Raw genomic sequence first — 144,179 nt, 5'->3', positions numbered from 1 at the left:
CTGGGCCGTGGTTAGGCTCAGCTGCAGGGGGGGAGCGGGGGAGTGGCTCAGGGAACAGGTGCCGGGAAGAGGCTTAATTAGCCTCAGCTGCATTGGATCAGGGGTAATGTGTCTTGCCCCTATATCAGGTGTGTTGGAGATGGAGCAGGGGACCAGCAGAGCAGGATCACAATAAAGTATCTTGCCAAACATTGTGACGTGTGCTCATTCCTTGGTGCTGGGGGGGAAACCCAGGGATTCTGACAGGACTTGTTACAGAGAGTATAACATATTTTGCAGCACAGGATACCATTTATTAAAAGAACAAATAGGCAAGGGAGACGGAACAGTTTACATGTAGACGGAGATAAAATTTTATCTCGACATCCACAGTGTGATTAGTGATAATGATAGGTGAAAGATATCTCAAATCTCGAAGGTTGTGCAGGATCATGAGGCAGAAACAACCTGTGCATTTATGTTAATTGTACCATGTTTCTAAAAAAATGTTTTGTCCGAGCCTTCAAATCATAGTGCCATGTAAAAGTGACATCAAGAACCCGTTTAGAACATCATGGCTCTCTCCTAATCCCCATCTACCACAACTTGTATTATAAAGATTATTCACTTTTGAATTCAAAGGGCCTGTGTTTTACTTTTGATAACTAATGCAGGCGGCCATAGCATACATGGCATGAAAATTATATCAGGGGATACAAAACTGGACGAATTGCCTTCTTAAAGTGAGGCCTGCAGGTAGATCTTGTGGCCTGAATCTGGCCGAGAAGCACTTCTCCAACTAGTCCTTACATTCTTATTTTCTTGTTTCCTTGCTGCTCTGTATTCATCTTTATTTTCTGCTTCGTGAGCTCCCTCAATGTATCGCACTTGCCTGAGCTCTTTCGTAAACCATGGCTTGTTGCATACATGCAAATTACCGCTGAAACCTTACTCTATTTGTAATACTGCCATGGATTATACATCTCAAAGCAAGCCAATGTATACAACTATACAATAGACAGACACGCATGCGTTGAGGAACTAACACAAAGTCCTTTAATTCAATGTTTTCATGTGTGGGATCAATGCCTGAGAGGACAAGTCAGATGTGGCGTTCATCTGTACATTTTAGCAGGAACATTCAGGCGTGAATGTTATATTACTATACAGTATATTTATTCACAGTAATGTACACAATACGATGAACATAAAACATACAAAATGTGTGTAAAACATACCCGGTTTCTATTCATATTGCAATTTTAGACAATCTATATTTTGGATCCATCCAAACCAGGCAGAGATATGCAGACTTTATACTTTTTTCTTTGCTTTGTCCCGAGCACAAAAAGTCATCCTTGTATTTTCATATTGTAGAACAGACTTTAGACAAGTATTCAGTGACCCTGGTGGTCATAACTTGTAATGTGGTCTTGTAAAAAAATCTGCAGTCATAATTTGGACCTGGGACAGAACATGTGGATTCAACAGGTTTGCCAATCACTGCGTGTGGAGCTGCTGGCTGAGGAGAGCGATGGCAGCACCAACGGGTCACATTGTTTAAAGGGGTTCTGTTGTGTAACCCATGAATGTCGATGAGAGGAATGCTACAAGACAAACACATACTCCGACAATGAGAGGATATAATTAGTGTACAATGGCTTTATTGACTCTCCCAATCAAAACTTCAATACAGAGTCACTTTAAAAGAGCTGTATTTAACATTCTTAATAGTAATACAAAAAGCAACACATGATGTGCTCTGTATTTGATTGAGTCGCTGCTTTGGTGCAACTTTGTTTTGTCCAATGCAATATGTTGCCTTTTGAACTTTAATTCTGGGCCTCGTATGTGTTATTATTCTGTTACATTTGTATATCTGTGGGGATGGTAATACTGGGGGTCGTCCACTCAAATTGTTATCGCCCGGTCTGGCTGATGGTTAGTGTTGGCAGAGTGAATTGATAAGAGTTCTGGATCAAGAGGAGTCACTACAATTCAGTCATGTACTGAATGCTAAACAGTGGTATAGATCAGGGATAGTGGGTGAGATGTACGAGAACATTTCAAATAGCCTTTATATGCACTTTGTTCCACTTGTTCAAATGGAAATTAAAACTGTGGACAAGTACTTTCTGTTGGAGACGGAGCACACTAAAAGGATAGAGTATTTCCTTAGGGACCCCTGACAGCTTATAGACCTGGAGGAGAAAAGTGACATCAACAGGCCTCTCGGGTGATTGACACATTTTGGCTAGAAGTCAAAGCATTTACAGATTCTGGGGGGTATAAGTACTTTAAAGAATCAGCATGGGATGCCATCTGGCCACTGTGTATATGTATGTGTATATATATAATTTAGCTTTTTCCATTTTGTTAGCTCTGGTATGATCTGTACTATTTACACAGCCGCAGTGTTCAAGCCTTCCTGGCAGTTACTGTGAAAGTCAATCAGCATCTTACGAAATACAGCTAGTGTTAGTTCACTGTGAACAGTTCTCAATCGATGCATATGGAGAAGTTGAACGGTTTAATTTCTAATAGACAATTAACAAAGTGTAGATACTTGTCCAAAAAAGTTTTACATTTACAGGAAACAAAGTTTGTAGCTATTTGTGGTTATATTGCTCTGACTTAGATCTTAAACTAGTACCTCCTCTATGGACAGAAATGTCTGTCTGTTAGTTGGTTAGTCACAACTAAAATATCTCAACAACTATTGAATGACATTTATGTTCCAAATAGGGGGAGGTTTATTTATTTAGAAGATAGTCTGACTTTTCCTCTATCAAATTATTTGTATTTGTTCTATTCATGGCCAATAAAGCTGATTCTGATTACCACTATGAGCATTTTTTGTTTTTTTAAATGTTGAATGTCTGGGTAGATTGCCATGACATTTGGTAGAGAAGATGCCAGTCAAAGATTCAGTCAAATATTTCACTTGTACGGGGAAATGTCTCAACTTTGTCATTGCGAGCATGCATCTTATGCTGGTGTTAGCGTTAAGCTCAAAACACCACTTGTCTTTCAGTACAGCCTGCAGACAATCTATCTTGTTATTGTGCCATTGACTTTCTATTGGACTCCTGAGATTCAGCTTATGGTATCTTTCAGCATCTCTCGTCCGACATGCATCCACTGTTGCGAAATTCTTTATGATTTTTCTCCCTATATTTCTATCGGTAAACCTCTTATTATGAATTTCTGTTTTTCTTTTTATTGGTTTTAGTTGCTTGTTTCTTTATTGACTGACTGTTGCATAACTTGCATAACTCATTTCTATAAGCACTGTACAGAAGTAAGTTTTCTCTCTGGTGGCCTTTGTAAATGAGTTTGAGTCTCTTTACTTCATTAATTAGTGTCTCTATGCAGCATCACTTTCACTTCTTCCCTGACATTTCTGCTCTGAGACAAATCCCAGCCCTAATCTGAGTTTTCCCTCACTCTCAGAATGTGGCTCAAGGGCAGTCGCAAGTTGCTGACTGCGGAATTGGCTCCAGACTTAGTATTTCTGGTGTTAATTACATGCAGATTGCTTAGACATATGTAAATATGGTGCTGAATATATATTAGGAATGTCAAATAACAAGAACTTTTCAGAAGGACACGAGCTAGAGATGGCACCTGGACTACAAACTCGTGTCTGATACAGTATCTATAGCAACTGGTCTGTCATCATGTGTATGCAACATGTGTGAGGAAAAGGACATGAGAATATGTGTAAGGAAGGCTCTTTTATGTTCTCCAGTTTGACCTTTTGGTATCTGTCAATTAGATGAGAAACAATGTGAGACCCCTTCTTCCAATTAAGAAAGAAATGAGTCAGGATATGGCTTTTTCCATTTGGAAGAAACCATATTTGCATTTCAGCTGCCCACATTTGAGTTTCAGTAAGCTTGTTTACGTGTGTGTGTGTGTGTGTGTGTTTTAATCATCAGGAATATTTAGCGGAAAGAAGGGGCTCATTAAACTCTTGTAAAGTATTGTATCAATACAGTTGGCTTTCATCGATGGAAACAGAACATTGTGAAACATCTCGACACTCAAAGTTTTGATGAGGTTAAGTTCATGCAGGGGCATCACATCCAAACTGGAGAGTCTCCCGGATTAGTGAGATTCATGACAATAATTTGGCTGACACAACTGTCGACGCATTGGATGTAAATAACAGCTGCAATGATTAATTTACTCCAAAATGTGACACAATGAGCAGAGTGTGCAGAATGACAAGTAGGGTGGTGAATATATTGAGTCAGATTTCATTATCAATGGAATTACTCTCTCCTCCGTTATTACAAGTGTGATAAAGACCAGCCACAAGGTTGCTGAAATCATCCACTGCACTTTTGCACTGCCATACTTTTTAATCAGATGGCTACATTATAGTGTATGCCATCGCACTGTGTACACTACAGACTGTGTACACTACAGATGAGTAAAACAAGTTTAAAACAAGTTTAAAACATGACAAAAAAAAGAAAAGAAAGAAGATTCACCACAGAAATGACATGGTCGATTGAAGACGTGTTGGGCGTCACAGAAAAGGAATCGGTTGAATTCATTAGTTTATTCTTTTGAATATTTGTTGGCACACAATTATTTTTGGGACTAGAAAGGAGTCAATAATTGAAGATTAAAGACGGTATATCAATAGTTAAAAGGGAGTCCAAGAGCAGTTATTTACTATTCCAGTGCTAAGCCAGGCGTGTGGGCCTGTATTACTCATTTTGTGTTTACACAATCACAATGTAGGGACTTGTCTTCCTTTTGGGGACAAAATGCACGTCGCCATAATGTAAATCATTACATTTTAGGGTGAAGACTTGGTTTATGGTAAGGTTATAGGTTTAGGGTAAGGTCATAAGGCAAGAAGCGCTTATGGTTCACGTAGGTCTCCAGAAATGGACTGTAACTCAATGTAATGTCCTCTAAAGTAGTGGAAACACAACTGTGTGTGTGAACAGTCACTTCATCATGCACCAAACTCAGCACTAGTCGTACTGGATTAAGCCCAAGGCTCAGATATCATTAGTATCCAGTCACTGAGAAGGTTTCTGTATCAACACCACCCACATTGCATAAGCACAGTGAAGACTTTCCAACTGAGATGCTCTTTGTTTTGAATGGTGAGCATCGCTTGATTATGAGTGAATCCATTAAGCCACCATATGATCAGCCGCCTGAGTCAAATGCCTCCATTAAATGGTTTAGCGTTTCGCAGCGGGCTCCTTTGCACCTGTAAATCAGGACAGTCACACCTTTTGTTTACCCGGATTATTAAATTTGTGTATCTAAGCGTTGTTTAAACTCTCGTTCTTTTAGGACACCCGCTGGCGTAGCACAGCTACCACACCACTCGCAGCGTTTACACAGTGATTTACGAGACGTAGCATTCAAAAGCTTGCTGATAAACCAATAAAAGTTCTGATATACTGACATCAGGATTAGATTTGCCCAGAGCGCTGCAGAGCTGTTCCCAGTTATTACAGGAGCCCACCTTCACCTTCATGTCCTTAAGCTTGGAAAACGTGGCGCCGAAGAGGTTGTAGCTTTGTCCCTGATGAGGACTAGCAGCTAGGTCACTTAGCTTTAGCTAACCTGTTTGTGTGCTAAAAGGCTGGCAACAGACATAAGCTGCGTTATGTCGTATTTGTCGGTAAAAATATAAGAATACAGACACGCGTTGGCGGGAGGCCAGCAAGCTCCCTTATTGGTTTATTTAGTAGCTATTATGTCGAACTTAAGTAGGCCGGAAATCTGAAATTTGAATTTGAATTGAATTTTACGATGCAAACACACTGAAACACGGCCATCGAAACATGGGTAAAATACACCGCTGTTCATTGGTTTAATTGTTTATTTTTGGCGTATATGTACGGGAACATACAATTACGTCTTAGCTTCACTAGCTGGCTGCTGTTGGTAGCTAAGCTACGTTAGCACCATTTTGCCAAGTGAATGGTGACGACAAATTGGCACAATGAATTGGCTGTTGGCTCCATGAGTGCAAACAAAGTTATAGCTGTAACATTGTAGAACAATCTGGATTGCAGCTGACGGTAACTCGGCAACTGATGCTACCATTTCTTCTTTTCAACTTAAATTGAGGGATTTGCATTTCCTGCCCATTTTCTGAGCTGTGCTTGTCTCAGAGGGGGCTTCTGTATTGTATAGTGATCAGTGTGACTTCTTGTAGCATAATAGCGTGACGTTTGGGTGTGCAATCCGTTTCAACCGATGTTCTCGTTGAGCTAAAAAATGGCACGTGAAGGCTGCAGTGTTATACGTTAACAGTCTGTTAATAACGTCACTGCAGAAGCTTTTCAGATGACTGTTTACATGCGTATACACTGCAGAAAATATATGCATATGTGGCAGTTTTAGGACTTTATTCCATATTATACACCAATTACAGATTAAAAAATGGCATTTAACCTTTTCAACTCCGCGAGGACGCCCATGTCCTCAAACCCCTCCCCTATTTGTTAGTGACATAAATAAATACAGTAATCTAAGTAAAATGGACATTTTTATAATATCAATTCTCGCGCTGAAATTCAATAGGGGTGTTGACCAGTTACTTAGATCTTCTTTAATTTTTTTGTTTAAAATATAGTTTTTTTTTTATACAAGTCACTAGTACAGTGTGTCAACCACATTTCAAGGTATTTGATTGCCTTCTGAGACCAGTTAATGGGTATCCTTTGCTTTATAAGGGGTGGTGGATTGTAGTTAAATGGTAATATTTGTGTTTTCTGCATATTAAGCTTGTATCCTGAATATGTACCAAATACGTCTAGGAGATCTAGGAGGTTAGGGAGGCATCTGGGTCACGGATATATAAGAGTACATCATCGGCATATAATGCTAATTTATGTTCCTTGTTATTTATCAGGATTCCTTTTTATATCGCAGCGTTCTCGTATTACTTGTTCCATGGGTTCCATGTAAAGTGCAAAAAGGGTTGGGGAGAGGGGGCACCCCTGACGGGTGGATCTTTCCAATTTTATTCGGTCAGTGAGACGTCCATTTATTTTTATTCTTGCTGTCAGGGCCGAATATAGGGCTTTAATACTGTTAATTGACTTTTCAGCAAAGCCAAATCTTTCTAAAACTAAAAGGTATTCCCAGCTCACACAGTCAAAAGCTTTTTCAGAATCTAGGCTGACTAATACTGTTTCGAATGTATTGTCGATCTCATCGAAGTTATTACTTTTTCCTGATTCAGGATGAAGTATTTCATATATTGAGTGTGTAGAGTTGTAGTGGATTTTATATATACTTGCATATATAGATAAGAAAGTTTATGTTTTAAATTAATACATAAAGAAAGTTATGATAATTAATTTGAGATATGAGGAATATTCTGGAGGAATGTATTATAAAACATAAGAGAGGATCACTGTTTTATTATTCTGTTTGTTAATGACAAATGTAATGATTAACTGTATGATGCATGAGAATGAATGATGTTTTATTGTTTAGACAATAGTTACAATGGATGCCGATTGAAACCTGAGATGTTGCAGGATAATAGGTTTTATTCTGAAGGGGAACTTCCGGTCCCTGACCAGATGTGTGCGCTTTGACCCCGCCAGCTTATTAATTGGTTTAGCGAACAGAACGGTGGCATTCTTTGAACTGGCCAATACAACTAACCCTTAGGTGTGAATTCATTTGCATGATCATACTAATGACCAAGCATTTGTTCTGGGGGAATGGTTCTACTGGATTGGAGGTCTCGAGACAGCCCCGGGCTGGCGCTCTTTGAGAGCAGCAGTCCGTCTGTGGAGAGTTCTCCTTTTCTGGCCCCACGGCCGTGAACGCTATGCGAATATTATCTTTTCCATTAAATATTGTTAAACTTTAATTCATTGAATCCTGAATTTTCTGCGGCCACGGGACCCGAGTTCTGAACACTCTGAACAAGTGCGAGATCATTTTTTTCCGTATTTTCTTAGCTAGTAATTTTGTAGCTTTCGGACCTATTTCGTAATATGTTTGTTTTAGGAACTTGTATTTTTTCTCTGTTTCTTCTTTATAAATGTCCAAGATCTGATTTTTAATGACCTTAAACCCTTTAAGCCCCATGGCTCCCAATTGGGGGCCGATTTACACTTCATAGTTAGACTGTGTAACACATCACAATAAACATGAGCAAATATATTGTTATACATCAAATTAAACAAGAGAACATGGGCTACAATAATCTGTAATCATTTCCACACAACTCAAACACCAACTGAAAGAATTATGAAAATATCATAATCATCATTTTGTCAGGAGTCAGCACGTTTTCGGAACTAGCAACCTGTAGCTCGGTGCTATCAGAAAAAGCCAGATAGCAAAAAGCAAGAGGACTCCACACAGATTCTAAATGTCTTTTCTAAATCACCAAAGCACTTCTGCACCAAAGCATTTCTGAGATATGAGCCAAAGAACACAGCAACATGAATCGATTTAGCGCTTAGTCACAAATGTTGCTTATTTTTCTTCTTCTAATCAACAAAGACTGCTATATTTTGATGTATTCAACACCATAAGTAATATAAAAGTGAAATATATGGTTTGGTACATGAGAAAATTCAAATTGCCCATTTCGCCTAATTTATCTGTACTAAAACCTCTCTAACTTTGTTCTGCTTTACTTTTTCAAAGTCAAACTTTGCAGAGAGACTGATCACATAGTGAGCTATGCGTTTCTGTTTCTGTGCATCTTTCAAAGAGATAATCATCCTGAAAGTGCTTTTTTTTTCTAGGTGAACCTGGAAATTCAACTTTTGCTGTCTTTCATCTTTATTTACTTTTAACCAGTAACATATATACTAATATGTACACATATGAACAGAAGCCCACATGTGTTGTCTTTATTATAACACCAACATTATTCAAATAGCCTTTGTGGTTGCAGAGCTACACCCTTTTTACTTTGGGTATGATATTTCAAGCAGAAACCTAGAAAATGGCTTGGGGTTTAAAAGGTTAACTTTGCGTGTCCTGAGTCTCGACATGTTGTTTTTCCAGGTGTTTGAGTTTCTTTTTCTTTTGAGTGCTGAGGTGAGCGATATTATTTTACCCCTGATAACTGCTTTTAAGGTGTCCCATAGATTATTTGGGTTCACTTCCCCATTGTCATTTAGTTCAAGGAAAGTTTTAATTTCTAATTTAATTTGCTGTATTGTCGTTTTATTATTAAACACTTGCGTTAAGTCTCCAGATTGTTTTCTTTGGCCTACTATCCAAATGAAGTGTTAAATATATTGGTGAGTGATCAGAGATATCTCTAGTTCCTATGTCACAGCTCTGGATCCTACGTCTCTCGTTCTGAAACATAAAAATATAGTCTATTCTTGAGAAGACTGCATGGGGTGCCGAGTAAAAAGTATAATCTTTTTCAAATAGGTGTAGGTCCCTCCAAGCGTCAAGTAGGCCCGTCTCGTCCAAGGCTCTTCTCAGCAATTTAGATGGTGGGGACAATTTTCTCTTATTAGATGTATCCCATGTGTTACTTATTACTGTGTCAAAGTCTCCTGCACATATTAGTGTGCCTTGTGTTTCAGAAGAAATTAATTTGAGTATTTTTTTCATTATACTTTGGTCACTAAACATAAGTATGGTTAGTTTGCTTTCAATCTAAATACAAAATACTTAAAAAGACATCGCTCAGAACAGCGGTAAAGAGACCAAGAAACCAGACTTAAAACTATCGCTAGCCTGGAACTTACGTTGTCCTCATTGGTGTTTGTCGGTGCAGAACCTTCCTCGGGAGGGTCTTCAGGACAAAAGGCACAAGAGGAAAAAGCGTGCAAGTGTGCGCCCTACAAAAAATCACATTTGTAATGTGTATCGTAAAAAAATACAACTCTTGGGAGAAGACACCGGGTCCTCACTCTGTCTTGGAAGCCCTGAATGACGATGCCCACAAGGACGTTGAGAAGGAAGTGCTTTCCCGTCACTAAGACCGCCACAAAGTAGATGGCGGCCCACATGATGTTGTACAGCACCAGGTTCCAGTCCTCCTGAGTCAGAATCTGGATCGAACAGAGAGGGTTTGTGGGCAAGTTTTTGAGACGCAAAAGTGCACACTATCACAAAATTAAGGAAGTCTGACAAAACCGATCTGAAACACAGTGACCATGGACCAGAGCAGCGTGTCGAAGTTCTTCCTGTGGGGTCTTTGTCCAAGCGATTGCCGAACAGCTGCCTGCCGATGGGGAGCGAGAACAAGAAGCGACAATCATTGAAAAGTAATGCGTCTGGTCAGATGTCTCCCACACATACAGTGGGCAGAAATAATTTGTGTGTGTGTGTGCATGCCTGAAAAGTAAGATGAAAAAAAGCATTATCAAGCAGAGTAGAGCTGCCTCCACCATGGCCCTCTTCAGCACCAGCAGTTGCTTCTTCAGATGAGGGAGGAAGTGGAGCATCCTCTCAAACCGCAGCACGTGGAGGACCGACAACCTGCCGTTGGCTTGAGTTATCGTCTCCCACAGACTGAAAGACACAAACACACAAGCTCCTGTCTGACCGCTGTCGCTTGTAGTCAACGTAACGTACATGTCAAGACCGAACAAAGACTAGAACCCATACGCACGACTCAAGGCAAAGTAACAAAACATTTAATTAATTAACTGGAACAAACAAACAGAACATCTACATAAACAAAGTAACAAAATATCATAACCTGGTGACTCATGAATTTCATGGGAATGGCTGGTTCTTTTGCACAAAAGACGAGACGAACTGGCCCAGGACAAAGGGAGACGCAGACAATATATACACAGGGTAAGGCCACAGGTGGAAACAATCGGGAGCGAGGCAGACAATCAGGCTCGGTCATTTCCAGAGGAGAAACACACAGGGGAAGGAACAAGTTGCCTGAAACAAGAGGAGAGTTGACCTTCAAAATAACACAAAAGACACACAACTTTTCCTGGACATGACAGTTGCAAAATGACCTCCACCTCAAAACTCACTCAGAGTTGTAGTGTCAAATTATACTCCAGATTACAGTACATTACAGGCATTTACAGACAAAGAAAAAACCATGGCAACATTAACACAAACATGTTAAAAAGAAAGATGCTGCACATTTGGTGCTAATTAGTGCTAATGTAATATGATTAATTTTAAAAGTTTATATTTTTTAAATCTTACACAACTGATAATTTGTAAAGTCAGAGTTCATAGAGTTTTACATTTTACAACGGTAGTGGTTAGATATGAAAGTTAATGATTTCCTAAAAATGTGTACAATAATGGTGTGATTTTAAACAAAATGCTACATATATGCTACATTTATTATTATTATTATTAAAAGGTGATCGGTGCAAATTTGTTATTCAGGAAGTTTATATCAAACAAGTAGCCCTTCGTATTATTTTGTACCCTTGAAGTAGCTCTCAGTTTCATAAAGGTTAGAGTTAGGATGCGGTCCGGGGAGGGGATGATCACATGATCAATGTGAGCCACTAATTGTCCCAGTTTCCAGACTGCTCGTTCTCTTAAGTCTCAGGGCTGTTTCAAATTCAGATTTTTCTGATGAACCAGTTCTGTAGAAGGAGGGACCTTCTCAGGCGGGCATTGTGAGCATGAATGGTTGTCTGTCTATATTTCAGCCCTGTCTTTGACAGGTGATCAGCCCAGCCTCTCGCTCAATGTCAGCAGGGATCGTCTCCAGTCCCCCCCCCCCCCCCCCACCCCCCCCACCCCCCCCACACCTGAACCGGGTAAAGGATAATCGGTATTATAGGAAACAATCTGGAAAGCTTGTAATAATTAAAACAAAAGATATGAAGGCTAACAGGGACCAGGAGAGGTGGGGTCAACTTCAAAGCATGCACGAGTAATTCCAGCCAAGGTAACGGTCATTATCTTTTAGTGGCAGTGCACTCCCAATCAGAAAAGATGTGGGTGACTGGACGCTTACGATACTATAAGTTGGGGTTATAAAGAAAGCAGTTCTTTGTTCATCTCCTTTTCACTGTAATCACGTTGTAGTTATGAGCTACAAAGTTATGGCTGTAAAATGAAGCAGTCCCTTGGTCACTCCTTTTTCAAGTCTTGCAACTGTTTCATGTAATTCAGATGTAATAAATAACACAGTACAGTCATATACAAATCCTCAAAATGATCAGGGTTTAGATACAGCATCCGAGCCGCACAGGATTCATTCTCCGAGGAGACATTTTAATTAGCGTATCTGTAATAATGATTAAAGCTATTTGTTATTGTTAATCCCCTCCCAAGCAACCGTGTAGGTTATTTTTTCCCCACCTCAACACAGGTATTAATTTCAGCAGTCATCTTCATGCGCCCTTGAAGGTGGTCCAATAACCTGAGTCTAATCCACAGAGACTCCCCCTGGGTTTCGTTTCATTTGCACATGATTTGGGTGTCAATCATTCAGCAGCATTTTCTGACTGCAAAAGCATTGTCTTGTCTGTGAGAAGAAAGACAGGCTGACATTAAAGCTGTGGAGCAGTCACTTTCTAATTCAGGTGATGGTATCGCTTCGATACCATCACCATCACCAGCTCTGCAGCCCGGAAACCATTAAGGGCGAAGACACAGTTAAAGTCCTTCAGGGAAGGTAGATCCCGCACAATGTTATGATGTGTCATTGTAATAAAACCTACTGTATATACGTACTGCATGATAAGCAGGGTTGAAGAGTTGGGAAAAACATTTCATATTTTCAGATACTCATTTTCAGGGATAGTTCTGTTCAATCTTCCATAATGTAGCTAATTAAAACATGTTTTGGGTTTTTATGCAAAACCCCTGACACACAACTCATAGGAACTGATTTGATCTGGGGGGTTAAAGGCTGGTCCCTGAGCTCAACATTTTACTAAAATGTATTTATAATGACTAAACTATGACTAACCTGTGCAACCCCTCTGCTCATAGAACACACACGCACACGTGCACGGCCCCGGGCCCTCCACTTATTAATAGAAAAAGACTGAAATCTTTCGAAAATTAATCACCCGTGCTCCCTTGACATTCTGTCTGGAAGCGGCTCTACAGCTGAAGTTTCAACTCTGTGACAGAGGACGTTAAGGTACAGTAAGTGACGGTGACATTCACTGCAGGCTTACCCTTCCATAAATCCAATAGAGATAAATGTAACAAAAGAAGAGCCATAGCTGAGACAGCAAAGTAAGAAGAAATCCGATGAGGATGTCTCTCTACGAAGCATATTGATGTGCTGTAGTTAATATCTGGCAGCTTGCCACATAAGAGCACCGGCTCTGAAACTAATGCACACCTGTGGGAATAAATCAATGACAGCCGCTCATTTTCTATGGAATTGAATTGTAAAATAATACCATGACAGTTGAATCCCTGGATCCATCTCATTAAGCGCTGTCTTCTTTCAAATTTCTTTAAGCAGGATCCTAAATGATTCAGCAAACCTTCCAGTTCTCCTGTCGTTGCACAGAGGCACTCAGAGGCTTGGTGTACTCAGTGATTCACTCTTCAGTCGATACCAATTACTTTGATTCAAACCGTTGAACTAACAATGTCATGCTTAAACAGAAGAGAGCAGCGGATTCAAACTCAGGGAAAACTGTGACGCTGTTGGCTTTGCTGCTCTTCAAGTGAGACATGTTTCACATAAATGAAAGACGTTGAAAGCAAATGAAAAAAGCTTCAATAAATCTCTCTGCTGTGGTGAGCATGTGAGATACACCAGCCATATAACGCAGTTACTTTGATTTGTGTCCTTGGTTGTTTTTGTTCATTAATTTCCTTCCTCTGGCTCAGTCGTGATCTTCGTGTGCCTGCAGTATATCTTGCTGTGCCACTATCCTGATGTGGAAGCCATTCATCACCTGATTAGGTCATGTGATGAATGGTGAGGTCACTACACCTGATAAAACGGCATTGGCAATGTGGTTTGTGCAACTATGAATTTATGTTACTACTCAGGATAGATTAATAATTGTCAATCTGCATTCCAGAGGGTAACACACAAAGAATAGGGATTGAACAAGTGATGCAACAAAGGATTAATATCTGGAGTTGTCCTGAGGAATTAATTATGAAAGAGCGTCATAATTGATAAGAATCGCGCTAAAAGATGAATACTTTTACTATGATAGAACCCTGTTCCCTGGTGTTTGGCTCCAGGAGAGGCTGCTTGTTTAGGAGACAATTTGAAATAAAATGCCTCCAGGTGAAGCATTATCTATAAAAAAAAATAATTTAGGCCAATAATACAAATCTGTCATCTAATTAGTTTCCTGTTGGAGCACAGCTTTGTCATATTATATCGGTGTATTTTTAAAATCCTCCACTCTATTATTGTTACTTTACTCGGGCGTTTGAGCTGCATGACCATTCCTTTACAGCAGGGGTCTCAAACTTAATTTACCTGGGTGCCGCATCAAGTATTCAAAAAAAAAGTACAACTGATCCAATCTTCTCAATCTTTATTAATAACAATTCGGAACATGAACACGCTCTTCAGAGCATTAACGAACTTGAACGGGTTCTTCAGAACATGAACGGTTAAACGAGTTCTTCAGAACATGAATGGTTGAACAGGTTCTTCAGAACATGGGCTTCTCTTGTCATTCAGAATCGTCTGCATGGGAAGAGCCTTTGGAAGAATTCAGACAACAACTTTTCTCGTTCTGGTGGATTTATTTCTCTGATTACAAGCGAAGTAAAGCGCTGATATTGCAATACCAGGGAAGTCACAACAACTCTGCCCTAGAACCGGAAAACCCGGCCTTTACATACACAGATTTCGTCACAGGTTTGTATGCATCATCCCAACTTCTAATTGGTGCTGAACTATCGAGGAGGGGGATAATTCCATCTCGTCCTCTCTCTCCACAGAACTGAGCCCTGCAAGGCCAGTCCACTTCTTGGTTAGACTATTCGATGACATATGGGTGTGTTGTAATAAGGCGCTTTGAGTTCAGAGTTGCCCTGCAGGTCCATGAGCTCCATCTGAGGCACGGGAGGGCATCTTGCACATCGAAGGAGAAGGTCAGCAAACATTTGAAAAGTGTCTCTGTGTGTCTTGAAGTCCTCAAAGCTGTGATCAAATTCCTCCTGTAGCTTTACAATGGCATCAGCATACTTCTCACCACTGAATGTTGTCTGAGAGAGCTGGGCTTTCCATAACACACGTTGTGTGGAGAATGCTCTTGATGTTGTCAAAGCAGCACTGACAAGCTGCCTTGTGACTTCAGCTCCTGTGTGACGTCAACAAGAAAAGCTCAGTCCACGAGCCCTTTGGGATCACAGCACAGGACCTGGGCCGTTCTCCGGATTTCAATCCGATGAAAGTGTTTGAAAATCAAACGCTGCACTTACGAATTATGTGGGGCTGGGCGTACCGTAACCGTAAACTACTTTCGGCCCTGCTAGAAAAAACAGCATTTAGTTTATGCTGGTCTATGCTGGTTTATGCTGGTTCGATGCTGGTTTAGCTGGTCGACTAGCATGATGATGCTGGTCGACCAGCTATAACTCATTAATGATGCTAGTCCACCAGGGTGGCCTTGCTGGTGAAGCTGGTTCACATATGTTTTGGTATTTGATTAATCCAGCTGTATCTGCACACACCATATGCCTATGCCTCATGGTGCCATCGTGGGTATGTATTGTCTTATTTCGTTCTTATCTATAACTAAACTGCATTATTTTTTGACAATATTACGTTTTCTGAAGTTTATGGTAGAAGTTTGCTAAATTACTGTTGCAGTTCTTAGGACCGTGAGAGTTCATGAAACTAAGTTACAACTAGATAAACATATGACTGAAGACATATTACAAGTTTGATGCAATAAATGATGTATAAAGTTAAAATCACAATGAATACATAAAGCCTGTAAAACCTAAATTCATGTTAGAGATTGCTTTCATATATCTACATTACATGCATCTGTACATGTTAAAGCAAGCAGAGAGAGAATTGATTGTTGTTTTAGGATTTTGTTTCACCCTTCAAGAAGCAGACAGTCTTCAAAGTTGTGATGTTTGGATGATGTTTATCTGGCTGTCAAATGATATACAGTTCAGTACATTACAATAAAGACAGCACAGGTACAAACACATTTCTCCACATCTGTACATCCCAGCATAACTAAGCCTAAACTCTACCTGAGAAAGTCTAATCAACCAACTACAAATGAATGCAAGCTATGAATGAATGACCCTCTTTGATTCAGTCTAGTCAGACTAGTCTCTCCCATGTGCATTTGGAAAGTCACAAATGTTTTTATATTATTTTTTTAAATAATGCATGTCTGCTCTAACCTGTCAACAGGAATCAGACACAATGGAGAAAGAAGTGCTCCACTAACGAGTCGGATATGTGACACAAACCCATAACCTTGTGATAAAGGAAAGGATGTATGTGTGTGAAGCTTTTTGAACAGTGCAACAATTTATGTACCTTCTTCTGAAGGAAGGGATATGATCTTCTGAATTTCACCATAAACATCATCGCTGTGCTTTGCAAAACAGTCCCTGCGTCTCTTACTGAGGGTATAGTTTTTGCCGGTATACACCAGTCCTTTATGCACCATTCTCTTGTGCACTACCATTTCGTCTGGTGCTTGTTCTTGTGCAGAAACAAAGGCACTCTTCTCATCAGCAGTGGTCTCTGTCATTCTCCCTTGAAATGTTGTGAAACTTTTTACTCTTCTGTCATTTGTCATCTCCAAACAGAACTCCTTGACTTGCTCCCTTACTGCATGCCTGGAGGTTAAGAGAGGTATTGCTCTGTGCAACAGGAATTTGTTCACAATCTGTAGAGCTACACACTTAGTTCCATGAACCAGTTTCAACAGCCAACCATTTTCATTTTCAAATGCAAATGCTGAGTGTGCCCAGAGTGGCTCCCACAATTTCACAGACTTTGCAAGGTGAGTTAACAGATGTACATTAAATGTCATTGACACTTCTCCATACAGCAAATACGGAAATACCGCATCCGGATGCGGTATTTCCGCGTTGACCGGTGTTACGGTTTAACAGGCGACCCTGTTAACTGGCGTCTTTTCACGTATAGCTGTCCTTGTGAATGCCGCTTGGTTTAATTTTGTAATGAAGTGTCAACCCCTCTCATATACACAATAATAATATATATACTATACAAATTAAACAATGCGGCATTCACGAGGGCAGCTACGTGTTCTCTTCCTATTTTCAACAGCTGTCTTAACTACGACAACAACGGACGCGTTTGTTCAAAGTCGCCAGTTAACAAGAAGAAGGTTTCGCGGACTGTCTGAAAATCGTGCGTGTGAGAAAAACGCGCGGGCCGCACTAACACTAAACTTTGACGTCACGTAGGAGGCCACAAAATATTGGTCCGGGGGCCACGAGTTTGAGACCCCTGCTTTACAGAGTTTGACACGAGTAGGACGTTCTCCTCTGCTGAAGGGGGAACATTTCGCCGTGCTCATTTTAAATGAGGTTTAAGAGATTTGAAGTACGAGCATCATCTTGTGACCTCAAGCCAATCATGATCCCGGGTAAAAATGAACAAAAGCAAGTTATGATTGCAAAAAGCTGGCAGCAGAAAAAAAGACCAAAAAAAAGCACGAGCAACACCAGTAAGAAACGAGGGACGACACGACACTGAAAGAGGCAAAGCACACGGAATAAGTACACAAGGAGAGCGTGGTGACACACAGGTGGAACCAATCAGTGCTGGCCAGACGATCATAAAGGCGAAGCAAAACCAGAGATGACATGAAGTGTAGAGTGAACATTCAAAACAATACAGCAAACTCAAAGGTAAAACCAGTATGCAACTTACACAGGTGTGTCAGTTCAAACCTGCAGTGAAAGCACTCGTAGAATGGATTCTTCAGGGTAGTGGAAGACATCTTGTTTACATTTGCACATTCATTTTTTTTGAACAAGGTCAAATTGAATTTTACTCTTTTTTGGGGGGGGGAAATCCATACACACAAATTATTATTGTATTACAGAGTTTTTTTTATCAACACTAAATATATGGTGCCCCTTTTCTTGTCACAAACGTTTAGTTAGTTCTCATTTGCAGGCAATGCAGTAAATGTTGAGCAACTCTGAGAAATTAATGTATTATGAAACACGTATAGTATCACATATTCTCATAAAACCTTGGGTAGGCCTACCTACTCTACCTGGTGACATCAACTTTCATGTCACCCTCCTTGTCTGCGAAGGAACATTTATGTACCACCTTTACGCTCACATTAACTTTAGAGTTAATATTATCCCATTTCTGTGTATTGACTCCATCCAAGCAGCATGTGAGGTGAGATATTAGATGTAATTCCCTGTTGTGTTTACACATGTCAAGCAAGCAGAAATGTCTCCCAGGGGAAAGCCTAACAATAACCCTCCTGTCAGTGCAAGTCGACAACACTACTTCATATGCACACGTTCAACCACTTAGGTGCATGGAATGTGCCATGGAAAATACAGATGGCAGGGCCAACCGCTGTAAAGGCAAACCAGAAAATGCTTAATAACAAAGCTCGCCTATAATTTATATATGAACATCAGACCAAGACTTGGACTTTGCAACATGAAATACACCTTAGTGCTGATATGAGGTTTCAATTACTTTTGTTTTGGTAAGGTGACAATGAATCGCACACGGACACCTCCTCTCTTCATTGGAGCAGATGGAAGACAATGCTGAGAGGCAAAAACATGCCCCATCTTGCTGCTTTATTTCTGAAGTCTGCTCGAGTTGCTGCGTTCATTAATTTTTGTGAGGTCCTGGGACCTATGTGTACAGATTGTAAAGCACTCTGAGGCACATTTGTGATATTGGGCTATACAAAATAAACTGAATTGAATTGAAAATGTTTACTTTAAGTATGTTTTCAGGCTGCACTTAAAAAGAAAAAGTGTGAAGAAAGAAAATGTACCTTCCTTTTTTTTCCATTGAGTGAGCTTTTTAAATGGCACTTGGCATCGAGAGCCACATATTGCGGAAAGATTAATTGCAGCTAAACTTGGATATCTCGTGTAGCAAAAGATTAAAAAGAAAAGAGTCAACCGAATCATCTCCTGCAACCTTGTGTACTTTCAAATCCAACATGAACTTTGATGTGCCCTTTGAGACATAATGCATCATTCCCAAAGGACTTGACTCATTAGATTGTTAAGGGATTGTAATAAATGCTTTCTGTGAGGTTATTTACATGACCATATGGTTCTGAATAAAAGCGGACAGAGCCGATGTCAACTTATATACATCCTCGTGTCTTATTTAGAAAGCTAGGGGGATGGAAGCAATGTAATGTATGATTTGTTTAGTTTTTTCATTCCACCTCTCGGCCCTCTTTAAGCGACAGATATGTTCCGGCTCCATTGCAAGGCATGTTAACGCAATCATGTTAAGAGCCACAACGTTTACTCAGGGTGACATGATAGTTATCTATGCTATGAGGTCATTCACAGCCTCGGATGGCTATGAAACTACACAATATGGAGACAGAAAGTGTCATCTTAAAAGTGACATCTTAAGAAATTCGCATTCGCTTTTCATCTTCCAAGGGAATTGGCATACATCATAAGGCCCTGAGCAATCAAATCTGGACAGATCACAGAGAAAATAAAATAATGCAAAAAGGAGTCTGATCACAAGTTTTATAAGGAATTGAAGGTAGAAGTTTCAAAGCACCCTGGTTTGTATAGTTCTAATCCAGGATTGAGGTGAATGTGAAATCAATTATGAACTCAGTAGGATTATTGACGGATATCACCTAGTCAGTACAGCATGTGAACAAAATGACTTTTCTTGGAAACTTCCATTCATTTATCTGAAATGGAACAGTGCATCAGCTCTGCAAAGCCACGCCTGGATCAATGAAAAGGAACCACAGAACAATCCCAATTGATCCCCTCTGCTGAAATACACCAGAAGGCGTGTTCGATTCCACGAATCCTTCACACAACTTTGGCAGAGGGAGGGAGCATGTGTGATGAACATTAATAATGTGCTGTGGGCGTGATGTGTGAATATATGACATTTATTTATGTATTCATAAAGAGAAGTCACTTTTGTAGATGGACATCCAGCATCATACTTGTGACATTTAAAAGGGGTGACTAAGGTGGACTGACAATTGTCTTTCAGAGTAGTCCTCCAAAATACTACATCAACATGCACAACTTAAAGAAAGATACCATAATATCACAGACTATCATACTGTATTAACATAAAACATCTTCTATAGCATTTATTTTCTCTTGCCTGACTTCCTTGTACAATTTTGGAATCATTCCTGGTTCCAAAGACCAGTCATAGCCACACCTGTGCTTGAACATTGTATCGCTTGTCTGACAGAAATCCAAATGTTGTATTTAGAAAAGAGAGAACAGTGAGCCCAATAACAAGAAAAGAAACATCACAGGTGAGGCCAGTAGCCTGAAGCCACTGCAGGCCTGTTCTGATGCTGTCTGATATATAAACCACTAGAGTGAATCCAGCCTGTTCTGTGTATCCTGTGACGGCTGCTGAGCACAGATGAAGATGCGTGTGATCCGAGGCTCCAGTCTCCATGAACAAGCGTCCAGCCTTCCAAACAGCCGCATGCTGTGTATGGAAGAGTGGGGATGTCAATGCTAATAAAGCTCTCTGTATGAGCTATTTTTTTTATTTATTCAAGTTTTACTGATGACGATTTTGTCATTTTTTCCATTGTTGTTGATACGATGGGGATGCACATGATTTTACTGAGTGACACTTGAAACCTGGATTGCGAGATGGGGGAATCAATACATTAGAACAGCAGAGAGTGGATTTAAAGATCACATAGTCAGGTGATATTGTAAAACCCATAGACTCAGAAAAGCTATACAAGGCTAAAAACACCTTCATTCTCACACCAAAAGAAGATCATTACCAAGCTGTATTTTAATTGCAGCTTCTACCATGGTGATACATTACCTCTAGTCTCGAGACATAACACAAATCTCTTCTCTAATTAGCTAACTTGCTGCTTTTAATAGAGAAAACTTGCTTAATTTGAATTAAAGCCATTGTACGCTGTCAGAGGCCAGTCACTGCAGTTCCCCGTGATTACTAATGAGGGTTGATACGATTAACAGATTACATCCCACCTCCAACTGTGTGTCTGTGTTTGTTTATGAGTGCGCATGCAAATGCACTTTGCCTCAGGCGTGTTTCATTATATGTGCGTGAAGACGTGACTGTGTTCACCCATGAACAAAAAAAAAGAAAGTTAGACCACACTGTGACAAATCAAAAGCCACCATCAGGTACCATCTCCTTGTTATTGAAGATGCTGTAGAGACTCGATGGTGAGGAGAAGGAAATTATAGTGAACTGTCAATCATCTCAGTGGTTCATTGTCACTTCATGCTGAATAAAATGCCAAAAGGAAGACTCTCAATGCCTCGTGTTGAGAGGAAGAAAATCCCTTCCTTCTTGAGAGATAGTCATCAGGATCATCAGTTACCACTATCTATTTAAGTTTGTCCTTATATTGAAAAATATGAAGAAGAGGTATTTTTACTACGTATGTCCACGTTATCCTTAGCACCACAATAACCTCCTTGAATTGTGGGTGTGTCTCCTGTTTATTCATTTCAGTGAACCTGCCTTCTCAAACAGGTTTTTTGGTTTCAATCTATTAAAAACACCAACATGTGTTTCAGTGTTGGAATCATAGTTTTGGGATAGGCTTGAATCATTCCAATTATGGATCAAATGGCCCCCAGAAAGATGATTGTTTCTCCATAAGATCATGGCGGATATACATTTTACTAGCCAAAACCATTTTAATGAAATGTACAATATTTTTTAATTTTGAATGAAAATGCACATATATTCACTTATGCTTTTTGTTTTTATAAAAAATACAAATGTTCTTACAGTTACATACATGACAGCAATATCTTATAGGCCCATCTTTAAAAGAATGGCCACTACATTTTATAATCAGCTAGCTTAATGTGGTAGCAAATATGAAGAAGTTGTTTGCCTTTACGGTTTAAATAGTTTTAAATATACTTTTAAATAGACAAAAATGCAAACACTGTCAGCTGAACAAATTTGCAACATAACACAGCTATATGCTAGGGAATCACTGCAGACAAAATGTGGACATTCATGCAAAAGCTTTCTAGAGTGTTCGCTTGGCAGACCCAACAAAGCAAATAAGGCATTCCAGTCTGATCACCAGCAAATAAAAAAAAAGAAGGAAAAAATGTATAACATGTTTTCCAGTAAGGTATCAAGTCATCAGTGTCCATGCTCAGTTCAGAAAGAGTGGAAAGTAAAGATACCATAGTCCATTTTGAGAAAAGAAAACATGGTCAATTAGGAGGTATTGTCTCACAAATGACGGTGCTTTAGTTGTGGTTGGAAAAGTGTCGTGTCTAAGAGTCATCATCGGTTTTTATGACATGGAAGAGGGTGACATTAAATATTACCTGGTGTCCGTTATTCCAGGCATACAGTGCTCTCTCTCTGGCGTTGTAGTCGAGCATGGAGATATGAAAGTACTGATTGTGGAAAGGAATGTCTATGTATTCGTAACTTGAAGTCTTTGTGGCGTAAGCGTAGTAAACCTTTGCACCTGACAGGTGAGAGTTTGTGATATAGAGCGTCCCACAGATCATGAACGATTCACCCGCATTCCTTTTGGAGTATTCGGTGTTCCAGGTCTTCAGCACCTGCAGGGTGTCGGGATCTATCTGGGAAATGACGACATTTCCAGCGTTTTGATTGGTCGCGTACACAACCCACATTCCCAGCTCGTCAGCCATGACATCGATGTCGGAGTATCCCCCCCATGTATACGGGTACATGTTGTGGAAGCCGGCGAACTCCAAAGCCCGCTGAGCCAGCACGCTGCCTGTCTCGAAGCTGTACTTGACAATAATGTTGCTCTGGTACTTGTTGTAGTAGAGCGATCCATTGTAGACCATGTGATTGGTTCCCTCCCATTTAAATGGGAGGCTGTAGGTTCGGGAAACCACCCCTGCTACAAAGTCGTCCATTGTCTTGTACTCACGCACAATCTTGCTGTTAGTGTAACTGTCCATATACCAAACCTACATCAGAGAAGATGAAGAGAATGGACGGTGAGAAACAGCCGACATCGAATGTGGCCATCAAAATACACTATTTCCAACCTTTTTTTTAAAATGATCATTTAAAAAAAACATTTTCTATTGCAGAAATGTAGATAGAAAATGTGCATCAAAAATTAGTGGAAATCAAACCCACTCCATGATAACATCCCATCGTCAGCTGTTGGGATATTCATACAACACAACCTAAATATATACTCGACACACTGCACAGACCCCAGAAAGCACTCCTGTGCTTTCATAACTCACCCTGTTGTTTCTGGTTGATGCTAGAGGATCAGTCATCCATGCCCCAAACCGGGTTCCAGATGTCTTTATTGTAACAGGTCCAGTGATTTTCATTAATTTCCCACATGCTGTTAATAAAGAAATGCAGCGATAAGATGTGCTGTGGTGGTTTTTGTCTCAAACTAGAATTCTCAAGCCAATTTCATGCCTGTGCCACCAGAGAGTGTGCCCTCTGTGCATACTAAGATAGCACTGGCAGCGAGCTGCTTTTTTTAAAACATGAATCATAATGGTGCAACTGCAGTTTGTGGTTTTAAGCAGCACAGCGTTCTCATGCCTAGCCCATATTGTTTCCTTTAATGCGGCACAAGATTATGTATATACAGACCTCTGATGTCTTATCATCACATCTTTAGTTACGAGCTGCTACATGTAATGTGTAACATTTGGTTTGAGCACAATAAGCAAAGAACATACAATATAGTAATTTAGTAATTAGTGATTGCTCTGGCTAAAGATGTCAAGTTCAATACCAGCTCTATTGTATATGTTACTTAAACTTTATTAAAATAGTCATATACATACGGGCACACATAATTTGACCTCGAATTTAACCCATCCTAGCATTTAGGAGCAACTTGGGCTTCAGTGTTTCCCTCAAAGACACTTTGACATGCGATCAGTAAGAGCCGGTGTTCGAACCGGCAACCTGGGGGTTAAAGGATGGCCCACTCTCGTTTTCTTTAAAAGAAGGCTTCCAGAAGGCTTCTTGAAAAGATTTTGGAACATCCGATTGTTTGAAGAGCTTAAGGCTGTCAATATGCCAAACACTTCACAAAAACACAACCTAATTGCTCATTTTCTTCAATGGCATTGGATCGAGGTGAAAACACATTAACATTAAACACATATTTCTTTGTGTGGGATGTAACACAGCAGAGAAAAGCATTCCAGCAACTAAAACTTGGCTTCACACAGTTATCTGCTGTACATCGGTGAAGTTTAATTATACTTCATAATTAAGAAAGTCAGGCTGGAGAGTTTTATTTTTCAGACATTTATCCTTTGGTTATTTTCTTCAGCAGCGGCAACAGACATACAGTATACAATGAGGACAAAAGCCTCTTATGACAGTGATGTTGTTTAATTTACGGAATCATGCAAACACTATTGGACTAATACTATTTACTCACCAAGGCCATTGCCAGCACTATCTCCAATAAGACAATATAAATCAGTGCACACTCATGAGCGCAGTGTTCACCACTTACTTAGTTTGCCCATACAGCTGCGGAGCCTGCTGTCCAGGCGCAGGACTCGCTGATAGAGCTCATCGTAATCAAAGGCCCCGATCTCCTCCTGGATGCCTGTCAGCACTGCTGAGAGGTTCCTGATCTCCTCCTTAAAGTGGGAAATAAGCGCAGCATCCATCTTGTACTGCTCCAGTACAGGGATCAAGGGCTTCAGCTCGTCCATCTTGTCCGTAAGCTCCTGCAGAAGTGACGGCAGCAGAAATGGAAAACAGAGAGAGGCGGTACACCGTGGATAGGTGTGATGGTGTGATGGTGTCAGGGACAAACACAACTACAGTTGTTTTGACAGAGGAGCAAGCCCATGCTTTAGTACATATGTATTTGTTATCAAAAGAATGTAACGGCATACCTACTGGGGAGACTGGACCACTGGTAACTGATTAGGAATTAAACACGTATTCCTTGTTGCTCCAGTGCTCTTTATATAATGTTAGCATATGTAGTCCCAAGAGACAATAAGTGAAGAGTGGTATTCATCAGGAGAAAACTGACCGTGTGCTGGATGAAGCAACTAATGGAACAAATTAGCTAACCATGATGAAATGAACTATTCATTCATTCATCCATGCATTTACCCTTTCAACTTGTGAGAAACCACAAATTTCCACCATGTATTTACACGGTGAAGTAAAAAGGATTTCTTTGCAGAGATGGCTTTATCTCTGCATTATTGCCACACTCGAGATATCCCTATTCCCGTACCAGCGGTGCAGTGCAATCCACGCAGGAAACAGCTTCTGAAACCACCGGAGATTGTAAGCACCTTCTGAATTAGAAAGCTTTTTTTGGTAGTGTATGTAGTTCTTTATTTTCCTGTACACACAAAAGGCCTGCACACTGACAAAGAAGTTATATAGGCTCCTCAGCGCTTATCCTGGCTATTCTCAACAACTAAGGGGGACTATTATCTGCACTGACACAAAGGATGAGGGGGCTGATAACACCCTCATCTCAGGGCAGTAACAATAGGGTAAAACAATTTGTAGTTTGAGGTGGATGTGTACATTCTATTTCTTGGCCAGGAGCAGTGACTTTCAGAAGTTGGCTTCAGACGGTGCAGGTCTAGTTTCCTACTTTCTGCTGAGCTAAACTGACCAGCTGCTAGCCGTAGTCTCATATTTAGTATCGATCCTCTCAAAAAGAAGTGTATTGGCATTTGCGAAATGCCATTACACTGTCACATGAAAACGTTAAATATAGAGAAACTAAATAGAAAAGATTGCTTGAACATTTGATTAAACCAGGCAGTGATTAAACGAGGGTGAAGAATACCTGGAAGTTTCTGGCTATGATGGATTTCCTGTCATCCTCAATCTGTCTGAACTTGGTCCTCAGGCCCTTCATCTGGTTTTCCATCTTCATGACATATTGGAAATCCCTCTGAGTGCGAAGGTTCAGCACCTCAATGGACTGAGACATGTTCTGCACCTAGAATAAAACAATGATAAATAATCATCCCAAACAGGGTTACTATTCACAAATCGACATTTAGCAATATAGTATGGCATGGTATGGTATAGTATGATATGGTATAGTATAGAATAGTATAAACTTGGCTAGTGAAGTGAGGATGACTTCCCTTTGCTCCTTTATTTTCGCCGCAACAAATTGAAAGACACTTTGATGGGTTTCCCTGGTGAGGCTGTGTGTGCCTGTGTGAGAGGCACATTTTTAAAAAGGCACAAACGCGGCAGCGTATCTGTGGTAAATGCACAAGATAAAACATGTTTTAAGATGAGTATTAGGCTCCTCAAAAGAACAATAAAGCCTGTCGAACTTTATCCCTTCGTAATTCCCATCTTTAACAGAAGAGTGTGTGCTTCTGTGTGCTCATGCTGCACTAGGGTGGTCTCCATCACCTTTTACATGCGCTTACCTTCTCCAGGAGCTGGCGGAGCTGTCTGCTCTTGGCATCTCTGGAGCACAGGCTCTGTTCTGGTGCCACCACTGTGCAGATGCAGCGCCCATCGGCATCCTGGGCCGAGCTGTACACCTGCCAGCCTTCCTTTGGCCCGATAGTCTGCAAGCACAAATACACACGCACGATATTTTAGATTATGTACTGCATATATTCTCATTGACTTCATATTTATGTGACACCTGTTCTCTTCGGAAAGCCGGTAACCTCAAGTAGCAACAAAGATATGGTGCTACATATGCATCCACTGGGAAAACACCTGTACAGACAATGTCAATGCTAAGAGTGGTGCACAGCCATGCGCCTCAGAAGATACAATAAGCATGACCAATGTCAACTTTTATCATATTTAATAATAATAAGTGGTTAACAAATTGGATGTTTTGTGTTGGATGCTTTTAAGCTGACAACTGATACACACTCTGCTATTTCATTGTGATCAAACACACAAATTAGTCCAAACCCCCAGACTAGTATATCAGGTATTACTTTACTGAGAATATCTCCTTATAATAACAATGCATCTGGATTACAGACAAAGCACATATAAATGACTAATTTTATTTGGCTAGTGGATGGTAGAGGAGTCAAGCCTTCCCTCAGGTCTGGATCATGGACAACATGTGTAGACATGTGACTGCCTCCTCTTTAAAATACCTGTAGTCTGTCTGCCCCTTCCTTAACTTGCAGATTTCTAAAGAACGGTGAAACATGTTACGTAGTATTAAATATTGTGTTGATATGTTGCCTGGTCTTCTGTCTGTTAGAAGGGGTTGACAAGAGCATGCGTCTTTGTAAACAAAGTCCACACAGATATTCATCATGTTTTATTGGTCGCAGCTGTGTGAGACAATACTACACAGTGGATGTGCCGTCATCAACCAAGACCTGTAACCCTACTGAGGACGACATGCTCCTTGGCCTTTGAAGTAATGCTAATGCTGCGTTATCGCTGTAATAATAATAATAATACATTTATTTATATAGCACCTTTAAAAACAGGGTTTACAAAGTGCTATACATAGAAGCAAGGTAAAAACATAACATCAATACAAGTAAACATTTCAGAAAATACATGAGGCAAAGGAGACAATGCCATATAGGCAATGAACACAATAGAGAAATAGAAAATTACAAATACAAAATAAAGCAGAACAGACAAACTAAAATAGGGGAACCAAAGAACTGCATAAAAGGACGACATCTTGGAGGTAATAAAAGGTGTACCAGTCCGGATTTGGGGAGTGGAGTCAGCAGGACGAGTAGAGGGTGGTGGGGGAGCTGTAACAGTTCCTAATTTCGTGCCACCATCTCTTGGGGACTGTTGTTGTGATGACGAGCTGCAGCGATGCGCTCGGCCGACCAGAGGGAGGGGATGGAAAGCGTGGAGCGATCAGGCCAGGAGCAAACAAACCCTCCGCGGGAGGCTCTGTGGATGCAACGGGGCTGACGAAGAAGTCAGAGCGCCCCGATGGCCGAGACGAACGGAGGAGCAGAGAAGCCGTTGAGCCCGAGGAGCTGCGAGGTGGAACACTGCAGAACCACGCCAGCCGAGGAGGATGCAATCGCCAACCACGGACCGGACCACGGGAGCACCAGGACCGCTGAGAGGCGACCAGCCCCAGAGCAACAGCATGGAGCAGGGAGTCGGCCGGCTCACCTGCAGCCGCTGGCCAGCAAGAGACCGTCGGTCAGCCAGCAAGAGACCGTCGGCCAGCCTGCAAGAGACTGTCGGCTAGCCAGCCAACGCCAGTTGTCCAGGATTGTCCAGGCGGCAGCGGTGAAGAGCATCCAGCAGGGAGTCGGCTGGCTCGTTGGCAGCCGCCGGCCAGCAAGAGACTGTCGGCTAGCCAGCCAACGCCAGTTGACCAGATCGCAGTGGTGGAGAGCAGGAGCCAACGGCAATCATAAAATAAAAAATAATCCAAGATTTGCAGAATAATTAAGTCAGAAGAATGGCTACACTGTTAAATAAAATTAAAAATGATTTAAATGAATGTTAAATTGTAAAAAAGGTAGAAAAAAAACAAATAAAAACAGTCCTAGACTTAGCGGCGTTAAGTTTCGCCAGCGTCCCCGTTGCCAGGACTACACCAGTAGTCCTGGCAACTGTAGGTAGTCTAGTAAGCTATTAGCCAAACATCCACAGAACACATTCTTACACTGTGTTTTACACCGTGTGTTTTTAGTTTTGAAAAATGCCCCAAAAAAGACACCCCCATCAATTTCTGTATATACAGAGTATAACGTGTGGAGGAACCCACAGTTTGACAGATCTGCTTTGCCTAATTACGGTTGCTACGCTATGATTGTACAATTACTGTTCAGGGGAGGGGTTTTAGTGTATGGTTAATCATCCTGTGTACAGTGCATTATTTTTCATAACTGCATGGGTTGGAGTACAATATTCATCACTCAAAAAAGTTTTGTTTATTAATGCGGTTCTGTCGACCATACAGTATCTTTCCCGTTACTATATGTCACAGCCACACCATTATGCTAAAACGGTGGGGTTGCGAAGAGAATATCTTGCCATTCAGAATCAAGTGTTCTCCATTTCTATTACACAGTGCACTTTGAAAACTTCAGACATACACTTTGAATGGCTTCAAGTACTTTTTTCTCAATTATTCATAGGAACTGTGTGCACTCTCTAGCAATGGAAAGATTCAGCTGACGCTTCAATCAAACAAAAACCGACAAACAAGCCTGTTAAATATTCATGTTCTTTGTCACCATGGACTTTGATGGTAAACCTCGACATCCACTATAACCCGAGTGACATAACTGAAGAAACGGAGGTAAGTTAGGAAGAAGTGGGGTTTACGAACAACTAGAATAGTTGAAGAAGTGGTTTTGAAGGAAAACATCAGCTGCAAAAAAAAAACAATGAAAGCAGGACAATGCTGACAAAGAACAAGAAAGAGGACTTGACTGTCAATTAGCTGGAAAGAGGTAGAGGAAGGAGAGTAGGTATGCAGGCACATCACGAAAAATATGTGCGAAGGCAGCCAGCATGATATGATGAGATGAGGTGAGGAATAAACACGGAGGGCGCCAACGTGTACTGAGGAGAAAATGAAGGAAAACAGAGCGAGAGAGAAGTAAAATACTTAGGAAAATAGATGGCATTGACAGAACAGTCCGTCTCACCGATGCTTACCTAAAAAAAAATCACTTAATAATTCATGACGGCGCAGACATAAAAGGGCGGTTCTATACAAGCACCGACTAGCAATAATTATTTAATTAGGCAAAGTTATTACTGTATCACACTCCAGGAGCAACGTATTTTACCTTGTCTAGTTTAATAACATTGTATTTTACCTTATGAAACTATGCTGTTGATGAGACAAAGACACATTTTTCAATATGGTCTATCTCTCGCTACATTAGATAGAAGAAGATCAGACCCCAAGGCTACAATGGTTTCACAGAGCTGGGCGCCAAAGTCGAGTCATTAATCATTCTCACAAAAGAGCGTACAACAGATCAAAGCCCTCCCCAGCCGCCCGGCTGAAGCGTCTCCCTCTCTGCACAAGCATGACACACACAAACACACACACACACACACACACACACACACACACACACACACACACACACACACACACACACACACACACACACACACACACACACACACACACACACACACACGCACACAAATGTTCTGCATATGTTCTGCACACACAGAAACAGGTTGCCAAGACACATTTTAGTTTCCTCTGTAGTTCACTTCTCGATCCCCTAGTCCTTCGTGGCCATGGTTAGACTAATGGCCGTGTTAAGGTCCCTGCAGATGTCATCATTACTTTTGAAAAGAAAGTTGCCAATTTGGATAATATTTTCTGTCAGTATTCAATATGTAACTCAGAAAACAACAGCCAGATGCAGTGGCAGCTGGTGGATTTTTTTTTTTGGTAGGGCCATCCAATCAATTTCAGAAAACATCCCAGTATGACTCAATGCAAAAAAGTATCAAACACGCATTTCTACTTTGTAGTTAAATATTTAACATTTATTTCAACACTGACATAATAAGGAAATCTTATTCATACAATTCAGTATATTAATATAATATATATATATATATATCATATAATAATATTCAGTATAATATGATATATAAATACCATATAATATAAATATACAATATAAATATCATAAATATATAATAATAAAATATAAATATTGTATAATATAAATCACACACATATATATATATAATAGAACATGTTTATATATTAAGATGGACCTATGAACCTTGTTGTTGTTTAAGTGTGCCTGTTTTTATCCTCATTGTGTTTCTTCACCTCCATCATGTGTCCGTCGTCCAGCTGGTAGCGACGTTCACTTTGCCCAATATGGCTGCTTGACGGAGTTATCCATGTGTGTCCTGGTGTTCTCATGTTTTCTTAATTTTTCCCACAAGAGTTTCATGTCCCTTACTCCCATAACTGTCCATGCTGGATCTGTCCCCGTTGATTTATAAAGCAAAATATGGCATTATCACGACAGCATCCAGCTAGCCAAACCTTCCTGGTGTACCGGTCTCTACAAAGTTTCATGTGCCCTTTCAGCCAGTCTGTTGTCTTCTTGTGAGGTTGATCTGGGCCAAGCTGTTCTACTTGTAGTTTCTCCGCCAAAGTTCTTCTCTCAAAAGGGTCTTGGAGGAGAGATTTTACCGGGTCGGGTCTTCTTGGAACAGAAGTGCTCGTGCTTCTGCTTGCGCTCGCCGTTGTCATGTCATTAAAAAAAGCGCCTGGCGAGAACGCGCAGCTTTTGGGCCAGACGACTTTGGCCCAAAGCTGAATCTATTTTAGGACGCTGATAGGCTAAATTTTACATCACTCATTTATATCTTTATTCAGTAATAGGCTAAACTGCTTCTTAGACCCGTCTCTTCTGGTCCAAAATGATTCGGGCCCAGTGCAGCTGAGACATGCAGAAAGGCGGAGAGGACGTGCAGGAAGTTCAGGAAAAGCATATATCTTACGCAGATATCCTATTTTACAAATAATACTGGGTACATTCCATATTTCCAAAACACAAATATTGACGATTTGTATAATTTATATATATTATTAATATTATTATTATATATATTTTTTTTTTGTGTGGCTCAAGGTGGCCCTGTGGCCCTCTATTGGCCAGCCGCCACTGGCCAGATGTATGACTCCTCCATGATTGATCAAAAAAGGGATCCTGTGCTGCTCTGGCCACTAGCCCAATCAGCACGGAGATGCATTAATGCGTTCTATAACTCATACCAGATGTATTACATCAATCAAGAGATTCAATTCATAGACGAGGCTGTGAACTAATATTCTCACTTTCTGGTGGTTTTAGAAGTTTCTTCTTTGAGAAGTTACACATAATAAGGTGTTTCATTGCAGCCAGCCAGGGTTCCCGCCAGTAAGTCTCCCAAACATTGGGGAATACAATGCATTTATTTATATATATATATATATATATATATATATATATATATATATATATATATATATATATATATATATATATTATTTTTTTTAACTCAAATTATACAAGTAGCTAACTTCTTTAAGGATTCAGTAGGTTATGTGTGTAGCGTAACGTTAGCGAGTGTGTGATTGAGAGGCGTAGACAACAGGAGATAGAAATGGTTAGCAGTAGGAGCGATTTACTACGAACCATCATTTCGCCCAATTGTTTGTTATGGCATCCACCCAACATCCAACAGGGTTATCTGATATTGACCTGTTATTTGAAAAAACGAACTCTATCTCCCAATGATTGAATACAACTTACTGACTAATAGATTTTAAGATAATGAATGATCATGACTTTATTATTGTTATTGCTGCACACAAGGTCAGTCTCACTTCTAGTCCCACCTATTAATGAATGCTGTTTTTTTATGAGATGATCTGATGCAACTGTGAATCAGTCCTAAACCATTTCAAGCCTCAGTGAAGCCAAGAGGGACATTTATAGTACAGTGTATCTGTCACCTGGCCAACAGGGAATAACCAGGTGAAAGGAAATTAATTGTTGTGAAGGAATGTATGAGTTGTGCATGGTCCATGGTCATGGTTTAACCTCAGAGTCCTTCCTTCTTGGAGTGCAATATGTGAAGAGGCTCTGCATGTCTGGACGCTAAGATAAGATAGTCCTCTTGGATGTTCCCGAGTCCTATTGGTAAAAATCTGAACCACGGTTGACACAACATTGTGTTACCTCTCCATGGTGGTTTGATTATACAGCTATCTATATGACACAGGATGTAAAAGGCTGAGCAAATGTAATGTAATTGTAAGATTTTGATATGACTATGCATGCTGTACCAAGATCTTCTCCGGCCAGATTTGTGTTGTAATAGACTTATATACTCAAGTAAGGACAACTGGGGTTCATCGAGTTATTCTTTTAACCGTTAGAGACGACTGCCTTAGAGCACGAACAGGCCACAGGTTTATTGTTTTGTGCTGTGTGACTGACGGGTTTATTGGAGGACTAGTTTACTGTAAGTGCATGACTGAGCCTAATATTGCGAAAAAGGCTGCCAGTTATATGAGGTGCTTTTTTTCCAACCTATGTATATAATAGTAGCATGTATTGGCCAGTGTAATCCTGTAATACTATATTTGCTGAAGCTAATTATAAGAGAAAGCTTTGTCAGCCAGTCACTAGCAGCAGTGTCAGTCTATTTGTCGTTTCACCACTTTGGTGCACACTAAAATCGTTCAGCAACTTTTGCATCAATAGTCATGGTCCCCAGATGATGAATCCCCAATTACGTTGGTGATCACACATCTTATCATGTAACAGCACCACAGGTTAAAGCTCTTACACCTCTGCATTTTCTCGATGGTCATGCTTACCTGACGGTGTATCTTCATGACTTTGAACAACCCTGACTTTCCCTCTGGAGTCACCACGAGTCTGACATTTGTGGTTTGAAAAGAAATGTCTCATCAACTATTGGATGGATTGCAAAGACATTTTGTACAGACATTATGCTCCTCTCAGGATGAATTGTAATAACGTTTGTGATCTCTTAAACTTTCGTTTAGTGTCATCATCAGGTATATATATATATATATATATTAAATTAATAATGATTCTTATGAACAGCTAGCAGCCTGTACTCCAAAGGCCTTTCCTTTACTCTGGTGACTCTTTACAGCCATCTGTAGACAGCAGGTATCTCTTCCATCTGCATTCTCCAATTTTAGTGCAAACCTTCCAATCCCAATTATGCGCAGCAGATCCATAGGATCATTTACACGCACACACACACATCACCAGTCTGTTGCAAAATAACCACAGAAACATCTGTTCGTATGTGTACATCAAACAAATCATTTTGATTCGTAATTTTACAGTTTGTACTGCAGAGTTAAGAGTACGCACATTTCAACCAATTAAAAACATCTCTGTGCAGCCAACCCACTGAGGACATCCCTTACCGCCAGTCATTCCCTGTGTCTCCATCCAAACCACCGGGTAACCAGGGCAACTCTGCATACGTCATTTCCTATTTAATGAGCCTGGCCAAAATGTTGCCTGCAGCTCTGCATTCTCATTTGGTAGATGTGTGGCTGTGATAGGCTCCACAATAACATGGAGATTATTTGTGATACATTTCATATTATAATTCCAAGAAACAAAAGATCATTATTTGCAAAAAAGCTATTTATTTGTAGCTTATTACCATGATCAGGAGATTAGGCATGCAGGCAACATTCAAAGATTGTCAGCAAGTATTTGCTGTTCTGACAATTAGGTATTTAATGTATTAAATACGATTGGTAGAGTTGCCTGTTACAACTTTATAGTTGGACTTCCTCATTGCCGGTAAGTACATTTATTGAAGATGTTAGATTAAAATTATTGATTTATGTACATTACTTATTATAGTATTGGTTTAGTCTTGGAATTAAACAGTTTGAGTGATGAACCTAATTTATTGTCATTTGTTAAGAAATGAGCAGTCACCGCTGTTGTTATTTTCATCTGTGCAACTTTGTTTGCTCACAGCTGAGATGCTGTACAAAAGTGGACTTGCAAAGTCAACAGCACCCACAAAGCATGAACAGGAATATTAATGAATTTCTCCCTGTGGAAGATATATTTCATGCTCTTCCCAGCAGACAGGTATCGTGCCAATTACACACATAATTGAATCCCTGTTGCTGTTTGTTATTCTGTCATCAACATCAGTTTTACTTTGCCTACTCCACACACTTAATATTTTCTCAGTCCTCATCAACCTTTTGTGTGATTGAGGAAAACCCAGAGGGGGTTGATGAGGGAGCGAGAGTGAATGGATAAGTGAATATGGGTAGTGAAGGATGTCAGGGAGACTTAGCTGCTGGCATCAGATCCGAATCACTTGTTTTGCCCTCACCCGTTACTGCGAGCAGTTTATGTACAACGACAGCCTTGAAAACACTGATGAAAGAGGAGGAATATGAGGTTGGGTTGCTTCCTGCTTCACCTTTCCATGCACATTATTAGTTCAAAGTGAACAATCTTTGGATCGTCTTTCTCATTTGCATAGCATTCGTTGTCATTGCATGTGTGCATGCATTTTATTTATTTATTTCTAACAATTTTAGATAAATAAGTTCGGTACATTCTGAGGATAATCCAAGTGACTTGCTATGTATACTCAAGCATTTTTCTACACTTGAGTAACATTTCTATAAACACATCTAACTTGATAAAATATATTTTTGCTGCAAAACTAGCTGTACTCTAGCAGATGAACTATTCTGTTTGGTGCTAAGTGAATCCGTTTTCACTGCCAAGAGTCCATTTCCTGTGTAGATGACTGTCTGCACCGTAAACGGATCTCCACCCTGCTCAGCATAGCCTTGGTCTCTTAAACACATTCCTTTGGCCGGTCTCATGATTGCTGATTCCATTTGCTCTACTATATGGGTCGGGCAATGGGAGGAACTCCCCAGTGGGATACCACAGGTGAGGTGAGAGGCAGCAGTGGCAGAAATCAATGTGTTATAAACACAGTCTAGATAAACAGCTTGAGAGGTATCCAAATATCCAAGCATCAGCTGGAGCTCCATAGAGGCAACAAAAGGACACACCTAGTGTAATTCAAGTAACCGTTATTATTCTTTTGCCACTAGAGTGTAACATATGGCAGTGCAAGCTTACTCTCAGCTGGCCATTCCTCAAAGTGGCACCTTCCTCCCCACAGCTGTCTGACAAACAGGTGGATGGAGCTATAAGGTGATCGACTGGAAAGATCTCATATAAGTCATGCATGCCTTTACTCTTATCTATATCTTGTGCATTACATTGCAGAACATCAGAACTGTCCATTCAGTCTTGCTTAGATGACCTGTTTAGGGCTGTAAAGCAGTTACCAGACAAGATAAACAAACGTGTTGGGAATTAGTCCTGCATCTACTTTGCTGTGCATCCACCTGCTTTTAACTCGGCAGGTTAGAATAAGTAATTGTGTATAACATTTTTAAAAAAAAGCCCTATTAATACATAGAGTCAAGTTCATGTGTCAGTGATGCCAATAAAGCTAAATCTGATATCACAGTGAGGCTTCCGTCCCGCCTGCCACAAGACAGAACTAAACAGATGCTATCTATCCAGTCATCTATCAACCTGTCCAAACAAAAAGCCGCCAGGGTATTGGAGGCAAGTGAAGTGGAATGCGCATGTCAGCTCTGTAACTGATGATCATACTGCTTAAATGAGTTAACATTTTAGCTCTAATGGCAGGGGGAAAATGCAACTCGCATGTGCACCCAGCTCTGTAACCAGACTGATGCCGACGTCTAAGACAGCTGTGACAAATAGTAACACCATTAAACACAGGCCACAGCAATCCTGGCCACCATGAACCGGAGACCGTAAAAAGTTCCCGTAAGATACTGACAAAGAGCTGATGCATACTGTGGAGGGAAAGAGGGAGGGGTAATAGACACAGCGAAAAAGGAAATGCCATCTCTTCTCTCAAATGTGACTGTGATGAAAGGCGTGCAGGGAGATTAATTTCCTCGAGGCGTTCCACCTTCTTGCCCATTTTGACCCCAGCGAAGAGAAGATTGAATAGATAATTCTGCCCACGACAGTCTCTGAGTGAGCTATACAGCATTACCTCGTTCGAACCCCTGTGCTTCTGCTCTAGGGCGCGCTTCAGTGAGTCGGCATGTCAGTCAGGAGCACTACGGAGGATGATAATGAAACAGTCATCAAACGTTATTGGTGGAGTAAAGCCAGTGGACTTTATCGGGCCATACTGAACGCTACATGCATACACAAGCAGAATACTAAGCAGCTGGGACGTTGCTCTGACGTACATCTTATTCTCAAGATGCGGAAATGAAGTCGGGTTGAAGATGTTTTGCAATCATGATGGATAGTAGAGGGGGTAAATCAGTGTTACCAACATTCAAACATAGGATTAGTCAAATAAGTATGGTGTATTTGATACAATTTTAAGCACCCTCATCTTGAGCATTACTCTCTTGGGATACGTTTCACCGAAGGAGGCCCTGTAATTGAGATTTTTACTTATTAGGTTGGTAAATCTCGTGGAGTACTGGTTTAAGAACCCTACTTTAATTGAAGCCCAAATCAAATCTATGTCATCAACATGCACGTGTCTCAGCAGCTTTTCGGGGCAAGTGTTTGTAAAGTAAGAGTATGCTCATTATTATTGCGTATGAAACTCTCAACAGTTTTTTTAAACCCTGGAAAAGGACAATCCTGCCATATTAATGTCACAGAATCCGCAGCCTGTTTGAGAAAAAAAGATCGAGGCAAAGTTTGTTAACTTGATTATTTCTTCTAACCTTTCCATTTTCTCCTTCTAATTATGCTCCGCAGTATGGAGTATGGAGGAATGTTGAAACTGCACCAACAGACTCTCAATTTCGGCCTCCACTCTGACGTAGAAGCAGAAGAGTGTGAGGAAAATAAGATTCATTTTGGATGTATGTGTTCACACTGGTTTGGTATCAGCGGTGCAATGAGCAATGGTTGCAATTATAGGATCTACTAGGATAAAACAGTCAGAGGAATGCTTTAAACTCTTAGATACCATTTTATTAGTATGTGCAGTGCATTCCTTTGAAGTTATATGGCAATGTATATGCTGTAATTACTTAAACTTAAATCCTATACTTTACTTCAGTTCATGATTTTATGTTTCTTAGAATGCCTTTCAGCAACTTTAAGAGTGCCTTGTTGCTTCAAATGTGAGCAGGTTAAATGTACATGTACATTTTACAGTAGCTAGCTGGCTAACTAGTTTGTAAACTCTTTCAAGTCGCATGAGGCTGCCCTGGCTGAGTGGTGAACAGGTGTGCACAATTGTGAGACAAGGAAGAAGTGCTTCTTTGACTTTGAACAGACACCAAAACCGGATGCTTACAATTAACATTTAAGGCTGGTATGGACCTCATTGTACAGAAGCTGCACTGGAAATCTACAATTGTCCGTTCATGCCTCCCCCGAACAGTGATTATCCAAATGTTGTCAAGCTTTGGGTTTCTCCACATGTTGAAGCTGTGGGCAATACGTGACTTCTTAAAAGTGTGGAGGGTGGCCTTTCAAAAAAAATAAATATATATAGGCGCAAAGATGTCAGGAATGAATAAGACAGTGTGCTTATCTCATCTAACACAGCTATTGTTCGAATGCATGGCTTACGATGTTAATGCCTTCATAGCGGAGACTTCTATTCTATTCTACTCTACTGACTTCTAATGCACACATCATGTCAGCTAGTGTGTCAGCTAAGCGGCCACGGCTTAACTAGCTGCACAATGCAATACTAAAAGAAAGATGATGTTATTTCAATATCTTCTATGAGGATCACCAACTGCTGATGATGCTGACTTTTTGCCAGGTACATGCAGTTTTAGCATCAATTGTTTTATATCATGTATATAACCATCAAATTAATTATGCCTTTTACAAGATTCTCGTTTTAAAGCGAGTGAGCTAAAGCTGATCAGATCTGAAGTTGTCACTTCAGCTGTGAACGAGAATCAAGTAACAATTGTTCCAAAATGGACATTTTCTTTTTCTGGAGTGGTAAATCTGCCCCAGTTATTAGTGTATATAGCATATAAACTGTGAGAATGAAAAGTTTAGCAATTGGACTATAAGAAAAAGGAAACTTTAAATACACAATAGACACATTGTCATTATTCTTGTGGTATACTTTAAGTTTTAGGTAACCTAAATTCAACTCAAACTCAACTTTGCTCTAGTAATTCATGATCAGCCAAGATCTGCCTCTCTGTTTAAAGCTACCTAATAAGTTATATAACATTTTATCTTTGCTAGTAAGAAATTAACATGCAAGCCCATAATCATCTCGCTGGTTGAATGAGTCCAGTATAAATTTATTGAGACCACAAATGTCTTCCACTCCTCTAAAGTCCAGCCTTTCAGCTCTCATCCAGCGACATGCACGTGATGTGGGCTCCGCTCGCGCTGTAATTACTGTAATCACGAGGGCAACAGAGGGAGAGGGTCGTAACTATGCCTCCGGCAGATTTAACATCATGTCTCAACTCTTGTAATTATGGCTCAGACTATTATTAACGGAGATGCATTCACCCAGAGAAGTGAAAAAAAGCTAAAAACAGGGGAAAGTCACTTTAAAGACTCATAATCATCATGTATAAAAAGACAGCGATTTAGGCACTTCCTAATGACACACATTAGTTTAATCTCTGTTGATGTATCTCCTTTTAGATAAAATAGTGTGGACCGCAAGCCAGAAACAGAGAACTGACGTACCAGGGCTTATTGGTCACTGTCAGTACTTGGACATCTTATTACTAATCAACAGGATGAATTCACTTGCCTGAGAAACATAAGCTCAATTGAATTATTCATAACATTTTCCTTCCTAACAACTGACACATCCTATAGCACGCATTAAAAGAAAGTGACAGGCAACCTCACACAGACCCGTCGACCATCCATCTCTCCAAGACCAAGCTGAACGCGACGTATATTTACCCTGCTGCTGGTATAAACATTTCACATCCATCATCAGTGGACTTTCTTTATTTCCAGTCCATCAGCTCTAACTACCCTCGCCCTGCTTCAAACATGAAACATGCAGCGTCACAACTAATGACTTTGCTGGCAGTCTTGTGGGCCGGCTGTTTGCTTTGTTTGTGTCCACACATATATATTTAGAGGGTGTCGTCTTTAATTTGGCCCCCGGTGGAAACGGTGATGTGAAATATGAATATGTGTGTAGGTTTGTGCCTACAGCATCACTCATCTTTTAATATGGCGCATCTGTGGGGGACAAATTCTCCTTACCGAGCCCGAGTGCATCAGCCACAGAATTACTAACGCAAGCTGGAAACGAGTCTCAAATAAACCAGAACCAGCATCAGCTCCTGGCAGGCGACACATTCAGCTCGACAACAGGCGACCATTTCACAGACCATTTTCCTATGATTAAAGATCAACAGGACGTCATATTGATGAGAGGACTAAATATTCTCCTCCCCAAACGTTGCAGCTGTGATCACATTTTAGGTCATATTTTCATCTCACATGAAACATTTCAACAGAAGCTGAGGCTGAAAACTGTTATGTGGTAAAGTGCTTCATGTCACCTACTCACAGTGGCTAACACAAAGGGCAAGAGCCAAGACAAAGCTCTATCCCACTGGAGTTGGAACGTAATGAGTCACTGTTACTCCAGTTATGTTCAACGCGGCCATGCGCATCATTCGTTTATTTATCCACCAAACATATTGGGGAGAATTTTCTCTGGACCTGTTTGCTGTTACTAACCGGCTGTTACTTCATATCCCATGGAACAACATGGCACCGATACTGTAAGCACAAAAGGACTGCCGATACAGGACCGGGCAGGTTTAGCATAGCAATACATTAAGCCCCTCTACAGTATCTATCGCTTCATTTCATCTTCAACAAAAAATTTAAAAAAACACATTCAATTGCAAATGTCAAGTAATGACTGCTGGTGTAACTGCATTTTAAATGTACTACAATGGGCGCACTGGAGATACTGTCATCATGTGATACTGGAGCTATTGGAATAATGTAAGTACTGTGATACTGGAGGTACGAAGGCATTACCAGGTCAGTTATAATGAAAGACGATGTTGAAGATACACTGGATTCTACCTTTTTTTTATTACCATTAGCTGTGACGATTAAGGAAAGATAGGTCTCGTGAATTGTAAGTGGGCAGTTGAATTCTGGCAGCGGTCTGACGTCAGACTCCTCGAGTCTATTAAGTCTCTCTCTCTCGCTCTCTCTCTCCCCCCCAATCGATATGTCCTCCAGGTGCAGGATATAATGTGTAATCATAAAATACAAATTCCAGTCATCATTTTGATCATGATGAGAGTAACACAATGCCGTTAGCAGTCACTGTGTAATTACCCGTCTGGCACAGACCATGAGGGAAAACCAAACTACGCAAATATTTCATTTTCTCACAAAGGCTCCTTTGGGATCCATCGTGTACATTGCAGAGGTAATATCCACGCCACAGCAAAGGGGTTTGCATACCATTGGGCCCAACTTTAGAAGGTATATCCAGAATAGATTTGTGTTTTATCAGGTTATTTTAGGGTTGCTAAATGGGGGGGGGGGGAAGAGGCATGAACTTACATACCAAGAGGGAGAGGCTGCCACCCCTTACTCTAATGAACAAAGCCTTCTGTACAACGTCTCACAGCCTGTGAGTGACAGCTTAATAATTTCTAGCTTAGCGTATTACTATAAAAGCTTTGCCTTTCCAGATCTTTTGACACACTGAAGCAGAAAGGGCCGTGCTAGCAATTTGCATGCAGGTCTTGCACCAGTAATATCACTCATTCCTCAATGGCAGCGGTGTATTCATTGATTTAATCAAAACCGATGAAAGATAGAAACTGAACTAAATGATAGCCATCAGAGGTAACCAGGGTTAACACTGCAGAACTGTATTTCAAAAAATGTAGAGAGGATGTCAGCAGATATCCAGAGCTCTCTTTTAACACAATAACAAAAACCTGTGGACCAGGGATGCACATGGCTGCAAACATTATTCTCATTTCTGGTTAATGTATCCATTGCACTTTCACTGAATTGCTTAACCTATAAAGTGTTAGAAATAACCAAACCGACGGCATCAAATTGCTTTTTCTGTAAGGCCAACAGTTAAAAAAAAAAAAGGTATTGGAAATCATATGAAACTGTAAAAGCAGTGAGACCTCACATATGAACAGCTGAAAAGGAGACATTTGCTATGTTTTACTTGATAACAATAAACTGACACATGTATTTATCACCTATAATTGTTTAGGGACTAGGAATGGACCAAGGATCTCCCCACGTCATGTATAAAGCAGTATCTGGCATTGGGTGCACATTCGTCTGCACTCTGCTTAAAAAGGTTCAGGCAACTGCATATGAAATGATGGATAATGTTTTCTATCCCATCCCGTGGGTTGCTGCATAGCCAGAGAGCTCGTGTGGTGAAGTTTCAGCACCATCGACTGGACAGCTCCACACCCTCATCGTCAGAAGACCCAGAGCAACGTATTGATTTCTCCATTAATCATAAGGGACTTTGATAGGAGTTGTCCTTAAGTCACAGTTATTCCAGCTTCGTACAAATCCCTGCCCATGTAATTCCCTCACATGTACTTTATGCGATTTGCACAACGATAAACACAATTCGGACAGAAACAGGAACATAGTAATAAATTAAGACAGGAGAGAGACTGTCCTTGGTGAGGAGGGCGAGGTTATTCCTCTGAGTCTTAAGCATCACCATGTGCTAACAACAATCAATAGCCTTTGCTTAAATGATTGTGTCGCCCAAAGCACTTGCTCTCACAATCGCACACATTTATCTTAGAAATAAAAGATGATCCACAAGTGGGCAAGATGGCTGCATAAGAGGCTGGAAGTGATTAGTCACAAAGGTAGTGTGTTTCAGCACACGTAAGATGCCTATATTGCATGCAGTACTTTCCATGTTTTCTTCGAAATAAATTTAATAAAAAGCGGCATTAAAATATGTTGTTGCAAATCGGAAAAATAAATACATATCTCCGACATAACCGCATTTAAATCCCTTCCTGGATGAATAGGGTATATTTGTAAAATCCGTCATACACATGATCCACTAACTATAGCACTGCATTCTCGAAAGTTTTAGAATTGATTCATATTGTTTCCACCCACCTTATGTGGAGGAGCGTGGCAGGCATAATAATTAGCCTACTCATATTAAAAAAAAAAAAATCCTTATTATCGTGAAAATAAGTGCAGCCAGGTGAATTACACCCACACCGAAGTGCAGCGCATGCTGTGGATCCGTGGTGCTCCCTTCAGTCTTCTCTAACCATGTGTATATTACTGGTGGTAAAAGAAGCACTATCAAATGGTGGGACTTTGGAGTGAAGTTTGGCATGACAGCCTCCATAAAACAAACTGACACGTATCGGGGCGATGGTTAGCCCACATAGAGCAGAGGCTTCCGGCGGTGTCCTCAAACCCGAGGGACACACAGCCGTTAATAGTGGCCAATGATCACAGCAACGCTCTGATATGAGTGGCAGCAAGCGGTTAGAACATCATGTGAAAGAAGAAACTCACCAGAGAGGGATATAATCCGAAGACCGTGAGGGAGAGGACGGGGTACAGGACGCTCAACAGGACCCGCATGGTGACGGGCTCCGGGCAGCCACTTTGCTCCTTTAACATAAAAGCTTCTCTCGTGCTCCTCAGCGCGGTCTCTACTGGAGTCCAACCCCGGGCAGAGCGCTCCGACGGCGGCGGCGGCACTGAGTCCTCCCGGTCACCGGCATCACACCCCTCCGCTCCTCGGATACACGGTGCTCCGTCTGAGAGTAGAGAAAAAAAGTTTTGCGCGAGGGGGAAATATTCAAATATTGTACTTCCAGCAGACTGCAGGGGAGGCGCACTAAGGGTGGATGTGACATCACTAGATGGGTTTACCTATCTACCTACCCATCTATAGTGTCTATCTATCTCTCTATCTCTCTATCTCTCTATCTATCTATCTATCTATCTATCTATCTATCTATCTATCTATCTATCTATCTATCTATCTATCTATCTATCTACCCATCTATAGTGTCTTTCTATAGTGTCTATCATTTTATCTATCTATCATTTTATCTATCTATCTATCTATCTATCTATCTATCTATCTATCTATCTATCTATCTATCTATCTATCTATCTATCTATCTATCTATCTATCTATCTATCTATCTGTCTATCTACCCATCTATAGTGTCTTTCTATAGTGTCTATCATTTTATCTATCTATCATTTTATCTATCTATCTATCTATCTATCTATCTATCATTGTATCTATCTATCTATATATCTATCTATCTATCTATCTATCTATCTATCTATCTATCTATCTATCTATCTATCTATCTATCTATCTATCTATCTATCTATCTATCTATCTATCTATCTATAGTGTATATCTATCTCTCTATCTATCTATCTATCTATCTATCTATCTATCTACCCATCTATAGTGTCTTTCTATAGTGTCTATCATTTTATCTATCTATCTATCTATCATGTTATCTATCTATCTATCTATCTATCTATCTATAGTGTATATCTATCTCTCTATCTCTCTATCTATCTATCTATCTATCTATCTATCTATCTATCTATCTATCTATCTATCTATCTATCTATCTATCTATCTATCTATCTATCTGTCTATCTGTCTATCTCTCTATCTATCTATCTATCTATCTATCTATCTATCTATCTATCTATCTGTCTGTCTGTCTGTCTGTCTGTCTATCTGTCTGTCTGTCTGTCTGTCTGTCTGACAAAAAACTGCCAATACTTCTTACTGTCACTATGCACTCAAGATTCTGCCAAAGACTACAGTTGTGTGTGTGTGTGTGTGTGTGTGTGTCTGTGTATGTGTGTGTGTGTGTGTCTGTGTGTGTGTGTGTGTGAAATTTTGCTTTGACTCAAATTGCTATGCATAGACAATAATGGTATAATCACAAAAACGTGTGTTGTGAGGAACTAATGGGCTGAATTCCATCAAAACAGAGTATTTTTGAATGTGTATCCATAAACAAATAGTTTGTGTTTGGACAAATGATCTTCTGTTGGAGCTGGCCTTCACACACTTAAAAACAAGGTGGGCTGGCAGAGATTCAGAGCGGGTTTTTTGTGGATATTAACTTTTTATGAACAATTTGCTTACAATCTAAGATGCGTATTCCCAATTGTTTCTCTTTCGCTTGTCTACTACTACTACTACCTTTAAGGACATCGGGGGGGGGGGGGGGGGGGGGGAGCAGATCGGGGAAACAGGTGCAGCAACAAAAACCTCATAGGACTATGGTCTCTCGCATTTTCATCTAAAGGAGAGGAAAGCAAATGAGTTCTTTATGACTCCTATTCAGAGCTTGAACTGAGAGGTTCTCATTTACAATGCATACCAGTGGGTTCTCCACATATTTGTGGTTTCCCTCATACTGTATAGTTTCATGAATATCTCATGCCTGAGATATTCATGAAACTATTCATCAGTGGAACAGCAGCGGGGAGATGAGATGCCAGTGCAGGCTGGTGTGAAGATGCATGCCTCTGGAAAAGCAGCGGCACAGTGCCATGAGATGCAGTGCTGCTGGCAGTTGTATTCATTTGAAGTCTTGATAATCTGGTCATCAGCTGTGTGACATTTTGTTCTGGTTGGTTCTCCCACTGTGTCCTGAAGAAGAATCTCTCCACAAATCTCTCATCAAAGCACCAATGTATTTCTTACTTTCTGGCCTAAAGCTCCTCATATTCAGTGACAACGTCTATCAAAATACAAAGCCACGCTCAGTTTAGCTTTATGTGTGCTTCTTTTCTGGTCTGGTAGTTCCTTGTGAGAATGGTCACCCATAGGCATCACTTGAAATATAGTAGAAAACAGATTAACGTAAAACATTAATTGAAGATTGTTTTTTTGGTCGCTGGGATTATCCATGTTTTCTTGGAAGCTACTCTCTGATACCATTGTAGCATAGATGGTTGGAGAATTTTTACCAGCTTTGAATCAAAATTAATTTTCAATGAAGTGCAGCGGTGCGTATCGTATGCAGAAGATTGATACGAATGTACATGAAAACGATTCTGTCAATGCAAAAAAAATACAATCCCCCAGAGGGTGGATGCGACAGACTTTGTTCATTTCCCTTTTACTCGAGGCCCAACTGAAAGTAAACACTTTTGGCTTTTGGTTAAAAGGTATTGAATGGATTGCTAAGGAAGTACAGCAAGTACACTCAGAGATGCAAGTATGAATGTAGACTCTTAGTCTTGTTGAATCTGCACAGAGGAGCAGAGTATGGAATAGAAATTAAATTATACAAAGTTCCTACTTACATGTAAGCACTCTACCTGAGGAAAGACGGTGGCTTTGTAGAAGACACACAATTTGTGCTTAGTTGCACTACCAAACACGTTAAGTTGGTGTGGGAATAGCAGACAAGGCTTTCTGTTAGTGAGTATGAGAGACTTGGGGCCTTTATAACTAAAGTAAACCTTTTTCATGGGAAACTAAAGATCCACTCAGCTTTTACAGTGAGAAGGTGCGGGAAGTTGTTTGTTATTAATACTTTAATTAGCAGGATTATTCCCTGCATTTTCTTATTCATCCATACTGTTTATCTGGTATGTTTGGAGCAGTCTGCTGTTTTCGGTGGCAAGCTGTGTTCAGACTGCAGCACTGTGTTCCCTCCCTGGCAGATAGAAAAATTCTCCTGTCATAGTTTCAAGCAGGTAATGAAACTGCTTTTCATTACACCACTTTGAGCGCTGCTCACCAATGAGCTCCTCAGAGCCGTTAGTTTGAAGAGGAAACTTTGACACTGAAAAGGAAGCAGGCTCGCATCAGTGTTTGCATGTTAATTAGAGACGTGCGACCTCCAGTTTGTGGGTGAAGTTATAAAAGGAATGTAAATCTAATTTACAAAGTAGATTGGGAAAGAAGTAAATCCAGCAGCGATCCAATGCCTATTCACACCAGTATAATGGAGTCTTAATGGAGCAAGCTTTAATACAGCTAGTTCAGACGGTTAAGTTGGAGTAATTAAAATCAAACACACCTTCTACTGGAGGAGACCAATATACTTATTTCTATATTGTTTTGGATGATCATGTTTGTGAACTGCAGGTTGGTCATGTGTAATGCTGTCAAAATACGGTAAATAAATAGATAATACATTTATTACACACTATTTGTTTAGTTCGCTAACAAAGACCACGCCGATAGTGATGAGGTTACAGATGGTTTATTGCGAGGGTTTGATTAAGGAAGCGGAAAGGGGTCGAGGGATGAAGGGATGTAGGGGAGAAGGAACGAGAAGGGTAGAGGGGGTCGTGGAAAGAAGGTCGGTAGCGTGCGATGAGACACTGCTGGCGTCCGGTGGATGGAGGGAAAGGTGGGGGGGTGGAGACTCGTGAGTGCGGGCCGTCTCTTCAGATAGGAATACAAGTACGGGTTTGGAGGGAGGGATGTCGGAACTGAGTCGAAGAGGAAGTGAACGGGTTCGTTGTGTTTAAGTACTTATAGGGCTGAGGTAATTGGCTGAGTTCGAGGCATGGTCTTTGTTCCTGAACTATGTTTCATAAAAAAACATTTATTAAAAGCCTCCATCTCATCACTGCTCACACCTTGAAACTGATCAAAACTCTCTCTCCTTCTCATCTACCTCTTCTTTTGTGTCCTTGTCTTTTTTAGGTTTATTAAAGACCGTCTGTAAAAAAAAAAAAAAAAAAAAAAATGGATCCTGTGCCACGCATTGAATTCTCTACAAGTGTCTGAAGTTACCAGATTATCAGGTCATCTGGTGGTTAGATGTTAATTGTGTATCATTGTTGGAGAAGCATGTGTGTGTGTGTGTGTGTGTGTGTGTGTGTGTGTGTGTGTGTGTGTGTGTCTCTATGTGTATGTGTGTGTATGTCTGTTGTGGCATGTCCGTCTGCATTTATTTACCCAGAGGTCATCTAATGAGTAGTCTGGGGAGTAAGGATGCGTCATGTGGTGGCAAATCAGAGTATTGGTAAACAACAGCTACAGCTGGACTACAACCAAAGCTGTAGTCCAAATACTCTTGTTGTGACCATAACCTTTACCTCCCCTACATTTGTCCACACTCCAACGCGTGTCACTTCTGTGGACAAGATCTGTGACACTATAGAATATTTACATTACCCCTGAGGTAGCCAGTGTCTGTGCAGAGACCTACAAGAAGCAGTTAACACGGCTTCTGTGTTTTTGAATGGATTTGATCTGCATTCAGCTTGTTCAAGTTAAGGTTAACCTCACCTTCACATCAGAGCCTCTAAAGCATGACTCAGTAACTGACAAAGATACTTAACAGTGTGATCTGGGGTGTTGACATCACGGTTCACAAACAAAAACAGACTATCATCAATTTTCTGTGATAAGCATCAGGCTTTATCCAACAAATGTATTTTGAGAAGATCAACAAAAGGAATTGCGAATAGATTCTTGTGCATCATCAATTTATTAGCTAAATCTGTTACTATTATACTTTGTCAATTTTTTTGCTTTTATCATTTCTACTAGGTGTAGAAATGTTGAATGTGTGAATTAAAAATGAGCATGAAAACAGGTGGATGGAAATCACCGTGCCGAAGCCTCAACTAAGCTCTTGGGAAGGAGGAGGAACAACAACTCCAGAAATCCACCCAATCCCAGTCACAATCAAATTCTTATTCAAGCATTATTAATATACAGCTCGCTTCACCAACATTAAACGCAAAAAACAAATTCCATTAGAGGCATGGACTAAAATGGAAAAAGGGGCCAGAATTAGGTTGGGTGTGCATGCGAGATGAGTGTTGGTTGAGTATTGTACACACTCACACACAGAGAATTATACACAAACTCGTTCCTCGTGACATTACAGCAAAAAACGAAGAATCAATTAAGAGCACTACAGGATGCCCTTTCAGATGAAAAGGGTCTCATGTGCTGGAAGCTTTTGGCAAATGGTCACACCCGGGCAAACCAGAGGGCCATTTGAGGCAACCGAAGAAGCACCTGGGGGGCACTTTGACTTTGAGGTGGTTTAATTTGAGGATTGCACTTGAATGGCTTAAGTGCATCTCTGCTGTGACCTGAAGCAAGGCAATCCTCCAATAGGGATCATACTATGGTCCAATGAAGGCATTTTAAAGGGCATTTCTGCACTGTGAGCAAAAGGGGCGTGGCTCCGTTGCCCTCTGAGTAACATTCCAAAGCAATGTAGAAAAAGACACGTGTGCGTTTCATGTTTGTCACGTCATAGCTCGACAGCATCGACAGGCCGATATCTGATCTGTATTACCAATGTTGCCATTAGTGCTTTCTCTATTCCCCTTTCCTCTTGTGTCTGTCTTCTCTGTTCCAGAATTACCTTAATGCTCTTCTTCTCTCCTTATGTGCTATTGTCGTATCGCGCTTCCTCTGTCATTCCCTTTGCTGTGTTATTCCTTTTCCATTCTCCCCCTTGTTCTTTTCTGGCGTTAGTTGCTCAGCAACATCAAGTGGTATTTGGTGGCACTGAAAATAAAAAGAGAGGAAGAAACAGCACATTCAATGTGAGGGGTCTTTTGTCATTCTGCAGTCGCTGGTGGGTCTGAAAAGCACTTGGACCTGAGACTGGACCTCTACCGAGGCTGTCATTCACTGATTAAACTGTTCCGCTATATGCCTTTTTTTTCTCCAAAAAACACATTGTAATTTAAATGGAGCTAATTAATGGTACCTTAAGGACTTTTTGAAAACGCGTGGTGCTGCAGTGCCGCAGTGCCGCATTATTTTTTATTCTATAGTGCAAGGACATTCTTACTATAAGCACAGTAATCTGTAAAAGGCTATACGGCATCATTAAAGACAAAAAAAGAAGACTTCCCACTGGTGTCACCAAAACATTAAAAAAAGGTTTTGTCGAATGTTTTATGAAAAAATGGCGGCTTTTTTTGTGTGTCTGTTTTTACTTGATGATAATGAGACCTGCTCAGGTTAAAGGTGGCTGGAGACATGCTGCAATTACGTGATGTTGCCTGACTCCATATATTATCAGGGTGCCCTCCAAAGTGTGGTTTCACAAGGCACATGGCCCTGCAGCATGTAAATCAAATACCACGTCTCCTAAAACCATTAACAATACTGAGCAATTTAACATGGTGTATTAGAGCAGCTGAACCCAAATGATAGCGCTGTACTGGCTCTGTCGACACTTGAAAGCTGTGAAAAGATCACACAACATCCGTATCACCTGCAGTTTGAAAATCATACCTGCTTCCTCAAATGCTGCATGCACTTCACTTTCATGCCCTTGCCGCTAGATAACAGTCAGGTGGCACACTTGCATGGCCAAATGGAGGCAATGGAAGGTGTAACCCCCATGTTCATGGTATATGCTAGTATAATTCCACTGCCTTTAGTTTTTTATTATTTATTATAACTTTTGGATATAAAATAACCTTCTTGACATGGTGTTGCTTCTTCAAATGAAGCTCAAGAACTGTCAACAACAACACAATGATCACAATATGCACAGCTAATTACAACATACAGTGTACCAATTAGCTCTTATATAATTGCCTTTTGAATGCTGGTAGAGTGGCCTCTGGAGTATGACTGCTCCTTGGTTTGAACCAGATATAGATCTCTTTATTATCCTCCCCAATAAAATAAGCCTTTCCTTATTAGTCACTTTTTGATAGACTATTTTAAATAACCGGCTAAATTATGACATGGTAGTGTAATGCAGCCCGTCTTTGCATCTCATACTCACAAGATGATGCTAATTTTTCCAAAGGGTTGGAAATTAACTGAATACCAAACAAGTTTACACTTTAAGCTACTGTAATGAATTCATGTGTATGTCTGGGAGGAAAACAGTATTCTCTTTTTGGTTTTCCTGGAAATTAAGATCTCTAGTGCAATAAAGTGCCCATAAAAGAAACGTACGCAGTATGCAAATATATGTTATGCGCAATTTAATTAGAGCTAATGCTTTAATCATTATCAGTCAATGACTTACAGTTGTATCATTCTCTGTGGGACAATTTAACAAAGTTGTTAACGGATGCAAGTGTTCATGAATGTATTTGTTAACAACTTTAACTCATATGTGGAGGTGTGCTGTAGAAAGAAATAATGAATGACAATATAGTAAAACACATCACTTAAAATATGCCTTCATGGAAGAAATTACAATTGTGTAAATTGCTTAATGTACAACCACATTAAGCAATTTAATCCCCTAACATATTGCTTATGTTATAGGGTGAGTTATACATTTTTTATTTTAATATTTAACTTAATCTGCTGTCCAGTCTTTCCCTGCTCGGACCTAACATCATGCCACACAGCACACTGACCACTGATTTACCCACTTATTGGTTCGACAGTGGTGCTGCATAAGTCACAACAGACTGAACGATAAACATTCTTTAATCTTGTGTGTCCTCTCCTCAGGTCTCTTATCGCTCCATGATACTGATTTGCTTCTCTGTTTGTCATGAACAACTCTGTGCTGCAGAGTTAAACAATCTGTCTACTTTCTTGCATGACTGAGAAGACCTGGGGAAATGTCAGCTTGCCCATGCTGAACCACAGCTGAATCATTGCGCTCGCGTATATATTCAGGCTCAGCCCCACAGTTCACTTTTATGAAATTACAAACTTTTGTTTTCTATTGACGCTACTTTCAGCCTTAAATAACACTCACTGGTGATTCTGATTAACTGACTCATCTGCAGCAGTTAATGGCCCAATATTTGCCCCATATATCATAACAGTAATGTATATTGAACATCTGATTTTCACCTAATATGTAAAAGGCAGTAGGGAGGATGTCTGTTTCCCACCCACACAAATGCTAATGTACTTGTCTGTACTATCATCAGCAGCCCTCCTGCTCTCTCCACCAACACTTCTTAATCAAAAGCTGGATGCAACAAGTTGAGGTCTCCTCTTTGGGGATTGTTGAAAGTCCTTCTGAGAGACCACAGGAAACCATTAACGCAAGAAGAAGTGGATGGAAAGAGGCAAACAACAGACACTTTTCATTCCAAAATGACTGCTGGTATATATTGTTTATCGCATGCTGATCAAATCTCACAGGTTGTTCAAGGCTAAAGGTTTTCATTAAGACTCAAGCTACTTTTTCAGTGCCGATACTGATATTTGTAAATGTATCAAGCACTTTCATCTTCATATGGAGATTAAGGTCATAATGCAGAGAATAATGCTGTCAACAAGGTGCACTTTAAAATTGTTAACATCTACTCTTCATGTTAATCAACACTCTCATCTCTTTTGGGTACTCTAATGCTGATTTGCTGAATATTTGTCCTGACTATTGAATTATAGTTTAACATAAAATAACTAAAATGGTAACTTAGATATGCATCAACCTGGACCCTATTTTCCCATGTTTTGTGCTTAAGTGACTAATGGGGGCAATAACTTTTGATTGGTCCAGTATTGAAGGAGAACGCTGCAGACAGCAGGCCTTAAACATGCTGCAATGTCGCTCAGGACAACTCCTCACCTTTCATTTACATCCACTTAAAGTGCTGCTTTTTACTACTGACAGGTTCAGATTGTCTAGCAATTTTATAGAAAGCACCCTACAAAGAAATACAAATGTTCTCTGAACCTTTTGCTTGATCCGGTTTGTTTGTGTGTGCATCGCTGGGAAAAGTCTCTTTTGGAAATCTTGTGTTCTGTCCTTGCTAAGTGTTGTTTCCATGAATGTAAACTCAGCTATACAGACGGATAAACACTCTCCTAATTAAGCTCTAATCCGGTGTGATGAATTTGGCAGTTTAATAGGATAAAAGAGCAAGGATATAGGTACAAAAGAGAATGCTGCATCACTACACAATGTACAATGCTTCAGGACTATATGCAATTTTTCACCACAATATAAAGGACCAATAAGATATGTTATAGGCAAATGACAAGATTTTACTGTACTAAATTACAATAAGGTCCACCATACCTGGCTAAACACAATACATTTTAAAACAATTGATGATGCATTCACGTCACTTTTATGCAAATAAACTATGCTACTTACAGAAGATGCCATGAGTAAAATGTGAAGGGGAGGATGACATTGGATTGTGGCCAACATGTGGCTACATCATCTAGGCCCGGGGTATTCAACTAAAATTCAGCGAGGTCCAGTTAGACATAATGTCCTCGTGCAAAGGTCCGCAACATCACAATAATGTCAAATTTGCACTATATGATTTTGTGCCATGTGTATTGAAGTAGCCAACAGTTGTATAAACTGTATGTCGTAAACAACTGACTGTCAAATTAAATAAAGAAACTGGATAAATTATAAATAATACATACTCTAATAATAAAAACATTATCTTCTCTTATTTCAAGTAAAATAAAAGCTCAATTTAAACGTTTTGAAAAATGTGACTAATTTGTGATAAAGTACCTAATTTTAGAAAAACATCTATTTTATAATTTAATTGTTTTCTCACAAATACACTACATGTATTATAATTATTTTTCCCTACTAGCTTATTTTCTCATTGCACAGCTCCTTTCTTCCTCTGTTGCTCTGCTTCCAGTGCAGCTTGTTTTAAGGACAGCTTTTATCCAATCAGATGTCACCACTATGTCTTTATGTAATAAGAGAGGCCGAGGCCTCCCAGGTAGCCTTTGCAGATTATAATTACATGGGGACATTATCGTTGATTGTCATAGTCTTCAACCAATCAGATCTTTAGTTTGACATTCATTATATCTCTCCCCCATCACCTCAGATATTCACCGTCATTCGGCACTTTCAAAACGGCACTTAAAACCCATTTATTTAAATCTGCATTTAGCCTGTGATACTAATTTTTATTTTATTTTTTTCTCACAATTGTCATCTTTTATTGTTTTTGCTGTTGCATATTGTTATTTGTCTTTACCATATAAAGTGCCTTGAGTACCTTTTAAGGTACTTATTATTATTATTATTATTATTATTATTATTATCCTCTTTGAAGAATGTCAACAGACTTTAAGGCCTTTAATAAGTAATGTAATTGTATCTGGTATAGGAGAGGTCAGGGGTCACCAAACAATTTGTATTCATCCTCTAAAAAAGGTTAAAAAAAAACATAAGTCTGTTTTAAGTCAGTGTTTTACCATTAATGCTATTCTAAAACAATACATGAAATATAAAATGCACTTGACAAAGTTTAGAGGTAGTCAAGATGATTCTCTCCTATTAGGACCTTTGTCATAAAGCAAGTAAAGTGGTGTTGCCCTGTAACAGAAACTCATTCATTGCTATGACCTTGATCTGTGTGATTGAGTTGAACTTCTCTAAATCTGCAGCTGCGTCAACATTGAAGCTTCCGCCAGGGCAGCCTCAGCTTCAGACTATTCTTTTAATGAATTCAATGTAGCCTTTAAGCTTGATTTCTCCACTTGCATATCTATGTGATGCTTTGCGTGTGGATGCAGCTTCCGCTTTGGCACAAGCTTGAGCAGAAGCTACACCGGTCGAAGACTTATTTTAAGTGCTGCGAAGATCTTGCATCACGTCTAGATTATCGAATCAAGTATTCGGCCATGACGTAGAAAATATTTTAGATAACACTAAGCTACGCTTTCTGAACTTTAACACTACAAACTGTGACAACAACAGTGTTATGTGGCTCTCTTCTCTCTAACTCTCACTCCAGTTCTAACCATTGGTACACAAGTCACATGACATAATAATAAACAGAAAGCAAGTAGAGAAAAACATTTTATTTCTCTATAGGGTCCTTTCCATAATGTTTGTCAGACATATCATAACTATCTGACCCAACAGTAGCGAGAACTAAAACTTCAAGCGGACGAACATTGATGGCCAAGCGATTACATTGCATCCAGTCTGCAGCATACTCCCTCAATACTGGACTGGTATAAAATATTGTTCCAATTCGTCACATAGACACAAAAACATGGAAAACACAAGCCATTCAAAAGTATTGTACAGGCTTACAGTGCTGCGACAGCCACAGATACTGGATTGTTTTAGTTTTTCTGAGAGAGCTTTTGATATATTGATTGCTGTTTTTGAAGAAGATTACAGCAACAGCAACTGAAAGATAGGCCTACCTGATTCTCAGTTTTAATCTTCTTGTGAAGGAGGGAAAACACCTGAAACCAAGTACAAGAAAGAAAAGTACAACTAAAACTTTAGAACACTGAAAATTAACTAAAGTGCGACCGAAAAAAGTATTCAGGAGTTCATGTAGAATTCATGCTATTACCCCGAAGATGGTTACGTTTTAATTGGACCCAATCACAGCTAGCAAATCAACTGCGTGAGCATATTTCTCCCTCTCTGTGGAAGTCGGTCCTGGATAAGCCACTTTAGTGGCTGATGTTACATTCCTCATTATACTTGTCTATACTGCAGCAAATAACAACACATTGCAAGAACAATACTGTTTACTTATCTGCATGTCTTCTCCATGGTGAGTGTTGGGGCAATTTATCATGTTGTTCTTTTCAGATGTAACTTGTACCGCCTAACGCTGAACATTGTGTGCATGTAGAGGCTTTTTTCACAACAGGCAGGATTAACAGCACCGGTCTTGGAGTCTTGGCTCCATCCGAAAAGGGAGTAAGGGTGTGTGTGTGTGGGGGTGTGTGTGTGGAGGGGGGGGGGGGGAGTATTGTGAGCAGCATTTATATTCTGCAAAACCTTGGACTTGTTGTTAGACCTCCAATCCATCCGTGGGAAGGAGCTTCCACCATTCAGCTGAATTATTATAACTGTCCGCTCAATAAAATACGTAAAGACATTTGAGAGCTTTCTCATCGCGTTTATTTCTAAGATCAATTTCCACCACAGCGATGATCTTGAATGAATTCGCCGCGACATGCACTGTATCCTAAACCGCAGTCTTTTGGCACAGTGTCATGTAACAGCTATGAAGCCATCGAGTTCATATTTAAAGACCTCTGGGTTCTTCTCTTGTTAGGTAACTGGAAACATTCATATGTCAGCCAGAGATAGCATTGTCAAGCAACTCATTAAGCTTTCCCTAAAGATAGCTGACAAAAATCAGCTTGAGGCAGTTGTCATTTCAGCTGGCAAAATCAACAGCAGGAAAGAAATGATAAGCCTCCCTTTGTCTGAAATCAACCACCCATTGATTAAAAAATTATTATGAATTTCAGTTGTAAACTGCCATATGTACTCGAATGGATTGCTTAACAGGCATAGCAAATTCTTACAGGAAAATTGACTGTAATTCTCAGAGAATGTTTTGTTTGTTGGTGCAGGGTCCCGTGGCCTGGCCCTTCACTGATCTCAGCTTATTAAAGGACGCCGACTCATCATCTTCCCTGCAATTACTCCCACGTCTCCGCTCCCTTTCAGCCCGCCCTGGCATGCATACAATGCAAACTTGGTTCGGGAGGATAGCACGTTCAGTACCTGTGCTCTCTTCATTATATTACGGCTTCGAGCACACACACATTCTCTCTGAGTCTGTGTGTCTGTGTGATCAAGGTGAGGGTCAAATCATTCTTTTCAAAAGGAGAGAAGTGCTGCGACTCCTCTTTCTACACATCCATACAGATGTAAAATGACCCCTGACGTCATTGACCAGGGCTCATGGTCAAAAGCTCAATATTTTTCAATTTCCTTCTCCGCAGCTAAAGCGTTCAGTTTACCACCCGTCCCTGAGCGGGCTCAATGGGAATTGCCCTCCCTAGTTTTTTTCACATTTAAAAGCAGAAATATTCCCTGCTCCTCTCCGCTGTCTTCATTTACAGGAATCTATTGTCAATAAATGCAATCGCAGTAGAGGGCTCTGCCTTTCCCTACAGCTGTCTTTAATCAAAATGGACTGAAGGGATTGTTGAATGAAATTCACAATGGATATATGGATATATATGAAGGCTTGAACAAAAACAAGTCCTTATTCCAGAACATTAATGTCCTCTCTAAACTCATTTTTTTCATCACATAAACAGAAGTAGCCTTTTGTGCAATATGTCCTGGATAAATGACAAATCAGAAAAATAATTCGGAACTCATCGTGGACAACAGCAGACGCCTACATTTACAGCTGACTGTAATATATCTATATATCTATACATACACACACACACACACACACACACACACACACACACACACACACACACACATATTAGGCCACATACTGTACAGGCAGGCAGCGTAGGACACACAGTCCTGCCTTGGAGAGCTGCTTTAACTCAAAGGATTAGACCACTGATGTGTGACATCATCAATTTCCAGCTCAAATAAGGGATTTAGCTCACATAAGTATTCCAGTACCTGGTCAAATAGAAGAACGATTGCCTCGAACCATGTCTGCTGCCAGGGCTGAGTGTTTTGTGTACATTTATGAATTATATATATATATATATATATATATATATATATATATATATATATATACGTATATATATATATATATATATATATATATATATATATATACGTATAAACATAGATATTAATTAAATATAGATCCTTAATGTGAGTCAGATGAATGTGAGCTAGTATTGAAGCTGCAGACTGATGCAGCCATATAGTAAAGTAGTATTGAGCTGAGTTGATGCTGAGGTTACCTGTTCTGCAGATCACCAAGATTTCAATGAATTAAAAAACATGTAATGGCAACCAGGAATGCAAATCATATTGAGAGAGGTGAAAAATAAAGAGGGTATAGACAAAATGTGAGAGCTGCAGCATGACGACAGCACTCTGCCGGCGCATCGTTTCTTCCCAAATGAAAATGCCAATCTCCCAAGAAGAATATTTTCCATCTCTGAGTGTGACAGTACTTCAAATGGCCGAGATGTGAGTGAGGCTGGAGAGGAGATGTGGGCTAAATATCAAATCCATCAGAGGGAGGTCGATAGGCGTGACCTTGTATAGAACAATCGTTCCAACTTGTCTCGAAGGGAACACATTTCTCAAGACTGTGACAACAGAGCAGCATAATTCAAAGAGGAAACAGTGGACGGGAAAGATTTCTCCAAGATTTTCTGGGCTTTCCCCTATTCTTGTGATGTCTTTAACTTGAGTAATCGAAGCAATACTACTCGGAAAAAATATTCTATAAGTATTCAAAACCCATACTGAAGTAGAAGTAGTATTTTTAGCAAAATGAAAAGATAAAAAAATAATAAAAAGTAAAGTAATCATGATGCAACCGCTCCTTAGATGGCTATATTATTATGTGATCGTTCATGCTGATGCATCTAAGCACCCATAGTGTTTCACAGTTGTGCTGTAGATGGTTGAGGTTCTAATATAGCTCAGTTAGTATCGTGTTTCCAAACCTCAGGAAAATGGAAAATCTCTCTTTAGTGAAACGGCTAAAACCTCATAAACATCTAAATTGTGGCCCAATGACACAGTGTATGTGTAGGGAAAGTTGTCCCAAGCACACAAACAATGAATGTGGGAAACACTGGTTTACTACAATATTTCCCTCTGAATCAAAGTGGAGTAGAAGTTACATAAACTGCAAATGGTCCAGTCAAGTTACAGAGCTTGAGTTAATTCCGCCCACTCTAATTGCTGCCTATTTTAGTTTTGGTCAGGATGATTTAACTTTATCCAGATGTTGAGCAAATTTTGACTGAACCAACCACCAAAGAGAGTAGGCAGATTAATTAAGCCACACGAACTTTAGGAGTAACAAAGAAAAGAAACCTTCAGGCTGAGAAGTGATGGAGCATGCATTTGCAACAGATAATGTCTGTAGAACAGTATGAAAATGTTGAATAACGGTAAAAAGACGTATAGAGCAGGAGAGGTTGAATGAGTACCTGAAGCTGGGAAATGGTGGCGATAAAATGAAAGGCCGCGTTGTTACAGAACCCACCGGCATTTAGTTCCACTACTCATGGAGTTTACTAATTAAAGTTATCTCGCCTAAGAAGAAATGGAGAAACGGACTATTATACACATTCTGCAGTGGTAATTGCCAAACCAACTATTAGCACCAGCATTTTCAAAGAATAAATAATTCACTGAATCCATTATTCAGCCGGAGACACAATGACAGCCAAGGTCTGCATCAAAGTGCATAACAACCTTGACTCTTTGCTTTCGTAATACACCCACACCAGGCAGGTGCCAGTAATCAAAGCAGTCTTATTGAGTAATTAATAAGAGAATGACTTTAAGGTGTTCCTTTCTCCTTGTTTTTCCATTTGTCAGACATTATTAATGAATTGTTTGCGTAAACACAGAGACCGTTCCCTCCATTCTCCTCTACCTCTAGTTTCCTGAGATCCACTCTTACCCTTTCAGGTAAAGAAATGGCTTTGGAAAAGTCTTCCTGTTAAATGTTTTAACAGGTGCTGCCAAGATCCATTGTGCAGTGTTTTCCCCGGCCCCGTGAGATTTGCCTCCCTTGTCCTTGGCTGGTAAACACAATCTTCACGCTTGTCCCTTACCTGCTATTTAAGAGCGCACCGGCTCGCTGCCTCCCAGGAGACGCGCTGGGATTTATTGGTAAGGAGGTCAGAGAGCCCGTTGTCCTGTTTGGGATGCAGTGCCATGCACGGGTACAACGCCTCGTGCACAGGATGGGAGAGTGCAGAACGGCGCTCATCTGAACTTATTCTAATGAGAGCGTGTGTTTGAAGCATTTCATGGGGTAAGCTTTGTTATGGGTCCCCTGTGGATGTGCTGTTGACAGTCTCTCAGGTTTTCTAATGAGTGGAGCCTTGGCATGCGCCTCAGGGCTGGATCACAATCGCTCGCTGTGCGTCTCTGATCACTGCCTACACTTCTTTATTTCCCCTTCCAAATATGGCCTTAAGGTGCACTTGGGGATTTTGAAAGGCAAAGCACAGAGCAGCCCCTGGTACGCTCGGTACCGGTCCAGCGCAACCACAGGAGTGTCATTTTGTCCACGGAATCGTTAATGTCAGGCCGAGGCTTTTCTACAAGGATGTTCTGAGAGTGACTGATGCCCGGAGTCCAGTCGGACTGAAGCGATGCATTCAGAGAACTCTTAGGTGCCTCTTTCCCCGACAGCCACTATCCGTCACAGGATTACCACTTCAAGGACTGATACTATATCTCTAGGCGATGTACAGGAAGAGTTGATACCACTGATACAACATTTAAAAAAAAATAATCAGGGAACCATTATTGTACAAGTATAATGATGCCTTTTCCTGTGGCTTTCTTCTGAAAATGAATAGTTCAACTTGTTAGGGAATACACTTTTTGGCTTCATTTCCAAGATGTGGTGTCTGTCCATTAAATATGAAGCTCAAATATGAAGCTACAATGAGAAGCTCAGCTTAGATGAAGACTGGAATGAGAGGGAAACAGGTAGCCTAAAAATAGAGCAGACATACCTCTTTGTAAAACAATTACCCTGACGTCCACTTCAGTGTTTAGACGGATTAAACAAATGAGATGTAACATGATGATGAGTGAACTTTGAGCCAGGCGAGCTCTCCCCCTCTGCAAGTCTTTTTTCGCTAAAATAAGCTAATAATGATCTTCTCATAATACTGTTAAGCTTTGGAGGTCAGGCAACAGGGGACGGATGCGGATGCAGCAGAAACAAAATGTCAAACTGTTCTTTTAACTTCTGCCCCTTCAGTCCCTTTAAGGAGCAGGGTGCCCAAGAGAGAAAGTCATAACGACCCAGAGAGTGAACTAGATAAAGCCAATCAAACCAATTTCAATTCAATTTCAATTCAGTTTATTTTGTATAGCCCAATATCACAAATTACAAATTTGCCTCAGAGGGCTTTACAATCTGTACACATACGACATCCCTGACCTTTGACCTCACATCAGATCAGGAAAAACTCCCCAAAAATAACCTTTCACAGGGAAAAAAGGGAAGAAACCTTCAGGAGAGCAACAGAGGAGGATCCCTCTCCCCGGATGGACAGAAGCAATAGATGTCATGTGTACAGAATGAACAGCATTTACAAAGTTACATAAACACATTACATGAATATGACAATGTATGAATGGACCTCCAATCCATGAAACAGAAGGAGGTAGAGAGGAGGGGGGGCGGGGCGATCAGCAGGGCCAACGCGGGAGGCCGGCTCACCAGGCATCAGACACCTCCAGGCCCAATGGACCCTATGAGACGTGAAGTCACAACGACTCCGGGGAGGAAGCAGAGTTAGTAAGGTTCAATGGAGATATGTAAATTCATCCATAAGTAATTAGAAATTATCAACAAAAAACAAAAGTCTTTCACAAAGGTAACCAATTAAAGACATTTAGTGTGATGCATTCACATTTAAAGGGTAACATTATTTGAGAGTAATTGTAAATCAAAACTCATTTCTTTTGTATACTCTTATAATGATTTGCTGAGTATTTGCTCGCACTCTATTGTAGTGGATAGTCTGTCAGAACAAAAAGGGTAACTTTGGTCATTTTTCAACCAGGAACCCAACTCCTTCCCATCACTTTTGTGTCTAACTGGCAAACTTGGAAAACAATTTTTTGAAATTGGTCCAGTATTGAGGTATTATGCTGCAGACATCAGTCGTTAAACACGCTGTTATGTAATCGCTCAGGGCCACTGCACAAATCCACTGAAAGTGCTGTTTTTTGTTATTAGAAGTGTCTGACAAAGTCACGGAAAGAGAAAAAAACGTTTTTCTCTACTCTTCGCTTTGTGTTGACGGAGGACAACATTGGAAAGGTGAGTGAGAGTTCGAGAGCAGTGCCACGTGACACTGGTGTTTTCAGAGTTTGATGGGGTTTTTTTAGATTACATAAAGCATATTTGATGTCATGGCAGAATATATGTCTGATTTCAACAGTGTGGACGCATTTCAGGATTTTTAAGGGCGAGACTTTGAAATGAGACACACAATAACTAACAGACGGAAGTAAGTGGAAAGGTAAAGGAATAAGTGTTATTTCCTTGTGGGGTCCTTTCCATATTGTTCTCAGACACTTATAATTAAAATCTGAGACGGTCAGTGGCAGTGGAAGTAAATTGAGGGTGTGGAGTGCCAGTTTAGCAGATGCCGTCTGCAGCTTTCTCCCTCAATACTGGACCAACTTCAAACACTGTTATCTCCATTAGTCACTCAGGCACAAAAACACAGAGGAAGGGGGTACAGGTTCAAATTACCCTTTAACAGTAATATGTCAACACCCTTTGTCTTTTCATCCTGAAAGGTGAACATATGGTGACAGCTTGAGAATCATGCAGCATATCATATTTCATAACCCCCGGGGACACACTGCACCTGCGCATACGAGAAATGTACCACGACAGAAAGCCAACACAAGCCTTTCAATTTGGGATGATGAGGGAGACAAATTTGTGTGCGCTAACAAATTGCTGAGATGTGACGGATAGCACAAAGATCGTAGTTACCAACATTTAGAGCATTTGCTCTATGTGCACACATTGATAATCACACAATTGATATTATTGGCATCTTGAAATTCAGTTAAGTACGAAATTAAATTATACAACCAACTAACTAACTACATTGTGTTACTCTGCTTCGTGACAGACGGAAGAAAGCACACCGACTTTCATAATTTACAATTATTCACAGCTCTATGTTATGCATTAGACACGTTGAGTGAAGAGTCAGGACTTTTTCTTGATATGCTGTGATGTTAAGTTAAACTGAATTAATCACGTCACTTCCTCGTCGATAAAGGTTTATTTGTGTTTAGCTGAAGCTTTTTTCTTTCTTTTTTTTTTTTTCCAATTTAAAACAAAATCTCAGGTGAATGATTTACCAAGAGGGAGATTGTTTTAGAAAAATTGCATATTCAATAAAATCCTCGAAAAATATCCCAAATATCTCTACGTTTGACAGCCTTTTATCCACCCTTTAGCTGATGATGCCCCCCGAATGTGAGGGGAATGATAAGGTGACAGTAATGCTGCTTTTGTCGTCTCCCTCACGTTTCTGTTTTCTCATGGTGGGAGTTCAGAGCTTCTTTGGATTATTTTTCAAGCTTTTTTGAGAAAGGTGTATAAATAAAGGCTTTTCAGTTGCCTGGTTTGAGCCCTGCCCCCACAGGAATCTGAACTGCGGGCCTTAACAGAGCCTGATAGCAGAAAGCCTGCACAGTCCCAGAGCAGCTATGCGTCACCGGCATATACACAAATGTAATTGTGAAATGATCTCAAAGTAATTTCAGCTCTCCGGCTCCCGACAGCGGTTGATCGGCCCCTTCATCTCATTTACAGAGTATAGAGTAACATCCAGACGCTGGGCCTTCACAACAAGTAGCTGAGAGCATGTCACAACCACACACACGGCCTATCAGAGTGGATGTGACAGTAACAGAGCGGTTGGAGTCAAGAAGTCCGATCATTCCCTGGTGTTTTCCAGCCAGGGTGTTGAGCAGCTCCCCCAGGTTCCCATCTGAGGAGCTTGTGAAGCTGAGAGCCAGGATCGTGCTTTGAAATGATTGCCACTCAGTCCCTATCTGTGCTGACCGAGCATTCTGCCTGCATGCTAAAGGCGCCGCTTTGGGTTGGAGAGTGTTATTGGAATAGCGAAAATGAAAAGTACATGTGGTGGCGATAACCCATCCGTCATGTAGAGACGTAATGTATGATGTGAGGAGAGATCAAGTATAAATGGAGGATTTTTTTTACATTTGGTACTGTACATCAGTGCCTTTGGGAAGGGGTCATACTGTATTGTTAGTGTTTTTATTGGGGTGTTTTTTCGGTAGCATTAGAGGAGTCTTGTCGGAGACAGGCGTTGTTTTGTATTAATTGTCTTTAGCTCTGGTCAGCAGCATTACGATGTATCACTGGGCCCCAGAGAATTTAGTTGGCATTACAGCTGGAAAGCCTCCACTCAGCTGGCGTACCTCGTTCCAACCAGAGGAGCCAATCAGAGCCCATTGAGACCGCTCTGACTCTGACAATCGAAACATGTTTAATTAAAGCCCTTTTAACTAAATTGCATTCATTTGTGGAACGTCATAGAGAAAATCTTTCTTGTACTACTTGTAAACAAAATGATGACAATTGAGTACAAAACGTTTAATTAATTTCCTTTCTTTCTTGATGTAAGCCATCAACGGCCAACAGAAAAGCACTCCAGGTTATGTGCATTTGCTGCTGACATTTAGGCTTTTTTTATTCTGCCCCTCTTTATCACTAAATGCGATTAGAAAAAATTCCATCTAGTGGTTCTCAACCTTTTTTTCAGGGATGTACACCCTGTGAAATATTATTTCGACAAAGTACCCCCTGACCAGCGCAACGCATTTTTGAAAAAATTTAATACACAGCGTTGTGCCATCAGTGTCTGATTGATTATAGGATACATACAATTCAGTTCATGAACTTACACTTATATTTGATTGACTAGTTATTAAATAACTATAAAGTATTTTTAAATGGATGCTACAAAATGTATACCTGGAATTATACCTCTTGCTGCAGAGTGTGAATCATCAATCTGCTTATCCAACAAAAACACACACACATCCACATAATAACAAATGCCAATATGAACGAGCTTTTGCCTCTCTCTGTCTGTGAGAGGATAGTGCAATATGGACGGCGCTACATGTTTGTTTTTTTCCCCTCTCGTCTATACAACTGGGAGCGCTGCTGAAGACTAGGTGCCTGATGTCACACTGAACACTCAGCTAAAATACACAGATAACTAATAACACTAATAACTAATAGGTCGGTTCAGGAGTTTGAAAATGTACAAACTGAATATAAAAAATGTGTTGAGTTTGGACAAACCTCCATATGTCAGGTGGTATTATGTTAGAAAGACAGCTGCTGGAGACACTAGAGAGACCTGGGATTTAACATGGGTGTTCGCCTCTTGACATTTTAATGCGGCATCATTCAGAAGATTATTATTCGCGTTCGTTGCCAACAGGCTTCCGTGTCGTGTTTATGCAGCGTCCTTCTAAGCAATCATCAGTCAGTCAAACGGCGTTAGCGTGATGATTTATTTCCATTGATTTGCAGTGAATAAAGAAGGCATTTCTTTGAGTTGATATCATCGTCGGTTCCGCCATGGCTTCTTCTTCTCGTCTTTGCTTCCTGTATTCTAATCTAAACCATCCAGAATGGGGAAAAAACAAAAGGAGATCCCGTTGTGCAGGCTGACACTTATTTATATGATAATGTCTGGGATTATTACGAGGATCTTCCACAACAACTCAAAGAAAGTTTGATTGCTTCCTTTAAATAAATTGTACGTCCTCTATATGTAAAACGACCTATTGAGGATGCAAGTAGTGCAATCTCCAGAGATAAACACAGTGTTTACTCTAAACCTAGTTGTAAAGTAACATGAATGTGGGGCTGAATTCTCCTCTGAAGCCATGGGGAGGATTTCTTGATTGCTTTCCCTGTGTTCGGTTCTACATGAGTATTCTCTTTGGTCGTGAGATTGGTTAGGGTTAGGTTAAGAGTACCAGGGCGAGCCAATCAGTGGCAGAGGAAGGCGGGTCATGCCATCGCCATTCATAGAAAAACTCAATTAATAGTTTTTACTCTCTAGTCTTTTTATGGTTTAAACTATTGAGCTTCAGAGGTGCTGGTAAGCAGATTGTGTTACCTTCAGCCAGGCTAGTTTTGTTTGCAGTTTAAGTCTTTACATATTTACTGGTGAGATGTGAGTGTTGTCACATCTGTATGTAATCACCACGATAGGGATTGCATGTGTGAGAACAAGGCTCCCTTCCTGTGCTTTGCCGCAGACAACAAATCTCTTCGCCCCACCAAGGCAGACACAATTTCCCAATTTTCGCCTACCCTCACATGCAGTTTTTCTGTGAGCAAACAATCAAAACACTCACAGGTAATTTAAAGGTGATGAAGAAAAATCCCACATAGCTCTATAGCCAGATTGAAATTCATATTTAGTATGAAAGGGTTTTGTCATAGAAAAGAGAAAATAATTCACATTTCTTATTCTCTACTCTGAAGGAGCCTTTCCCTCCATTCTGTAAAATAAGCCTTTATACTTGCCACTATCTGAATACAAAAAAAAATGGTATTCACTGGAGTTAAAGGAATTCTTCTTGAATAGGCAAACACTTGTTAGGCTCCGATAGTGAACTATCCCTCAAGTCCAGATCCATACCTTCCCAGAAACACAATGGAAATAAGCAGCAAATATAGACATTTGAATGATGACTTTTTTTCATTCTTTCTATGACAAAATACATTATATTCACGTTTCCATTCATGTACTGAGAATGAGAGGAAACTAATTTGAGATGGTTCTTTATTGGTTTCAAGAGAGATGCAATTGCACCAGCCCAGAGTCTTAGTTGAAGCAACAGATCCTTGATTCATGCATTTCATATGTACAGTCGGTAGATCTACCCCAACGTCATCCTACACAAACCATTGAGACATTCAGTTCACTGTTGTTTAGAATCCAGTTTTTAATATTTAAATGAACTATAAAAAGCACATTAAAACATTTTCTCATTGTAGTTACAAAAATGGGTCACCTAAAGGGCTTCTCATTGCATTCACAGAAGGATTTGAACAGTGGATGTCTAACAGTTAATGTAGTTCTCTCTTTAAAAAATCCCCACCCAAATATATAAACTTAATTGCTTAACCAAGGTATATACAGGGCATAACATCCTTGCATCTTACAGGTTATCAAGAAAGTTTGAGGTATACAACCAAAATAAAAAGCCTGTCGGAAAAATAAACTGAAAAAAACAACAAATAGAATTAAATAAAGGAAAAAATGAATGCCATGATTGCTTCCTACGAGCACCAGATCACAACATTAGTGGGAGATGTTGCCGTCTACATGCTGGTGTGATACTTCCAGCTGTTTCACCTCCGGTCACAAGGGCAAAACAGCAGATAACCTCAAGCTTTGGACTATCAATATATACAAAGGGAATACAGTCTAATTTAGCAATAGAGAATTGTTTGAATGCTCACTTTATTTGCTTTATGACAAATACACAGTATGTGTTGAACAAAAAGTATCATAAATGTATTTGATTGGATGATGTCTTTAACTTACACTGTATATCTTTGAACCAACATTGAAATTAAAGAGCCGGAAGCAGAATCGGATACACATGCAAGTTTTGAAAGTGGATTCAGAAATAACAGTATTGTACAAAATAATAATTACAGTTTTTCTTTTATAATTATCAAAATAAACCTTCTTTCTTAGCACCTCTTTATTTGTGTGTGTGTTTTGAACAAGCACCATTGCAGCACCTAGAGAATGCAGAGAGGAGGTCGCCCGACCCCCTCTTGGTTACTTCTGATTCACCCTCCTCTGCCACAGGTTCAAATGTCCTTCACCGTTGCTCCATAACGTGGTTAAGTCATGTGGTTCGAGCCCTACAAGGGCAACAAGTATTTTCCTGGGTTACACGTACATACATGGAAAGACATGTTTGCTACACCATCTCTTATTCAAAACTTGCATGTGGCATAGAAAAGGGTGGGGGGGCTAGAAATGGGGTTTGGTGGTACCCAAAACGTCTCAACTTGACTTTCTTTGCTGGCCCCATCAAGTCCTTTTTTTTTTTCTTCTTTTTTTCTTTTTTCTTTAGCCAAGGAAGCAGACGGGCCCAACTTCAAACCCAAACTTCTGGTTAGGATCCCCAAAGTCAGTCAACATGACATCGATGATGGGAACCTGATCGATTTTGAGAGTATTAATCTCCATCACAGTCTTTCCATAGCCCTTCCTCGTCTGCAACAAGAAAGACACGGACACACAGATGCAGAGGAACCAATTAGAAACGCAAATGCAAACGCACGCATCACTGTCACATGTTTCTAACTGCTCGACACCTTTTACTGGGTGTTCATGCTGATCATTCAGGGCAGTCCGCTCGCTTTAGAGTCGGGCTTTTCACAGGCGAATGCTGTCATCGGCTACAATAAGAGTTTCCAGCTCTACCTTGTGTCACCACTAACGTGACATCGTTTCAGGAACATTTGTTCTCGGGGCTTACCGCACAACCGTCTGAGAGGGCCTTGATGTAAGGGTTATTGTCGTAGGACATCTCTTCATCGTTGGCACCCAGGAAGCGCAGCGCCTTGTTGTAGCTGTCGCTGGTGGCGTCGTGCCACGCCACAGACTGGTGGCAGCTGTAGGTGAAGTTTTGCCTGGCAGAGGCTGTCAGTAGTCTGAGGAAGGTCATCTGTACCATGTTGATTGAGTTTCCATCCACGTCAACATAGGAAAACTGTTGGTGGGCAAAGAGAGTGTAAGAGGTCAAAGGAAAGAAGCAATCATGAGTCACTTAACAGTTGGATGTTATGTATAAAACACATGCATATTTGAAAAGAGGTGTGTAAAGACATGGAGAAAAATTTGCTTTGGGACCCCATAAGGTTTTGTTTTTTTATATGTTGCAATTTTGACACATTTAATAATATAAATAAACTTAAGAAACAGCGCTCTGTGGAACAAGCCACCCTGGCATTGCAACTCCAAATTGTGTACGTTTTGAGATACTTATTTATAACACTAATAACGGCCTCGCTGGCAAAATAAGCCTGTGAGTCCCTCGGCTGTGCTCCATATTTTAAGTATGATTTGACCAACAGACTGTTCACACCAGTTCACTGGAGCATGCAAAGCGACCGGCCGGTTTCAGGGCACCAAGTGGTGACTCTGGAATCTCCAAAAACGATCAGAGATAATTCCCAAACAGCTGTTATTTGGATTAAATGACCACATATTGCGAAACTAAGTGGTCACTTTCTCGCATGAAAACATCTTAAAAACGTAATTAACAGCTTTTATTAGCATCAGTCTTTCTGAAATAAAAGTGTTAACTATTAATAGTAAAACTCCTAATACCACACAGTAAAATTCCTGCGTTCCAATTTCTACTTTATTTGTAAGTGCCTTGGGGGCCTTTTGTAAGTTATCTCTGTGTACAGTGAGTTTATTAGTTTTTAGAATAAGTCAATATGTTTCATATCTAAACATCGGAATAAATCTTTTGGAGCCCTTCGGGCCACAGGCAGTTGCTTCATCTGAACCTGAGTGTATTTCACCGATGAAGGAACTTTGTATAATATATATATATATATATATATATATATATATATATATATATATATATATATAAAGGTATATTGCTGAGGACCCAAGGAGGAGTGTGAAGTTGTTTGTATGAGCGCTTCTCGAGACCCCACAGGCCAAGCACTTGGCCGTTCTGAATCATTTTTGATATATAAGCATTATATATATATATATATATATATATATATATATATATATATATATATATGCATTTGTTAGATCTCAAATAGCCAGCTTTGTATCTACATGAGCATTTGGCCTCATTAATGAAACATACAGCAAGATGAAAATACCTAGAATGCCTTGTGGAGTTCATGTAAAGAGCTGAAATTCAGTAAAAAAAATAATTCTGAAGGATTTTGGGTGCCAGGGAGAATTTGAATATAATTTTGTAAATTAGATTACGTCTGTAGTTTATTAATGCTGTAGGCAATTAAAAGATTACAATTGTATTTCTACGAGAAGAAGCAGTTGATATCCCAATGTTCCTTTGTACTATTAAGAGTATGTACTGGCCCAAATAATATTGAAATAATGTTGGAAAGGAAGAATTTACATACGACAAACTGGCTAATGTAAAAACACCTGTAACAATTAAACAGAGTGTTTGCAATGGATGAACAGTAACCATGGTTCAGTGGCTCATAGTTACAAGGTAACATTAACCCACATTGCAGTATTTCTATACTTAGGCATCATTTAGTCTTGTGGTGCTTTAAGTCTTACATTGTCAACTGTATTATATCTGGAGTCTTCCTCATTAGGTTGACCGGTAGTATAGAAAACACGAGTATAGCACCGTGTGTTAAGTAGAGAAGAATAACAGGGTTTTCAAAAGGCTGTAAAAGCTACGCAGATTATTGTTTTGCTTGGTAATTAAATACCACATGTACAGTACAGCACTTTGTGAGTGGTAGTTTAATAGTCCACAAATGTAACAGGATATTATTAAGTCTCAGTTCAATCAGTGTTAACGTCTTTTTCTTAAATCTTTTGGAACAAAGCTTGAATCTAGAGTAACAAGAGGTCAACAGAACCCACATGACCCCGACTGGAACATTGCCTTTGAGTGAACTGTGTCTGAATATGTACATTGAAAGAGCGACCAGGAGATGTACTGTATGTCTCATGTTCTGTCACAGTCAGTCTTTAAAAGCCTCGTCTCTGTTGAAATACAGCAGCGTGACACCAGTTTGATGCAGTCGGGCGAAACGTGTTTCTTTAATTTCTGACTACAAGAAATAGTAGCTGATGTTTACTGAGATGATTTCAAGTGTTCAAGTGCAGAGAGGAACCTACTGGAATGTTAAAACAGTGAACTGAATCCTCTGTAATGTTTTATTGATGCTTTCTCCTTTATAGGAAACAGGCTACGAATTGTAATGAGTTGTGATGACAATAACTGAAAATGAGGCACGAGTTCAAAAGGATGCAGATTATTTCCACTAAGCCAATCTTGTTCGTATTAAAAGCATAGCCCTTGCCTTATGAACCACTAGGCAGTTTGGGAGTTCTTTATGGGAAGCAACGTTGGGTCACTGCATCACAATTTCATGGGTGGTGCTGCTGTTTGAGTCTATAAGCAGCTGCAGTGTCCCTGCACAGGTGCAGTACATAGGAGAGGAGGAGCGATCCATTTAGTTTAGCACCGAGTCGAGTTGTTTCTGTTTTGCAAGATAAACTGAAGGTTGGAGAGGAAAAAAAGACTTACTATTTTACCACGCTTAAATTCACTGAACCATGTCCCAGGGACTTCCTTGGGCCATGAAGATATTCTGACCTGTGGAACACAAAACCAGACGGGGCAGATTAACACAAGACTTTATTTATCATGGGCATTATATTTTCTTAGGAATTATGATGTGAACATTAAATTGTTGTAGAAAGCTAAGCCTAAAGGGCAGCATCAATGTGTGTCATCTGGGAGCAGAAGATAAACGTGTATCATTTTAATATCTTCGAAATATTGTTTTCACAAATTTCATCGAGTCAAATCATTCTGTAGTATTGGCCTTTTGGTGTCGTTAGTGCTGTTTACATAACCGTGAATATCAAATCTGTACATTAGCCCCGCAGCAAAACTAATGGGTGCCTTTGACAACTTCATCCTCGTGCTGTGCCGTTTGTTGATGGGCTGGTTTGACATCACGACTTAATATTTGATGAGAAATGAGGATTAGAAACAGGCAGTTATGAATCTTGTGGATACAAATCCAAAGTCACTTACTCCATTCGACTTCTTATCTGGATAGATGCAGGTTTCGCCCCCGGCGGTGAAGTTACAGTAGACTTTGAAGGAATCCCCAGAGCAGCCTTGGTTTGGATCAATCCAATATTCGCCTACGGAGAACCAAGCACACCTCAAACACCCTGTTCTACTGGCGTCCGCAGAAAATGGATTCAAGAATTTAAGTGTGCTAGGATTTCTTGATCCTTTGTGAAATTCTGCTTTAAAGTAATTTACTGCTCATTGTTATGGCTTATACACAGCTAGATAGAATATCATCATGCCTGAAGCTGGGTCTAATTTATGTGCAACAATTTCTGACTAAACATTGTCCTCAACAGTAACATGAGGGAAGATATCCATACTGCTGTAAATGAAAACCTTTTATCAGTCTCACTAATCCACTTTGCATGTTGAGCACCCTTAATAGTACTGAGAAAACTGATGGCCCAGAGGTCATCTCAAATGACTTAATCAATCTTCAGACATTAGGCACATATTTACCAAAATAGACAAACCAAAAGACACCAAAGCAAAACTGGTAAATGTTCTAACACTGATGAGTCCAATCTTCTCTCAGTGTTCTCAATCACTGCTTTCTACAAAAAACGTTGGTCTTTCACTTGAGTATCAAAAACAGGTGTCTTGACTTTGAGAAAAATGGAGAGAATCTCTAGTGTCTCATTTACTGAGGCTTATGACGCCCTGCTGCAGCCGGACTTTGTGATTTACACAAAGAGGGCTGTGTTTCATATACAATTTCTCTTTCAGCATGCCTTTACTTTCACATCAAACCCTCCTGCTATGACTTAGCTTACCATCAGGGAACTCTGGGTGGCAGAGCTGCAGATCTTTGCATGTCCTGGCAGGGTTGTTTTGTGTGCCCATGGGGTATTTCATGCGTTCGATATCCTGTTTGAGGTTGTTGAGTGAGCCGAAGATGTCCTCCATGCCCTCGCCGTAGTCCATGATTGCAGCGGCTGCGTCTGACTGCATGTCTCTGGAGCGCTTGTTCCTCTTGGACGACCGGATGGGCAGTGGCTGGATGACTTCACCTGGCGGGCCCTGGAGGGTGTGGTGGGAAAAGCGGTTTAAGATTTCATACCAAAAGACTGACCTTAGATGTTGTACAATGCTACAGTACTGTGAACATTACGGTAGTGGTCTTTAATACTCACAGGAGGACCAGGAGGACCAATTGAACCAGTGTCTCCTTTTGTCCCAGCAGGCCCCTGGGATAAAACAACATGCATAGAAACATGTCATCTCAGACAAATCCAACATACACACAGTGACACAATGCCTTTAAAAACACAGATAGTACTCACACTTGAACCCTTGGATCCTTTGGGACCTTGAGGACCCTGCAACACATAGGACATAATAATAAGTCCTTCTGTCAGTGTAGAATCTGAATGAAAGGTTGAATCAGTAAAGGACTTACAGGCAGACCAGGGGAACCCGGGGGACCGAGAGGACCGGAGGATCCACCGATACCCTGTGAAAAGAAGAGATGAAAGCAGAAGTCAGATATATAACAAAGAATCAGAGGATACAGAAGTATTGTTGTGAGCCTTGTAAAGAGAAAGCTAGATTGTACTGGCAAAGGACCAGTGTAGTATATAGTTCTTTAAAGTTAGATATGTATAAATAGTGTATGAGATGAGCAAATGCATAATGAGCTTTTTTCATATGGATGTGTTTATTTTAGCAATCAATAAAAAGGCCTGTGATATGCCATTTCTTTGAACCCAGCAATTCACAATCTTATGGCTTAATTTCCTCAGGAAATAAAGTCAAACAATATGAGGCCTATTTTCAGTCCTTAAAATAGAAATGTTAAACTGAGTGAAAACCTTTTTTAAGCCCTTGTGCTCTGAGAAAAGGGGACGTTAGGATTTCATTAGGCTTAATGTCCAGCTTCTTAATCAACGCATCATCTTAAATCACTAATCCAGGGAAGTGCAAAGGCCACAGCAGGACAGAACAGCACATTCAGTTGTTCTGAAATGTTTATTTCAAATGGATTATGGCTGTCATAAGTCCTTTATTGAGACTGAGCTTCAAACCTTCTGTCGGTACCGATTTCTGGCTCAGTGGTTGAGAACAATATCTTAATTCTATTGAAAAGGAAACTCCTTTCAGTGTTTTCCACAATGCAGGTATATTATCATAGAACATAGATAAACATACATGGATCATAATGGAAGGAAGTTTTACAATGAAAATATGTGTTAACAGTGAAGGGGAGACCAAAAGTTAGCATCAAAACCAACAGAAGGTTTGTTCTTTGTGGACATTGTGAGGGAAGAGATCTGTGGTAACACCTCTGGCCTCAGTGGAGGGGCAGGAGGTGGAGGGCAAACGGAGTATTAACTACTTACACCGTCACCTTTGCCACCTGGAGAACCTTGGGGCCCGGGCAAACCTCGGTCTCCCTTCTCTCCTTGCTCACCAGGTGGTCCGATCAGGCCGATCAAACCTGGATGACCCTGAAGGACACAAACAGTTGAAGTTAACAGATATTGTCTCTTTGTTTACGACATGGGCACAAACTGAGATGGGCATGGGAGGCTGTGAAGAGTATAATTGAAATGTCTCAAAATAAAAACACAATGCTCACAAACAATTTTACGACACAAAGATGGTGACTTTGGAATAGGCAAGCTCTCCTACCGGGGCCAATCATTTGACAGCATTAAAAACGCGCTACTCGTGCCTCTATTGTGTGCTTTTAAACTGCTCTCTCTCAAGCCATCATGTCAGTGTGTGGGAGGCAATTTAGATAGAGTAATATGTGCTGTCTGAATATTCTTTGCAGTTATATTTCACCAGCAAATTTGACAGTGGCAGCGAAGAAGAGAGCAAGATTTGACGGATTAGAGTGATACATCACATTTAGCTGCATATTCAATCCCATGGAGGGTTCTTCTCTTACGGCAGCTGTTGCAAAACCACATTTTTTTCTGTTGACATTTCCTAAATGTTAACATAAGCGCTATTATAAACGCAGCATTGTAATTCTAAAAGATGTTTTGCTTGTGATCAATTGCAACTGTGGGAGCTCTGTGCTCGTGATGGGCAGCCTTGACTGGAGTCTGAACTTAGATCACGGTCCCAATGTTCCTTTCACTGCATTCATGTTTTTCATGTCAGTTTGCAGTCCGACACAAGCAAAGAGGCTACGCTCACCTTTTCACCTTTAGACCCGGGGTCACCTTTCAGGCCAGGAAGACCAGGAGGACCCTAGACAACAATAGCAGAAGTTACAAATCCATTTTGCAGAGAAAAGAAAAGAAAAGAAAAAAAGTATTCTGGACAGGGTGCTGAAAATAAGGAGAGAGAAACACGAACAGGGAAAATAGAGGCATGAAAATCAAACTTTATATTGAGAGAAACAGATGAAAACCATCCATGTATTACACATATGACTTATACAGTCCAGCTTTCTATGGTTAACCTGACTGAAGTACTCCACCTCTAGCTGGATGGATAAATGTGAGCAAGAGGGAGAGAGGAAGAGAGATATTATAAAATACTAACCATGGGACCAGGTGGGCCATCTTGTCCTGAAGAGCCGGGCAGTCCTTGTTCACCCTGTGAAAAGCCATTCAATTGCAGTGAGCATTATAGCCTGCTGTATTTTCTCTGGCCTGCCATTGATTTGCTGTGCTCAGCATGATGATTAATAGCCCAAACAGACAAAAAAAGAGTGCTGGAATAAACAAGCCAAACTAATGTGTAAGCCAAATGGGTGTATTGATTATTCCATGAAGTCTATCATCGTACCTTTTTGTGTGTACCCTGTGGGTGTGTGTGTTGTGTGTTTGAGAGTGGCGCTGCATGCATATGCAGTGTGTCACAGGGAAAGATCGCTGTTGGAGCTCAGACTTACGACAGGACCGGGGATTCCACGCAGACCCTCTGGGCCGGGCTTTCCTGAAGGGCCCTGGGGTCCAACCGGTCCGGTTTTACCTGCTGGGCCCTCGGAACCTGCCTCACCCTGTGTACACATGTTGTGAAAGCATGACCCAGGTTGAACAAATACAACAACATTTAGGAGTTTAAGCTTATTTTACCTGGCTGAAAGTAGCGTACACCTGACATATTAATTGAATGCATTTACATCAAAGCTGCTGTTGTTTACTGATATTTTGAGAAGCTTTATCTAGTGATAAACACATTACAACTTTGAAACAAATACATCAGTCAAATAAACAGAGCGAACCCTCTAGAGCTAGATGCCACTGACAATGGTATTTTAGGTTATTTACAAATATATTTGTAAAATAGTATTTGTCACGCTTGTTAATGGTAAGGAATAAAAAGTCTTCTTGTACCACTTCTAAACTCCGTATCACATAAAGATCACTTGATATGTGTCAGCTTTCCTTTGGAGCCTATCTTGGTCTCCAAGAGTATTCGTATCGGAATTCAGCGGAAGGCTGCTTTTAGCTGTAAATGATGCTGAGAGAGTATGCGGTGTGTAGACCGGGAACATGGGGACAAGTAAACAAGAGCCGGATTCATCAAATGAGGTTCAGAAGAGGCACAACGACATACGGGGCTACATCTTGCTATGCTTCTATTCTAGGTTCATGATAACAATGAGAATGGCCTCCAGCTGACTGGAATCGGAAATAAGTCAACATTCAAAGACTAGACAGAGCTCATGAAAATAAGATATTGAGTTTGAGCTGCAAGGTTTGTACAGAGTGCAGTCTGAAAGCAAAGTGGTCACAACTACTTCTCTGAGATTATTACAACCACAGCTGTGAAGCTGTCTTTTGGAATTTTGAAGATTCAGATTTTCATTAAGGGATTCTTTCAATGCAAAGTATATAAACAGTTCACAATACTAACATACCAAGGTAGTATTGTGTCGTGAAAAATGCAGTTGTACATCGATCGACCAGATTAACTGAGAAGAGAGGTGTGTTTTTGTAGTAAATGTCATTCATATTCAGCGTGCACATGCTGGTGCTGATCGATTCTGCCCATGCACGAAGCAACAGATCATATAAATATATATATACATATAGATTTAGACACTGATGAAATAAGGAGATTGGTGTAAAACATGTGCTCACTCAGAGGAACTTCATCTGGGTCTGATTCAGACTAAAAAGAGAAAGGCATGATGACTCTGAATACACGTGATCTCGACTGTTTTGACAGTCGTGACATTAAGCCGGAGCCCACAGCAAGAAACAAGTGCATCTTAGTTCAGTGTTTATTTCCTGCATCCATGAATCTCAATCAAATCTAGGGTGGAAATTGAATTACTTCTGCGTTTTGTGCTTTTAATTCAAATGGGGGAACAATGTGGGCACGGTGAGCCCCCACAGGACTGTGAGACGACTGCACTTGTGGCAAAGAGGAGTTGATTTGGTTACCTTGGCGCCTTTCTCTCCTTGCCTGCCCTCTGCACCAGCAGCCCCCAGGGGCCCCTGAGGAGGACAACAGGACACTGCGTTAGCATTTCAACACAGCATCAACACACACTGACTGTACACAACAACACGGTACAAACAAAACAAAAGTGAATGTTCATCGTTGACCTTCCACAGTATTTTAGAGGCTCACACATCAGTAAGCAGCAAAAAAAACAACCTGGATCAGCACTAATGAAGCGCCTCGGTACCCCAGTGGTTACAGGGCATTCTGTATAACCGCGACGCCCTTGGTTCGATTCCAGCCTCGTGACCTGTGTAGCGTGTCATATCCCTCCTACTCCATTTCCAAATGTTCCTCTGTCGAATTAAGGTGGAAATGTCAAAAAAATAACTCTGTTGAATTTTTATTAGATTTCATATTGAACAATTGTCTTGCCTGATAAGTGCTTGGTGGACGCTGTCTTGAAACAGATGCCCTTGAATCTGCACTACTTCAGTTATCAAGATCTATTTGAGTGACTTAGACTCGTCCTCCCACATAAACACACACTCCCGCAGTGTAGCAATGTGCGAATACACACAGCCTTTTTCAGGCATACCAAGGGTCAGCAGGTCGTCTTTTCTGACAGCTTTCAGGCCCACAACAATTTCTTTCAACTCCACCTCCAGTCGTCCCTCTTCAAAAAAAGAAAACAACTCTCCATCCACATTCCATTCTCATCTTAGCTGATGGAAGCCTGAGTGCTATTGACTGAAAGGGTATGATGTGAGCTCGCGCCCCGTGCTCGGAGGAGCTTTCATCTTCTCCTGATGTGTACCTCCTACTGGTGAAGAAGAGGCCGGATCTTGATCAGCACAAAGAGCCATTTCAATTGTGGCGCCACATCCAGCGGCTAGAGTAAACGTGTAGGCGCGTTCATCGTGATCAGGTTGCCACGGCACCTTTTGTTGGCTCTGCAGCAACAGGTGTACGACACACACGTTATCGCTGTTCTTAGTTGCATAACATTGTCACCAGTTTCTTAGATACAATGTAAATATTTAAATGAAGTAGTGTATGAATGTTCTTAATTGTTGAGTGTGAATCTTGTTTTCTTTTGCATTATGCTTTGATGCTTTTAATGGTTTTATATGAAGCACTTGAAATGTGCTATACAAATAAACACGCCTTGCCTAGTGACCTTAACCACCCAAAAGCCAGATGAGGTTAATAACTTTTACATATTTATTTTTTCAAGAAACAAAGTTCAATACATATCCAGTATTAAGGCATTAGCCAGTCAGATTGATATAAAAGGTACTGCTGTGCTAAATGGACTTATTCAGAATCAGAGGCTGTGCTGGAGACATTCAGGGATTGTTGCAATTTTCTACAGGCAAAATGCTGCGAAGACACAAAAAGAGCCAACAGATCCTAAACATCTCTTGCTGTGGAATTATGTATTCAAAGTAGCAACCAGCCTGGATCATCTTAGGTCCCTTTCTTTCTCTCAGAGATTAAAGACCTTTGGGTGATAAAATAGCCCTTTTCATTACATAATCCCCAAGCCATTTGGTGCAGCAGATGCTGATACCATGCTAAATATTGAGAATGTAAATTCCATTGGGCATATTAGAAAAGCAATCAACCGTGGTTTAAAAATGCATGACATGTCGTTCTTTGAAATGCAGTCAGTCACTTGAGATTGTGACTTTTCTTTCAAATTCAGGAGAATAGCTGCTCATTTTCATGTGGACTTGGAGCTTCACATCATATTGGAAATATGTTAATGTTCCACACCAGATGCGTGCATTCAAAGAGTAGCTTACTGGCTTTGATATTTCACTCAGTTATCTCAACCTCATCTTGCAGGATACTAGATAGAGTGAGAGAGGACATCATAGAAACATTGCTGTGTCCAAAATATTATATTACTCCCTTCTAACTATCCAGGGAGTTGTATGTGGAGGACTGTATATGTCTCTTTCCTTGAGGAAGGAAGGAAGGAGCAACAGCATGAGCTCACGCTGACGTTGTCAATGTGGGGCATATTTACTTGGCTGTTTGTGTTTACTTTGAGTCCACTCTGTATGGTATAATATACGATACATTACACTATATAATGAGTATTGAGGGATTTTGGACAACTTTAACTTTCAATGTGACAAAATCTTTGTTTTGGGATTCGTAACCTTGACACGTTAAAGTAGACACCCGGTTCCTCTGGTAGAGATGATGGTGATGATAACCACATTACAATAAAGGTTTTATTTTATTTCCCCGCTGAAGCCCACCCTTCTCCCCTCATAACTTCTTACCAACTTGACCACGTCCATGTTATGCCTTTGTTTTGCTCTGACTGTCAGTCAAGCAGCCATGGATCAATAATGTGTCAGACTTGTTATATCTCTCTGGCTTTCTTCCCACTGCCCTCAATGAGTTTGGAACCCACGGCTCATTTTTTTCCTGCTATTTTTCCTTAAGCTTTTTTTTTTTTTGCTAAGATGAAAGAAAAAAAGAAAAAGATTGATGATTTTCACATCCTGCCATTCATTCCGCGATCGGCTCCGAGGGAGGTTTCTTTGCAGACAGGACAACGGCTCTTGACCCCTTAAATCTCCCACTTTGTTTTCCCCACTCTTCTTTTAATGAAAATGAATCTCTCCTGCGTTACTGCCAAGATTGAGTTGTTGAGGAGGAGTTGTTGCAAAGCAAGGCAGGATACCGGTCTCTTGGCTATGAAGCCGGAGAACAATGCCAACAGATGCACACTCTGTTTTAAAAAGGGCCGAAGACATTTCACATGGCCTCGTTGGGTCTGGATTAGAACACTAACGAAAGCTTGGGTCAGCAAGAGCTTTCATATCAAAACAGCTCACTCTTGCAACGATGCAATGCCACCAACGGGGACCATCTGACTGGCCTATCTTGGGATGTTCAAATAAAATGCTGCAGTACTCTTAGTTTTAATGGTCACAGACTTACTCTCTTGCCAGGTGGTCCAGGTGGGCCAGCTTCTCCTGATGGACCTGGAGGTCCCTGTAAACAAGCAGAGAGACAGGAGATGCAAGATGCCATTATAGACAATAAAACAAGTTGTATTAACAAATGAGTCGGTGCTGGTATGAATGTTGATGAGAGAGCAGCATGCTTTGCTAAATCTTTCGTGATGTCTGCCAAAAGGACAATTACGCACAGAGCATATTGACATCTGGGGAACATTCCACCCCGGGAGAGTCCAGAAGAGTTAAGCCAAAACCAAGAGTCACTGCACTGCCTGAAATAATACGTATTGTGATTCCTGACACACTCTCATCCAATTATCTCGGAGTTAATTGCAAGCAATCAAACAATTTTTTTATAATTTGCATTTGTAAATATTTGGCTGTACTGATAAGTGAAGGCACAGTTATTACGCTGCCTTATAGTTTGAGTACACAGATAGATGGGAATGCAAATAACAGGAGGATAGATATGTTTTCCTTTCAAAGAACAATGAGCCATTATAAGAAGTTTTAATATACCGTCCAAGCACAATTTCCCACTGCAGCTTTTCAGCATGCATAAACATTTAAAATGAATTCAAAATTAAAATATGCAACATTCATGCAGTTGATCAAATATTTTCTGTTATTCTTTGGCAATAGCACAAGCTCATTGACATTCATGAACGTTAATAAGAGATGTGATTAATTGCGCCCTACAAGGCTAGCACATTATTGTTTGGCTTTATTTCTAATCAAAGTTAAGTCCATTTATCCTACATCCAAAAGTATGGAGTAAATATAATGCAGAGCAATTTATATACTGACTATACTTATTTACTTTACTACACTTTTACAGCAGGCAACATTTTGTTGGACTACTATAATATAAAATAAATGACACATTCATACTCATTCGTGAAAAATAGCTGATTGTTATGATAATTACATTTTATTAGGTGTTTGTAAAGTGCCCCTCAAGTGAACCGCATAGAACACATGACGTGTACTCATGCAATCATTTGTTCAGTCTAAATAATGTGAACATACAACTTACCGCCTGACCGGCCTCACCATCCTCTCCTTTCTCTCCTGATTCTCCATCAGTGCCCTGTAAGAGAGAGATGTGCTGGTTAGATGATGTCTGCCCCATATAATAGTTATCTTATCTTTAACCATCATACTGTTTCATTTATGAATGAGCAAAAATCTAAATAATTTTCTGTGCATGGGCCTATATAGAGTGAATATTGCTTAAAGATGTCATACTTACAGCAACACCTGGCTCTCCAGGTGGACCAGGGTCTCCGGGGAATCCAACAGGTCCCTTTAATGGAGAGATATGACATCAGTGTAACAACATAAACAGGATACAGGTATTAAGAACATGAATAGGAATTTAGACAGTGATTTAGTCCTGGTGCACCTGGTAACAACCGTTGAAAACAATTTGATGTTGCAAATCCATGAGAAAAAGCGTCACTGGATGCCATTACCACGCAGGCATAAAATATAATCCATCCCTCAACAAAAAGGCTTTTAAGTTCTTGTGCTATGAATGTGCTAAAATAACATTGCCAGCCTTGCAGCCCGTGGGGGACATTTCTTTTAAAGCAGTACATTTGAGCCTGTTAGACAGGGTGATAGAAACCTTTTTGTTCTGATTTTGAGAGTATTTGGCGGACTTACAGGGTTGCCCTTTGGACCGTCATCTCCAGGTGGTCCTTTGGCACCCGCAGGTCCAGCAGCTCCAGGGGGGCCAGCCTCTCCTTTCTCTCCTCTCTCGCCTTTCGGTCCCTGTAGTGATGGGGGGAGGAGCCATTCTGTACATCAGTACAGTACCACAGGGGGCAGCAATAACATTGACGTGTGGACAAATGCTGCTGAGAGCGATTGGATCCGAAGCTGATGTCAGTGTGTGTAACAAAGGACAACAACTCTGGATGGTCAACAGTGCTGATGTGCAATGAGACTGAGGCGTGTGTTTCTGCACCATGATGTGATGCTAATGTAGCTCCACAGCAGCTTTGCTTCGGAAGAAATTCAGCCGATTCTATGAAATGTGATTTGGTGGATAATCGCCAGATGAGTTGAATATGAGATTGTCCCGTATTTCCCCAATTGCTGCCATTATTTTACGCTGTCAGCTTTTTCTGTTGCACTCGGTGGAAACTTCTTACAGGATGACAAAAACAAGCTGGAGTTTGTCTACTGTATAGCTTTAAAGCCACATTAAATATCTGGCTAAAATTAACATTTTAATCACTGTTTAAGCATTATGCATTTGATGTTTTTACAAAAGTGTTTTACTGCTCTTTTTACAGTATGGTAACATCCACTTAACAGTGTATCATCCCTTATTGTATATTCATCCTTCATGTAGCTTAATGCATGTCTCGTGTCTGTTTGTCTAGTGTTTATCAGTATTGTGTGCAGTTTTCAAATGGACATCAGCTTTTAGCTATATTAAATTATAGAAAAACGTTATTGCAGCAATTGTGTTGAATATTTTACATGGTGCCTAACATGATTAAAGTAAATACAAGTTAAATTCAAGTAAAGGATATTTCATTTAATTAAAACATTTTTCATTTCCATTTCCATTTGTTAGTAGTAACTAATACAAAATGATGCCGACACTATATTGTAGTAATATAATTGTCCCAGTGCCATCAGTACTAAATGCAACACTTGTAAGAAGACAACATAATAATAACTGAAAGGCATTGGCATCAGATGTGCTTATGATGAGGGACTTAAGCTGCACACTGACTTTGAAAATGTCAATGACACCAGCAGTGTGATGGGAACTAGCAGGGGACATTATGAATGCTTGTAATCACGCTCCTCTACCACTCCCACTGGAGATGGGCCATCTTTTCAATCTGCTGTTGTACCTCGATAGTGATAAATGAGGCAGCAGAGCTAATAGAGCCATCAATGATGGGTGCTTGGTAAATGTTAAAAAAAAAAGCTAATACAAATTGTCATAAATCTCTGTATGGCAATAACACCGGAAAGCATATGGCTTTGGCAAATGTAAATCCTTCAGAATCTTTTCAAATTAAATTTGACATTCACCCATAACAAACACTATAGTCTATCAGAACAATCTAAATGCGAGGCATTAAAGGGGACTTCCAAAACATCTAAAGTTCTACACTTCTGACACCAAAACAGAGCAAATCACAGCTAAAAGCTGTACTCAAAGTGGGTGTCTGATGTTTTGATGCCAACTTGCTTCACGGTGGCTGCCATGATTGCTCTTCAGGACAGAAGCACCACGGCGTATCCTCCTGGTAATTATGTCTTAAGAGTCCTGGAAGAGACTCAATTTGGCAGGCCAGGTGGACATGGGGTGTGAAGCGGAAGAGTCCTGCTGAGATGAACTACCAGCCTCAATGTGAGGAGCATTTACTTTCAGTGTGATGAATACAAAGTGTCACACTAAAGAAAAAAAAAACTCCTTGTTAGATTGGATTTTGCACTATATTTGCCAAAAGCGGTCCATTAAGCAACTGTTTTCCTGGCGATAACCTACGAACACATGTTGTAGCTACTTTTTAAAATGTTTTCATGTAGAGCCCTCCAACTATTCATCCTAAGGCTGGGTGGTATGCTAAAGACTGCGAAGCTCACATATGTCATTTGTGTTGATAAGCAAGGTGCACCATACACACAAGGTGGCACATACATACATAAGGACATACAAACATAAGACATCCCTGCAACACATATTCAGTTTGACAAACTGGAGAGCTCACTTACCCCGGTTCCAGCCTCTCCTTGTGGTCCTGGGTTTCCGGCCTCACCTTGTTCACCCTGCCGTTAGACAAATGTCAGTGTCCGGACAAATAAACCTTCACCCTCACACACATTCAGATTCAGCATTTTTATTTATTTTTTAACTCTAGTTGATGCAAGGGAGTTACAAGTTACAGTATAACAAGTGCCCCCTTAAAGAGTTGGTGGCCCTCCAGTCATTTAACTGGAACAGCATTAAGCATTTATAGTGCGGCCGTCTGCCAAATGGCAGTAAAATGCACAAATCTTGTTGGAGGCGTTGTAAAATAGACATTAATAGTGACAAGGCACTAACTCAGACAAAAAGCCTTAGCATATGAAATGAATGGACTGCATGTGGTAACAAAGGGGAGCAGCTGGATGGTCTGGAGAGGGCTAGACCAGCAGTTCCTCAGTCTTAATACCAACATCACGTTAGACACGCAGAACACCCAGGGGTGCCAAGTTGGGACTCTTACCTTCTCGCCCACAGATCCCATGGGGCCAACACCACCTGGAGGGCCTTGTGGACCCTGCAGCGTGAAATAAAGAAATAGATGAGTCATCATCCATGACCTTGGGAGAGGACACTTGATGGTGTCCAGGCATTGCAATGTGAGATAGATGAGATAATGTCACTAAAGATGACGTTGCCTTTATGTCACAGTCTTACATTGACCAGGTCCTTTTCAATACATGTGGGTTATTAGATGTGTGTAAACACATTGTTATCAATTAGCCATACGTACATCAGCTCCACTCGGACCCTGAGGACCTCTGGGACCAGGAGGACCAGGAGGGCCCTGCACAAAAGAAACAGTGTTGTTAAAGTGCATTAAACTACTTTAATAGTGCTTACAAGAAGCAGATGTGTCTCTTACCATGGGGCCCACATCACCGTTCTCTCCCTTCTCACCCGGAGGTCCAGGAAGCCCCTGAGGAAAAGAAAAAAGAATAAATAATTATTTTATCAGAAAAGAAAAATAATTATGTTAAAGACACTGAATGAATAAGTAATGTTGTTCTTCATGATTTACATTTGTTTGTGCTGTTAAATGGATTCACAACAGCTGCTCCTGATTGATATGACATTTTTCAATTTGATTTGACTGCTGGGATACATTGTAGTGAAGCACTGAAATATTAAACATATCTGTGGGCCAGAACCTGCATAAATGACTGGAATCCATGTTTTAAGTGTAGTCTAGTCCCACTCTCTGTTAAATGGAATATTCAATGAATATGCTGAGCAAGGTCAAGAAGAAGTCTCCTACCAGATGAACCAAATGCAGTCAAAAACAGTCAATTCTGTGGACATAAACTGGATAGAGATCTAACAGAATCATACGCAATTTAGTGAAGGAGTCATCTCAATTCTTATCCAGAGATTCCATATTATATATCCGGATTAAAAACGCCTAAGAAGAACTCAATGATGTGTCAGATACCTCCACATAACAGGGGTTTAAGCTTCCTTAGACATACTCAGGCAGAAGGGAGATGATTTTGCTCTACAATTCTGTCCCCAGATCCACTAACATGAAAGACAAGACTCCTCTCCGGTTTGCTTTCCCTTTTGTTGTCAGTAACATCTGCACTCAAAGTTGCAGACATAGATCCAGCTCACTCATGCATGGTGAACGAGCAGTGAGGTCAAGACCTCACGTGTGCGTTTGATCCCTGACATTTCTTTGCCGTGATTAAATCGCTGTACCCTGCTTCGCCTTATGTATGTGTGTGTCGGTTTCTTGATTAAGAGGAAGTTTGTCATCAGTATAAGGTGTAAGGTTGCAAGGCAGGCGATCAAGGAATGCGTTCCTGTACGTGTCATTACACCATAAGCGGACTCTTTGTGTATGTGTGCATTTCCCCCGCATCTAAGCTTATGTGTGTATATTGTCCTTGTTTGCAAGTATTTTCCGTGGGTGCTAAAAAGTGTGTGTGGCTGCATGCTGATTCCTGCCGTGCTGAGAAATCTCATCTGTGTAAAGGTCTCCTCTAGTCTGAGATCATTAGTGGTGCTACTAATTATGCAGCATGGTAAATGTGCTCAATGAGGAACTGACTATCGAGCAGGTCAGTCAACACAATTAATGGAATGGTGATGGGAAGTGAATTACTTCCAATTAAAAGTCCATTGAATGCAATCCTGCGGAGATAGGATAGTACCTTGGAACGATGAGTAGCAGTCTACGTAATTTCATCAAGACAACGACCCCAATCTCTGCAGTAAATTCTTGACATGGTTATCATAAGGAGTTGATGACTAATACAAAAAGAGAATTACTAACAAATAGCCTTCTACGGAGGGAAAGGTAACTCATTAAATTAGTATCCTAATGATACAAACAATCTTTACGCCAGAATAACATTAAATGCTGCATATTAAAAAGCAAAATGTATCACAGATCATAAAGCCTTTTTTATAAAAGTGGTGATGGAGATTGGATGAAGGTGAGAGGAGTCTTCCTTTGTGGGTGCTGTGGCATGATGTGAAATGAATGTTCCACTGTGTTGTATCTCCACACAGTTTAGAACGGGAGTTGAGTGGTCCTGATTCCTACGATGTCATCACTACACACTAATACTGCTACTGAAGGCAGAAGGAGTGAGTAAATGAAAATACATTTCAATTCACTTAACTGCAGACTTCTTGGTTATAGCAAATGAAATATGAGAGGTGTAGTGGAGAAAAGAATAGACGTATACAGTAAGTGGTTATTCCACATTTCCTTATATTCAGTTTGTTGTAGTCATGTCTATTTACCCTGCCATGCTTCATCAATAATCGCATCAGTCATAGCACAAACCAAATGCATGTCAACAGGCCCAAGCAGAATTTGACCCACAAAATAAAGCCTGTAAAATGAACATGAAGTGATGTCCTGCATTCAGGATTCTTAATGTGCTATTTAAAGGTAATTCCTGACCCGAGGAGCCAATATCTCCAGCCATACATGGCTAAACAGGTAATGTCTTTTTTAATACTGTCGTTATGAAGCCAGGCTCATAGAGGACTGGATATTTGTATACCACAATGATGAGTTTGCGACAGCTACAAGACCACAGAAGAAAACTGCTGTCGCCAAGCAGTCAAGGTACAATGGCCACCCGAGCCAATGTCTGCTACGTCTGTGTATTTGTTGGACTAAATGTACAGAAATTGTAGCTTTCCTTCGAAACAACGAAATGCAATGTCCATTATCTAATGGCATTCTCTAATAATGTCTTGTTTCATGTCACTGACGCTCATTCTATAATGAAACTTCAGCAGAAACAAGTGGCATTACTGGACCTTGATAGCAGAACTTATATTGATGAGTTATAACTTATGTTATACTTATATTGTAGAGCAAGTCTTAAGAACCGAATGTGGCACTAAAAACTGTTTTTGCCGTGTTTTCAGCAGCACAGAGCTGATGGAGTTGTGGAGGCACGATTAGCTTTTCTTCTGGCTTCCATTTGTCATTTATTTGGTCATTTATTAAAGTATGAACATGAAGCTGCCTCACTGTTCCTACTGCGTGTCTTAACGCAATGCCTTTTATGCTCATCTGAAACTATTGGAATTCCTACAGTAAATTCATTATTTCATTTTTATTGACTGAAGGCCTCCATGTAGCCAACACATTTACACAAAAACTATATAGCACTACTGCGAAAGAAATGCATGTACACAATATGATTATGATATGTAATATAAAATACTGACTGTCATTCTAGATAGCCGTTTACATGACACAAGTGAATGGGACTAACCTGCAGACCGATGGGACCAGGGGGTCCAGGGAAACCTCTGGAGCCTTCATCTCCCTTCTGTCCAAACATACCCTGCTGACCTCTGGGACCAGGCTCTCCATCAGATCCCTGAGAAAACATACGTATACACATTTAATAATTTATTTAGAGATGAAGGCTAAAGGACACCGATGTTAAAGGTGCCGTAGAATACATCGTAGTCTTCAAGGATATAGCTGACGTGCTATCGACCTCACACATGTGGTCCATGTAAATCTGATTCAACAATCTTTTAGGACAATTGTACTCACAGCAGGACCCGGGGCACCTATGGGACCTTGGAGACCAGCTGGACCAGGAGGACCCTGAACACAAACAAGAATAAGTAACACACATGTCAAAGCATGGCTTTGTGATTTGAAAGAGTTGTTTTTATAATGGTGTTAATGTTTTGTAAAAGGGAACAAAAAAACATATTCACAGTAACATCACCAACTCCTAAATGAATGTGAAAAATGGATGTGTATGCGTGTGCAAGTAAGACATGAATTTGATTCCCATAGTGTACCTGTTCTCCCTTGTCGGCTTTGCTTCCTTTCTGACCAGGCTCTCCAACCTCTCCCTGGGAATGAAGAAAACACACATACAAAATAAGTCTCAGCTTATCTTAAATTATTCTCTTAATATCAACAGTATATGAAAAGATCATTACAACCTTACATGAACACAAACCACCATTATCTGCATTTCTACTCAAATATGGCGTATTCTGTGTTGCGTTGTTAACCTTCTGCTGAGACATACGTGTCGCTGCTCAATGGAAGGCCTGATATTAACCTCAAGGGGCATCATGACTGACGACAGTGTTTTACTTTTACATCTCCTCTAATTTTTGCTGGCACATTTGGTTATGAAGACGGATAAGCTACAGTGATGGAAAGAGAGACACATTTTCCATCCAGATGGCCTGAGTATGAACATTGGGATGAAGATTGATTGGCAATCTGGTTCAGTCCCAAAACATCCATCCCAGTTTGGGAATGGAAAATAAGTTGTAACTGGGCCAATGGGATGGGATGCCGAGTGTGGATTACTCACCTTGTCACCATCCTCTCCAGGTGGACCCTGAGGTCCAGCAGGCCCGGGCAGACCAACAGGACCCTGAACACCATCGCGACCAGCAGGACCTTGAGGTCCTTTCTCACCCTAGAAGAGGGAAGACATATTTAGAACAATAAAACCAACAGAACTGAAGGTCAAAGGAAGGTAAAGGAAGAAAGAAACAAAAGGTAACAGAAGGACTGGTGTCGGCCACTGTAGCAAAGAAAGAAATACGTACAGGCGCTCCCTTCTCTCCAGAGGGTCCTGGGGGACCCTGAGGGCCAGGTCTACCAGACAGGCCTATTGGACCAGCTGAGCCAGCAGAACCCCTTTCACCAGGAGAACCCTGTGAGTGTAAACAGGAGAGGGAGATGATGAGGGGAAAATCCATATTTTGTATGTTTGAGGAAAGAAAGAAACATCATTCAGAGTTTTGTTAGCTTAAACCTAAATATAACTGAACAATAACCGTTGCCATTAAGACATTTACAAAGCCCAACGGAGTCCCACTGCTACTGGATCAACACACACACACACACATACACCTGCCCACTCAAACCCCAGGAGCAGCTCACAGTAACAGGTGGCATTTAAGATCTCGTAAAGCACCGCTGCTTCTTGAAAGCAGCGCAGCGTTCTCGGCTGTCCCGGAGCAGCTCACCCCTGATGCCCAAAATACTTTTCTCAATGAAAGAGGCCGATGCTGTGTATCAGTGCTCATATACAGGACATTAGTGGTCACCTACATATATGGTTGTATTGAAAGACATTGTTGTTGTATACCTCTGTTGCACTGAATTAACTCAATGTGTCTTTATAGATACATATACACACTTTTGAACCTATAAAAAAAATGAAGACTAAATATTTGGTATTTTCTTTAGAAATGTATTTAATTAATTATCATAACAAATTAGTGTTCCTCAAAAGGTCTGTGATGCATGGTTATCATATATAGTAGGTCCCACTGCTACCCTATTACAGTTTAAGTTTGTTGGAGGCTTTTGAAACATGAAAATATGAAAACAGCGGATGGAACCCTTAAATCTAGCTTTCATAATGTCCACTGACACTTTTTATAACCTTCATCATCACCACTGAAAAAGTAAAGAAAACCATTGTTGTTGGTAAACATCGTCATACTCATAGAAGAGCGTGAGGGGGGGGGGGGGGGGGGGGGGGGGGGCAAAGGTCACGGTGTCTCAATAATCCCACATCCCTTATGCAACCTTAAAGGCTTACAAGGTAACGTGTGTGAACATAATGTTTAAGACAGAGGCAACTAAAGTGTGTGTTCCGCTGCACGCTACTTTAATATTTAAAATGTTTGACCTTGAGTAGGAAGTTACAAATGTATTCACGTTCCAGGGCTGTAATTACTGTCGCCGAGACAAATTGCTGTGAGAATATTGTCAACATTTTCCCTCAACATGTTCATGCTCACATAAGTATTCACAAGTATCTCCTGAGCAGAACATTATATTTATGAGTGAAAAGAACTCACAATGTTTCCTGTGAGCACGACTTTAAACAGAAATTCATACCACACTGTTTGTCAAATGTCTAGAGACAACGATGAGGGCCAATTAGATGCTTTTCTTGAAGCGTCTCGTTTTATAGCAGCTGGTATTTTCTGATTGTATTGCTCAAATACAAACGCACAAGCTGATGCAAATTGTGACAACAGCAGCCCATCGCGTCAACCTCACCACTGAGCTTTGTGACGAAGCTCCAGAGTCTCTGTGACGATCTGAGAAGAATGAGCACAGCTGGCGTAAAGTGCCAAGACGCTACCTTTGGGACTGATGAGGCATTTGTAGGAGCACCGTCCGGGATAACTAGACACTGTGACTCACCATATGGATGCTCTCCTGGCTGCGCCCGTGTGTGTGTGTGTGTGTGTGTGTGTGTGTGTGTGTGTTTGTTTGAGTCTGTTTCTGTGTGCCAGGAGGCAATGGTGCAAACAGTCTTAATACCAGATTCTCACATGATCGCACCAAAGACAAATCACTGTGCGCAGTGGGACGAGATGCAATTTGGTGACGCTTCCATTGGAAAATTAATAAATAAAACGTGATGATTACGTGACCGTGAGGGCTTGATGAGATTACTGTAGTTGTATTACTCATGGACTCATTGATTTTCGACCTCTGACAGTGGGTTTACACAAAGACAGGACTATAAATGCATGTATCTTCAGCACTGCCGAGCTGAAAAGAACAAACTGCACACCAAACGTTGTACGTTGTGGCAAAAAGGATGAATAATGTAAAGTGTAATGTGAAGTAGGTCAAATAAATAAATAAATAGGTGTTCTGCTTCCATAGCGGTGATGTTAAAAAGAAAAGCAATGCCAAAGGTGGCCTCGCAGTTAGACGATGAAAACTGAAGCAACTTGTGAAGCCTTTCCTGTCCAAATGATGTAAACTGCCGTCCGGTACATATGGAGGCCTCACTTAAAACAAATATAAGCAATAACACATATCAAATATAAAACGTCAGAAAAAAAAAACAATACGAAGAGGTAAGAAGGACACTTTAATCCCAGGTAACAGTGTACTTACAACGGGACCAGATGGACCTTGGGGCCCTTCTCCTCCCTTCAGACCTGCTGGGCCCTGAAAGAAGGAAAGCACACATTAGGTCCTTCTTGACATAACACTGTAACTTCACATTAGCCTATATATGCATTCTCTCTGCCAATCCAGCCTGGAGAGTCTACCTTCGTTTTCTGTCTTCACCACTAGATATATTCTTTGAGTGCTATTAACCTTCGAGCCCTACGCCGAGAAATATCATAACATGTTCATCCTTACAGACAACCAGCATGAATCCCAGATCAAAAACACAATGCGTGTTAAAAACATTTAGGGCACGAGTGTAAAAATATCATCCATTCCATCATTTGGATACATAAGTTGTAAGTACAGTATAAGTGTGTGTATGTGTGTGTGTGTGCACAATTATCCCAATCTACACATCCCACAATCTCACATTATGAGTTTCAATTAGCAAATGCTGGGTTGTGTATAATATGTCGTACGTGTGTGTCTTGTATGTTTGTCAAAGCCCATATTGTGTGTGTTTGTCTGTGAGTAGCTCCCTTGTGGGCCACAAAAGAGCCAGTGGCAGTCTGGGTAATGAGTCTCAGTTGGCTCTTGCTGGGTGCTGGAGTCAATTACAATGGCAGAAAACAATCAGCAGTGCTGCTGGCCTGCAGAGGCTGACTGACCTTGAGGATACAAGCAGCACAACACTTCCTTTCACAACAGCATATCCATTCCTAGCGACCACAGTCTAATTGCTAACGTTCGCTCTTAATAATGTATTAAGTAAATAATCCATACGGAGAAAAACAAATAACTTAGCTGTCGGCCCCAAATAATGCTGGCACTGAAAAACATTTCAGGTCCTTGAGTTCCACCAGGGAAAGATGTTTCAAATGGATCCCCTTTCAAACATTCCCTACTTCTATAATAGAGGCCCATGATGCATTGCGGCGGTTAAAACAGTGGTGTCAGTGGCGGTGGAGCGATGCAGAGGCACGCCTGTTCATTTGTAAGATGTCGCTTTGGATTTCCTCTGCACCGGATTGATTGCTAAGAGTGAATTCCAGGGCTGGTGTCTCTAATGAAGTGAATGGCTCTAGAAAGATGCTGGTTCATGTGTTATGTAGCAATGTTCTGTCACTTTAGACTAGCAAACACATGTGAGGGGAAGCTTTGATGAATAGGTGCAGGTATACATAGGTCTTACCGTGGCGCCAGGTAGACCTCTTTCTCCAGGGAAACCTCGAAGGCCGGGAGGACCGTCTTTACCGGAGGATCCCTGTGGTCCAGGGTCTCCCTATACACACAAGCACACATGTTTGTGTTACACTTAGTGTACTTGCTTTATTCCTTGAGTGATTCTAATTAAAGTAAAGTAAATTATATTATTTGTTGAGCAACAGAGAACATTTCTTTGCTGCTAGAAGACCAAAATACCACCCCCACAAACCCTTTCAAGGGCCGATTAAGTCTTCCAGATACGTTTTGGACCAAACGATAGGAAGTGTCTGTCGTCAACTTCCCAAACCTGACTATATAGACTGGGCTTTAGAATGTTTAGAAGATGAAGCTTGATGCTGCATGGACTCAAATGTGTTGAGAAACTGATTACGGTTGTACTGTGACAGTGTTTCTGGAACAGCTGTTGTGCTCACCAATTTTTTTTAATTAAAGGCAAATATTAATAACACCCGAACAAGTGCTGCTTTTGTCCAATCAGGTGTAAGAAGGGGGTCAAGGTGTCATCTAATTAGCTTTTCAAGCCAGGTTGTTACACAGACTAAGTGTCAGTTATGCAGCTGTTTTATATTGTAAACTGGTGTATGATTTGCTCTACTGAACAAGTGCTCAACCTTTTGCCCCTTCATTTGTCGCAGATTAATTACTGATCACCATTTTCAGAGATTTGAGACTGCAATTGTTGTTCAATGTTTGCCACGGTGAAAATCACACAGAAGTACTTTACAGAGAAAAGTACATAATAGGTGTAAGTTTCAGTTGAGCACCTCTCTCAGTGTCTGTCTGAAAGGGCTTCAGACCCTTGTAGTAGCATTGAGGCCTTCTAGTGAAACAGACTGAGAATGTGGTACTTTTATATTTTAGATGACCCCATTCTTTTATTGAATTCAAATGAGTGAATTTAGATTGAATAGCATATGACAAGCAAACAGATAATACTAACGACGTTGCACATCCCACAAGGAACAAAAGTAAACTTGGTTTGTAGCTGACATCAATCTTAATGACCCATCAGTTTAAAGTGTGGATATTTTCTGTGGATGCATATCATGCATTGTAATTTGAAGACTATAGTGGCAGGGCAGCCTCATTATTATTTACTGCTTGATTTTGTAAACCGTATCTCTAAAACAAGAACATTTGACTTCAGAAAAAGTTACTTGTGGCTTTGTTTGATTTTCTTTTGTATTGGCAGGCTGACTTTATCTTCAAACAGGGACACAGAGAAGAGTGGGCTTGAGAGGTATTAGAGGATTCGGGCTCTGCTGCCAAGAACTCCTCAAAGTGTCCCTGGCAAAGTGATGCACAGGCCTGAGCGGAGTGGGGAGGAAAATGGGCTTGTGGGCAGCAGAGGGTTTGGAGTTTGCTGACGAACTTGATTAAACTGTCTGCTTGGAGAAGACAGCAAGAAAATGAAAGAAGCAGAAGACATGGGTGTGTGAGGGAGGGTATGGGGAGCAGGAGATGCTCAGAGGACCTGGGAGTAAGGGGTTTGGTTTGGAACAGCACATACTTCTACAAAATGGCTACTGTCTGCTCCTAATGGACACTCAATTGTCGGCCGGGGGGAGAGCCAGGGAGCGAATTTAGCCCCAATTCTCAACTACTATATCTTCAGCGGCCATTTTCCAGAGGCTCATATAGAACAGATAGAACTGGTGAGACTTTGGTGTTTGCTGCGGTGTGTTTCTTGGTGAATTAATTGATGTAGATTTATTTCTGCTTTCTCCCAATTTTATTTAAGCGACCCATTACTCTTTTGAGCTTTGCATGCCTTCCAGAAATGTAACTGTGTGAATGCAGCTGACTCGATCTCCTAAATCAAATCATGTACTCTATTTGGAACGACATAAGTTCAACTTGCTTCCACTTCTATAGTGTTGATCTCTTCCTCTCTTCAGTATACTAACACACAATCTAATAAAGCCAATCAGTCTCTTTTGAACCAATCACTATGTATACAGTATCTGTTACCATCGGAGAGAAGGGGCTCAATGGGGCCCTCTCTTGCATTACTATACTACTTCAGGAAAACAAATGAGAAGATTAATTGTAAGGAGTACTTCTCTCCCCTTCAGTAGAGTATACTGGACACATACCTTCGCTCCCTCTTTGCCAGCAGCACCTGGAAGACCCTGCTCACCGGGTGGGCCAGGGGGTCCAGGGTGGCCTCTTTCCCCAACAGGACCAGTCTCTCCAGTTGGTCCCTAAAGGGGTTTGATATTATTTTTAGTTCAACATAGCAATGATAGAATATGGAGAATGACGTTATTCAAAGCCTATTTCATTGATATTGTAAATCAATACTTTAGTCAGTGGCTGTCCAAAATCTAAATCAACAAAATATCTTTCCAAAATGACAGCTGTTATATACCGATCCATTATCGTTTAGATAAGCTTTTATGGAGGGTATTACAATACCTTCCAGATGTCACATAAAAAATGGTATTCTTTAATAATAAATTTATTCTTTTAATAATTAATTTATCTTACCTGGGGACCAACAACACCTCCTGGGCCTGGTGGACCAGTTTTTCCTTGGAAACCCTGAAGAAAACATTACGAGGTCTTATTCATATGGTTTATAATACAAATAAAACACACTGCTTATCTATCAAAACCCAGGCAAAGAAAGCATAGAGATTCCACTGATGATAAAACGAGGTTATGGTTTTGGCTTGTTATTACCTTGATGGAGGAACAATGAGTTTTTAGATTATATTCACAATATCAAGGATTGATTCAATTACAATGCTGACTAGTAAATAACTGGCGGCACATGAACAGTCTTTTGATATTTTGTATACCTTGATCTCTCCATTGAGAGAGATATTAATATTACATGAAAAGATTGTATAGCTTTTAAGTAGAAAAGTAGACAAACATGAAACAGAACGGGAGATGACATGCAACAAAGGTCTCTGGCTGGAATCAAAACAGCCTTTTTTAAAAATATCTTTCTAACACCAATATTGTGCCAGGCAGTTGCAATTAGGACTGACAAAGCCGACAGGCAACAGAGGGACGCAAAGCAGACAAATCCCACTGCTCTTCCTGGCCAGACGCGCCCTGTGTAGATGGTTGAGGTTAGGCATCGACCTTGAGGGTCAGGATAGCCCATTGTTCAGGGACAATCCTAGCATGCCAAGAAAAGCTGTGGGATACATAATAACCCGTCATTGACCCTCTTTTTTCAAAACTTCAAATGATGCCTCTTTTGTCATGATTATTTAATGTATGATTGACATACTTTAAAATACCTGATTTGAAACCCAGTTATCCTCAGCTTTGAATTTTTTTACGACAATATGTATTTTCTCGGACTAACCAACCAATCTACTCCTTGTTTACACCGGCAGCATGACGCCCTGTGTACGTGAACAGTCATGTGATATCCGTTTTCTGGGTTTGCGTGGACGGAGATCATTTTTTGTTTTAAAACCTCCGTTTTAAAAAGAAATGCATTAGTGTGGATGTAGCCTGAGTCCAAAATACAATCTTTTCTCAGTTTAGGATGTCATTTAGGATTTTTTTTGCATAAAAAAGACATGGTTCTGTACTCTTTTTTTGGTCCATGATAGCAAGTTAGCTAGCCAGTGAGAGCCAATAATATATTGGCTTTTCCATCTCGAGGGGACAATTTTTCCTATCTTGGAAACTTAAGTTAACATATGACAAGCAGTTAGGATATGTTTCTGTAATGAGGCCCCTGGTTAATAAAGTAGTGTGTCTAACATCAAAAGCCCCCTATAAGTTTCCATGAGAGTTGATGAGCCAAACCAGAGCTAAAATGCCAGGGAACATTGAGCTTACTTTAGTCTGTAGCGAGACAGCTGACTCCAATAGGATAATAATGTTGCTCTATGTCTGCTGAATGTGTAATTAGGCATCTGGCAGCTATCACATTAGCCACAACTTCATGAGCCGATGGCGTTATCGTTCCGCCAATGTGTTTGACTTTTCCTCCTCCATCCGTCAACAATTGCATGCAGCTTAAAATATACAAATCTGAGTAAGAAAAAAAACGAACTTTTCTTGATGAAAATATTTAAATAAATTTAAATTGTTTTGCTGCACGAATCCAAATCACTCTGCCATGCATTGTTTGTTGCACAGGTTTACATTCACAGTACGCGTTTGATTTGCATTGCAGCATTCCCTATGGATATGCATAAGCAGATTCAAACAGCCGAAAAAAAAGTTCAACTTCTCAAACATCGACTCCAAAACTGCAGCACAAATCAGATGAACTTCTGTCTCCCGGGAGAGTAACAATGCAATCTTCATTTGCTTGAGTCTTCTTCCAAATACTCTATATTCCCCAAATATGTGATGCATGGAGGCCAGCTATATAATTTAATTAATACAGCAGGAGGATGAAGATAAAGGATGTCTGGTATCGTTAACATATATTTCACAATAAAGACATTTCTGTTATCTATTTCGGAGTTGCTTGCTTCCCAGACATGAAACAATGTAATGTTTTAAGACAGAATGTCATGAATAAAACACTAAGATTCTACTAATGCCAGAGAGTGATTGGCATAAAGCAAACATATCATACTCAAAGGGCGAGTGTCGGCGGACATCTGACTTTTCCACTTTGACTTTGAATATTTTACTGATTATCATTTGATCTTTGAATCCAATTTTCATGAAGGTATCGCATTTCGAAATCATTTCAATTGCAACTCATTATCCCACAACCAAACAAAGTTTTCAAATCCAAGCTCTGAGACGAATCCTGTCTGACTTATGACTCCAGGCCTATCGATCACTGTGTTGTGATTTATGGTGAAGTATTATTCTACGGAAACCCTCAGACCATGCTGTTACAGCATCAGCCCTCAGACTCAAATCTTTATTTGCACTTCCTCAAATGCAAGTTGTGTTGCCGTGAATGGCTGCCTATAAGCATATTTATTGCTGTGATCTATTCTCATATTGAATGCTTGTGGAGTATGTTCATCAGCACATAAATCTACGGTCATAAACACCTTAAATGAAGACTATATCGTTGTAGCTTGAATAGCAGCAAAGGGCAGGGAAGCACTCATGTGTGGTGTATTACATTATCTGCAGGAAGGAGGCAGGCGGAAAGGGAAGCTTTAATGATAGAGGCGATGATCTGTCAAGCTTTTAGGAGAATTTATTGGCCTCTGAGCCTCGACAAACCAAGGTGCACTGATGCATAGCAAGTACGGAGGAATCGAAGTTGAGAGCAGGGATTGCAACTAGATGAAGTCAAAGTTTGCTTTGTTTTTGTTTATTGTCAGATACATCTTATGTCCCATGGGATACGACATCTACGCATCAATATATCTTCAGTTCAGATCCTGGACAGACATTTCTCATTAAGCTTATAACTCCATTTAGAAAAATAACCTACATGCACCATTATTCAGTGCTGATTTCTGCTGTTTTTTGTTCCACCTCAGTCACAGTATTATTGCTCAGTTCTTTTAGAGCAGGCAATGCGACACATGGACACCTTGTTGCAACTGGACAATCTCTGTTCTGCATCCTACCATTGCATATTTGTAAACTTCAAAAAGTAACAAGATAGTAACTGCATCAGAGAGGATTTCTCCCCCCCCCCCCAGCTCCCTCAAGTCCATCTCTGTGAGATAGGAGTCTGAGCCATCTGGATTTACTCAGACAGACTGAAATGAGCGTGTGTGCGCATGTGTGTGTGCGCGTGTGTGTGCGTGCGCGTGTGTGTACATGTGTAAATAGAGACGAGACAAGCAGACAGATTCAGACAATGTTCGCAAGGGCTTTGTTTTTCGAGTTCTGCTTTAAGAGACATGTCTGCCTCTTTGGCCCCTTTGACTGAGATGTTGTATCACTGATTGTAATCCCCGGCATACAAGGGCAATAGAGATAAGATGTGGAGGAGGGAGAGTGGGGAGATTCAATTGAAGTGCAGCCCACTGATTGGGAGGATCAGATCCGTCCTTCAATCGAAAGGCAATTTGAAGAATGAGAGCTAAAAAGCTCTCGTTGGCAACTTTACCCTTAAAGGTAATGAGTAACTTAGTACCAGCCATTAATACAACAAAAGTATTTTTTTTTAAACAAGATTAGCCGGAGCACTGGGAGGATATTCCTGACTGAACTGAAAAAGTTGTGAAGTGTCACACTCTCATATTAGCTATTGCGATGTAAATATGCCAAATCTGTCCATGTGTGATAAATGATGTAATATTGGGTTTCAAGGTTGACGCGAGGTCTTCAGTCTCTACACTCAGCAGGAAGCTACAGGCTGAGCCTAACAGGAGCCTCACAGGTGAGTGAAAGCTCAAACGGAACCTGTAGGACTCACCGTCTCCCCACGCTGACCAGGGTGTCCGGGCAGCCCGTCCTTTCCAGGTGGTCCCTGTGAGAAATAAAGACACACACTTAGTAGGTAACCAAGTACATACATCATAATCACATTCCCGTCTGAAGTAAATAATGGCACTATGACGTTGGTCCTATTTCTGAAATAAAAGGGATTTTGTTTTCCAAGCACTGATATTGATTTTATTAATGCAGTATTGTGTAAATCATTTGAAGGCATAATATATGAGACAACCATATTTTTATTCAGTATAAAGTCATAGTTAGACTACTAGAACACTAATGATACAATAACAGGTTCTGTTGTAAGGAACAACATCATTCGCTGACGGCTAAGAGCCAGCTATGAATCTACCCTCAATCGATAGGTGGAAGTTACCATTTGTCTCCTGTCTAGACTGCGGAGTGAGAAAATGTGTTCCGCTTCAGTAACAGTTAGACTAATGATCCATGCACAGAATTAGGGATATCCATCCATCCATCCATTTTCAATACCGCTTATCCTCATTAGGGTCGCGGGGCGCTGGAGCCTATCCCAGCTGACATAGGGCGAAGGCAGGGGACACCCTGGACAGGCCGCCAGTCCATCGAGGGCACATGTAGGGACATACAACCATTCACTCTCACATTCACACCTATGGGCAATTTAGAGATCAATTAACCTGCAGCATGTCTTTGGACTGTGGGAGGAAGCCGGAGAGCCCGGAGAGAACCCACGCTGCCACGGGGAGAACATGCAAACTCCACACAGAAGGACCGCTCCGACCGGGAATCGAACCCGCGGCCCTCTTGCTGTGAGGCGACAGTGCTAGCCACTACACCACCGTGCAGCCCAGAATTAGGGATATTGCTATGTATTACTGCAGCCCTGAACTCTTCAAATTGAATCAATTCTGACTTGTAATGTTTGCAAACTAGGCTAATATGTGTAAACAGCAGGAACTGCTGGCAAACCCCACGCCTCACTGTTGTTTTTACCCGACATTGATCTATGAAGTGTGAACTGTGTGCAGGAAGGAAGAATCACTTACAGGGGGGCCTTTTGGCCCAGAGAAGCCCACTGGTCCCTGAGGTCCTTGAGGCCCCTGCAGTAGACACACAAGTCAGATTAATGAGAGATGCAGAGAGTAAAGTCATGTGGTGGCTGACAAGCAAAACAGTGACAAGTTGAAGGATATCGGGCTGTCAGCCATGCCAACATAATTCACAATAACAATATTATCGGATTATCTACAGAAGATTTGAAAATATTTACTGCTATCAATTCAATTAATCTTTAACTCTGTTTATTGTGTGATTTGTCTTCTATTTGGCAAATTAATTAACACTCAAAATATTAGAGAAATCCACATTTTCATGTGTATTTTTAATATATGCATATTTCATATCAATACGTACCTGTATATCACAACACTTTTGCATTCTCATATAAACATGCCTCAAAGCTGAGTTTTTAATTCAGGTTTATCTTCAAATCATATTCATCCGTCACATTAGTTTACTCTGCCTCTCCTTTGGGACTGATTAAGATATGTCATTTCCATAGAAACATGCAGGAACTGTTAAACAGTACAGAGTTTATGACTTTATAGTTTGTTAAAATATAATTTCACAACGTTGACTCAGGAGCTCACGCCGACCACATAGAATCATGCATTTCAAAAAAGCGGAAAATAAAGTAGATTGAAGTTGGTTCAAAGTATTAGTAAAACGTGGGGCCTTTATCATATGATGCTCATGATTCAGACTCTAATGTATTTATTTAAATTTTAAATTATTTTTCGGCAATGGTGAGTAAGATTCTGTACCTAACTTGTTTTGGACTTCATCTTACTGAGGGGGGGGGGGGGGGGCTCTGTTTTCTGATGAGCTTGCCTTCATCATGCTTTGCCACAGTTATAAATATGAATTTCTCCCCCTGCAGTGTTAAGAAAATATCTATGAAAACTGAGCAATTGTTGCAGCTGTCGTTCTGGTTTCATGCCGACGTTGGCCTCCACCAGATTCCAATCGAGGCTTCACATTTGCGTTGTTAAACGGCAAAATGACGTCGTACCAAAACACCAGTGGAAATCTAACACAATCTAATAAAAGCTGGAGGGCAATAATGAGAGGCAACTGCAGAGATCATTCACTTTGCCACTACGTTAGCCACCAACTAGTCATTGCTCAATAGAAATTCCTATAAATAAAATGAAAAGTATTTATTTTTTTGTTGTAGCTTTAGTTTAAAACACTGTAAATGAGAAATGCACTTCATGTCAACTCTGAGAACCATAACACACCTGACATGCTGCTGTTTGTTGAGCGAGAGTAGGATCAGGTACAAAGCAAAACCCAAATGACAGCAGCGGTTCTACATGCAGTACGTGTTCAGTGGGCCTAAGCTGCCCTAACCAGGAAAGGTATTAATGGGTTTTGGACTTCATAGAGCAAATCATTCCTTTATGTTGATGAAATGGAAGACACAAACAATTAAAGGGAATTCAATCAAAAGCTTTACCAGCAAAGAGTCATTGATTGTGAATGACTCTGAATATATCACTTCTTAATTATTTTCAGTTAACCCAAACTGATCTTCTTGCCTTTCTTGGAAAGCTGTTCCAGTCAGTAAAACACAGTCTTCTTCTGTAAAGACCTCTCAGAACTTCAGAAGTATACAAAGTATGCCTTACTATATACGAGTGTATGCTAATCTTTATCTTATCGTTGTGCTTAGAACCACGGAGGGTTTGACCAGTACCAATATTTAGAGGTCAATTAAGGCCTTTAAGTTAAGTGTAAATATCATCACATTGGAGGTGGGTGACACTGAATGGCCCCAGACAATTTAATAGACTTACTCTCTCACCGGGACCGCCTGGAGGACCGTCGTTGCCTGATGTTCCCTGCAACACACAACCACAGATCATCAACAGTTAATATTCAGATATGTTTTAAACTGTGCATATTTGGCACTAGTGCTCAAGGATGCATTGTTCAGAAATCTATCATGATTTCCTTGGTCAAGTCTTATTTCTGCTTGATAATACAGCCCAGTAAAAAGGCAAAAATCAGTTTAGGATACGTGGTGTACCTTGGCACCGGGTTTTCCTGTTGGACCTCTGGCTCCTCGACCCCCACGAGGACCCTACAGAGAGAGAACAAAACTCAGGAGCCGAACAGAAAGCCTGGTAATACTATGTCAAAGTTAAAACAGTCGGATGAGATCATGTCAAATCCTAAAACTGTGAGAATGCGTATAATTCAGTTGGATACAAGTTGATGCTCTTTAATTACAGTTGTTTCATTAATCGTGGAAATCATGGGAGTGAAAGATACGTACCGTTGGACCTCTTTGCCCTCTTGGACCAGCTTTGCCTGCAATGCCCTGTTAGATAACCAATACAAACATTTTAGGCACCCACACATACTTCCTGTTTGTCATTATTCAACATTAATTCACTTCTGACAGCACAATAACATCTGTCCTACAGAAAAGGCTCAATTCCCTTAATTAATGCCAAACAGCCACAGAACAATGTGTTCCCTGTTCTACATAAATAGCCTCAGACTACTGAAGAAATCCTGGAGAGAGAAAAGAATGTGACGTTGGGATAACACGACTAATATCTTTGTTAGATATTAGGAAAATAAGGAAACAACAGGTTACATCTAAATGACAACATTGACAAAAAGTAGTGGAGCAACACTTCTAGAATAACAACAAACAATTCATATAATGTTCACTGGTCGGCTGCCGAGAGCTCCTGAAACAGCCCGCCAACAAATGCAGATATAATTCTACAATAACTTGAAATGGTTTACTGGTTTTAAGTCCACACAGGACAACGTTTGACTTTGTGTATAATTAATCTTGGCAGCTAGTCTTGGCATAAGTGAGATAATGTAATTCAAAGTGTCCATTAAATGCTTCTGATGTCCTCAACATAGCTAATTTCTTACCACCACCAGTCATTTGAAATGGATACTTTTTCACCAACTCCATGAATCAATTGTTTTATGAGGGTGAATTATGCCAGGAGTGTGTTGGCCATCTCATACTTAGCTAAAACCTGTACTCTTTTTTTGTAGCAAATTCTTAAAATTAAATTTAAATGTTTAAATTATTCCAGCTGAGAAAATGGTGAGAGGGTGTCAATGGAAGCACGATTGTTTCCACGTCGTTTGTTCTTTCCTCTCCATTGATTTTGCTGCTGCTGCTGTTTATATTTTATTTTTCTTTCTGCCAAGTTACCATACAGATGCCTTTATAATAGGAATCCATTTTCTTTTGTGCTGGGAATTGATGTTGTGATGATTTTCATACACAAAGTGTGTATTCTCACTGCGTGTGTGGTTCCTTACCCTGGCTCCTTTCTCGCCGTTGGCTCCAGGGAACCCAGGGAAACCACTCGAGCCCTGTCAATAGGAGAAGGAGATATCATGGATATGCTGGATGGGTCATGATAATGAGGGTTCATCATGTACTGTATTCATCTGATATATTGTTTTATATCTAGTGTTAAACACAGTTAACTCCATGGCCCCTTACATAACATTTTATGAATTTCTCGCGTGTTTAAAAATAAATAAACTGATCACTTCCATGAGCTTAACATTTTGTTCCTTCCTGATTTGTTATTGTTTTTCTAAAAAAAACTCTGTTCCACTTGAACGCCACCATTTAATTCAATGAACTTTCTTTTCAATCGTAAAACACATTCTCAATATTCCTGTGGAGTGAAAGTTTTACATTCCCAAGATAATATATCAAATTCACAAACCCTCCCCACTGGTGTCTCTACTCTGTTTATCAGGCTAACAGAGTAGAGGGGAACACACGCACATACAAACAAGAGAGGAGGACTTTTAAAACAAAACAAAAGGCTTGAGAACAAGACTCCTGTAAACACAATACGAGGTGGCATGATTTATTTTCCTTTAGTCAAACTCCGTTATTAGGGGATTAAACAGCAGCTCACCCACTCTGCACCACCCCACACGTTGCATTGGAGACATTCAATACAAAATTAAATCAAACCTCCAAAATGGGAAATATCTACAAATCACGACTGCTCAATTATGTTTAATAACGTATGTGTTATAAGCTTTTGTAAAAAAAAAAATGATTTACTTAATCATGTAATCATTATGTTTTTAGATTATAGGAGGATAACGCCAGATAATTAAACCTGGCAAATCAAAAGTTAAGCAGCTGGTTACTACATATAAGCCCTTTGTAATTCGTGCTTTATTAAAAAGTGGTACCAACATGTCTGGAGGTACCTTCCTTAAATAAGTTATAGGGCATGTTTGTTGTTTCATCAGCGCAGTGCTTATAACATAAACGGTCTTCACAGAAGCCCTCATGCTCTCCAGGAATGCAGGTAACACGTATCTCCTTTAACTGCCACGCCCTACTTGTTCTGCACTAAAATGGTTGATCTTTCAACTCTGTGTTGTGAAAGTGTTTTCACTATGAACAGTTTCTAATAATTCTATTAATGGTAAATCCATTTCATGTGAATTCCTCAGGCTGTGCAGGTGGGGAGGTTTTGGTGTGTTGTGCTGCTCAGTGATCCCTGAGATGTCGTCACAGCTCTGATAACAGAGCACGCTGGTGCAGATTCAGTCAGTAAAACCTGCCTTACTGTTGTGAGAGAGTTGCTAAGTTACCTTGGGTCCTTGTCTTCCTGGATAACCTGGCAATCCTGGAACACCCAGTTTACCCTGAGAGACATTAACAGCACACGTCGTCAGCCCAGCAACACAACTTCAGCACATTGCGATGTATTAATGTATTGGCTTTTCAACACCCATTGAGCCCCATTACCTTTTCTCCAGCGGGACCAAGGGGACCTGAGTCTCCGTTGGGGCCAGATCGGCCTTTGGGACCCTCTGGACCATCTTCTCCACGGGGCCCAAGCATGCCAAGCTCACCCTACAACACAAACACACACAGACTTTCACAATGATGAACGCCAATTGCCTCCATGTAGAGACTAAAGATCTGACTGCACATGTCGGAGGTTATGTGTATGACAGATGGTGGTCCTCACCCGGTCTCCTTTGATTCCCATGTCTCCCTTGAAACCTGGGAAACCATCCTCACCCTGAAATGAGTCAAAAAACAAGTTTTGCATTTGCCAGAAATCGTTCCTTTATATCATTATATTGTTATTCAAGGCATTGGTTTATTTCCGACTAAGAGCCATTGAGATGGACTATTTTCATCATTTCACTGGGGAACTTATTAAGTCTCCTGACATATTCTGTGAAATAAGTCTGTCTGCATACGTTCACACTGTAAATCACAGGATTGATGCTGCTCCCTGCTGGCCGGATAATGGAACAGCATAAGCAAGGGACTGTTAAGCTGTTGAGCTTTATTTACATATGCTCTGTTTAGCACCGGTGCAAACTGATTTGAGGTATTTGTAATACATTGATGTAATGAATTAAATCCGAGGGTCAGATACAACATTTAAAAAAAAAAATTCACATAAAAATATTGAATGGAGATTTCGTACAATGGAACCATATAGCATATAGTTTTGTGAAATTTGTAATCGAGCCAAAGTTTTATAACCATAATCAAATGGACACTGAGGAACACTGTTGACTGCAGCAGGGACTCGGCCTCTTTTCTGGGACACTTTCTCTCTCTGGTCTGTCACTTGACCGTGTTTTCAACCCTATCTGATGCATAATGCAGCATTGAGCAACTCGCTTCACGAAGACCACACACACACACACACACACACACACGCACACACACACATACACACACACACACGCACACGCACGCACACACACACACACCTGAGGTAAAGAGCATCCTTTATTCATAACAAACCCCTTCTCCTCAAGGTTTGGCTTTTGAATCTCCTGCTACAGTATAAATAATTCAATGATTCCAAAAAACAATGATATGAATACTTTCATTGTTGCAAGAACGACACCCCATAGTCAGAGAATGGCTTTTATACATTCAGAATAATAACTGTACGGATCTTAAATAAATGTCAAAAGGCAGCTTAGTTTAAATTCTACATGGTGACGCACACAGTCACACACTTCAAAAGTGCTTGAGATGGATTGCAGTGCTCTTTGAAACCAAAAGCCTCGAGCGTGACAGCTTTACGTGCAACAACTGATTGAGGGTCACTCCAAGAAAGGCTCTGTCTCCACTGAAGATGGCTATCAACTGACCTCTGCGTGGCACTTTCAGGCTGCTGCAGCCGCCCACTCCAGCTCAAAAGAGCCCAAACAGAGTTGGAAGGGCAGGTAGAATATCTGCGACATGGATATGTTCGCAGGCCGTTCCCAAACTATGATTTCGCTATCTTCACCTTCATCACAAAGTGAGTGATGTTTGTACTTGCAGAGCACGTTTAAACTTTAGTCTGTTGATTCAACTCATCAAAGTACAGTTTAAACAGCAGGTCCAACACCTTAAGAGGAGCACATTTTAGCACAGCGCTTGAAATAAATAGTTTGCAGTGGGTCCGAATGTTTACTGAATTCACTGACTTTGTTGAAAATCATTTTGGAGGTAACTTGAAAATGACGTGGTAACAATTTCGTATTTTAAGAAGTTTTTACCTTCTCTCCCTTGCCGCCCTTGAGACCACGGACACCATCAGCACCCTATCGGACAGGAAAGAGAGATAACAATGACATTACAAACATGTACACTATATTAAAGGAAAGGCTGATCGTGTGATCATTTGATTGATCGAACTGGGACCGTACCTTGACACCACGGGGGCCAGGATAACCAATAGGACCCTGTGGACCTGAGGGACCCTGGAGAGTGAAAGAGTGCATGGTTACGGTCGTGAATGCTTCACAGTGTGGAAGGTGGAGGTGTTCACAGATGGGATGGAGCACATTGCAAATCAATACAATCAGAAATGTATTCTAGTTACTGTAAGTTAGAAGAATATGAATGATTATAGTCGTTGGTTTTCAATTGAGGTCACCAATTATATTTTATATATTCATTGGTTAATGTAAATACTTTGTCTTAAATTAACTGTGCTCTACATTACAAGACTTAGCTTTGGACCACTAGCTTTAGATCTTCAACTGCACTAACACATGTTGGTTGTCTTCCACTGCATCAAACATACATGTAAATACATATCTCACTCAACGCCTTCATAAATACACCTACCAGGGCTCCTTTCTCTCCAGGTGGACCCTCCTTACCGGGATGACCCTGTGAAATGAGCAGTCACAAAGTGGTTAACAGTGCTTGTTACAATGCTATTTCAAAAACAAAATAAACACTCAACGCAGTGGGAACAAATGTTTGTTATTCAGCTAGTTGATGCAACAATGTATGAAGTTGAATCATATCCAGGACCTAAATCTGCTCTAGATGGCAAAGCAGCAAAGATATATGAGAATGAGAGCGAAGCTAAGACCTAACCGCTCAAAGGCTCCTGCAAAACTCATGAGCGTGTCATTGTTAATAAAGCTCACAAAGAGTAACCTTCATATGCCTTTAGAAACCAAAGCGGAGCAGTGTTGAACTCATATAAAACATGGTCCATAACTTCAGCCTTTCGTCTGATTCACACCAACAACACGGGCGTTTGCTTCCCTGTTTCTCGATGTGAAAGACACAAGATGGCGTTTTTTATATAGTGCACTAATTCAGTTCCGTGTGGTGGCCAACGGTGGTGTCCGAGTGATGGGGCAGGTAGACGTGCCCATGCAAACGACTCGATACACACCTTCACACACACACACACACACACATATATGGAAACCTTTATCTGCAAACACTTGGTGCTTCCAGGTTGAGGTGTGAGGTTGAGGCAGAAGGCTGTAAATCACCAGGCTCTGGGGCCTGAGGGCAACTAAGGTGAATTTACACACCTCTCCTAGCCAGGGTAGAAAAGGGAGGAATGACATGAGCTACTGCAGGTCTCGAATAACAAAGCTCATTTCTTATTTTTCTTTGCCTTGAGAGATTTCTGAGGCACAGTTCTGCAGTATTTCACATGAAGGCTCAGTGTGCCAAATTAATACAATCAATGTATGTCTTTTGTTTAACATGGCTGTTCCCTTCATGATGGACACGGATAAAAATGTTACACAAAAGTGTCCTGCGACTTGTGTGCTGAGTAAGGTTTGAACCTTACTGGCTGGAGAGTAAACAGTCACATACTACATGACATATTCCCATGCCCATATTTTGTGTCACAGTTTTACGAGGATATCACAGGTCATCAGATCTGGTTTAAAAGGGTCATATGAAGGTCAGCTCAGAATGTAACCACCTCTACATCCACCACTTTACTAATTCACTCAAAACAGTTTTTATAACATGTTGAGTTGTTGAAGGGTCTATGTGCATGTACCATTGAATACATCTTTTAGTGCAATAAAAAGAGTGCGTTAGTAGTGAGGTTTTGGTGGAGTAAAGTGGAATCATATTTCTGTTTGTGAGTGTGTGTAATACTGATATACTCTATGTACGTATAAAGGTGATAAGAGCACGCACAGGAGGCCCATCAGCTCCAGGTAATCCAGACAACCCCGACCTGCCGTGAGGTCCCTGTATGGAGAAAAGAAAAAGACCAGAGGTTACAAACAATAACTATCTGAGCAGAGTTCAGGGGTTCCAATAAGCAGAACACAACGTTTTTTATGACCTTCCATTTGTTACCTGAAGTTGGTATAAGAGAGCAGACTGTCCCCGATTAAACATAGCTAATCAAAATAGTTTCACTACACACGTTCAGTTTAGGTTAAAAAGCAGAAAAAAAGACACAATGACTAGCTCTGTTTGCGAGAATAGATACAAATGAGTTATTAGTAAATTAGCACATTATAAATCACATTGACGTGACTTACTAAACCATCAATCCTAAACTAAAACAACAGTTTTTAAATGTAGATTAATACATACTTTGTTGCCATTGACTGATTAAAAAAAAGGTTTTGTGGAATTTTTATTGTGCTTCAATTTCTAAAGAAATCACAAAACAGGGTTACATACTTTTTCACCAGGTGGTCCGATAGGGCCTTGAGGACCAGGAAGACCCTATGTGACAAAGTCAAATAGAAATGAGAGTATGTTGCTATGGCAACAGCAAGCATGCTTAAACACACACACACACACACACACATACACATAGACACACATACAAGCTCGATAAACTGAAGAGTTTGTTGGAGTTGTAAATAGTTGAGCAAGTGAGGGATTGTTAAACTAGTACCTTTGTGTGAGTGTGTTTGTGTGTGAGTGTGTGTGCGTGTGTGTTTGTGTGTGAGTGTGTGTGTGTGTGTGTGTTTGTCCTTGTACAGCTGTCTTTGTGACAACCAATTTGAGCTTTAAACCTTGAGAGTGAGGACATTTTAGAAAGTGAAAACATTGTGGCCGATCCTCTCCTTGACATGCATTATATCAATGAGTGTCCTCACAAGTATAGAAGTACAAGGCTGTGTGTGTGTGTAACGAGAAAGGTCTGTAGGCGTATTAGCATCCAGCATGCGTGTGGTAATATGCCTTTATGTGTATGTGTGTGTGTGTGTGTGTGTGTGTGTGTGTGTGTGTGTGTGTGTGTTGCAGAGGTAATTTGAGGCAGTGAAGCTTGCTCCAACAGGTGTGGCCGCTTTGCGGGAATTCCACCAACATGAATAAGATGCTTTCAGCCACACCAACCCTGAAACGTTCCCCTTTCCAAGATGCTTTTGGAAGGCTGCTTTGCTCTGTGAGGAGTGTGTGGTGGGTGACACAGGCAGCAATAAGGCCTCAAACAAGTGTGTCTGTGGCCACTTCCCTGTATCAACACATCATGATGCATGCGTCGACTCTGCACTCTTTGCCGTTGCCATCGGGTGTCATGGGTGTGTGATTGATTTGTTTACCTGTGTCCCAGGGATTCCCTGCTGCCCGGGTGGGCCTGGTTCTCCTTGTGGGCCCTGGAAAAAGGTGGAGGTGTCAAAACTAAACACTACTCCCTGAGTAATCCTCTGTGTCAAATACTACCACTTGAATTACACAAATGATCATCGTTCAATGATCAATCCGGCGGGCTCCAGCCAACCATCTGCCGAACAGCATAAACTACTATGGCATGTAAACGTACTTCATTTTAACAGGGCTAAGATAACTGTTCTGAATAAATAATTATAATACAAAACATAATACATTAAAAGTAGCACAGACATCGTAGCGCTGTACCGGCCACTTCAAGATGAAATGCATACTCGTACTCTTTTTAGCAAGCTGTTTCAAATCATTGCGCAAGTTATTTGATTACTTGACAGTTTGAGGAAGAGCTTCTGTGCAGCTTCTCCCACTAACCTGCCACATCTACTCATCTTGTAACAGCCTATTCTAGACAGTGCAGCGTTATAGAAACAGTAGTATGCAGCTCAGGCAACCTCCTAAAGCTCTGCAGCCTTTCTGAGCTGAGTGACTTTGAAGACCGTTTAGTAGGAGGAAGTTTTGTTCATACCATGTTTCCTTTGGCACCAGAAGGCCCGTCAACCCCAGCAACACCCTGCGAAGGACAAGTAAGAAAAGACCCATGTTGACCTGATATCAATTCATTTCATAGAGAAAATAATATCACGGATACGGGTAATAATGGTAGTGGTACGTACAGGAGATCCAGGGGGTCCAGCAGAACCACGAGGTCCCAGCAAACCACGAGGACCCTATGAAGAATGAGAAGCAATGATTTATATTCGATGCTCAGAACAATGGTGAATCCTTTTCAGAGGCCAATCGTGTCCTCTAGTGGATACTTTTGTCAAACAGAGATCAGACATTCGAGATCACTTGCGAAGCAAGAACGAAGAGGATCTTGTTGCAACATGTTGGAATTCCATATGTTTGGGATATCCTTATGAAACCATATGATATCCTTATGAAGCCTTACACTCTCGCCAGCTAATCCTCTGGGCCCGATCTCTCCATCCTCGCCCTGAGGGAAGAAAAATACACAAGTCAGAATCTTCATCGGAGGGGTTCTGTGTTTTAATCTCTGTAATTTCAACAACAAATACAATCCGAGATAAACACTGGCATCTTGTATTGAGACCTTAACTATCTATCACCACCGATAACCGTGAGCTCTCAAAAGGCTGTCTTAAGCTCAACCTAACCAAACATTGTTGGATGTAGGAACCGCCTGAGGGTGGAGGTGGAGGGCAGAGTGGGGTAGTTAGTTTCATGGGGAGGAAAGGTTAAAACTCAAACCCTCCTCCTTCCCAGCTGATGGGTTTACGCCCAGCTGACGCTGCCTGAGGGCTGAGTTCACGGACCACCTCTGATGTAACTGAATGTGAGTGGTTCACCTCAGTTGAGTGCAATATGTTCTTTGGTGTTTTGGTTAAAAGAGGAAGTACTTACTCTCTGTCCATCCTCTCCAGAGGCACCTGTGGGTCCCATTGGCCCTAGCTCCCCCTGAGACAGAAGAGAAAAGAAAGAAATACAGATTTGGGTCAATTCATCATTTTATGAACTGACCTTAATGTTTCGCTCTTGGTTCCAGAAAACCTGAACCGATCAGCCACAGACTTGTGACCTGTGTGATTCATACTGGACATATTCTGCATCTTTATGACTGTTATGCTGGTTTTATTTTGATGACCGTTATTATGCTGTATTTCATGCTGTATTTATACATTTCAATCATAGTCATGGGAAAATTGTTGGTTACTTTTGTCATTCTTTCGCTTTATTGTTTTTGCTATATTATAATATTTGTATTATGTTCTCCCTAATGTAAAGAGGCATCTAAAAAGTATGATTTAGAATAACCAGTAGAGTTCATCAGGCTCTTCCTCCACAGTTCTGCTTCCAAGTTTACTTCATCTATCATCTGCATTTTGCAAACTTGAAATACATAACATATGGCTACCTGGCTTAGGATGGATGTTTATTGTCATTGTAAAAACATACAACAAAATGAAGTTGGCGACTCATCAGTCAGTACAGCAGTAACAGGTAAAAACATGTATAAAAACATTTAAGACAGGACATTCTAATTTAAAACAATATTCACTAAAACGCTGCCATTACATTTTTCGTCTTAATAATGCAGGTACATGAGTGTAATGAAACAAATGAAAACTTCTGACCGGTGACTGCAGCCAAATATATATTTCATCCAAAGCAGTCGCCATGTAAAAGATAACCAACCCTTCAGTAAACTTAATCTGAGAAGACAAATCCCCAATAACTGAAGGATTCTGTTTTAACGCAACTCTTTTCTCATAAGCTTAAAAACATGTAGAGGAGTTGTTTCTCAGGCCAAACACTACTCTGTAGTTCAGGAGGATTCCTTCAAGATCTGGTTCATTGTTACTCTCAGTGGACAAATCTCTCAAGTATTCAACTTCAGTGGTATTTGCAATAGAAAAGCTGATTTTGAGAACATCAAAACTGTAATACTTTGACACATGATTTTGACAAATTGGACTGCTGACAACGACCATACTGTACTCACCCTGTGTCCCTTTTCACCAGGCAGTCCGGGCAGCCCGTCGAAGCCTCTGTCACCCTGTATAGAAACACACCAGAGGGCGTCACCAGACCACACAACACCACCACACATCAAAGGCATTATGGACTGCAGTATCCTTGGAGCAAAGCTTCGTGAAAATAATACTCAATTTCTTCTTTGTACTAGGTCAAATAAACATGAAAAGTTGTGTGATGGCTTATGGTACCTTGGAGCCCGACTCTCCGGGCATTCCACGGGAGCCGTCAGCTCCGGCACGGCCCTTAGAAACATAGCAGAAAAATTAAGCATGTACATAAATACTGCGTTTAAGTTTAACACCCTTGAAATTCTAGGAAAAACCCTTGTATGTTCAAGATAATTAATAGTCGATTTGTCGTATTATTGTCTTTTTGTGTTCTCTTTTTTGTCTTGTTCAGGTGGTTTAAATATATAAATATCTGAACTGATTCTTTTATCACATGTTGTGATATTACAAACAACTAATGGCTCACAATTGACGTATGAATCAAGCTTATTAGTAATTTGCTTATCACTGGTTTATGTTTATTAATAATCACTTAGGTCAAGGTGTTTGGCCCTGCAGAGTGACTGCACCCTGAAATTAATTGTGTCCCTTATCCAGAGCCAGTTTTAACATTTTGGCATTTTCAGACAGATTTACTGCCTGTCCATTGATCCGAGGATTGGAGGCAGCGCAGGCCTTTAAGCACATATCAAGCAATTGTTTGTTGGTCTGGAAATAAGCCTCTCAGCAACAAACACAGACATGTGAGCACACACACAGTGAGAGTGGACCAGATCATTGAGTTCACTCACCCTCTTGCCAGGTTTGCCAAGTTGTCCTGGAGGCCCTTGGATTCCACGGGGACCCTGTACAGACGCACGAGGACCACTTAGTGACAAAGGACTAACAACCTGGGAGGTGGTCTTCAGTCACTGGTGAAGGATGTTTGATCTGCATTATTATCATCATCATCTTCATCACTTCCTACTCACCTGAGGGCCATGGTCTCCAGATTCACCTTTCAGTCCGAGATTACCAGGTAGACCCTGAGGAGAGAACACAAATCAAACATAAATACTTTTCCATCAGCCCGTGACGCATGCGGCTTGCTATAAGAGAGAGTAGTTTAAGTAAACAGCAGATGGCGATGTTGAGCTCAAAATGTACATTCTTTTTGTGTGTTCAAGAAAAAGGAATCCACACATTCTTGTTGCAACAGATGCACACATCCCAGTTAGCTCATACCTGGGAAGTGAGGACCGTCAAAGCCAATAAGATCCTTTGAAATTCCTATGAATTCTAGGATGACTCTATGACAATTAATATTAAGGCTTGTTTTGAGCATTTGAATTATTAGAATCTGCTTTAAAAATCACGTACAATGATCCTGATAGCGTTCATGTTTAATAAGCCTGCAAGCACAATAACACAACTGTTTTGTTTTTTATTGCATGTACTGTGCTTAATTCTAAAAATGCCCTGCTAGATTGTTTGTCAGGGCAGAGATATTTGGGGCATATACAGTAATCTGTCTGCAGGTAAATCTGGTGATTTAGTGATTTACAGAGAGACATTTTAGAAACATGAAATAGCTTGAATGTCTGAAAAGCTCGGTTTCAATCAATCAAGAGGGGAAACATTTAACAGAGGTACAGACACAGATAAAAGCCACACATTTCATACATCATCCACTGCTCTTTGTATCTGCTTATTGCAATATCATTTCTGATCATTGTGCTTGGCTTTTAGCCAGAGAAGAGCAGATTAAACAGAGGGGTAATTATTTGTGTTGTTCGTAGGACCTTCTGCAGATGAAAAGTGGGTCGTGTATCAACAAGCCCAAGAGAAAGGAGGAGGGGGAGGACCAACAACAGAATGAAATATTATTGGCAACTGGTAGCACAGAACAGTCAAGCAGCCACTGAGCCAGCAACCGCTGATGCAACAACATTTCTAAACAAGCAACCGGGTTTCTGGTCTCTTCCAACTCGATCTGAACACACTAAGATGATTTTTGCCAAGCTGTCAAGAGCATTGAATTCCAAAGCTCTTCCTGAAATATTGGGGAAATACCTTTACCATCAAGTTTTGAGTAATTGTAACTTTAGTGTCACAGTATTGATCCAAAAAGGATGTCGCGTGTGCATATGACACCTTTAAATATGCACTATGATAGGAATAATAATAAACTAACATGCAGGAAATCACAAAAAGTTATTTTGACAAATTCCAACAAACAACCAGAGAAAACAACCAAAAGAAGAGACCACTCACCACTGGCCCTGATCTTCCTGTCAACCCCATTGGCCCCGAGGGTCCCCTCATGGCCAGCTGCAGGACAGAAACACAGGCAAGAACAAGGTTAAATTCCACTTCAAATCCATTCAAATGATGTTCTGAACATCCGTTGTTGAGGAAGAAAATCGGCATACTGTATAATCTAAATCTGTATTCTTTTCCCACTTTAAATGTTCTGATTTAACGTCATGCTTCGATTCTCTTACACGCTATATATTTTCCATTTCAAATGCATGCTTCTTCTTGCATGTCCATGTTCCATGCTCAGTCAAGACAACCCTCATGTTCCCAAGCCAAGACATGTGTTAGACAAGAGTTATTGTTTTTTGTCTGTTGTTTTATGACAGAATCCAATCAAATCCATAAAATGTATGACTATTATACAATGGCGCATTCATTTCTTCAATACTTTATACATTTAATTTCCAACAGTAGAGCTTTACTGAAACAAACCCACCCATTGAATATCTGTAATCAAAATATCTAGTTTTCCTTCTTAATTATAAATGTCTATGCATATCTTCCTCAATCTGCTCACATACTGTATAAGAAATCCACCATAAGCAAAACATGCAAGACAATAATTTAAACACATTTCATTGCATTGTATGTGATGATTTGGGACCATTATTCTATAATTGCTTTCTCATTCGGTTGTCTCATGGCTGAGCAAACTCAAATATTTATTTCCACACCTAATCTCCTTGTTCACTGTGTTCTCTGACTGTGTCATGAATGTGGCATATTGTGCAGAACCTCAAAATACCGAGTTCCTGTATCCACCCGCCACCTCTCCAACACACATACACAAGAAAGATATTTTTACACCTGTTGGTTCAGCCCACCCGCAGGACGAGAGCCCCTGAAGTATTTTTAACGGTCTCTTCTGTCTGTCCATCTGTTCAAAGTGGCCTTTTTATGTTGCTGCTCTTGGCATGTCTCCTTTTAGCCTTGCAAGGCCAACAAAATGCAGCCCCCCCTCCCACCTCCATCCCCTGCTTTCTCCCTACAGCTGTGCGTAGGGAGCAGGGTGGGGGTTTGTTCACAGCTTTTTGGGGCTGGTTTTATTTAATGACCTTTTCTACTTACTCTAGCCTGGGACAGGATGGCCTGAGCTTGGGCTTCTTGGGCAGAAACCACTGGACCCTTCTCGCCATCCCCACCAAAACGGAACTGTTGAACAAACACACGTACAGTCATTGAAAAGGTTCTTCATCCTGTTTGTCTGCACTAGCCAATACCCTGGGAATGAGTAAAACTATGGAATATTATAATACAAGGTGGCTGGTAAATACTTCTGTTGCATTATTTGGAGCACTTACTGGCAGCATCAGCATGGTACCAGGGGGTCCTGCCAAACCATCAGCACCAGGCAGACCAGAACGACCAGGAGGACCCTGTAATACAGGAGAGAAGCCACCAGATATATAACATGTAAAATAGCCAACTTTGTAAGAATAACTGTAACATGTGGGGGAAGAAATAAAATGTTAAAAGGATAACGTGAACTATTCCTTCGTTGCATCCTCAGTGGTTATGTATGTAATGTAAATATATTATCATATCTGAATACCTAAATTAATAACTAACATGGTTTAAAGCTGCTTAACTGCCTACCCCTTTCTGTTGGCTTTGTCACGTGTCCCACATGTCATTTTATGGTACTAACATGTACATCCTGGTGGAATTGTGAAGGAGTTATGATGGTTTAGATCGCTGAAAATTGCTGTAAGAAGTGTAGAATCGTGTACACAAAATGCACAAACATATGATATTGCTAATTGCAAATGTACCTGATCCTGAATCCTTTTGGTTGAGACACCTAAATTGTGCCACTACATATGCTGTTATGGCAGTGATGGATAGAAAGACAAACATAGCCACACACTTTCACTCTCACACACACACACACGCACACACACTCACACACACACACACACAAGGAAACACACAGATGGAGCAGTGGTGCGCTGTTTGTTAGTTTGATCAACATGTGCTCTTCCAGCCCACATAGACTAGGTCTGTTCATCTGTAAACCACGCTACTGTCTCCAGTCCAAAACCAACATCCTTTTCCATTAATTCTTGTGAGCATGTTTGTATGTGAGAGGTTGTGTTACAAGTTTGTGGAACAGAAAGTCCAAAGAGCAAATCGTTAAATCATTTAATATGGATACCTCTTACCATTCCGCATCTTCAAGAGGCCATAATAATGTATGTGCGATGGGTTGAATCTCACTTGCTTGTCACATCTATAAGGTCTCACTGTGTTTGGGTAAATAATGGGAGAGATGGAGCTCAAGCATGCCAAATCCCCTCCACTGACTGCATTCTGTTCTACACGGAGGCACTTTGGAGTACATTACTGTGCTTAAATGAGCTTCTCACAGCATGGCTGTTAAAATGCACGTCTACTAGTTAAGGCAAAGTTAGTATATAAATATTGTTGCTAATGCTACTGCTGTTTATGATACTTTCCAGAGTCCAAACCCACATTCTATTTACAGTCTAAACACATTTTAAAAAAAGTTTGGGAGCATAAATGACAACGCACCCTGTCACCATGATCTCCAGCGGGGCCTGGGGGTCCTTGTAGCCCTGAGGGACCTGGAAGACCCTAACAAAAGAAAGCTCAGTCAGCACACCACAAGCAGGCAAGCTCATTAAATGCTAACAAGAGTGGCGTATAATCATTCTCAGGTGCGCAACACTAATATATATCTTTTTAACAATATACTCACAGCTGGGCCATGGGGTCCTGGTGGTCCTTCAATAAGCATGCCCTTTAAAAAAAACAAGCACATTTTTTCACACCACAACCACTGTCCTGTGCTACAGCAGGTTCAGGATAAGTCAACAAAGTTGGGGAGAAATTCTTCTGCAAGTTTTGTGTGTTTGACCAGTGCTTTCTAAAGGGTCTCAAAAGCAGTAAAAAAAAATGTAGTTCAGGAGTTGACTTCATGTCACTTGGTCTTAGATCATTTGCAATCTATAATAACAGTGAGAGAAAAATGAGACTGCTTACTGACTAAGTGTAATAATTTGATTATATCACTCACAGGCTCAATGACAGCCGGCTCGCCCTTGTCTCCCTTCTGGCCAAAGGCTCCTCCAGCGCCAGCAACCTGTAGTTACAAAGCAAGAACAGAGGCGTCATGCTCCACACAGCAGCGATAGTCCACCGGGGAATGAATAGCAATGATGAGCAAGGAGGAGGCCGCTCAGAATGAATGTTAGTGCTTGAACAATCACATATTCAGTTGCAACTATACTGTAGCTATAGAGGCAGTGAATCAAGAATAACAGAAAAGGAGACAACATGATGGAACCAAACCAGCAAAATGTTAGTTGTCATTGACCTCTATTTGCTTGAAATGAAGCAATGCTGTCATTGCATTGCCAGTGTGCTGTCATGCAAACCTCACAAAATAACACAAATCAATACATGTATAAAGAGACAATAAGAGATATTGCCCCAAAATGTACAGTTTCACATTCAAGAGAAATTAAGGGTCTTCTTTTCTAATCTTTGAGCAACATGGCAAAGGATGATATCCTTAAGGAACTGTATTTAATTTGTGGCAGTGAATAAGTTCAACGGCATTGTGTATGTATACGCGTTTTGAGGGTGAAGGTGGAGAAGTTGGGGGGGGAAGTCCTCACAGGGTAAAAAATACCCACAGGTACACGGACACAAAATGGTGTCGGATGATGTCCTGACAGTGTGTACATTTAAACAGAACTGGGGCCAGAATGACTAAACATAAAGACAAGGGGGGGCGGGGGGGGGCGGTATGTATGTGTGGAGTGCTGGCTGGTCCGACAGTGTCTGAATGCTGTGTGCGGAGAAAGATAAAGTTTGAAGAAAGAGGACACAAATGTCAGAACGGGATCTACTAAACTAAAAAGGTGATCAGTTTCACCCTCTCTAAGAAAACACAGGTGCATGCATTGTCCCTATCCTAGCTGTCAGTCATTAAATCACCAATCACACACCAGTGACACGGCAGCAAGACCCCACACTCAACATGTCAATGACACATTGCCAAGCAACCCACGAGAGAAAGACGTGCACCGGAAGACAGAGTCCATAACACAAACAAGAGACGTTTAATGCGTGCCGTTCATGCTCACACCCGTCGGTCACCGGGCCGGGGTGTGGTACTTACGGTGCTCTCAGAAACGTCAGTTTCAGCAGCAACCCCGGGCCCCACCTCTTCATCTTCAGCTGCCGGGGTTTGGGGCTGGGCCCTGTCATACTCATCATATGTCCCGTAATCATACACCCTGTTGTCAACCTCGCCCAAGTCATACTCCTTTAGGTCATATTCCTTAAAGTTATATGCTTCCGCACCAGTGTCCAAGTTGTCCACCGTTTCTGGGACAATGGGCTCCGGAGCAATGGGAGTGGCCTCGGTGACATACGCACCAACAACATCGTCCTCCACAGCCTTCCAGGTGTTACCCAGGCGAAGAAGAGGGGAGGTAATGGTGAGCAACCAAGGAAATAAGGATGTTAGTTAAGCAAGTGAGGCAAATAGTCTACTTTTAGATGTTATTAAAGCAAATTGAAAACATATTCAGCATGATAAGCAAAAAAACACTAGTCTAAAAATCAACGGTAACACCTTATTTATTCAAACAACAAATATCTTGAGCTATCTTGGCAATATCTGATAATAACTGAGCTTGCAGTATTGTGTTATAGTAATTTGAAAAATGTCCAAAACCAAAGGGCTAAACTATACACTGTTGTGAATCATGTTACTAATTAAGTACTGGATTATGTATCTGCATTAACAATTCTAGAAAAATGGTATTAAACTTTTCCAAGATGGATATGTTACAAATACAGTGCTCTGTTAAATCACACATTCATGAAATACAGTAGTGCAGTAATCCCTACAACAAGTTATAATACAAAAGAATAAAGTGTTACCGTAATGCCTGAATAAAATCTAAAGTTTGTTCTTCTTGTCAAGACAGACTTGATCTCAGCCTTCCTTTCTTTCTCATCTTACTACTGATACAGACAGTAAAGAAAGGCTGAAATAGATGTCTGAAATGACACAAGCAGCGATTTTTCATGGACATATCATGAATCATCAGATTGCAGCAGCTGTGCAGATATACAGAGCGCATCAGGAGGCATACCGGTACAACTAAGATTTATACCAACAAATCCCTTTGGATAGAAAATGCCTGTGAGTTCACCCTGGTGCACTCTGTATTTGGCACAAGTACTGCAACCACAATCACCATTTATTCCAAACGGATCATTGTTTAGCTGCAGCTTTGGAAAGCAAACAAAATAGATGCAATTAAACAGTTATTATTGGCAGTACTCCGTCTTGCCAACTTATAAATGTAAAATGACTGTAGAATCACATCCACTTTGTCAAACATTGCGGTAGAAAATGCACATTCACAGCTGGCTGTGAGGAGATTTCAGACTTGGTGATCATAGTTCTTTCAGAAATAATTAGCAGAACTAGTGATCAATACCAAGCTCAAGATGTGATGGACAGGGCATATATTGTTTAAAAGATAATCTCCACTATCATTTACTGTAAGTGGCAATGGCTGAGCCAGGCTCTGCCACAATGAACTTCTTTTAATCCTGGATAAGGCTGCACATCTTGTCATCTCTCTCCTCTTTGTGTGGGTAATAAAAGCAAACAGCACCATCTCTAACTATCAGAAATCCCATTATTGGCTGTTGGTAATGGTGCACATGATACTTCATGAAAAGTCAGAGTGTTTTCTGAGCAAATTTCCTGTTCTAATCATAATATAAACATTTTTAGCTTGGCATTTGTTTGTTTCTCATTTATACTATACAGAGAACCTCACATTTTAAACCCACAATTGCTTCAAGATGCCACACATTTTTAAACAAATGGGTTTAATGTGTCCATTTGCTGTGAACTATAACAACATGTGCTGCCTTAGCCAAAAATGTATGACATGACGCAAAGCTACAAATAACCTCCTCGGTGTGCACCGCATTATATCTAAGCATGCAATGCACCCCTCGGATCCACGTGGTGTATCCAGTGGAACAAGTGGGTTGTAGCTTTGAAGCATGAAAAGGAAAATCCTTCCCTGTCCATCAGTTCCGCAACACGCCAAAAAATCATTGTAAAGTCAAAAGACACACCAATTCATTAGAGTGGTTGTGTCTTTGTCATTTCATACCGGATACTTCCTTTGGCAAAATCATCCTGGCTCGCATTTCCCAAAACACCTAACACCGTTTTTTACAAGTAGATGAGAATGAAGATGAAAATTACCTCATTGGGTCCGCTCGTGGCAAAGGGGGACTGAGTTTGAGTATCATCTACAGTTCCGTAGTCAAAGTCTGTATTGTAATCTCCTACATTGTTTGGCTGAGTCATGTTGAAAAAAGGAAAGAAATATAAAGCGAGGGTTAACACAAAGGCTCAAACCAGGGGTTATTGGCTAGGGGGTCCTTTCAAGGTGGCTACTTCTACACAAAAGAGGTTAGGGTGCGCTAAGTCTGTCATCACAGATTTTCCCTTCAAGGCAGGAAGATCTTGATGGGATTTGGTCTCATCTTTACATGGACGTTTACCCTAAAATTGCCTCTGGGTCGTGCTGGCGCTGTGGCCTGGTAGCCAGGCGTCTGTCGCTTCTTCTTAGCGGCAAACTTTTTAGCTGGTGATTTTTTGGCAGCAAAGAAGTTTAAGGGCTTGGCCTTAGTTTTACTGAAGGACTTTCTGGTCCTCTTCTTTTTCATGGAGACACTACGTTTCTTTCTCTGGAAGTGGCGGCGACAAAGAACACCAAGACAAACATGGAACATTCAAAAGTTGAAATTATTTAAAGACACAATCCCCAACTGTTGAACAGAGTCCTTCCCATCCCAACTGTCCATGTGCTCCACTTTCCAATATCGGCCCATGTACAGTAGTTGGCCTGCATGGTGTGAATTAAAATGTCAACCACGCACATCAACTACGAGGGCTGCAAGCGCTCACAATGTTAGCGATAACTTTAGATTATGTAACAGTTGGGTAGAAGGAATGCTGCACAACAATCGAGGACTGGGCCTTTTCATGTGACACATAGGAGAGTTTTCGGGCACATATAGTTATCTATCTAGGACAAGTACAAAACACACAGGATTTGCTTTTCAGCAACTCTTTACAGCTATTGCAGTAATAAAATAGCCAAAGTGCTTCTGAAATAGTGAAATGTTGCAGATATTCATACACGTAAATATATATATATATACATATAATGTATACAATAGTTTTAAAGACATGCTGGAATGCAAAATAACCAAATAACAATCAAAGCAAATGGCATTTTCCAAGTGGAAGAAGGCAGCAGCCTCATGAACAGAAAGAAGGAAAACTGACACACTGAGTATGTTTACATGCACACACTCTCAGGTCATTATCAGAGTAGGCATAACCACGTCAGGACACCTAGATTATTTATCAATGTTGTCGGGTGAATCAATATTTTGGGCTGAAATATTTCAATCAAAAATATTATCGTTAAGCTGATAACTCAAAGTCACTGTATCATTGTGTGCACATAAACATATCATTGAGACAGACTACACAAGACGAACTAAGGGATGGAATGCATGACAGACAAAAAGAGACATTACAGGAAAGACGTCTTTTTTTCCGTTTCTTTTCCTTTTTTCATTTACCTGTGGTTCAGAATACTCATCGGTTGGAATGATGTCTGTGGCTCCCTCAGAGTAATCATAGAACTGAGAGTAATCTAAATCGTCAGTAGTGTACTGGATAGGTTGGGAGAGAGAGAGGAGAGAGAGAGAGGAATGAAGAGAGGTCTTAGCGTTAGCATTAGTGCTCTTTCAGCAGGAAGATGATACAGGTACTTATCATCATGGGCATGCTACATGTTTAAAAGTTAATGTCGCGGTGTAATGCTATAATGTCCAATACTGTATCATTTATAACATATTAACATATTATGAGTTAGGAAAATATTTAGATAATCAAAGCCAAGTGTTACTAAATTAGATAATTGTTTGAATATGGTGAACTAAGGAGTAAAGAAAATGCTGAAACTAGGCATGTGCGCCTTCAAACATGTAGGCAGATGGGGTGTTTAAAAGCTCATAAAACACAGGAAAACAACAGTGAAAACCTCAAAGACAAAAAAAACACCAGCTGCATTTTACGGACACCGTAATGGAACTTTCTCCCTGCAAGCGTGCACATTGTACACTTGATGACGTCTAAGTTCAGCTAGAGGGGTCTGATTTATGGAGTCCTCAAGTAGTCTCTTAACAAGGACACACTAATTAAACCATACAATATAATAATATTGAGTTTTAGGGTAAGACCCAACTTCTAGTCATGAAGGTGTATCACCTCATGCTGCAATTTGGAAGTGAGGTTGGAACATAATACCATGCCTAACTGAATTAAAATGATGACTTATGGTATTTGGAATTATATGTATTTCAAATGATCAAATTAACTAAAGATAGATGGATCTCTGTGGTTAAGCTGACTCCACATTGCTATCCTATCGCTGGGAAGTGTCTATGAATGTTTCACTTTGCCCCTTGTAATCATCGTTATGATTAATGGGCAAATATAAAGGAAGGGTTAACTAGTTCCAATGTGTCCTTGGATGCTGCTTGTTCTTGTTTCCAACTCTTACTCACAGGAATAAGAATGATAAGTAAACAATTGTGGTTAATAGGCGTTTATGAATTGCAGAAGAAGATCAGAGAAAAAGAATAGGGAGCCCTATCAGTTGCTTTCATTATTTTTCAAAGACCTGCCAAAATACTACAGCACTGTTTTAACATTAATCGGTTAAATTAAATACTTGAACTAAACCCCTTTGAAAATCAATAATTAGGTCACTTAGTTTCCAAATTGAGACTACATATCATCATATGTGAATAAGACCTGACAGCTTTGGTTTCTTTGCATGTCAAAGTCATCAGCGAGCTATGGATACGAACAATAACAATCCACAGGGTAAAGTGAAGCTCTTCAATATTTCCTGTTAAAAAGCAGAAATGAATCAGGGCCCTCCGTGGATGTATTGAATCACCCCCACCCTCCCTGGTTGGCTGACCTCTTCCTCTGGCTCCTGCGCCTGCAGAGAATCACTGTGGGGGGTGTCACAGTCTGGGCTGTAATGTTCACAGTAGTCATACGCTGCTTTGGGATCAGCCACAATCAAGAGTTGCTGGATGTCACCCTGCAGAAAACAGAAAAAGAAACTTGTGTTACTTGACCTAAACTCATGCAGGAACATATTTCACACACATGTAATCTTACATGACAGTTTTTAGAAATCACAATTTGGAATTAAATCTGTTTGCAAAAATCATTGAAACTAGATCACTTGTAACAGACAATACAAGGCTGCCCACCCTCCCCCCTCCTCCTCCTCCTCCTCCTCCCACACCCACCCACACCCACACCCACACACAAACACACACACACACACACACACACACCAGGGTCATGTCTCATCTTGCTCACACACTCACCCATACTGGTACTGCGGCATAAATGTAAATCTCAAATTGCAGATGTGATCTCTTTGGTCCCATACACTTATAGAGTCTGGCAGAGTAAATCCCCCCCCCCCCCCCCCCCCCCCCCCCCTGGAATGATTAAACAGCTTGACACACACCCCACAGAGTCCACACTCACATGATGCAGGGAGGAAACTAAGTTCAGACACTAGGAAGAGTATTATTATTATCATCAGTGCCAGGGTTTATCTCATAAATCAAATAAACATGTAGAATCAAGACACAAGCAACACCTGGCATGGCCATGTGCTAGAGTGAAATACCTATTCAGCAAGGTTTACCATACGTGTAGTGTTGCAGTACTTCATTTTTAGTTCAACTGTAAAATATGTTGTCTTACTCTTTAAGAAACACGTTTTCTTTAATCCTGTTTAATACTTTTTTTCTAATGTAATGTAATAATACAAATATCCGTTTTGTCTTTTACGCTCAAATAACACAATCGTTACTGGCCACACAATCAGACAAGCTAACCTGTCAACAGCTTTTCATTTAAAGCCTTAGTCCATATGGTATCTCACGCACTGTGAGGGTCAAATTAAGTAAATTACCGTAAGCCATCTCTAAAAAATATCACCTTAAAAAAAAAGTAAATATATTGGGCAAAAAGCTCAAAATACACAATGACTTTGTATGAAAACCATTGAAGTAGCACACATGAAAGAGTAAAACCTCAAACATGGTTTGGGGAAGTTGCTCTAACCACCATGTTCTCCATGGTTGGGACAGGACGGCCCACAATGCTTGACAAAGCTCCAGCAATGTTATCGGTCGGACAGACAAAGCACAAAGCTCTATGCAAGACAGCAAACATATTGGGGAAAGTATCTAGATTGTTCTTTGAAAGTCTGTAATAGCTAGAACCGACTTCCTGGAGGATGTTTTATGGTTTTATGAGCCTTTATACACATCAGGAAGACAGCTGAGGAGGGTTCTTGGGAGGTGGAAAAAGGGGCTTGTCTTTGGTTAGGATGTTTGGCAGGCAAGCACACAGAGATGCCTGAGCCCAGAGGTAAAATCCTGATGCACTTGTGTGAGCAGGGACATTATACGTTGAAGAGCAGAATAGATTGGCAGAAAAATGCGAGAGAAATTAAACAGGCTGCGACTTGCTAAGAGAATGTGCGCGAGTGTGTATTCACTCTGTGTTAAAACTAGATCAATGGATCCTTGACATGGACCTTAGTATAAACATCCATGTGCTAAGGCTTGTCCCATGGGAAAACAAGCAGGGCTTCTCCTTCAAATGTTCTCTGCGTAACCATCCATCAGCATCTGGCTGCACAGCTTCAGTTTGACTGAATGCTACTTTAAACTTGATTTTTCTCACAGGTTGGATCAGTGCGTCTCTAGTTATCTCTTGTCAGTCAGTTACAAGCAACCCAAGAACAAGCAACGCATTCTGGTTTGTGGCCCATTCCTCAGATTGACAAATATCTGATCCTGTTTTATTGATATGACTCATTGCAGCCTTCTGATTAAATGGGCTTATCACAGTACTTCTGCTCGTACAAGGTATTACACTCCAGGTATTACATTTGTAATGGCTGCAATTCTTGACCATGCAGTTTAACCAGAACATCATCTCACTTCAACAGTCTGAAAACATCAGCTGAGATTTCATACATGCACAATATTTATGCATTTTGGTCTTAAGAATATATCCCTTTCCGGAAAGATATGATATCATTTAACATCTGTGTTTGCCATTAAAAACTAACATTTACTATACTGACCAAGAAAAGACTAAATTGACCTGCCAAGTAGGCACGGGACAACAGAAAAACCGAGGTGGCAAGTCTGGAAAGGCCTCTGCTGAGTGTGTGTCGGTGTGTACGTGTGTTTGGGGAGGCTTGACAGAGAAAGAGAGATCAAGCCTTGCCTTGAGTCAAGTTGACATGTGTTACCTCATGTGTCACCCTAAGACCAACAGTAAATGCTTGAACCCTGCCTAGAGTCAGCTCTAATTAGTCCATGTCTGAGAGCCACCCGTCTGCACACAAATAGGCTGCGGAGACATGGTGTTCAATCTCCGGACCAGATTGTTGTACAACTTTTGACTGACTAATACATGTGCATGGGTACAAGAAAAGACTAAATAAGCTTGTACCTGTAGGTTATACCATAAAAAAGCATCATTTAAAAAGTACTAACATTGAACACCTAATCAGATAATCATCTTAATACTTGCCACGGTAACTGCAATAAAACTCATTTTCTAGTAGAAATTGCACTTCTATGGACACGTTTCTTCTTTGAATTTAACGGTGCATTAACTTTAGAGTTTAAACAAACGAGCGCCAAGACAAGGCAAGTGAGAAACCGATGTCATCTCAGAAAGGGAACACCAATAGGGATCCAGAGACAGAATGGCAGGGATTTAGAGAGAGCAGCTGAAATGGTAAAATATGTTTTGTGCTGGGAAACACCTGGGGAGAGTTATGCTGAGGCTCTGGACCTGTCTTCTATTGTGGACTGCTGAGATAAAAGCCCCTGGCAACTTGGAGCAAAACCAGAGCTCCAAAGATATGCCCCTCCTGGCTACAGCGCAGCATAGTGCAGAACAGAAACAGGCCCATAAGGCTGTGTGTTAATGACTATGGTGTCAGAGGTCAACGAGAATAGAGAGCGGCTGCAGGAGGAGGCAGGGTCTAGATCAACAGGTGAAACTTGTGAATCCTTGTGGAAATCCCTTTACTACTCCAAAGCTGGACTATATCCTCTTTATCGTTAGCCAAGTTAGATCTTCTTTTAGTTATGCATTGTTTGGCAGTGTTCACCTTTAAGTGGAGCTTATGAAGTACTAAAATGCATCGTGTGTAATCATTCTTACTATCAGAAGATGAAAGATTATACTGTATAATGGCAATATATTAAACTGGGTTTTTTATTGAGATTTCTGAGTTGATAGCTGCTTTGACACTGTGTTGTCTCTCAGAACTATTTGTAATGTAACTACATCACTACTAAATCTGAAATGAGTGAACTGAATTTTCTCATTCTGCATTTAATTAGCGATCAGATAACTTTTTCCTTTCCCTGTTCTGTGTTGCAGTTATCCACCTCGACCTGGCGTCAAGGCACAATGGATATAAATACACTTGGAGGGGTAAAAGGTTACAGGAGTGCACAGTAACAGTGATGTCCAGTGCATACCCATACTACCATACTTTTTAGAATACGAGAAGAGGATTCAGTAGTTCAAATGCAGTGTGCCAGAAAAACCAGGATGTCCTACTGCATCTGGTCGCATTCAGCGCTGTGCAAGCCAGTATGATTTTCTGGCCATTCTCACCCGCAATCCTCTGCGCAGCGGACATATGAGCACGAGGTTCAAAGTTCAAAGTGCAATGTTATGACGATGTAGTAGATCCCAATTGAGGGCATACTGCATGCAACAGTACATACTTTGTGAAGGCAGCTGCAGCTGCAGCAAACTGAAAGTGAAAGGTAAAAGAATGCGATTTGAACTGCAGCGAGTGTTCCCACAGGTGTGCTGCACGAAGACAACCTCCATGTTGGGAAGGAACCAGTACACAGCACTGTGAACATGTGCTGTGCTAGATAGCTCTCATGTGTCCTTTGACATGCCTTTGCCCAGGGCAACATACCTTGAATCCAGCCATAGCTAACTGTAATTAGACAACCCTGTACAATTAGTCACTTCCCAAAAAGCCTATACAGTACAGTTTCTCTAGGGAGGGAGGAGAACTAAGAGATCAAGAATCCATATCAGACAGTTGGAGGATCATAAAAGAAAGAAAACAAAATGTTAAACAGAAAAGTTTAGAGGTAGAGTATGTGTGTTATTCACATGTAATTATAATACATTTGTAGTTTTAAAAACACATTTGGTGTGCCAAGCAAAGTTAAAAAGCCGTCCTCAATAACGCTTTTTTTTGTTGGGCTATTGGCTATCCAGGGTAGCAGACCTGCTCTGAAAAATACCCAACACAAACCAATGTTATCTTTAGCCAAGTGCATCTTCTGGCAATACTGGTGGTGTGGCATGGAGACACAGAGCCCCTCAGCTCCACCGGGGAAAAGGACGATATGTGTACATGAGTGTGCTCGGCTCAGACAGGTAATGTCAGCGAGGCATGAATAGATGGCCTCATGGCAAGGTAGGGAGGCCTCGAGGCGGGGAGGGTGGGGAGGGAGGACGAGGTGGTGAGCAGGGGAGACTATGCGGCGGAGGGGAGGGGAGGAAATGAGCAAGGCCTGACGGGGCAATGAAAGACCCCCATTCATCTAAACCATATCCCTTTGCGACGGTGGTCGCCTCCAACCTTGGGCAGGTATGGCATGAATGGACGTTTATGAAAAATGTGGGTCAGTTTCTGAAAACGAATGTCCGAGTTTGAATAATGGAGCAAATGTTTAATTATTACAGAATGTATTATCAAATCTACCCCTGAAACATAACTGCTACTGTGGTATAAAGGGGAGTAATAACTTTACTTTGGAAGAAACTGCATAGTCGCTGCTATTAGTCCAAGTATTTCTTAGATTCCTCCAATTTTCTAGATAAGTTACATTGATAAGTTACACTGGGCATACCTTTCAGCAAAACTGATTTCACCATTTCATTTAATTTCTCATTATAACCACTGGCTTGAATGCAGAAGGCTAAGGTATTTCCTTTCCTTGTATATCCCAGCATGCATCGGGACCTGTGGATCTCTGAGGAGAGCAGGGACAGAGAACAGACAGGAGACCTGTTCCAAAAACCACACAGAGAAGACCCTGTTAACTGACTTATGGCTCCTATTTTCAGCCCTTCCACAGGCCGACCTCTGACTGGACACACTGTTTCATACAAATGCTGGTTTCAGTGCCCTCTCACGAATCTAATCAAAACTGACAGGAGATATGAAAGCAGATCTGCTTATAAAACTTTGCACCTCAGAAAAACATTTTTAGCTTCAGTCTGCAATTAGATATCAGCAACATCATACTGCAAACTGATTTAATAGTTACTAATAAAGGTAAATCCAAAAATAGTATTACTATTGTCAGTCTATTACTGACAGAGGCTAATAAGAGGCCTTTTAATTTAATTTTTTTTTAGAACAGCAGCACGTTTTTACAACCTTGATTAAGCTATATATTATTTATTATACACTATATTTTATAATATACTCTATATTTTAACATCATTATGTGTAAAATCAAACTACTTATTTGAATGTAACTTTTTATCCGGGAACACACGCATGAACTAGATGACCTCAGAGTAGCACAAGGTCAGACGGAGCAAATACTGCAAGACAAAAGTCCAAAGTACGATATGAAGAGCAGCACAAGAGAGTAAAAAATAATAATTGTGGATACATAGCTTGGCTTTAAAGTAGGGTCCTCTCTCCCAGTGGCATTGGCAAGGCATGCTAAAATTTCAAATTTGGCATCAGAATAATGACTAGTCATTTTTGCTGCCCATAAACAATCCGCACTCCCAATCACAAGCAAACACAGCCCCTTTACAGCGCTTTTGTTGATGCTTACTTCCCACCCAGAGAAGAACATGCGTGATGACAATTCAGTCATTGTCAGTCATTATTTACATCCGCCTGACTCCCTGCCAGCATCCACCTCTGGATGGACTGTGCCTCAAAGTAACAAATCAAGCATCAAATCACTGAGGCATGGCGGTGGTACAACATCCCCGACCCCAGAACTATGCCCACATACATTTCATTTATATATTATTATATTCTTTTTTATTATTTATTGTATTTTATATTAGTAAATAATATGTTTTTATTTGTGTACATCTGAATGTTTTTAGACATGACAATATATACCGTGTTAACGTACTTCTTGACAGATAGCACAATGAGAAGCTAAACAAAAACTGAATTTTGGTCGACTTTGGCTCAGTGGTAGAGAAGGGTCTTCCTTAAATCAGAGGATCGGCGGTTTGATGTCAATGTGTCCTTGAGAGTGTGCCTAGGGTGTGGGACTGTTGTATGAATGTTAGTTTGTCCTGATGGGCAGATGGCACCTGGCATGGTAGCTCCTGCCATCAGCGTGTGAATGGATGAATGTACAGTCCATTCACCAATTGAATTTAAACATTTTCATCTACAGAAGTTGGACTTTCCCAGCAGCACATGAATTATGAATAACAGTAAAGGCTAAAAGTCAATAATATTAGATGATAAATCTAATATAATGTAATCATAATGCTATTGCAATATCAATCAAAAATATTTACATATAATATATTTTTTAAACGTTTCAGCCCAAGTTTTATTCTCATTAACCAAGGTCTCTTCTAGTATACATTACATTACATGTCATTTAGCTGACGTTTTTATCCAAAGTGACTTACAATCATGTTACATTCATACACCGTAGACACAGCTACAGGGAACAACTCAGGGTTAAGTGTCTTGCTCAAGGACACATCGACTAGGGTGGGGATTGAACCACCAACCCCCTGATTGAAAGACGGACCTGCTAACCACTGACCCACAGTCACCCCACATCCTTGGCACCTCAGACCTTTTAACAGAGTCCTTGTAAAAGCATCAGTTTCTCTCCTTGAGAGCCAGGTAATATGTCCGTACCCTTACATGACAATATCATATCACCAATCATTCATATCAAATCTTTATCAACTTCAACAATCAATAGCACCTTAACTGCTATTGCATTTAACACTTGGTAATAATTGGACACCTTTTATGCCAAAAAAGGGACTTAAAAACCGCAGTCAATCTCATTGAGTTAGAAATTGGTGGGTCACTTCACCACTTCACTTCAAGTCGATGCAAGCCATCAGATGGAAAGTCAATCCAAGAGAACATTTCAACAAGGCCAGTTATTTTTGGTAAACCTATTACACATGAAACTCCCAAGGCACCAAAGGCCTCTCGGTACAAGGTAAAGAACAGCTTTAACGAAGGACGTGAGACGTCTGAGAAATTAGTTTGCAGAAAAACACAAACAAACAAGCAACAATGATGTACAAAGGTGGCCACGATCAACTGCTTAGGCATGGCTAAGGTCTAAATCTAACCAAATATCACAAAATGCAGTCACCAGGTAAGGATGATTGTGAATAACGTCTAAGTATCAGTAATCCATCAGTAATCCATTGTCGATTGACTGTCGTTGATTTGATTCTTTAGTTCTTGCTTGCAGTCTGTGTCGATTATGATTTTTATAGGCTGCCTATGTGCTTATTTGATCACTAAATACAGTATAACCTGAGCTTCTCACACCAAAATAGTAAAAACACATTGACCAAAAGTCTGATGTGTTCGAGCAGGAGGTCAAAAACAAGAAAAGCTGTAAACCTTTCGCAAGAACTCCTCTGCTCTATTATCAAACTTTACAACAGCCTCGTGAAAAGGCCTCAAATATTACATATATATGTATGGTATGGATGTAATAAAATCTCAAGAATTGAACTAATCCAGACTTGTCCTGGTTTCTATCATCTCAAGGATTGCGTCGATGGGATATTGATTAAAACTTTCTGGGGCCAAGCACTTGAGGCAATATTTAATTTAATCTGCTCACACAAAAAATACCACTTCTTTGTGGGGACATTTTTTTGTTGTAGATGGATACTGCATCATTTCGGATCAATATGCCAATATGTAACCCGGCAATGGCGGCAGCAAAATCAAAAGAAATCAATAGCAATAGACACAATCAAACAGTCCGCCACGCTTTACCTGGAAAACCTCCTCATCCGGGATCCTGGTGCCGAACACGGTAATGCCATTGGTGTTGATGGAACCATGGTCACTCCTGAGGAGAGGCTTGGTGATCTTCTTCGTACAGTCTACAATGATGGTGACCGTCTTCTTCTCCACACTGATGGCCACACGGTGCCACCTGGTAAAGGACAAAAACAAGGAGGGATGAGGAATAAAAGAGGCCAAGGTCAGTCAGTATAAGACTCAAGGGCACATTGGGAGTGGACAACAGTTACTGAAATCAGAGAATGATGTAATATAAACAACATGCATGAATTAGGACAATGCATTCTTTGTGCTGTTTAGTCAATAACGTGAAGTTCGTTCGTAGACAATTTTGTTGTGGTTGATTACATTCTAAGGAAATCTTATCAGACCTTCTAATAGGATTATCAACCTCTTTTTTTACATCACAACACACCTCAAGGTGAGAGAAATCCAGAGTGCTCACAGAACCAAATGCTCTAAGAAATATGAAGCTCAGAGTAATGTATGATATATATCGCTCAACAACACCCATAGATGCAAAGGGTCACCCAAGGTCACATGTGAGTCTGACACCTCCCTCACCTCTGGACCATTTTGCCACTGCACTTAAGGGCTATTGCATACCAGGCTGCAGTGGACCACATTCTTGCCCCCACACTCTGGCCCTGTTTAACACGGGATTACACTCATTAAACTCAAAACTTAATCCTCCTTCTGGGTTACTCGGCATGACAGACATGGTGAACATTGTGGAAAGTGTGTGTCAGAATCCAGGAAGGCCTGCCTTGCCAGAGCAGGAGACACACAGTCAAAACATTGTTCTGAGGTGGAAGATGAGACCTGGCACCACTGTAGCTCAAGAAGGCCATATAAGAAGAGTTTATCACAGGTACAAATATATATGTGAATATGTATAGTAAATCTTGTCATCAGAAGAGGAAACATGTCCCACTAATTTGAACACTGCTCGGTCATACAGACACATTCCATGGTAGGCAATAGAGCTTACAGGACAACAAACGGTACAGCAGGGAGGATTACTCGTCACCTTATATGGCAGAAAAGCAAATGTCGGCTTCTCAAACTTTTGTTGTGCATAATGATCAAAAGAATAAGAGTAACACTATTTGCTTTTTCTTTGAAAAGCATGTATAAAGAGATTAAATAAAATCAGACTGAGGATATACAGTGGAACAGCTCACTATAAATCCTCTTATTCACCCCCTACCCTGTAGAAGAAAGGATAATGCTCTTTTTCACCTCATCAATATCGTCATTGTGATTCTCTTTTCAAGCTTGGCATATGCTTCTTAGTAACAATGAATACATCTACAGGGATTGCAGACTGTACACAGCCTGAGCTGTAGTCAATAAAGATTTAGACAAGGCCTGGAGCTGGAATGGATCCAGACCAAGAGGTTCTGTACAGAGAACACTGCGCCTTAGACACTCGGTCACACAACTACACACTGGACAATACAGCCCTACAAGACTAACACAAAGCTGGCTGGGAGTGTTAACTCCTTCTCTCTGTTGCAACCTGCACATAAGTTATCCTTGACATGAGACTTTTAAAGGGCCAAAGCTTCCTTCTGTCATCATAACTCTTTACACAATTGATCTCATTAAAGCCAATTTGAGTCACAAACATATTGTGACCGAGTTATGACTTCCTTCAGAAGCTCAAAAAACAACTATCCTCCCCGTAGCATGTTAAGTGAGTGGAAACAAATTTGAGTAAGACTCCTGGGAGTCCTGGGATTTCTGAACGTGGGAGCAGGTAATCAGGTTTATGCTAAAAGGTTAGCAGCAGTGCTTCTGGTTGGGTGAGGTAATCTAAGGGGGTAAAAGGGAAGTTTATGACTGCCCCTTTCCCTCCGTCTTTCCCCCCTCTCTAAAATAACAGAGGCACTGAGTTCATGGATGAGGTCAGGTTGCCCACAGCAGTCCCTGCTGTGCCCCAATAATCCAGTGTCTCCCTGTCTCTGACCTGTCTCTGTGCCCATGGACCCCCGATGAGATGGATAATCCGGTCAAGAGCACCTGTGGTGCAAAAATGGGAAGATCACGGTTGTTTTCCTGCTTGCTTGCATCTGTCTTGCAGGTACTTGGTCAACTTGTATCAGCTGCAAGTACTAGATCAAGTACTGTATCAAGTCATTCAGTGCTATAAATTGGCACAGCTGGATGGTATGGACAAGTTTGAAGTCCATTTGGATTAGACTTCATATATTCCTCTTGTAACATCTAGCATGTTTCATCCCAGACCCTCAGACACCCACAACAACTGCACTCCCCTTCCTGCACGCTGCAACACCCATTCCTTCTGAATCAGCTTCAACCGCGTGCCTGAGGGTGGGTGGCTACGTTTGAGTGTGTTATTACGTGAGTGGATGTTTGAGATTTGACGTACTTTCCGTCAGCAAGGTTGAGAGTACGGAACAGAGGGTAGTCCTCTGGCGCTGGTTTGCCAGTCTGATCCTCATACAGGAAGACAGGTGAACGTCCCACTTCTACGCCCAGCTGCTGGACTCCCTGCTTGTTGTAAAGGGACAGCAAGAAAGACTGGAGGCCTGACTTGGGGCGAACTGTGGTTAGGATGGAGAAGTCCTCAGGAAAAACACCTCCTGCACGACCAAAAGAGGAGGGGAGAGACAGGTCAATGGGTGAGAGAAATTGTGACAGAAGACACGATTCCAATATGACTGCCTGATTTAAAACTATACTATCTATTATATAATATATTGGTTACTACTCATTGACTTCAATTCAACAATTTTGACTTTCCATGTTTGTCTACCTTTTTATTGAAAAGTCTTTGGGGAGGCCAAAAAAGAAAAAAGTTTAGTTTTCTTATTTAACAATACTAATCAGAGAATCCACCGTCAAAAGACACATTTTAAACACACTAACCAGTTGAATCTCTTTCAACTGAAAACTGGTAGAAAGGTTGAACAGTTTCTCTTACCAGGGAATAACTGTGTGGTGGGGGCACTGATCTGGACCTGCTTGGCAATTCTGAAAGCTGAGTCCGGCTTTGATGCTCTTCGGTTTGTGCAGAGTCCTGATGTTTTCGTCACTCCTTCGGGGTAATTTTGAAATTCTAATACTTTTAGCACGTCCACTGGCTCTGCTGATCAGGGGAGTAGAGAAAACATCTGTTAGGTCATGGCTTTGGTTTCTGAAAGCTGCATTTGGTTCAGCACATGGAACATTTAATACATACCGTATTAAAGTATTTACACAGTTTTATTTTCAGTTGGTTGTATTGCAGTTTTTCATTTCAATTAAATTTCAAATACATTTGTCCCGGTCCGGTTCTGGTAAATAAACACAGGGCTGTGATAGAGCCACTCATTCAGGTCAAAACAGACAGGGAAGATTAAACAAGGCTGTGGAGCAATTCACAGATGCCATCATCATGAACATCCCAGAACCACTACGACACATTTGTCACAGTATTACGGACACAATACTTCCTATCTGTGATTAACTTAGCCTTGAATAACAACTCATGTCTAAATAGTTCAACATTGCCTTCTTGTGGCTCTGCACAGGAAACGTCTCTGTCAAGGCCGACCAAAGAGCATACTGAACAATGTGCCAACAGAGACCTAGTTCTATAACACCTGAATAGGTTTACCTCGATAACGGTCAAGAGAGGCTCTCTGGGCTTTCTATTCTCTTCAATCTGATGCAGTTTATGTAAAAGGAGCCTGTATGGTGATGGTGCCCACGGAGGCCCATGGGAAAGCACTATAATTATACGTCTTCATCAAATCATGCTCTCAGAATAAAACATTAGCTTGATGAACAAGATATGGGAGAAATCAAACTGCAGCAGTATATTGACCATCTGTTACGTGGGTCGTTTGTGCGTGAGATATGTATTACTCTGCAAGGTCCAAAGAAAAAGTCATACAAACTGAGACTATAAACATTATTTACAGGCCTCATTTTCAAACAATGAATGTTTTCCATTGCTTTAGACCACATCTTGAGAGAACGTTCAATGAAATAAAGCCCATATATCAAAATAAAAACAAGTGCTCAAATCACTCCACAGAGCATAGCAATATCCAGGCAATACAATGGCAGACTGTTAAATAGAATAACACTAATCTGTTTTTGTGGGGTAAATAAGCATGCCAAGGTGTCTGAAAGCATCAGCAAGCACCTTTTCTGACGGCTCTCAAGCCACTGTTTTGGTTGGCAAGTAGAGTTTAAATCACCCTGAAAGTTTCTTTAACTTCTTGATACAAGGGGGGTCTTTAAAGTCAAATGTCTCACTCAACACTCTTTGGTCAACATTCGTTGCAAGGAAAAGACAAATTAAGAACCTGTTTCATTCTCTTCAGGAAAGCACCTGGTTTCAACATGAATCTATACTTACTGAATATGAAGCTGCTGCGAGCACTTCTCGTACAGATGATATAAACAAGATCCCCAGATAGTCAGTGCTCATTACACTGCTATTTGAGCACACTATTCAGAACAAGTAGACACAAATCCACGTCAAGATTTTTATTTTTATGGAAGACAGTAAATATATATGTTAAGTTTATCATGCTGAAGGTATTTTCACATAAAGGGCCTGGCCTACATGTGGTCTCCTTACCTTCTAGCAGCTTATACAACATGGACCTGCGAAGGACCGCAACAGATCTGAAGGCCAAGTGAGCTGGTCTAATTCAAGCCAAGAAAATAAATCTGCATAACACCACCATTTTACAAACATCATCCACTTATATACTATCTGCTCAGTAAGAATGAATGAGTCTTCAGTTTCAACTCACTACCATTTCAACATAGGACACAGGAAACAGAGACATGCAAAGTCATGTAAAACCATCAGAGAAAATGTTGAGATCAAAATCAGCAAACTGTTATTCCGTAGGAATGCCCTTACTAAGGACAACTTGACTTTTTATCGTAGCTTGTGGATGTACCAGCTACTTGCTTTGGAGAGTGAACTAAGGACCCTATTGTGAGTTCCTGCAGCGCTGCTTTCAGTTCAAACTCCAGCACTCATATGTTCCAGATGTGGCCAGGCTACCATCCTCACACAGAGGTGCTGAGAAAACATCAATACTGGCCAATCCATTAAGGTGGCCAAATGAGTGTGCACAGGCTTTAAAGGAGTGCATCTGATGAGCTGGTGAGATTTGCCTTCAGGACTGAGTAAACAGGCCATGTAGCCACCAGCAGAACTTGTGGCATGAAGGGATGGACCTTCTTGAGTCTGAAGAAGAGAGACAAATCCAACCCAACGCAAAGTTCATGCAAGCAAGTTATTGGATCATCTGAACATCATTATGCAAACTGCAGAGGCATGCGTGGAAGGGAGGAGTAGTATAGGACACATTTCCATAAGACTTCAATGGAGTAATTTGATATCATCTGCATTGTTTTCACAAGTGTACGTCCATGTAAACGGTGTGTTCCAAGAGATAACGTACTTAGGACAGAGGCCAAACAAGTCTGCCTCAGCTCTGCCTTTATCACATAGTAAGTGAGGCTTATATATCCACCTCCTGTTGTGTCACTTTCATCTTGTAACACAAATGTGAAATTGGCTAATAAACAGAGGAAGACCTTTTCACCTGCAGCTCCTTGAGACTAATATCTTCAGCCAGAATCTCTCTATTTGTGTCGTCCCCCCCCCTTCCCCCCTCTCTCTCTCCCACTCTCGCTCTCTCCTTCCTGAAACTTCCACCATGCTGCCGGCTAAAACAAGACAGCTTTATGCTGGTGTCATACCAAAGAAACTTCCCTGAGACCTACCCAGTTTTTCAAAGCATCTCCACCCCCCTTGCTTTCCCCCTCATTAACTCCTTGTACTGTATGCCACCATGTGGTATTAGAACAAGTCATCATATAGTGGTTTTTTTTCTAAATCCAAACCGGTCAGGAAAAAGAGATCTCTTGTGATCACCCCCATTTCACAATTGTAGTGTAAATGTGCAGTTATAGCACAATTTCAAGCTGTGGATTTTGCAATGAGGAAGAGAGGCTTGTCTCAATGTGATTTTGGAAATGACAATAAATATGTGACAGCTACACATGACAACGGTCCAGCAAGGAGCTGATTAGCTGACACTCTTTGCATATTAGGGAGAGGTCTCTGGAAATGCTAGCTTTGTCTGCTGGAATGCACACGGCTGCGCCCTAGGGGCTGAGAAAACGTGTCTGTACACTGCTAGATGAAGAGGGCACCCTGCAGAAACAGCTTTGACTGACTGAGAACCCCGGAAAGCAGAGCCTGCAGCTAATTGTTTAAGATTAAGAGACCAGGAATTGATGTGTTTGGAAAAGTGAGATTTTCCAAATCATAGTAGAATTACAGTCCAGTATCTACTGAACTGGCAGGTTGTAATCCTAGTAGGAAACAAACTACTGTAAAATGAGGACATGTTAAGTCTGTGAATGAATAAAAAGCAAGATTTATTGATTTGTGCAGTATAAAATATAATACCGATGACATTAACTGCAATAACTGATATTTTTTAGAAGTCTTGCGTTAATTTGACCGATTATTCGGTTTGAAGGTATAGACACACAGAGCTCATAGAATATACGGTATTTAGGATAAAACGCCATCTATCTCTACCTGTATCTGTACGGAACAATAAACCCTTACAGAGTTGTCCATAGGCCAAAGTGTGATGCCTATGTAATCCTAAACCCTATGACTTGTGGCCATTGTGGCTACAGGCTAGGCCAATATGCAGTTTGTGCTCTTTGAAGGCTCTGAAATCATAGGGAAGTGCAACAAGGACCATCATCAAATAACTACTCAGTACTTAAAGGGGAAGCATTCCCACAGCTCGGACGACACAGTCTTGTCCTGCAGCCGACAAAACATCTAAGTGCAAAGTTGCAGGGAAGAGCTGGGCAGCACAGAGGGTGTGTGGGGGGGGGGGGGGGGGGGGGAGGCACAAGTCAGCTTTTGGGCTTCAGTGTGGACCAGGGCAGTGTGGAGATAGGGTGAACCTGACTGACCACTTGGCCCCCTGCAGACACAGAAGGGCTTTGCACTCTGCACTGACGGATCTGAGATCCCCTAAGGCCTTTGTGGAAATGCTCTTCACTACCACATATTTATCATGACACTAATGTCGTACCCCGACAGAACATCATAACTGTCTCCACAAACAGTGCTGTGAGCCACTTGACCTTCAATCAACCATCTAACCTGGCTGGTCTATCTTCCTCTTCACAAAGGACCGCATGCAGAGTGCCATTAGTTCAACATATAAACAGAACTACAGCACCCCACACATGAAACCTATTAACACGCGTCAGCATGAGGCATCGACGGTTTCAGTTCAATTCAGAAACGTGTGTGAGTTGCAAGTTATCAAAGTCTCGGGCATCCCGTGTCGCCTGGCTGAGGAAGATCCACCCTGCTAACCGTGTCCACATCCACCTCGCGGACCCCCGTTCAAACAATGAGCTTTCTTTCAGCCCAAGGGAATGTTAAAACGCAGGGGACGCCGCTGTGTTCTCCCGAGCTCCAGAGCCACATACCAGCTGCTTAGGAGGAATTTAATTGGGCGAAGGTGTTTCATCTTCTGAGCCGACGCTTCCCATTCATGCGTAACGGCAGCCCGCAGTAAACTGTGTGATAATGAACACTCTTTTTTTTTTAGCCATCTATACATGTGCACCTCGGTACTGTATAAGGGTCCTCTCGGGGTTTCACCGTCCACTTCACTACAGTAGTGTGTGTGTGTGTGTGTGTGTGTGTGTGTGTGTGGGGGGGGGGGGGTTCTACCTCAAGTTGGCTTACTGTTGTTTGTTGAATCACAAGGAAACCTCTCTTCGATGTAAATACTTCTGGTTTATGAGAACAATCAAATCAAATATACAACTGACTAGGAAGCAAACGTGACGCCACTGTGTGCAGGTGAATCTGTCAATCCCCCCAATCTCCATCGTCAGTTACCGAGTGTTTTCCCGTCCCGTCGCCGCTGCGTCCCCCTTTCGGCCGGATAGAGGTGGTTAGAGGGTCTTACCTGCTCGGACATGCGTCGCTTGTAGAAGCAGGGTTAAAGTGATGAATGCAGTTACGGTGGAATCCATAAACCACCTTTTCGTTTTCCACCTTGTGGACCACTTTTGCATCTCCATGGTCGGGCGCCCACAATCTGGATACAACTTTCGAGCGACTTGAGGTGGATTTTAATGACGTCCCTTCCACAATCCCAGTGATGATGGAAAATGTCCTAGAAAAAAGCCATAAGTGAGAAGTTCAGCCGCACCGGGGGCCCCGATCCTCCTTTCCAGTGCCCAGCCTTCACAGTGAAGGTAGTCGGGCTTTAACCAAAACGCACAGAGTGCAGTCGGTACACTTGGTGCGTCCACGGACAGGAGGGTTGGGCATGCTCCAGAAAACGGAGCCACGATTACAGGGAAACGACAAGGGAGCCAGCCCCCGATTAGCAAATCACGGGGCTGGAAATTCTCCTTCGGGTCCACCCATTAGCTTTGTAATGCGCCCTCAAGTCTCTCGCGAGTGGTCTGAGGAAAGAGAAGCACACATAAACCCGTTGGTAACGACCTGGGAATGATGTACACGCAGGGTGTTTCTAGAATAAGCTATACTGATAATATCATATCTAACGCCACCTGAGCTCGTGCAGATACATGCTGTTATTTGTAGCATAAATACAGTATTTAGGGAGTAAAACGAGGAACTGTTTCAGCATATAGCCCACGCATCCACAAGTCCTTTGTGGCCTACATCAATTCGTGAATAAAAAAAACCTAACATAATAATTCAAAATAATAGCCATATACCACAAGTGCAGAAAACCAAACATTCCTCCATCATATGAAATCAAAAGTGTAATGCTGAGCTTAATTACAACTCGCCTATAGTGTGCTGTGGGGAAATCATTGCAGCTCACTGGTGTGCCACTGTGCACACACTGGATGGTTGAGAATTAGTATTAACTGTATATCTTTCACTATTCCAAACCCTAATGCAACAGTTAGTTAAATATCAATTTCACAGAAATGAGAAAGAGAATTGGGGTCTGGGTGTCAAATTAAAAGTAAACACCTTAATGAATCAGGATGGGATAGAAGGATCATTAATCCCCAAAGAGGTTACTGGTATGCAACCATTGACACAATATACACTACACGTCATCTACACAACAGATAACACCAGGCAGGGGTCATTGAAGGGAAACACAACAAACATGCTTCCATTCAAAGCACAAAATATGTTTTGAGTATGAACATGATGCCAATTGGGCCTTCACTCTCACCAGGGGCCAGATGTATAACGGATATGGAGGCACAGGAACCGTGCATCATCTCCCACACTTTGACTGGTGAAAGAAGAAATTGCTGTGAGAATAGGCTTACTTCAGACCTGGCGTCCAGAATTTATAGAGATTGCTGCGGTTGAAATGATAATATCAGTATGAAACATAGTATGAGAGACTTAAACTTATGGTTAACGTTGTTTGTTTAGATTGTTGGGTCAATTTTTACAGATTGTGTTATTACTTAAGTTATAAACTTAATTTCAAATTGTCTATGAATTTATGTTCTTATTTACCTTTGATCCAATATTTATCTATCAATAATCTTTTAATTATTTCCTTTATTAGGAAAGCACTTTGTAAGGTTTGTTTCGAGATGATATCTCCAGATTAATCATTTATCATCTTCACGACATTTAATGTTTAACGCAGTTTCTACATCCATGAATGGAAAACTGTGAAAGTGGAAATGAGGCCTGTGCATGTGCATGTGCACCCAGTTCCATAAAACAGATTTACTGCAGCTTTATAAAACTGATGGAAAAATATGTAAGCATATTTCTGTCTTGTGGAGATATTTTTGTTGTGAAGAAGTTTAATGGAATTTTGTGTCCCAACACGAGACAGTTCTTTCCACCACTATCAAAGCAGGACTATATTTTGGAAGAATGGGTTTCACACTGCAAATATGCAAAATCTTAACAAGCGTATTTGTCCAATTACTAGTCAAAACATCTCACAACACTTAATAAAAGACACAATAACCTAACAAGACCATTTTGGTGAGATATACAGACTTTTTATTCGACAATGCATCTTGAATATCTTCAGTAAAAACTGTACTGCTCATCAGCATAGAGGCTTCTTAAGTGCAATACAGCTCTAAATTAGTTTTATTGGCTGAATTCTAGATCTCTTTTCATCTTTAAAGACCTAAATAATAAATCGTATTTCAAGAACTTTCACCAAGCAAATTTTCCCATTCACACATTAGTTTTTTCTAAGCAAAAACACCTTGTATTCATTGTTTTTTTTCTTTTTACTATACCAATGATGTGTACAATTACAGATCCTCCTTGACAGGTTTTTTTTAAACTAATATTCATTTATATATAAACATAACAAGCCAACACAGCTAACAACAGATAATTATATTATCTCCTTTTTGAGTTCCACCATGTCGTCAATTTATGTCTCTAAATATAGAGTTTACAGGGTCACTGTGCCTTTAAAAGCGACCTGCACTGAGAACAAATGTAAGTCATCTGCCAGCAGTATGAGATAACTCCACTTGTTCCCAGTGGTTTCCCCCGTTCCAAGAGGTTTGCGCTAATGACTGTGTGATTATCCTGAAACAAGACACAATAGGGCAAGTTGACCGAAATGCACTTTAAGAAAACTCTAAAGAGTGATTTCAGGGGGCCGAGGGATTCCAGGGCTCCTCATAATGGCCTTTTTGGACACAGGGGTCAGTCCAGAAGACAGTCCGCTCCTTGTATCTCTTGGCTCACTCCAGTGAACTCATGGATCGGGACCAGGCTCTGTCTGTCAGCCAGCTCATCCTTCCCAGCCATCCCAGCTCAGCCTGTTTCCTGCCAAACAGTATCAGATGCTCCTGCTGTATGGCCAGTGGCAAAAAGCAGAGCCATTTCTCTGGGACGAATGGGTGTCCTGGGTTTCATGCTACATCTCGTCTTCCCATGGTTCAGGGAGCAGGGGCAGTCATTCTCATAGTGAGCTACGGTGTGTTTCTTAGGCTCCTGCGAAGGTCCATGTTGTCACAAGTAAAATCTCTTTTCACAAAAGGATTTCCAATCATAGAATGTAGAAGTTGACATTTATAGTTTCACTCTCTTTTCTTTCATCTCCTACCTATTCATAACAACATTGACAGCATTTGCTTTGGACAGTCAGGTATGCACTTCAAAAGAGACAAAAGAGATTATAAATTATAAGGCCGTCAGCAGTGGGTGATGCACTTGAAAGGTGCTAAATGGTGAAGTGTGCATATGGTCTGGCGTAACTTGTTGGTTTGATTTCATGTTGGATGGGGAAAATCTAAAATATTAGCAAGTCTCATTTCTCCTTCATTCAAGAAATGCTGCCAGTACACCTAAGCCACCAAATGAACCACAATTCCTCTATTAACGGTGCATTGGGACCAGCACAGGGTTCTGCATGTTGGGTCAATTCTGCGAGTTAGTTGAGTAGATAAAGTAGCTGCAGCAGCAGCTCTAGCTCTACTTCTCGCAGCTGTACCAACAGTTGCTGCAGTAGTAGCATGCGACATGAGAGGGTTGTATGTAGATAATGTAGATGACTATGACATGGGATTACTGTATGAATTCGATGCACAATTCAAAGTATCATAGTAATGTACTTCTGTTTCAAAGCTCTGATATGTGACATTAAATTGAACATCAATAAACCTTGCACCACTTTCACTTTATATACATTTAGATACACTGTATACACTTTAATTTTTATTTGTACATCTTCATTTCCTTTATTATTTAAATTCTTAAATGTAATATGTCCTGCCCTGCTATTTTATATGTTTGCTGCCAGTGGCAGCTGGTGGAATCTTTTTTTGGTAGGGCCATCCAATTAATTTCAGCAAACATCCCAGTATGATTCAATGCAAAAAAGTATCAAACACGCATTTCTACTTTGTAGTTAAATATTTAACATACACTGACATAATAAGGACATCTTATTCATATAATTCAGTATATTAATATATATATTCAGTATCATATGATATATAAATACCATCTAATGTAAATATACAATATACATATTATAAATATATTATAATAACATATAAATATTGTATAATATAAATCACATTGCTAAATAAATAAATAAATCGCTATATTTTGTGCAGATATCCTGTTTTTTCAAATATTACTGGGTATATTCCATATCTCCAACACACAAATATTGGCACACCTATTTCTGGGCAGTTTCTCCCATTCTTCTTTGCAGAACCTCTCAAGTTCCATCAGGTTGGATGGGCAGCGTCGGTGCACAGCCATTTTCAGATCTCTCCAGAGATGTTCAATGGGGTTCAAGTCAGGGCTCTGGCTGGGCCACTCAAGGACATTCACAGAGTTGTCCCGAAGCCACTCCTTTGTTATCTTGGCTGCTTCAGGTCGTTGTCCTGTTGGAAGATGAACCGTCGCCCCAGTCTGAGGTCCAGAGCGCTCTGGAGCATGTTTTCATCCAGGATGTCTCTGTACATTGCTGCATTCATCTTTCCCTCAATCCTGACTAGTCTCCCAGTTCCTCCTGCTGAAAAACATCCCCACAGCATGATGCTGCCACCACCACGCTTCACTGTAGGGATGGTATTGGCCAGGTGAGGAGCAGTGCCTGGTTTCCTCCAGACATGACGCTTGGCATTCAGGCCAAAGAGTTCAATCTTTGTTTCATCAGACATTTTGTTTCAGGTGCTTTTTTTGCAAACTCCAGGCAAGATGTCATGTGCTTTTTACTGAGGAGTGGCTTCCGTCTGGTCACTCTACCAAACAGGCCTGATTTGTGGAGTGCTGCAGAGATGGTTGTCCTTCTGGAAGGTTCTCCTCTCTTCATAGAACAACACTGGAGCTCTGTCAGAGTGACCATCGGGTTCCTGGTCACCTCCCTGACTAAGGCCCTTCTCCCCCGATCGCTCAGTCTGGCTGGGCGTCCAACTCTAGGAAGAGTCCTGGTGGTTCCAAACTTCTTCCATTTCCAGATGATGGAGGTCACTGTGCTCATTGGGACTTTCAATGCTGCAGAACTTTTTCTGTACCCTTCGCCAGATCTGTGCGAGACACTTTTGTTTACGTCATATACAGAGCCGTTTCGCCAGATCTGTGCG

The 144,179-nt window shown here is 40.8% G+C and overlaps 2 protein-coding genes across 3 annotated transcripts; both read right to left on the bottom strand.

Moving 5' to 3' along the window:
• Nucleotides 1–21,746: 21,746 nt before the first annotated feature.
• LOC117749559 (noelin-3-like) lies at nucleotides 21,747–43,417 on the bottom strand. Of its 2 annotated transcripts, none has more exons than XM_034560183.1 (6): nucleotides 43,168–43,417; nucleotides 26,497–26,640; nucleotides 25,893–26,272; nucleotides 24,579–24,798; nucleotides 23,329–23,435; nucleotides 21,747–23,040 (listed from the first exon to the last, which is right to left on the bottom strand). In XM_034560183.1, the coding sequence occupies exons 3-6, from the start codon at nucleotides 26,037–26,039 to the stop codon at nucleotides 22,363–22,365; spliced, it is 1,152 nt and encodes a 383-aa protein (XP_034416074.1). In that variant the 5' UTR covers nucleotides 26,040–26,272; nucleotides 26,497–26,640; nucleotides 43,168–43,417; the 3' UTR covers nucleotides 21,747–22,362. The 2 variants fall into 2 exon arrangements, with proteins under 2 accessions (XP_034416074.1, XP_034416075.1); XM_034560184.1 differs by having other exon boundaries at nucleotides 21,856–23,040; nucleotides 25,893–26,048; nucleotides 43,168–43,396.
• Nucleotides 43,418–65,907: 22,490 nt separating this feature from the next.
• Nucleotides 65,908–139,163, bottom strand: col11a1a (collagen, type XI, alpha 1a). Its single transcript, XM_034560584.1, has 68 exons — nucleotides 139,055–139,163; nucleotides 134,005–134,169; nucleotides 133,450–133,663; nucleotides 131,025–131,187; nucleotides 122,868–122,993; nucleotides 121,420–121,548; nucleotides 120,904–120,931; nucleotides 120,062–120,210; nucleotides 117,938–118,180; nucleotides 116,828–116,893; nucleotides 116,510–116,551; nucleotides 116,323–116,385; nucleotides 115,092–115,166; nucleotides 114,859–114,942; nucleotides 113,746–113,802; nucleotides 112,464–112,517; nucleotides 112,284–112,337; nucleotides 111,673–111,726; nucleotides 111,450–111,503; nucleotides 110,351–110,404; nucleotides 109,878–109,922; nucleotides 109,600–109,653; nucleotides 109,452–109,496; nucleotides 108,859–108,912; nucleotides 107,987–108,031; nucleotides 107,489–107,542; nucleotides 106,151–106,195; nucleotides 105,727–105,780; nucleotides 105,577–105,621; nucleotides 104,031–104,084; nucleotides 103,805–103,912; nucleotides 103,648–103,701; nucleotides 102,337–102,390; nucleotides 101,315–101,359; nucleotides 101,066–101,119; nucleotides 100,833–100,877; nucleotides 99,021–99,074; nucleotides 97,973–98,026; nucleotides 94,141–94,194; nucleotides 93,747–93,854; nucleotides 91,616–91,705; nucleotides 90,424–90,477; nucleotides 88,098–88,205; nucleotides 87,857–87,964; nucleotides 87,327–87,380; nucleotides 87,070–87,123; nucleotides 86,780–86,887; nucleotides 83,902–83,955; nucleotides 83,770–83,823; nucleotides 83,500–83,553; nucleotides 83,006–83,059; nucleotides 80,927–81,034; nucleotides 80,511–80,564; nucleotides 80,295–80,348; nucleotides 79,239–79,292; nucleotides 76,274–76,327; nucleotides 74,773–74,880; nucleotides 74,421–74,474; nucleotides 74,070–74,123; nucleotides 73,262–73,369; nucleotides 72,322–72,375; nucleotides 72,206–72,241; nucleotides 72,056–72,109; nucleotides 71,696–71,942; nucleotides 70,878–70,990; nucleotides 70,362–70,430; nucleotides 67,569–67,802; nucleotides 65,908–67,303 (listed from the first exon to the last, which is right to left on the bottom strand). The coding sequence occupies exons 1-68, from the start codon at nucleotides 139,161–139,163 to the stop codon at nucleotides 67,157–67,159; spliced, it is 5,502 nt and encodes a 1,833-aa protein (XP_034416475.1). The 3' UTR covers nucleotides 65,908–67,156.
• Between the last annotated feature and the right edge of the window lie 5,016 nt (nucleotides 139,164–144,179).

This window comes from Cyclopterus lumpus, chromosome 20 (genome assembly GCF_009769545.1).
Source record: "Cyclopterus lumpus isolate fCycLum1 chromosome 20, fCycLum1.pri, whole genome shotgun sequence".
Lineage (NCBI taxonomy): Eukaryota > Metazoa > Chordata > Actinopteri > Perciformes > Cyclopteridae > Cyclopterus > Cyclopterus lumpus.
This window is presented reverse-complemented; position numbering and strand designations above follow the sequence as displayed.

Excerpts from the sequence above, each read along its gene's own strand:
- LOC117749559 (XM_034560184.1), bottom strand. The coding sequence starts at position 43,275 with ATGTTAAAGGAGCAAAGTGGCTGCCCGGAGCCCGTCACCATGCGGGTC. Across the intron at positions 26,641-43,167 it reads TCGGATTATATCCCTCTCTG|ACTATCGGGCCAAAGGAAGG; the intron begins GTGAGTTTCTTC and ends TTGTGCTTGCAG. Across the intron at positions 23,436-24,578 it reads CAGCTGTATGGGCAAACTAA|CATGTGGGAAATTAATGAAA; the intron begins GTAAGTGGTGAA and ends CTTTATTAACAG.
- col11a1a (XM_034560584.1), bottom strand. The coding sequence starts at position 139,163 with ATGCAAAAGTGGTCCACAAGGTGGAAAACGAAAAGGTGGTTTATGGAT. Across the intron at positions 103,702-103,804 it reads TTGGTCCCGCTGGAGAAAAG|GGTAAACTGGGTGTTCCAGG; the intron begins GTAATGGGGCTC and ends AATGTCTCTCAG. Across the intron at positions 72,242-72,321 it reads CGGGTTCCCCTGGTCTGCCT|GGTCCTCAAGGTCCCAAAGG; the intron begins GTAAGTCCTTTA and ends TATGTGTTGCAG.